The sequence below is a fragment of the Chenopodium quinoa genome, unplaced genomic scaffold (genome assembly GCF_001683475.1).
Source record: "Chenopodium quinoa cultivar QQ74 unplaced genomic scaffold, ASM168347v1, whole genome shotgun sequence".
Taxonomy (NCBI): domain Eukaryota; kingdom Viridiplantae; phylum Streptophyta; class Magnoliopsida; order Caryophyllales; family Amaranthaceae; genus Chenopodium; species Chenopodium quinoa.
In genome coordinates, this window is record NW_018744626.1 from 4,112,517 (window position 1) to 4,256,695 (window position 144,179).

The window sequence follows — 144,179 nt, forward strand, 5'->3', positions numbered from 1 at the left end:
AACCAATCAAATCCATCTAATTACCAATCTTCCCTAACAATTGTCAAACAGAGCAAACCACAAGAGCATATAGAATTCAAGACTAGTGCTCACGCACTCAACTCTCATTTACGTGGCGAGTAAAAGATGTACTCAATCGCTCTCCATTCAACCCCTTTATGTGAACAATGCCCTCCCAACTCACACTCCCGCGTGTATAAAACAATGAACGCTCAATCCTACTAGTCGACTCTAAATATGTCAAATCATAACTTGCATTGATAAGGAACACTTTCACATTCATACAATTCTATGCACAAAGGTCGAAAGGTCTTTAAAGCTTGTAATGTAAGCCTAGGGTAAAGGGTAGGATAAATTTGGAAAAAATGTGAGAGAAAAGCTATGCTTAAAGGAGCCATATCCTAATAAAACCCGTGATCAAAATAAATAATGATCATACATCTCCTACATAACCAACTCTAACATCAACCAAATATACTCCAATCATAATTTATTTTATGTACGGCCCTGTTTTTGAAAACTTTATTTTAATAAAACAGCCAATATAGTTTGTTTGGTCCATGATATGGGTCCAATAATGGTGTATTTGGATGGGGCTTTCAAAGACCTTTCCAACGATATATTATAAGCCCAATTCCGATGAATATTGAGGAAGTTATGGCCAATTTACTAAACTGGGCCCGGTTTGAGCTTTATGTACGGCCCAATGATCTAGGGGAGAGTCTAATATAATTTATCATTCCTAATGCAATTAGGAATGGTTTTAGTCTTCTAGAACATTCTAGAAGGGCTTATCATTCCTAATTCAATTAGGACTCTTCAGAGTTTTAATCAAGATCAAATAGCATTTTCGATTGGAATTATATTATTTTATCTTCCAGTACGGGAAATTTATCAGATTTTCGAAAACGCGTTAAAAGTCAGTTTGGCGTCCAACCCCAGGCCTTGGCGCCTGGAACCAGGATTGGCGCCAGGCGCTAGCCACTGGTGCTGGCGCCAATTAGCCAGGGCTAGCGCCAATTAGCCAGGGCTGACGCCAAGGTTAGTTCTCGATCTTCAGACTCTGTTTTGTTAAATTATCTTTTTTGGATGATTTTTCTCTATAAATATTGTATCAAAAACTCCGTTTTCATTCATCAACAATCAGTTTTCTTTCGCAATCATTAATTATCTAATTCTCTCTTAATCAATCATCAACTCTCATCATCAACTCTCTTTATTCACAAATCATTTATCAATTCTTTTAATTCATTCTCTTCATCTACAATCAAATCATTCACTCATTCATTCATCAACTTTCAATAATATTCATTCTTTAGAATAAATATTCTTTCTTGCTTTTTAATACAAAATTCCGCATTCACAAGATCAAGAAACACCTAGCCATATTCGAAGTTGCCTTCGCCCTAGACGTGAAAGGTTTTAATTTCTGAGGGTTTGGTCCCAAATCTCTATATTATTTAACTTAATTGCTTTGATTATTATTTTCCTTGAAGTTACTAACGTGTGTATTTTGTTATTAGAAAGCGAGGCATCCAAGTAAGTACTTTAATGGTTTAATTGATATTATGATGTAGAAATCATGCTTAGATTGTTATTTTAATTCCTAGTATCATGTCTAGGGTAACTTTAATATCAAGTATGATTAAAAGTACGATGCTTCCTATATTCTTCCTAATATTTATTCATGTTAGTATCATGTTAGGGCTAAAGATTTGATTTTTATTGCTTAGTGACATGCTAGGGTTTGTTATTAATCTTGTTAGTATCATGCCTAGGATCTTGCTATGCTTTAACATGATTATGATTATGATTATGATTATGATTATGATTATGATTGATATTATTATTAATGATGTTGATTATTTATTTATGTTGCTTGATATGTATCATATTGTATTTTATATTGTTATTGCTTGATCACCTTTTATTGCATGTTAAAGGGAATTTGGTACTTGCAATCACGCTTAATAAGATAATTAATAATCTTGTTAGGTTAATTGTGATTATAAATTCAAGTGATCGCCAATGATAGTTTATTTGTGCATTAAATTCAACCAACATAGATTAAACAGGTTTAGGGTTAATCCTATTGATTGTATGTTAGTCAGAAAGCGCACATGAATACGAGCAGAATAAAGTAGAGGCCTATTATTAGGGCAGGTTCAATCTCTTTTAGGTTGGATTTGTACCATCATCCCCGAACCCTTATTTGGTTCATGACCTTATGGAGTTGACGATCTCTTGGATCTCTTGGAATGTTGCCCCGACGAGCATAATCATCGTACATAGGGTAGAGAGCTCTACCCTGGTTCCTCTCTAGATACCCTAACCTCTGGTCTAAGGATCCTACCATCCTCCTAAGGTCAGTATGTGAATGCTCGATACGGCCTAGGGCTTGACCTATACTCTGAAGATCCCAAACTGGGTCAGAGTCAACACGAGGGACGGAATGGGACATACGAGGTGGAGAGAAAGCCACCTCGGGCTGAGGCTGGGGTGGTGGAACTGGTGGCGGCTGCCCCCTAGCGTTGGAAACTAAAGCATTGTAAGTGTAAGAAAGTTGCCCTGGGGGAAAGGCGGTCAAGTCTGGACTGGGTAGGGGAAAAATGGGCAAAGGTTGCTCGTTCCCAGTCCGAATACACCAAAAGGGTGTCTGCTCCCTATCCGGTCTAACCCACCCCACATCCTCAAAATACCTAGCAGTCATGTAGGTATCTGGTCCGCAGTTGGTCAGCTGGTGGGGTCTGTTTACTACAAAACCGGCCTTTTTCACCGTTATTCGAGTGATAAGGCCACCTAAACGGATAGGAGACTTGGAAGTGGTGCTGGCTGTGGCATGCCTACTAAAATGGTGAACTATAAACCTGCCTATGTTCAATTTCCCGAACCCGTATACATAGTGTCCTATGACAGCTAGTTCGTTAGTTTGAGCGTTATGAGGCTCGACCCTACCTAAAAAACACAAACCCGCAAATCTTTGCCAGATTTTTGGGACAGGGTGGTGAATAGGTTTCGTGCTAGCATGTTGGGGGTCGGGGGTAGGTAAACCAGTCAAAGCATAATATAAGTCACCCATTTTATAGTCTGCATGCCACTGGTGAGATAATTCAGAATTTAATTCAAAAATTTTACAAAATTCAACAAAAGTTAAACTAATATTTCTATTATTTAACCTGAAAAATAAATTAGGCCCATTCCTACTACTAACAACATGAAAAGGGGACAAGAATTCACAGGTAAATTCTCGGTATGTAGGATAGTGCATGTCAACAAATTTTCTCATGCCAATATCATTCAAAAATCGTTTAACAAAATCATACAAACCAAATGATTCTAAGGTAGGGCGGTGTAACCACCGAGAAGGAATTACCTCACGACCGACCAAATGCTCCAATCGTTCCTTTTGTTCCCGGCTCACGATCCGGATCGTCGGCTAATACGGGAGCTGCAAGTCTGGGTCGTACTCCTCCCTCGAACTAGAGCTCCTACCAAAAATGGACCTAGCCCTCTTTGATGCCATGTTCAAGAAATGGGTTTAAAATTTTTTGAATTAAAACTGAAAAATTTTTGTATGAAAGTGAAGAGGGCGAAGAGAGGATCACAAATATGTAAAGAGTTTTGAATTTGGGTAAGAAATGGAGGAGAAATCTTAGAGATAAGGTAGAGAGAATTTGAGTTTTTAGAGAGAGAAAGTAATGGAAGAAAGAAGAAATGGAGAAAGAAAGAAGAAAAGAAGGGAGAAGAAGAGGGCGGATGGGCTCGCGCCCGGTCGGGCGATCTGGATAATTTTTGTGCTGATTCTCGCGCCCGGTCGGGCGATCAGACGACTTTAATTTCTTCTTGCTCTCGCGCCCGGTCGGGCGCCATTCGCTCGATCGGGCGATTTTTAATAAAAAATTTCCGCCCTCCCGGGCGCGAGGCTTGCCTGATCGGGCGAACAAATTAGTCCGTAAACGTCAAGTTTCGCGCCCGATCGGGCGCCACTCGCCCGGTCGGGCGAAATTCCTTATTTTCAAACCCTTGCTCTCGCGCCCGATCGGGCGGGCTTCGCCCGGTCGGGCCCGAGACTAAATTAGCGAAATTTATTTTTTTCTTCTTAGCTCCGAAATTTGGCTAACTCTTTTCCTTCAAACCTGTACAAACACTCATAAAACTCATTAAATTCCCTCATCTCTCCTCTCATAAGAAAAAGAAAAGAAAAACTAGACTAAAAAAAACATTAAAAATACGGGTTGCCTCCCGCAAAGCGCTGGTTTATCTAGGTCCCGCACGACCTTCTTACTAAGTGCAATTTCTAGGACCCTTGGCCTAACGCTTGATCGGGTGGTTTCTCACCCGGTCTAGCGATGTTTAGGCTGCAATGCGGCTTCCTGACATAACTTGTGGGACGCCAAGTCGCCTTATCTGGTGGATCCTCTTTGACTTGGATTGGGGGATCTTCGATGCTACGCACTAAATACCCTTCTTTGATCGAATGTTGCTTCAAATTGTCATTACGTTCAACACTTGCAACTCGATCTGGTGGAACACTTACCGTAGGTTCGATTCGCACAACTTGCTCGATCGGTTCCACTTGTTCATCCTCGAAACCAAGACCAACATTGTAGAGTTCTCTTTCTATTGCATCGACTTCCTTTTGCCATTTGTCTATCTCATCTGAAAAGGATGCAACACAAGATACCGCCTCCAAGGGATCTTTTTCAAGAGCTTGGGGCTTGTTAGAATAATTTACAACCACATTAACACTGAAACATTTCTCCTCAGTCATGGAGCTTTTGGGGGCATTACTCAGATTAAAAACAACTTTATCGTCCCCTACTGATAGTGTTAGCTTACCACTTCTTACATCTATGACTGCTCCTGCAGTGTTAAGGAATGGTCTACCCAAAATGATTGGGGTTTGCATATCCTCAGCCATATCAAGAACAAAAAAATCTACAGGTATATAAAATTTACCTACTCTAACGGGGACATCCTCTAAAACACCTAAGGGGTATTTAAAAGTACGGTCGGCCATTTGTAGAGTTATATTGGTAGCTTTTAACTTACCCATATTCAACTTGGAGCACACAGATAATGGCATGACGCTAACACTAGCACCCAAATCACATAATGCATTATCAATCAAGAGATTGCCAACATGACAAGGGATAGAAAAACTACCCGGATCTTTTAATTTAGGTGGAGACTTATTTTGAAGTATGGCGCTACACTTTGCAGTGAAAGCTACTGTCTCTACCTCACTAATAGACCTTTTTCTCGTCAGTATCTCTTTCATAAATTTTGCATATGAGGGGATTTGTGTGATCAATTCAGTAAAGGGAACTGTTACCTTCAAATCTTTAACCACCTCTAGGAACTTACCAAACTGCTTATCCAAGTTTGTCTTCAATTGACGATTGGAGAAAGGAAGTTTGATGATTGGCTTTGGAGCATTCTTATTCTTGTCTGGAGTGGCCACCTTCTCTGGAGTTGTACCTTGCAATGTAGAATTAGATATGCTAGTATTATCCTTTAGCCCTGCAGGGCTATCAACTACATTGTTTGGTTTAATGGAATCAAGATTAGCATTATTTGATAAAACAGGTTAATCAACTCTGGGCATAAAGGGCCCTTCATAGTTCGAACCACTCCTTAGAGTAATTGCAAATGCTTGATCCGTAGGCCTAGTGGGCTGTGCCGGCAAGGCTCCCTGTTGGCGGGCTTGTAGAGTAGCAGAGAGTTGCGCAATTTGATTATCTACAATTTTATTATGCACTAGAATTTGATCAATTGTCGCATCTCTGCTCTCCATGTGCTTTTGCATATTGACCAACATTGCTCTAATTTCCGCTAGAGAAGGGTCGGAAGATGAGGAGGGTTGTTGTGGTTGGTTCTTCTGGCTAGCATTGGGATGATAATATTTTTGCTGTTGTTGCTGTGACGCCTGTGGTTCTTGTGGTGGTGGATTTTGAACATTAGTGCTCCGGTAGGAAAGGTATGGATGATTCCGATACCCAGGATTGTAAGTGTTGGAGTATGGGTTATTCTGCCTATAAGCTTGGAAGGCATTAACTTGCTCCACGGAACTCCTGCAATCCTGCTCCCAATGACCTACAATACCACAATTTTCATAGAAAGCCTCATTAGAATTATTATTAACCGCAGAAATATTGGCTACACTAGCAGTACTCAGATTATCTAATTTTTGGCAAATAGAGGTCAGTTGAGCTTGCAAAAAGGATACAGAGTCAACACTATGCTTCCCCTTGTTAGCAAATCCTCTGGGATTCCCATATTGTGAATTGTGTATCGCCATATCTTCAATAACCTGACCTGCATCATCAAACATTAAGATTCATAAATCTCCCACTAGCTGCAGAGTCTAAAATTATTCTAGAGGAATTTCTAATGTCGTTATAAAAGGCTTGGATTAACTGTCATTGTGCTAAATTATGGTGAGGGCATTCTCTTTGTAAGTCCTTGAACCTCTCCCAAGCCTCATATAAAGACTCATCGGATTCTTGGGCAAAGTTCTGAATCGCACTCCGTAGTACTGCCGTTCTCTCTGCAGGATAATACTTGTTATAGAAATTCAAAACGAGAGTTTCCCAGTCAGTTATACCAAGCGTATTTCTATTTAAGCCATTAAACCACAATTTAGCTTTTCCAGTTAAAGAGAAAGGAAAGAGAATCTCCCTAATTTGGTCTTGAGTGACCCCGGCTTGCCTGATGGTGTTGCAATATTGACAATAGTCGGCAATGTGAAGATCTGGGTCTTCACCCTTGGCTCCACTGAATTGCTTCCTCTCTATCATCGTTATAAATTGAGGTTTAATTTCAAAAAACCCCATCAAGAGCCGGAGTAGGGGTGAGATGTGGAAAATCCGTAAGCTTTGGTTGTGAATAATCACTAAGCTTCTTTGGAGCCGTCATCTCTGATTCTGCATCTGATGATGCCTCTAAATCGCTGGAATCAGTTGGAGGGTCGCGGTGATTATTGTTATTATCACCAGAATCCGCCAGGATTTGCTTATAGAAATTTTTCTGTCTATGGAAGGAACGTTCGATCTCGGGATCGAATGGGATATAACCTGATCTGGAACACCTGGGCATAAACAAAAAAAACTAGAAGCAAATGTGAGATTTGTCTCAGAGAACTAACGCCCTCTGAGACAAAAGGGGAAGTAATCTAGACTACAAAAACAATCAGAAATAAAAATAAAACCGTTTCCCCGGCAACGGCGCCAAAATTTGACAGGGTAAAGTCGTATCCCCTAATCAAAAATAATTACCTAAATCTCTAACTAAAGTAGATAGGGAAGTAGGGTCGAACTCCACAGGGAAACAAGTCTTTTTAATTCTAATTAATTATTATAATCTAAATTATTTAAGTAACCAATATTTATAATTAAGTAAGAAACTAAACTACTAAGGTTGAGAATAGGAAGATAACAATATATGAAAGGATCTAGGGCATAGGTTCACCAATAAATAATACTCCAGAGTAAAACATAGTAATCAATCATTGACATTGCATAAATAACACGATTAACAGGCTCTCGCAATTTATTAACCAACATAGATCTAACAGGCTCTCGCAATTTACTAGATCTAAGTTCTTATTGAAAATAGCCTTTAATATCAAATTAACATCTGCTCGATTCATCAATTTAATATTGCTATACTTTTACAAGCCGCAATTGTAAAACATTAAAACAATCCAATAAGAAATTATCATGCAATACTAATAATCAATAATAGTCAATCATCAATGCATCAAATAACCAGATTGTAAAGGGCTCTCGCTACGTATTACAATCACACAATTAATTTACCGGTATTAAATCTCATCTCTCGAATCTTGACTTAACCATTTATAAATTAACTTGTCTATTGAAACTAGACCTAAACATTAATTCTCATCTCTCGATTCTTGAATCAATATTGTCAAACTCATGCATAAAAGATAGGCCTAATCTAGTCACAGAGCATTAAATCAATCAATAGAAATTAATCTAGCATTGATAATTAACAACAATAAATTACCCCTTCATATTATTTATGGATCCCCATAAACCCTAGAAATTAAACTACTCACAAATCATCATGACTAAACTAATCAAATAAATAAATAAAAGCATAATCAAGGGAGTAAATAAAATAACTGAAATTAAAGGGGAAGAAATTGTTACCAAAAAGTAATCTGGAATTAATGGAAGAATTAAGGACAAAAGTTTAGAGAAATAATTCTAAGAGAATAATTAAGAGAGTAAAGAAAGAGTAAAAAGGAGAGGAAGAGAAGAAGAAGTCCCCTAAAAACGTATTACGGAGGAGTATTTATACTCCGTACAAAAATCCTAAGCTAAAACAAATTAAAACTATGTTAAACATCAACTAATAAAACACGCGCCCGATCGGGCGTGCCTTTTTTGTCTCTAATAGCAATCTTGCGCCCGGCCGGACGCGTCACCGGGCGCCAGACTAAGCTTCTCCCGCCCGGCCGGGCGCGCCTCCGGGCGCCAGCCTTTTTGGCCGGGCGGCTCATTTGGGCCACTATTTGGACTTCGATTGGGCTCCAATTCTTCGAGCAATCTGGGTTTCCTCTTTTGGTCTTAAATACTCGGTCCAAATGCCCCGGTATCACCTATACCGAGCCCTTAATCACCGGTTCGATGGCTATAACCGGCCCTGGGCTATAAATTCTGGTTGTGCTTCTCCAATGTTCGTGATTGCTCCAAAATATCTCGGGAAAATACTCCAAAAGTATAAATCCCTGCAAAAGTCAACCAAATCTATGAAAACACTAGAAAACACCAATTAGTAATAAAAGTTGCTCTAAAGAGCCAAAAACACTACTAATTACGACCAAGGGACGGGGGTAAAATACTATATAAAATAGACACATCAGAAATCCGCCTCTATCATTGGTGGCAATTGCATACACTACCGCCTCCCACTACTGGCAGTTACCATATCTGCCAACCTACTCCATGTGTCGCACTCTATTTCCACCTCCTCATGACCAACAATTATTCTTACATTGCCCCATTGATTTTTCTACACGTAATCACATAGATTTTGTTTTGGTGGTGGTATACCAGAATAAGGTCAACTTTTGCACATCTCTTTTTCTATCAAGTTGGCTCTTCTTATTGTTGCAGCACATGGAATCTTTGTGGAGTATTGATTCTTGCTACCTAGGTTTCTCGATATTTTGAGAATTGATTAATTTCAAACGGTGGAATTTAATCTACTTTTTCTTGCGCAATTTTATTTGTTTTTCTTCAACTGTGATTTCACGTAGTAGTGTTGTGTCTTCTTCCCGATGATGGTTTGATCCCTTAGCTTCTTCTTCTCTGGATCTGCAACTTAGCCTAAGTCTGTGTGCGGCTCTTCTCCTTCTCCTCCGGCCTAGCAGTGCTTATCTCTACTCTATGTGGGTCGTGGATGTTGCTTCTTATCGTCATCACCGGCACATGTCTACTACTTCTCTTTTGATCATGGGTTACCATACAATCCTTACCTCTCGATGCGTGATTCAGATTCAGATGCAGTCTGAGCATCCAATTTTCTCCCGCTCCAACTGCGGGGGTATGATATAGAATATCCATAGAATATTCTCATCTTAGGTTTAGGATATATTTTGTATAAAATTATCTTTGATATCTGTACATATCTTATGTTACCTAATACGATTAGGTTTCTCATTGAAACCCTATAAATAATGATCAATGGAAATCACTCTAATCGAGGAGTTCATATTATCTTACAAATACATCTCCACTGTTGGTGTTGTCGTCTCTGACGACAGACATTTGTAACGTAAAATAAAATAAAATAAAAGACTTACTATACTGGCATGCGGCCTAAAAAACAAAAATACTGGCACGCTACGGTGGTGATCTATGGTGACGACCGATGATGATCCTCATCCGGAATAGGGTTATATTATATTATTGTTAAAATAAGAGGAAATATTTGACTGTCTGTATTTTTCTATATCACACTTAAGTTTATTACATGCCTTATATAGGCTACACAACTGCGGAGCCCTAATATACAATGAAAATATAATAAGTCAGACCCAATACACAATATAGGCCTTGTCTATGTTTTCAATACTCCCCCTCAAGTGGGAGTGTGAGGATCCCGAACACCCAACTTGGACAATAACGTCATAAATTGGGCTTCTCCAAGAGCTTTAGTAAACAAATCCGCTAGTTGTGCATGAGTACGAATGTGAGCTGTGGTAATGACACCGGCCACAAGAAGCTCACGAAAAAAATGACAGTCAATCTCGATGTGTTTAGCGCTTTCATGAAATACCGGGTTTGCAGCTATATGTAAAGCTGCTTGATTATCGCAAAATAATCGAACAGGTTGTGTATGAAACACACCAAGAACATCAAGAAAACTCCTTAACCATTTTACCTCCGCACAAGCAAAAGCCATAGACCTATACTCAGCTTCCGCCGAAGATTGTGAAACAGTTGTTTGTTTCTTTGTTTTCCATGAAATGGGGGAATTCCCTAACATAATAAAATAACCTGAAACTGATCGGTGTGAAATTGGGCAGCTTGCCCAATCTGAATCACAATAGGCATAAAGCTGGAGATCACTATCTGCACGGAGGAATAAACCTTGACCTGGACGAGCTTTTAGGTAACGCAAGACCCTAATGGCAGCATCATAGTGATCTTGGCGTGGTTCTTGCATAAACTGTGAAAGAATGTGAATCGGGTATGAGATGTCCGGACGAGTCAAGGTAAGATAGATGAGACGTCCGATAAGACGCCGATATAAAACAGGGTCAGAGAAGAAAGGGCTAGTTGAAGCTGCAAGCTTGTGATTTTGAGGAAGTGGAGTACTTACATGTTGTGCTCCAAGAAGACCTGTCTCAGAGAGAATATCCATAGTGTACTTCCTTTGACATAAGAACAATCCTTCGGCAGACCGAGTAAACTCAATACCCAAAAAATATCTCAACGGACCCAAATCCTTCAACTGAAAACACTTATCCAAGTATTTTTTAAAAGAAGCACAAATTGTGGGATTGTTACCTGCTACTAGGATATCATCAACATAAACTAACACTGAGATACAATCATCCCCTTTTCGAAGGGTGAAAAGAGTATTGTCAGCATATGATTGTTGAAAACCATACTGACGAAGAGCAGTTTGGAGTTTGGCAAACCAATTTCGAGGAGTTATTCGCAGCCCATACAAAGACTTTTTGAGACGGCATACTCTGTTGGGAGAAGAGGATGAGAACCCGGGAGGCAACTTCATGTAAACCTCCTCATGTAAGTCCCCGTGTAAGAATGCATTATTCACGTCGAGCTGGTGTATCTCCCAATTCTTAGCAACAACAACAGCAAGAAAAGTACGAACGCTCACCATTTTAGCAACAGGTGCAAAGGTCTCTGTGAAATCCTCTCCTTCCCGTTGCAGATTTCCAAGAAAAACGAGACGAGCTTTATCTCGCTCTATTGTTCCATCTGAGTGATATTTGGTCTTGTAGACCCATTTACAGCCAATTGGAATTTTTCCTGGAGGTAAGTCACAAATTTCCCAAGTGCCATTCCTCTCCAATGCATCTATTTCCTGTCTCATAGCACCACGCCAACGTGCTTCCCGTGCAGCCTCTTTATATGACCTAGGCTCAACATTAGAAGAAACAGCAGCAACAAAATTTCTATGGTCAGTAGATAAATTCTTATATGTGACATAGTTTGCAATAGGATACCGCATACCTGCGGAAGACATTGGCAGGGTTTTGGAGGAGATGGGGTGTGAAAGACAAGCCGTTTGACATATATAATCAGCCATCCAGAATGGTGGACGACGTTCACGCTGTGGGTGACCAGTAGGTTCAGGAGACAATGGAGAGGCGGTACTCGATGAAGAGGTACTTTGTTGAGTAGCATTATCAGAATCTTCTCGCACCACTGAAATCGGGGTAAGAACTGATTAGGATGAGGTAAGTTGTGGTGCAGGAGCACTTGTACTAGAGTTGGGTATCAAAGGTTGCTGGGCAGCAGCCTGGTCATTGCTCCCCCTTACAACAGGCTGTGAGTGTGGAATGTGGGAATTAGGAGCAACATATTCTATCTGAAACTCCCAGTCACACATCCCAGTAGTTGGAAGTGATGAAGGAGCAGCAAGTGAAGCATCAAGGACTGGGGCAAACGGAAACACATCCTCCTGAAAACGGACATCTCTTATAACAAACACCTCACTAGTCTCTAAGTCCATTACTTTCCACCCTTTCTTGCCAAAAGGGTATCCAAGGAATACACACTTTCGACTTCTAGAGGAAAATTTATCCTTTTGACGAGGTTTGTTATGAGCATAACAAAGGCATCCAAAAACACGGAGCACATTATAAGGAGGAGGAGAACTAAAAAGAATATCATATGGAGTTTTACCTTCTAAGATTTTTGTCGGAGTACGATTAATCAAGCTGACTGCGGCATGAACTGATTCACCCCAAAAACGTATGGGAAGTGATGCTTGAAATCGCAAGGCACGAGCAACCTCTAAAATGTGACGGTGTTTCCGCTCCACTCTTCCATTTTGTTGTGGTGTTCCAACACACGACGATTGAAACAATATTCCCTGTTCACCAAAAAATGGTAGCATACATGTAAACTCAGTACCGTTGTCAGAACGGACTATCTTAACAACCCTGCCAAATTGGGTTTTTACCATAGCAAAAAAATTCCTGAAGCATGAGGATACCTCAGTTTTCTCCTTTATCAAATATACCCACACTGCTCGTGAGCAATCATCAACCAAAGTAAGAAAATAATGTGCTCCAGATATAGTAGACTTTGTGTAAGGACCCCATAAATCGCAATGAACAATATCAAATAAATTCTCAGCTTTATTATCACTTAAAGGAAATACAGAACGAGTTTGTTTGGCCTTAAAACATACATCACAATTATCCAAGGCCTTTTTAACCTTGCTACTACGACTAGAACTAGAAATAAATGATAAAGCTTGGCTAGAAGGATGAGCAAGACGCTGATGCAGGAGCAAAGTATCATCCAATGTGCTGAGATGCGAGCTAACCTTCTGAATAACAGGCCGAAACACATACACCCCATTCCTAAGCTCCCCCAGACCAATAGCCATCCTCGTAGTGCGGTCCTGGATGATACACAAACGTTCAGTAAATGTCACAAAACAAGATATATCAAGAATTAATTGACCAATAGAAATCAAATTGCATTTGAGATTGGGAACATATAAAACATTGTGTATGATCAGTTTTGGCATCAATTGCACACTTCCTGTTTTTAAGAGCAGAGGTTTGAATTCCATCCGGCAAACTAACCGGCAATGGTGGTAAGTCAACACAATCAAACATTAAATCCAAATTGCTTGTCATATGGTGGGAAGCTCCACTATCAAGTAACCAATCACCTATAACATCAACCTTACCATTTAATTTATCATTGGTGGAAGATGTGTCAAGAAGGGTCAAGAGGCGTTGTATTTGCTCAGCATTGAGCCCTGGAAGGGATGTAACTGATGCTGCGGTTGAGGAGCTACTATTGTTGTTGTCGCCTCGGCGAGGGGTTGATGACATAGCATTATGAGCCACCGCATTAGATGAAGAACCTAGCCCACGAACAGCTTGTCCTCCTCCCCTACCACGGCCCGAGCCACGGCCTCTACCACGACCACGAGAATTAGATGGATAGCCATGAAGTTGATAGCAAAACTGAACTTCATGTCCTTGCCTACCACAATGAGTGCACACCATAGGTGTGATTGCAGGGGGAATAGATTGTTTTGATGGAGTATGGGTAGCTGCCTGCACGGCGAAGCTCATAGCATCGGTTTTGTCATCCCGACCTCGAATGATGTCTTTTTTTTCAAAATTTGATACGACTGTCGCGTGTCTACCAAATATAAACCTAACTAAAACCTCCTAAAATGTAGTAGGGTAAGCTAGGGTCGATCCCATAGAGAATTGGATTATCAAATTATTACTTGTGTAAGTTAGAAACCCCTGTTTTGAAGAAACAAAGATATGATCTAATAAATAAACTACTAACTAGATAACAAATAAAACACGGAGAAGTAAACTAATAAAAATTAAAATACAATAAAATCAAAAATAATGAAATAGGGAATCGGGAGATGTATTATAGCATTGGAGTATCAATTATTGCTCATCGAATTATACGAATTACATTTATATCTTAATGTTAACCAAGGAACACAAACAAGCATTCAAAACTTCCCTTAATTGCATATATACCAAACGAGCTCTCGGAATATTGTCTAACTAACTAATAATCTAGAACAAGCTCTCTAGACTCGATTAATTAGCCGCATTAATAACAAGGAAGTAGTTAACTTAAGCCACGAGTCTCCCAAGCTCGGACTTGTGCAACTCAAAGGGTTGATAATCTTAGGTGTGAGACAAGTTTTAGTCACCAATCACACACCTAATCACTACTAATGGTATTAGCTAGAACAATTACGGATCACAAGCTAAAATTCTAGTCGTCAAACTAACAAATTATACTAAAGATGGCCGGTCTCAAACATAATCAACTAGTTCGTAATTCAAGCGGATTATCAAACCAATTAAGAATATAAACATAATACCCAAGGACTACAACATATCAATTCTCACAATCCAATAATCCAATGCATAATTGATCTCCCTACCCCTCTAATAATTTAGCCTAACATAACAAATATTGAGGTTATCATACTAGAACATGTAGAATTCATAGTCAAACTAGTTAACAAAGCAAAATAGAAATAGATACTAGAAATTATATTAAGCAATCAAAGTATAATTCCTAGGAGTAACTGACGCATTCAAGAACAAATTAAGGAAGCACTAACTTTATTATTTCCATTTTCTAAACAAAACTTCTACTGCTAATCCAAAGTAAAAACAAGTAGCTGACAATTGAATGTAAACAAAATATATAAAATATCAAAAGCTTCCAGTAGATGATCAGAGTAACCATGCACAGAACCAAGCCACCTCTGTTCACTCGTCTACCACCTCTGTTCACTGTTGGATGTCGCAACTCTCCGCCGAAATTCAGATTATATTCCCTCAATTTTGCTCCCCAAAATTACGGATCTGATAACACTCAAAAACTTCCCTAACCGAAAGATAAGGAACTAGCCTTTGATTCATCTCCGTTGCTCCGAGTATTTCGCTCCAATAATTATCCACTTTCATCTTTATCATCTTGTTTGACGGTTTGTTCTCCGTGAAAGTCGGTGAAAAACTCTATGCTTTAGAGCAAGGAGAAATGTTCTTGAGCTGCCTCTTTTCTTCACTCAGCTAAGTAGGAAGATATTTTCATTCAAGGCCCAAATGTAAAAGCCTACACAATAAAACAATATTGGGCTTGAAATATTTGAGAGTCAACTGGCTTGTAAATTTTGCTTCTCTTAATCAAAGTGGCGTAGAATGCAATTTGATGCTGATATTTTCTTTCCTGCAAACAAATAAATAAAATAGTAGTAACTCATGTATAAGATAGAAAATTACTTATTATACTCTTAAATTATCAAATGCCAATATAAAATCAAGAGTTTAATATATAAAAATAATATACTTTTACGGTCCTATCAGTCTCTCTTCCTGAGTAGCCAAAGAGAAAGCTTTATTGAGAGTTGGAAAAGGATCCATGCTCAGAATTTGAGTACGAAGAGGACCATACTGCTCATCGTCAAAACCCATCACAAAATCATGAATCTTCTCTGTTTCAGCCCGAGCACGAAGCTTTGGAGCAGCATCACAAGTACACCCACAAGTGACATCCTCAGAACCATAAATCAAATCCCACAATTCCTTAAATTTATTGTAATAAGACACAATATTCATGCCTTTTTAGCGAAGAAGATGATATTGGGATTTCAGTTGGTTAATTCTAGGTCCATTTACAGTAGAGTATCGTTCTTTCAAATCAACCCACATTTCAATTGCAATTTTATGAGACACGACACTAGGTTGTATGGACTCAGCAACAGAATTAAATAACCAAGAGCAAATTGTAGAATTATTAGCTTTCCAAGCTGCAAATTCAGGAGATTTGTCATCCTCAGGTTTACCAAAATCACCATTAATAAATCCTGCTTTGTTTCTACCTTCTAAAGCATTGATAATTGCCTTTGACCATACATCGTAATTTTCGCCAGTTAACAAGTATTTTGTGAGGGACATACCTGAATTTTCCGATGGATGCAAATAGTAGAATGATGATGCGTCATGAATCAATTGTGGTTTCTTGGTGTTGCTTTCACTTCCAACCATGGCGAAAAAGAGAGGTTGAATAATGGAATCCAATTGAAAAAATAAATAAAAAAAAGTAGGTGTTTTAGTGGAGGAGTATGAGAAAGCCACGTACACCTACAAAACAAATTAGGAAATTGGTGGATGTAGTGCAGCAACCAAGCAAACCCAAAAATAAAATAAAAATTGATTAGATGATGACGGCTATTGTAGGAAAAAAAATTATATAATTGATCTTGCGGAAGAAAGAAAAAGGGATCCTAAAACCACCATATTAAAATAAGAGAAAATATTTGACTGTCTGTATTTTTCTATATCACACTTATGTTTATTACATGCCTTATATAGGCTACACAACTACGGAGCCCTAATATACAATGAAAATATAATAAGTCAGACCCAATACACAATATGGGCCTTGTCTATGTTTTCAATAATTATACATGCTTTTGATTCTAATAAAATTGAGTAATGATGGTCCAATATGGAATGAACTAATAATCATGGAATTGGCGATCAATTTTTTTTTGAATATGTCCTTAAATTCATCCGAGACATGTGCAAAATTCAAATTGGAGAAGAATATCGCCCTTGAATTCCCTTTGCTGGGACTATGTTTCTACTTCATTCGATTTTCTTGTGCTAGAACTTTGTCTCGTAAAAACAAAAGTATTGTACGTGCTTTATTGAAAAGATTAAGTTCATAATTTTTTGAAGAATTCTTTATAGAGGACAAAAAAGTCCTTTCTTTGATTTCTTTCTTCGAGAGTGAAGACGTGCCCTCGGGAAGACAAAATCATATCAATACAGATTATTTCGTATAACAATAAATATTCAAATTACACAATTCAAACTAATTAAAAAGAGTTTAACCACACCTAGACCAAAATCTAAGAACTTGCTCTTTCTTCCCTTGAAAAAAAGAACTATATCTGTCTCAAAATTATGTTCCTGTTTTGACTTTTCTTTATAATTAAACTTTAAAATTTTTGACAAAAATTCGTATAAGTATATAGTCTCAATTTATTGTTTTGTGATATCAATTTTTTTTATAAAATTTTATTAATACTAGTAATACATAACTAATAGTTAAATATACATCTTTAAAATCATGCAACTTTGGAACATATTATTTTGAAGGAAGATATAAGTAAAGACATGTATCAAGTTGAAAATTCTATAATGGTTGATTGAAAATGACTCTTTTAATGATTATGTAGTCTGTGATCAATGTATTTTTCTCAAATTATAGAGTATATATATCTTAATTTTCGGTATAAATGATGTCATCAATATTTTTTTTATTTATTCAAATTTTAGTTTCATTTATTTAATTTTTAATTTTATTTTTAAATTCCTAACCCAATTATGGCACATGATCGAGCATAAATTATTTTCTTTCTTTAGAAAACTTGGACGGCTATTATTTTCACAAAGATCTCGTACTAACCATCTTATATATATAAATATCTAATAGTATGTCCCAAGTTTAGCAATTTAATCATTTTTCTTTTTTCAAAACTAATCATTTCATTTTTTTAACCTTAAAAAATATATTTCTTGGCTGAAAAAAAAAACTATTCAATGCATGTCTAAGTTCAATTTGAGATCCCTTCAAAAAAAAAAAAAAGTTCAATTTGAGATCATTTCAAACATAAAAAAAAAAAAGTTTGATTTGAGATTGGAAAAGGAATTTGGCGTTACAAAATTGCAAAAGTTAATGTAATTCACAATAATGGCTGAGAGTACAGAACAATGGTGGAGTCAAGGTATATGGAATGACACAACAATTTTATGCGAACAAGTTGAACCACATAAAGTTTACAAAGGATTTTGGGAAAATGAATTATATCTTAGAGATACGTACACATCGACTATATTGTGTAATCTTTCAATAATCTTGGGTGTTACTACCTTCACTTGGTACTTGCTTAAGCCTCTTCAAACGCCATTAACGTCTCAAATGATTGTATGTTTTCATTTTCAAATTCGACCTTTATTCTTCTATTATAGCTTTCTTATTTTATTTTTTAATGTATATGTTTATGATATATCAATATATTGATGATAATTTTGTTGTTGTCTCCTTCTATGTTGTTTGAATTTGCCTCCTAACCCTCTTTAAATGGTATGTATACTATGTATATAATGGTAGCTTGGCTTGCATGATTAGGCCGTAGGTAAGACATGGGTGACTTTTGTTTTGAAATAGCGACTTTAAGCAGTCTCAAAACATAAAACCGTCTCATATAAGAATTTTGTGGTGTATAATCAACAAATGAATTGAATGATTTATATTTAAAAGGTTCTAAATGTTGTTTGTAGATTATTGGGCATTTTGTCACCTTAAATATTAATTTAAATTTTGTAGGAAAATGGACGGAAAAAAAACCTAATGCAAGTTATTTTAGATTGGAATGCGCAAAATTTTAATCTGATCAATTTTGAATTTCACAAAGTACACTCTTCATATTGAATTTTGAAAATTATGACGTCTTAGCTTATTTGGTATGCGGTTATTAACGTAGCTAAAAAATAATGGTTTACATACGTTTGTTAGAAAAATATAATGTTGATGTTGATGATGACATGGATACGTTATTAATATAAGGCACCCATTGTGTGCTTTAAAAAAAAATATTGATGATGACACAACAACGTTCAGTAGTTAAATATTTACCCCTCCCAATTTGATTGGAATTTCTTGGACACATTTTTTAATATTAAATTTTGATTTGAATTGATAAATTATTCAAGTATAATCGGATATTAATTCCAAATTATGTTTATGGCAGGGTGGTGTGCTTGTAATGGGACTATTATTTTCGAATCGATTATTCGAGTACAACAAATTGCTACCACCAACAGTTTTATACGTACTAGAAACAATGTCATCAGTAGGCTTCGTATTACAGTTATTCATGGTGGGATTAGAAACAAACATGAGTGTGATTATAAGAAGATTACAATTGAAATCTATAATCATAAGTTTATCTGGCTTAGCCCTTGCTTATGTATTCAGCGCTCTTGCAATCCTTGCAACAAACGAGTTCAAGTCCATTCGACTACTCGAAAAACCATCCATAAGCCTCCTCATTTTGGTGGCTCTTAATGCACAAACCTTCTTCATGGTCACATGTCACAACCTAAACGACCTTGGCATAAGCAACTCCGATATCGGTCGTATGGCTTCATCGATAGCCTTGATCCCGGACCTTGTACTAATGGTGACAAACTTGGTCATGACTTTTATTGTACCGCCTTTTTTTAATGGATCTAAACTTGAAAGGAGGAAGGCGTTCATCACTCTAGGGTACTATATTCTAGTATTCTTGGTTTTTAGGCCAATTGTTTTGTACATTATAAGTCAAACACCCGAAGGAAGAAATATGAGGAATTCCCACTTCATGTACATTTTTTTGGTTGTTCTTATTGTAGCTTGGATTGGTGAAGTGCTCAATGAGTTGCTACCGGTTTTTTTGTTTTCATTAACCCTACCGGAACACCCTTTGTCGTCGGTTTTCTCCGCGAAATTGGAAGCTATTACTTCTTGTGTTTTCTTCCCTTTGTATTGTGCAATGCAAGGGCTTAAAACAGATTTTTTCTCTTTGACCAAAAGAGCTTATGAGTTAGAATTTTTGTTGATTGTTGGTTATATTGGCAAGTTTTTGGGAACTAGCTTTACTTCAAGGCTATATGGGGTACCTTTTTGGAACTCTTTAGCCCTTTCTTTCATCATATCATCTAAAGGGTTGTTGGATGTTGCTGCAATTGGGATTATAAGAGACAAAGGCGTACGTTATCAATCTCTAATTTATCTTTTATTTGTCGGGATGTTATCATGTTCTTTACATCTTACCTTTACTAAATTGCATTAATTAGAACATGAATACAGAATATACACATTGTTAACCTATTAAAATAGATTTTTGAAACGAAGTAGTTTAATATACTACCTCTGTTAATGGTTATCTGTAACTTTGAAATTTTTATACCTCACAACTAATACTCCAAAATTGCAGATAACTATTAACAGAGGTAGTAGTTAATTTATCATATAAGGTACAAATATTACTTTTAGTATGTTCAATTGTTTGATGATTGATTTGCTAACTTGTTTCATTTGATTTTTGCAGTGGTTGAACGTAGAAGAGTACACATTAGCAATGTTTCATTTTTTGATCTTAACAGGAGCATTATTGCCTCTAGTTAGACTATTCTATGAACCATTAAGTCAATACACTTCAATTTTTAGACCAAGTGTGACAGATTCAACCAACAGCAATACATTCCAAACATTAACATGTCTTTACAAGGAAGATAATCTGCCTGGAATTATACGTCTCATCGAGGCGTTTCATCCCACACGAACAAGGCCAATCCCCGTGATTTTGCTACAACTCATGCCACTAACCGGCCGTTGCACCATGCCTATCATGGCACCCTTGGATTATGTCAAGTCATTGCCTATGTTCCGTTCAAAGATTGCATTTTCAAATCGGATAGTTGAATCTTTCTTAAACCTCGAACGTGAGTCTAAAGGCTACACACGCCTTAAGCACTACATATCCATTTCAACCTATGAAACGATGCACAATGATATATGTAGCCTTGCCTATGAAAAAGATGCAAGCCTACTAATTTTACCATTTCATTTGCAAGTACAATGGACTAAGGTAGGGAAAATAATCGAAGACTCATCGTTATCTATAAGGGAAGTTAATAAGATGGTGCTCGAAAAGGCACCATGCTCGGTTGCCTTGTTGCTAGATAGGGCCGATCCTCACTTAGGTATAATAGATACAAATATATATCAAGTAGCTATTATCTTCATAGGAGGGGTAGATGACTTGGAAGCACTCGCGTTTACTAGACTATTTGGTAATCATCCACATGTTAAGGCGGTTGTCCTTTGGTTAAAATCTCCGAACCAAGATAGGTATAATGCCTTAAATAATGAGGTGATTAAGAATTTTCAAGCTTCCGGTAGAATGGAGAATGAGAGACTAATGACATTGAAGGAGGTGATTGTTAATGATGGCGCCGACACCACTAATGTTTTGCTCTCAATGAATGGTGTTATTGATTTAGTTGTGGTAGGAAGACACCATGACTTTGAATGTGCACCATTGTATGGACTTTCTTTTGATGGGTTTTGTGAATATCCGGAGTTAGGGATTCTTGGTGACTTATTAGCTACTCCGGATTTTGGGTTTTCAGTTTTAGTAGTTCAACAAGAACCGAAGGATGATTTACAAGTAGTGTATGATAAACCAAAATGAGTTTCTAATGTCGATTTCTTGGAGAAATTTGATTGTGTTAGTTGTTATAAACGGAATACACGAATCATCATAGAGGTTATATTTACTTGATTGGCCTATTGATTCCAAAAAAAAGGGAGCATTTTCGGGTTTTGAATTGTTAGAAGGTGATTCGATACAAATGGTTTTGGTACATTTGGCTAGAAAAATCGAGGAGTCGAGTGGATTTCAAACTTCAAGTGAGGAGTTTATCAATCATATACAAATTGTTGGCATACATTGCACGATACTTCGTGTACATTCAAAGAAGTCACACCCTAGTAGAAAAACTTATTATGGAGAGGTCGGATAAATGTAGCAAGGTAAACCAATTTTGTGGTGAAAGAAAAGCTAAAATGTGATTGTGATTTATCTCGTAATTATATTTCATATGCAGTGACCATCCTGGAGTTTGAGTTTCCTCCAAACTTTAAGAGAAATCAAATTTCATTCCAAATGTTGTATAGTTCAATTGAATATATTTACTTATTTAGATATATTTTACACCTTTTACAATGATTCAATGAACAAATATAGAAGGGAGATTCTACATTATACCCCTGAGGTATTGACTATTCCACGTTGTACCCCTCCCTTTGAAAAGTTCCACGCTGTAACCTTAAGGTCCCAAAAGTGATTAAGTTGTACCCCTACTGTTATCCCTCCGTTACATGTTGCCCTTAGTGGGGCCCACTTTACACCTATTTATTTTTTTCTCAATTTTCGTGCTAAAAATGTCCCATTAAAGGTTTTAGGGGTCACTTTAGTCTTAAAAGGTCCAAATTGAGCTCAAATTTTGCAAAAAAAAGTAACGTAAAAGCCCCGTTTTATGAATTTTAAATTTAATTATGAGAATTCAAATTCACAAAATGGGGCTTTTACGTTACTTTTTTTTTGCAAAATTTGAGCTCAATTTGGACCTTTTAAGGCTAATATGACCCTAAAACCTTTAATGGGACATTTTTTAGCACAAAAATCGAGAAAAAAAAATAGGTGTAAAGTGGGCCCCACTAACGGGAACATGTAACGGCAGGGGTACAGTTTAATAACTTTTGGAACCTTGAGGTTACAGCGTGAAATTTTTCAAAGGGAGGGGCACAAGTGCACAACGTGGAATAGTCAATACCTCAGGGATATTACGTAGAATTTCCCAATATAGAATAAATGCCGTAACTATGTAATGTATTGGTGTTCAAATTGTAAAATGCCCAAACCCCCTTTTTTTTCTTTCTTTTGAGAAAATTGAATGAGTAACTTAGGAAAATAATTTAAACAATTACTTTGTTAAAAAAAAAAAAAAAAAAAAAAAAAGAGAAAAAAAAAAAGGTAAAATCATTATATTGTCAGGAATGGGATTCGAACCCATGCCCTTTCGGACCAGTACCTGAAACTGGCGCCTTAGACCAACTCGGCCATCCTGACTTTTATGCCTAAATGATCAAAATTAATTTAGTTAATAATAAATAAAACTACAAAAATCAAGTTTATTTTATGATTATTATGAACACAACGAAGAGTTGAAATTATGAACTGCCTACTATGCAGGTTGCTTTAACCATGAATTCCCTTCATCAAATTTCCAAAAGACCCAAAATACGAATTTTTTCTGCCAAATTTATCACCTCTATTGCTGCATTTGAAAACCCATTAAATTTTTCTGCAAATTTTGATGTTTTTCCCAGAAATTATATCGACCCTTATCAGATTTTTGCTTCATGGAGCAAATCAAAGGTGAATACAATCTGGGATGTAAGCATTTTACATAGCCATTTACTAAAATCAGCTTTTTTTCATTCTGATATGTTTCTTTCAAATTCTTTGCTTAATTGGTATATGAAACTCTCTGCTATTGATGATGCAGTCCAACTGTTTGATGAAATGCCTAGCCCAAGTTTTATTTCTTGGAATATTATGATTTCGGGATGTAATAATAATTTATTATATGATTTTTCTTGGAGATATTTCTGTCGTATGAGGTCGATGGGTAATGGAAGCAATGAGTATACTTATGGGAGTGTTATTTCTGCTTGTAGTGGTTTAGGGTCTTTGTTGTATGGTAAAATGGTTTATGCATTAACTCTGAAAGATGGGTATTTTTCTAATGGGTATGTTCGTTCTGGAATGATTGAACTCTTTTCGAAGAATAGTCGTTTTGATGATGCACTTCGGTTGTTTGATGATTGGCCTTATGAACAGAATGTGGTTTGTTGGAATAACATGATATATGGGGCTGTGAAAAGTGGGGATCATGGCCATAGAGCTCTTTCATCGAATGCGACGGTTTGCTGTAATTCCTAATAGGATAACATTCTCTGGTGCTTTAGGTGCTTGTATTGCACTTGAAAATGATGATATGGGGAAAAAGATTCATGCTTTGGTGATTAAACATGGTGCAGAGCAAGACGTGTTTGTAGGAACTGGCATTAGTGATTTATATTCCAAGTGTGGACTTATGGATGAGGCAATAAAAAACTTCTTCAGAATGCCCGTTCAAATTGTAGTCTCGTGGACAGCTATGATTTCTGGTTATGTGCAAAAAGGTGATGTTGTTTCTGCTATTAAGTTATTTGGGGAAATGAGAAAAGTTGGTGTTGAGTTGAACAAGTATACTATCACTAGCATACTCAGTGCATGTGTCAAGTCATACATGGTAGATGTAGCTATGCAAATGCACTCATGGATAATTAAATCTGGTTTGGCTGCTGATTCAGCTGTGATCGCTTCTATGATTAGTACATATTCCAAAGCTGGAGAAATACATTTATCTGAACTGCTGTATCTAGAGCAGGACAGCTATGATGATGAATGTTTGTGGAATGTTATGATATCTTCTTTTGTTCAAAATAAGAAAATCGAGGAAGCAATAAACTTATTTTGCAGGATGTTGCTGAATGGTTCTAAACCAGACAGCTTTGCCATTGGTAGTATTTTGAGCATCATAGACTGTCTATACACAGGGAGGCAGATTCATTCCTACATGCTTAAAACCGGATTGGTATTTGATCTTTGCGTAGGGAGCTCACTCTTTACCATGTACTCAAAATGTGGTCGTTTGCTTGAATCTTATGAAGTTTTCCTACAGCTTCCTGATAGAGACATCGTTTCATGGGCTTCAATGATTTCTGGTTTTGCTGAGCATGGATATCCTCATAAAGCCATCAAGTTGTTCAGAGAGATGCTGTTAGCAGGGAGCAAGCCAGATCAAGTGACTTTCATGGGAGTTCTGACCGCTTGCTCCTCACTTGTTACTCCTTTAATTGGTAAGGAAGTTCATGGCTATATTTTCCGTGCAGGGCTTAGCGAAGAGAGTTTCATTGGAGGTGCACTTGTAAATATGTATTCAAAATGTGGCGCTCAAGATTTAGCAAGGAGGGTGTTTGACATGATTTCTCAAAAAGATAAAGTTATGTGCTCTGCTATAGTTTCAGGGTATGCCCAAACCGGAGACATTCAAGAAGCATTGTCTGTTCTCCATGGAATGCTTGTGGCTAATATCCAAGTTGACTCATATACAGTTTCATCTATTCTTGGGTCTGATGCTCTTTTAAAAATGACCAACATTGGGATTCAGTTGCATTCCCTCATTTTAAAAATAGGCTTGGAGTCTGACGTTTCTGTTGGTAGTTCACTAATTACAATGTACTCAAAATGTGGAGTTGTCAATGATTGTCGTAAAGCTTTTGACCAGATAATTAAACCCGACTTGATTAGCTGGACAACTATGATAGTAAGCTATGCACAACAAGGAAGATCTACGGAGGCCTTAAAACTTTATGAAGCTATGACACGTGAGGGCATGGAACCTGATGCTGTGACATTTGTTGGAGTTTTATCTGCTTGTAGTCATGCTGGTTTGGTGGAAGAGGGTTATTCTCATCTGTGCTCTATGTCCAAAGACTACGGGATTGAACCTCACCTTCGTCATTATGCATGCATGATTGATCTTCTTGGTCGCTCTGGAAGACTAAAGGAAGCTGAATGTTTTATTCATAACATGCCAATAAAACCTGATGCCCTGATTTGGGGAACATTGTTGGCTGCCTGCAAACTACATGGCGATGTTGATATTGGAAGGCTAGCAGCCAAAAAGGTTATTAAATTGCAGCCATCTAATGCTGGGGCTTATGTATCATTATCAAACATGTGTGCTGATATTGGGCAATGGGATCAAGTGGAAGATATTAGACATATAATGAAAGGAACTAGGTTAACCAAGGAACCTGGGTGGAGCCTCGTGTGACTCGCTGTTCTGGTTTCTGTAATGCTTCAGTTGAACCTAGCTGGTGATCCTTTTCTTGGTTTCTTATTCTCGTCTCCATTTTTTCCAATACCACATACAAAGTCTTGACTTTGCTACAATTCCAAATCAATGAGGTATATAATTTTAAACATCTACATTTTTACGAAGTTTTGTCCCGGTTGAATGACCTGTCAGTTAAACTATGTGGAAAAAACTACTGATTTGTCTATTTGTCACCTTTCCAAATTAAGTCACTTATATAACGCCTTGAAGAAATGATGGCTTAAAGGAATTTTAAAATAAATGATTTCTATTTGAAAGGGTAGTATATTAGTATACATTATTATGATATTGCCCAAGCTTAGAATAATGGTATTTACATGGGACAATAGGTATCTAACTAATTTCATATTGTTAAAATTGTTTTTTTCCGTAGCTCCTGGCTTCCCACAGTGTTAGATTCAATTTCTTCATTGCTTTATTTATTTATTTATTTTATTTGACTTTTTTTTGTTTGGGGGGGGGGGGTGGGGGGTTAAAAGCAGAACTTGACATAGATAGCAGCCAAAGTAGGTGGCTGGTCCGAGTTAATTCCCCAGTAGGAGAATAGCTTACATGATCAGCAGTGCCTGAGTTACTAGCTAGTTTTTCAGAAAGTAGCAAATTTATACAGACCAGGGGAGGGGCTGATAAATAGAAAGTTTGATACATATGAGAGCAGTTTAAATGCACTTCCTTAGCCAAGAAATCAGCAAGTTTGTTGGTACTCCTCCATTCAAAAGTAATACTGGCTCCTAGTAGATTGCTAAGCAATTCCCTGCAGTAAATTACCGTAGACATTGGCTTTGAATGTTGGTGTTGCTATATAATCTCTGTGATTGCCTGTTTAGAATCAGTTATGAAATCATTGTTCCCACTGTCGTGCAAGTATCCAATCTGGTGTTAGTTTGATTGCAGTGATCTCAGCATGGATTGAGCATGTTGTGAACCCTTTCCATTGAACGCCTTTGATCCAGTCATCGTTATGATCCCTGCAGACAGCTGCACAACCAGTTTCTTTTGTGGTCAGAATGAATGATGCATTACATCAATCTTGAGAGAGAGAGAGAGAGGAGGGGGCTTTGAACAAGATCTTGGGTTGGGCTTTATGGGCCATTGCTTGATTATTGAGATGATGTTCTTTTGTGTGCATTGACTGTCATGGATTTTTTGTGAGCATATATCAGTTACTATTGCATTACTTGATTTTTTTTTTTCCTTCAATCTGTAGGAAGGGTTCTCCGGGAATTGGGATGCTTGTGTAGCTAATGGTGTCAAATTGGAATGGGAACATATGTGAAGAGGTATCTTCAATTGGAAAAGATGAGAAGTGTAAAGAGGGAAGACTTTAATTTAAAAGAGATAAAAATGGTCATGCAAAATTACTTGGCCCAAATGAAGAGTTGCTTGACTGTCAGTGTCCCATATCTGCAAGATACCTGGCAGGCTGGCATGAAATATGGTAAAATTATTTTCTTTCAATATATTGGCTAATTAAAATGGTTTAGAAAACTAATTGCAATATTTCTGTTCATCAGAAACAAGGGTAAGGTGTAGTATCGTGAGCCTTGTGACTCCTAAGCCTATCCTCGCAGTGGCCTTGCAGCGAGATCATCCGATTGAGAATGGCATATTTGTTGATGCCAAGTCTCATAGACTCTGGTAAGGCTTATTATTATTGTTATATTATTACTACTATTAGTTTTTGTATTCTATATGCAGCAAATTCTCATAGTTCAACCTCGATGGCTCAATGCACTGCAACTTGTAGAAAGTCATGTACACATACTTATCTGTTTTAAGGACTATGAACTGCAATTACATCCATTCATTCTACCATTTTTTTTATATTGGTAGATATTTTTTCTTATTCTATTGTTAGAATGTTGGGTCTGTAATAACATTATTCTAAACAATGACCATGTACAGGCTTGTCAAACAACATTGTAGGTCACTTGGCTAGAAGAATAAAAGATATGTACAAAAGTAATTGAGATCAATTGAAAATAGGTTACAGTACACAGATAGGTCAATTTAGCGGAACCATATACCAAGCTAAGCAAAGAAGAAGAATATAGTATACATCGATGAGGTTTATCTTTTTTTTTTTTTTTTTTTTGGGGGGGGGGGGGGAGACAGGCTATCTTTTGTAATGCATTCTTTGTAACCTTTCTCTACACGATGTCTCTGATTTTGCTTTTGACAGTATTCATTATTCCTGTACAACTGTATCAATCATAGTAACCTTTAAATCCCACAAAGCCTTGTTTTCTAACCTTTCATATAATCATACTTGATACACCACAGCTGTAATGACAGCCAGACAACTTTCTTCTTATAAGGTGACAATATTCTCTGTTTGATCCATGTAAACAGTCTAGAGTAGTCAACTGCAGGAGTAGCACACCAGATTTACAAAGTCCCTTAGCCCAGCTGGATTTATATCTCCTCATTCATATAAGACCTCTTCTGAAGTACAAAGTAGCTGTATCAGACCAGAACGCACATTTGTATCCCTTTACACATAAGCCTTGAATTACCTTTCTTCTCTCAAACTAACTATTGTACTGTATTGCTAATATCTGATTTCCTGGCGCTAAAAGAAGTGGAGACAACACAATGCTATAATTTCCAAATTTCCAATTATGCACCCTACATGAGAGTATGAGACGATTTAACTCAAAAACTGCTCATTCTGAGTTTAGTTATATCTTAAGATAACAGTCAAAGAAATTCTTTTATTACTAATTGTGTAGGTATCTGCCAGTTAGATGTTGCTGTGAAGTGGAGACTGTATGCTGTTATAATGTAGGGTGCCTTTTTTTTTTTTGGGTAGGAACTCTTTCATTACTACGTACATATGGCTTGATTTTTTATGTTGTGTGAGCTGTGATTGGAAGTTATTGCGTAAATTTATTGAATAAATGTCTATTTATCTGTTCATCTACTTGTATAAACTCAGGAGTACATCTTTAATGCACTTTGGTTGTCTGTCTAAACATGATGACCTGAACCCAGTAGTCATGTTCAATCAAGTTTAACTGGGATCGTTTTGTGTTTTATTGGTAATCTTAATCCCAATGATTGAATCTAACAAGATGATAAGTTTATGTAATAAAGGGATGCTATCATTTTCTGTTCTTAGTTTATGCCATTTGGATTAGAAATTTTAGGTGTGGGAGCTACTGGTGAACTTTTCTGGTGTCGGGTCTTATGGTCTTAATGGGAGCTTGTAAATAATATAATTTGCTGCTGTCCTACTGAAGGTTGTCATGTACTCAACATAAAATTTAGTACACTAGATCAAATGATCAATATCTGTTCAATAGCTATTTGATTTCGTTTCAAATAAACTTTTGTAACTTTGAGCTGGTGCAACTGACTTCCTTTTGAATAAGGCTCTTTACCTTCAGGTGCTAAAAAACCAGTTTTTTTTTTTTTTTTTAATTTTCTTTTAAAGGAAATTTAAGTGTTCAAAAGTTCATTTGGTCTTCTATACATTTCTGTGCAGGTACATGAGCTGTGAGACTGACATTCTTCATTTATTTGTAGGTCTGCATGAAGAATGAAAAACACGCAGCTGAATATAAGATTTCCAACCCAGCCCCAAATAAGATGTTCGTTGAAGAAAAATCTGATTTTGGAACTTTTGCTGTTGTTGAATTAATTGAACAACTATACAGGAGCTGACTCAAAGACTATCTCAGGCATCAATCTGTTTCTGAGTTGAGTATTAATTTATAGCGAAAACATGCTACAGCCCACAGGTACAGGCTATTAAAAACCTCATTTAGGAACACATTTCATCTCACATCTAATTATATTTAAGCAATCAAGCATGACCCTCTGATATTCAGAAATGCTCACTCTACCCCAGGTGTGCACATATAAATTGATGAATAATGAATTCCCAGAATCCTTAATTGCTTGTGTTGTCAGAGCTAACTGCAGGTTATGATTGTAGAATTGCCAAGAAACCGAGAAACATGTAGGTGGAGAATGAGAAGTGGGGAATCCGGGGAATGATCACAAGGAATGCAGGAAGCCAGGAACATAAACCATTACTCTCACACCACACTTCCCACCACCCCCCCTCCCCTCCCCTCCCCCAATCTTGCCACCCACCCAGCGCACACACCCACATATACCCCTTGCAGCGAAAGTAACTGAACTAATGTTTTTCTCCCAAAGATACTTAGTATCGTGTATAGTTTTACACATGATTATCATTGATCAATGGTGTGTTTTGGGCCTTTATCATATTGTAGGTGGAAAAACAAACAATGTTTACCATATTTTCACCAATCAAATACTTAGAGGGAAAACATAATTGGTGGAAATGAAGATTTAGTTTTGAAAGTTGATCTGATGTAACCTCTGTATTTAAGACATTAACTGAACTATTCGACGTAAACTTGTAATTATGTATTTGTTATAACATAAGTCGAAGAAGAAAGTGAGAGCATTAAAATGAAAATTGCATCTTGATCATGGAAAGAAAGGAAAATTAGGACTAGATAATTCGGGTTGAGTTACCCATTTAAGGTTTTAACCCAATAAGGCGATAATACGATGCTTCTTGCTTTTAAATTAAAATAATAAATAAATGTAGGTTGTGACTTTACCTTGATGGAAAAAAAAAATTGGATAGTCAAGCTCATGAGGTCATTGGTTACATGGTGCGATGAACATGACTTATGGTTAAATTAAATGGTTAGTTAAAGGATATTCTATAATATATACCGAATCAAATACAAGGTGTGATTATAGTCGTTGACAAAAAAAAAAAAAAAAGAAAAAAAAAACCATAAATTCCCATTCTTAAGCTCAGAAAAAACACATTTTACTTAGAAAAAAGGACAAGAATGGAGGGAGAAAACCATGTAAAGGTATATGGAATGTGGGCTAGTACATTCTCAAAAAGGGTAGAATTAGCCCTTAAAATTAAAGGCATCTCTTATGAATATGTTGAAGAGGATCTCCAAAATAAGAGTCAGGCCTTGCTTGAGTACAACCCGGTACATAAAAAGGTACCCGTTCTTGTTCACAATGGTAAGCCTCTTGCTGAATCGCTCATCATACTAGAGTACATCGATGAGGCATGGCCGGATCATGCCCCGAGACTTCTGCCTGATGACCCGTATGAACGAGCTATGGTTCGATTTTGGGCTAATTACCTGCATAACCAGGTATGTGTACATTTAAATAAAATAGCACGTCATTTTAATAAATGTTACAGTTAACGCGAAAATTCTAATTTGATCTTACAAATCACATATCAACATTTGATATTTTGTAGATGCTGGAAAGTATAAGAAATCTGTTCATATGCAATGAAGAAGCACGTGAAAAGGCCCTTAGTGAATTGCATGAATACATGACAATAATGGAGAAAGAAATGATCAATTTCTTCCCAAAAGATGCATCTTCAATCAAGCAAGAATGCCTAGGACTTCTAGACATCCAACTGATAGCAATATTCGGCGCGTACAAAGCTCAAGAAGAAGTGCTCGGCAAGACGGTATTAGACCAAGAAAAACATCCGCTCATTTATTTATGGGTGAATGCACTCATGAACTTGCCTGTGGTACAAGGAAACACCCCTCCTCATGACAAATTGGTGGCTTTGCTTCAGTTGTTTGTTAAGACTAATCAATCAAGCAAGCACTTGAGTTAAAATAGAGCGAAATCTAGTTTCTAATATACTACCTCCGGTCCAAATTACTCGCAACTTTGAGGTATTATTTGTGAGATTTAAAATATTCCAAAGTTGCGAGTAATTTGGACCGAATGTAGTACTACGTATAATTGTTTGTGTAATTTGTTGTTGTAAAAAAAAAAAAAAAAATAAAAAAAAAAAAAAAAAAAAAAAAAAAAAAAGTGTGTTTTGTTTTGACTAGTTTTGTGTAATGTTTGTCTATTTGTGTAACGATGAATGATCGATCAGTTTATTGTACTTTGGCTATGAATAGTAAGCTTAATTACATTTAGGATTGTTAATTATTTATGTGTGGTTGTTAGCAGAGGTTTGGTGATTAAGATATCTAAGACTTATGCTTTAATACTTAGCTTTTTTTTTTTTGAGGCAATTTAATACTTAGCTTCTATCTGTTACTTAAATTGTAATAGATCATATTGTATATTGTAAGGAATTATAGGTACTATGCAGCGGAAATAATCATGAATTATATTCATATAGCACCTAATCAAGGATCTCATGCATAACACATAAACAGTAAGAATTATATCTTTGAAGCGTGATTCCACTAGCAATCGAGCAAGAACAAGGGTGACAAAGAACCTCAAACGTGATTCCTCTACTTGGTCCACAGGCACAGGTTAAGACCTCCACTAATGCTAGTTAATCGCGATCGAACTCTTCAATCGACCTTCTACGGAGAGGTATGAGCAACAAACTAGTCACGAACCACCACGAACCACCGCGAACACCACTAGGTTTGGTCGCCCGCAAGTCCAAGGGGGGGAGAGGGGTGCCGTGAGAGAGAGAGAGAGAGAGAGAGAGAGAGAGATGAGGGGATTGGGATTGGTTGCCTTGATTCACAATTCACTGTAAGTTGATTGTGTCTCTTGTGTGTGCAATCCTAGGCACAGATCTTATTTATAGATCATATCCATAAATAAGAGTCCATGACCAAAACCAATTCCTAATCCCAATCAAACTACACTAGCCCAATCCTATTCATGATTAGTTAAATACTCATAAGGCTCAATAATGGGCCTCTTACTTGCTTAACCCAATACCTTTGTGTGTGACCTCATAGGATCCATTCTAGCGGGCTTTGGGCTATTTTACTAGCCCAAAGATCATCTCTCATAGTCTAGCAACAGATGATGACGCCCCAAGAGAACGAACTTATTATCTCCATAATAGTGATCCTTGATATATCTAGTAATTGCACTTATCGAAGACATAACTCCTTCACATATTTCTGTATCTTTTCTCCTGATCGGGTGGGAGGCCTACGCCCCATTGGCCCGTAGGTCCTGACCATTGATGCATTTGAATTCTTTACCACGTATAGGAAAATGTTCAGTACCGGTTCTTACCTATACTACTGTTCTAGGCCATAGCGAAGGATTTTAAATGGGCGTTAGAGCCTCTGTCAACTTACCCCTAAAATTTTCATTTTCATCATTAGTACGGAATAATTTACTTATACATTGACATACAAAAAGTATACAATTGAAATGAATCCAATAACAGACATCTTGCATATAATACTAATCATCAGTTTTATCAACCATCATATATAAAAAAAAAAAAAAAAAAAAAAAAAAAAAAAAAAACCACCTATTTGTTGGTTCATTGGTTGAATTCGTTTTTCCTTTAATAAAGAACACTGGCTCTCCAACTTCTTCACTTATCTCTTCTCCTATCATGATACACAACAGATATGATTATGAATTTCGTTAGCATTCTTTATTGGAGCATTTGGCTCACAAGAAACAATGCTATTTTTGAGAACTAAGTAACAACACCGAACTCAATTTTATCACTGGGTTTGTCTATGAAAGAAAAGATAGGATCAAGAGAGACACATTAGACTCGAAAATAAATTTATGAAGATGGAGAGTGTGAGAGGAGCAAGAGGCTAGAGTTGAATGGGGCATTGATTGCTATAAGGTTTGATGGAACTAGCATTATCCCCTCCCCTCCAAAAAAAATAAGTATTTTCTTTATATAAATATATTTTTTAAAAAAAGATTTAATAAAAAAAATACTATATATTGTACATACAATTTATATTTATCAAACAATCGAAAATAAGTTTGGTTCGGTGGTTGGGCTTGTATTGTGAGAATCATTTGGATATTTTGTTCCTAGGTTCAAAGCCTCACGAATATATTTCATTAATCGGGAGATACAAATTTTAGAGATTGGATATAACTAATTAATAAATAGGTGCAAGTAGTAGTGTTTGTCCCACATAAAAAAAATTACAAAACATTTTCAATTTATTATCCAAGCGGGCTACTTCTATTATCAATTGGTTTTATGATGGATCTCACTTTGCGCTTTATGTTGCGGTGGTTCTTAAATGTGGGTAATATGTTATTTAGCTCATGTTTAGTGTCTCTTTGTCTTAGAGGTGGGTATATGTTGTTTGGCTCAGGTTTAATAGTTTTATGATATATTTACTAGAGTATGATATTGAGAAAAACTATTCACGTTATTTGAATGGTCAATCATATATTTTACCTATCATTCCAAGAGATTGATAAACCCTATCAATTAAATTTAATTGTTAAATTGGACCACATCATCTCCCTTACGATACCTAAATTGTACCACATCATCTCCAATATAGTATCTTACAAGTTATGAATTTTTATTTATTTTGTTATTATATATTTCGAAAACATTTCCTTTTGATACACCAGAAATTCATAGTTATAATGATATTATAACGCAAACTAAGCTTGGGTGAATGTGACATACATGTGTATAGATGATTGTACAAATGATGGGAGGCTTCTATTTATAGGCCTCCATGAAGTGAGCCCCAACATTATAACTTCTAGAATACTTTACCAACTTCCATGCAAAGAATGATCTATACATATATGCCCTAGAAACTTCTATACAAACGGATACAAGATCATATGAACAAGTTTTCGGATATCTCATACAATTCTAGTATCTTACTTATGTACAAAGATGCATTAGACATCCCTAGAGTCATCCTGAGATTTTCAAGAACTATATTGTGCGCTGAGTTTGTATTAGTGAGTCCCATGTTGAAAGTCTTATTGCACTATTTGTGTTCTTTAGCCCAACAACAATAGACCCCAAGGTTTACTTCATTCAAAGAGTATTTGGTTTTTCAATGGCGCATTATTATGTTATTGTCATATGGGTGGCAGCCCATGAGCCTGGCAACCCTTAGGCTACAATGTTGCCCTATAGCTAGGCCTATAGCTAGTGAGTAGTGACCCATGTGACGCTAACAAGCAAGGAGGGGTATGAGTCATGAAAATAACCAAGAAGTCGCCGGCCATTTTAGAGAGGCCAATTGCTATTTAAAAACAATTATATATACATACTTGCGTAAACTACATATAAAATTATTTGTTCAAAGGCCAAACAGAGGAGGACATGTAGATGATCAATTAGCTTAATCGAATAAGTTTTAAGAGAAGGTATTTATAATTAGGGATCAAACCATGTACCTCTCTTTACACCAAAATTAGACGGGGACAAATATTCTACCTATGATTAATAATATATCAACTCATTTTATTATCTGTTTCACCCCTAATTTGTCAACAACCTTGTGTAAGCAAATGATTTCATAAGCTTGGTTTTAATTTTATCTTACGGGTCAGAAAAAACAAAGTACTCTCCGTGTATTTTATTTTGTTTTGTTTGAAAAGAAGTATGGTCAATATGATGGAGATGACTCCAATATAATTTAATGATTTATCAACAAAGTGCACAACTCATATTTGGTAGAGGGACATAAAAGAGAAACAATAATTCTATTGCGCTGTTAGTAGTATTTAGTTAGAAACAAACTACGTAGTACAAGTATATAATAAGCATAGGGTAATTTATGAATTTTTATGGAATGTTCTGCAGGCTTTTGGATTCCCTCCTTATTGGATCCAAATTATCAAGCAGTGTGTCTCTACAGTCAACTACCAAATCCTTGTTAATGGTAGGCCGACTCAGGTTCTTCGGCCGGCTTGTGGTTTGAGACAAGGAGATCCTTTGTCTCCTTATCTCTTTGTTCTCTGCATGGAAATTTTCTCAGTTATGCTTCGTAAGGCTGAGGCTTCTGGCCTTTCCAAGGTTTGCGTATTACTCGGCGTGCTCCTTCAATCTCCCATCTGTTCTTTGCAGATGATGCTTTATTATTTTTTCGGGTTAATCCAGACGCTTGTTCTCATCTATTGGAAGTTGTTAACCGATTTTGCACCATGTCAGGCCAGATGGTTAATGTCCAGAAGTCATTTGTTAAATTCAGTTCTAATACTCCGGATGATTATCGAGAATTTTTAAGCTCTGCTTTACATATGAGGGCTCAAGATTCTATAGGAACATATTTGGGCCTCCCAGTGGATTTAGGACGTGCTAAATGTCATCAGTTCCAGCCTCTGGTTGATAAAGTATCGCAAAAGCTGTCAGCCTTCAGTTCTCGACATCTTTCTGCGGCAGCCAAGTTAGTTTTAATTAATATTGTGGTTATTGCTTCCTTAAATCATTCATGTGCTTTCACTGTTCAAATTGCCTGTGACAATTGCTGACCGTATCAACCGTCTTCTGGCGCGATTTTGGTGGAAAAATGGTAATTCTAATAGAGGTATAGCGTTAGCCCCTCCTCCGACCCTTCATTTTCGGAGAGGTTTAGGGGGGTTGGGCATTCGACATGTTCCTACATTTAATTCGGCTCTTCTAGCCAAGCAAATGTGGCGTTTAATTCATCATCCACAGCTTTTAGTTTCGAGGATATATCGAGCTCGATATCCTCACTTGTTAAACTATAAAGCTTCTTCTCTTCCTCCCCATCCTTCCTGGGGTTGTCGAAGTTTGTTAGATGGAGCATGTGTTATTTCCCATGGAGTTATGTGGAAAGTGGGTTCTGGTTCCCAGATTAGTTTGCTTAATGACAACTGGGTTCCAGGTGTTTTCTGTTTGTTTTAAGGACTCTACCTCTACTTATGAGTTTCCCACTATGGTGTCACATATTATTGATCCTGTTTCTCAGGCTTGGGATAGTACTCGTTTCAGGCAACTTTTTCCCCCTATTACGGTAGATTCTATCCTTGGGATGGAAAGACCTCAGGAAAAAATGGATGACTTTGTCTATTGGAAGTTCACTCGGGATGGATCGTTTACTACAAAATCAGCTTATTGTCACGGGTCATCTCCCACACCAAGGATGGGCGTCAAGAGGGTCACTAGGCAGCAAGGCAACAATCGGGGCTAGGGGGCTTGCCTTGGTGCTCAGGTAAGCACTTCCCCCTAAAGAGCTCTATATTGCACCTTGCTTAGAATCCTAGTGAACACGCACTTGACAGTAACACAATAATGGGTCGTTGGGAGACCCAAATGAAGTCCAAATGGGCCCAAATTTGGGGGTCCACCGTATTTTGGGCCAAGGAAGACGATGGTGGTGTCAGTTTTCTGAGACAAGGTCCCAAAATACAAGTTTGTGCAGCAGGTAGCCCGGGAAACGTGGGAAGCTTCTAGAAGGTTCCGGAGCTATCTACGGAGTTCTTTTGGAGGAGTATTCTAGAGAGGATGTCTCTAGAATATTCAAGGTTCATCCAGTGCATCTTAGAAGTCTCTAGGGCCTTCTATGTATGTACATTTTGAATGTAAAGTTCTAGAATGTTCTAGGTTAGTCCTTAGCATTCTAGGTAGGAAGCTTGTAGAAACCTCCATGTATGTAGTTCCTAAGGAGGTGGGAACACTCTAGATTGTTGTAGTCTAGAACCCTCCATTTGAGGAGGTTAGGAACGTTCTAGAGAAAGAGAGTAAGTAGGGTGGAGCACTATAAATAGGCTCCAAGGCATCATTTGTACATGGAAGTGGAGAGATCAACAAGTTAAGAGCTATAAGTTGAGAGCAATACAAAAAGCCTTTCTTAAGCACTTGTGTTCTCTTGCAACTCAATCCTTTCCTTCCAACACTTAGAGAGTGTGAGGAAAACTAAGGCACGAGGGTGCCAAGTGAGTGATCGGGCATACCAGCAAGGGTGATAGATTGGGTGCTCAATTGTCTACGACACTTAGTCGTAAATTCGGACTAAGGCACTAAGGGTGAGTGCTTAGTTCAACCAAAGGGGACTTGTTAGCACAAAGGGATCGTGCTAGCAAACTTATACTAGCAGCACAAGGAGTTGTGCTACGTGGGCACAAGGAGTAAGTGCCAAGGAGAAAGTCTGACTCGTCTTACGACGGACTGTAAGCGGGTGGCGCACGGTGCGTGACTAGGGCAAAGTAGTCGGCACGTGACATTATGCTCACTTATTGAGCCAAACCTGGTCTGATAGAACTTCATCCTCTAATATTCTTCCTATTTGGTGGAGGAAATTTTGGGGACTTCCAATTCTTCCAAAATGGAAGCTTTTTATTTGGAAAATTTTACATGATGCTCTTCCTACAGCGGCTATTTTGTTCCTAAAAGGGATTCCAATTGATTCTACTTGTGGTTTTTGTCATCATCACCAGGAAACAATTTCTCACATTTTTCAGCAATGTGAGATTTCCTGTTTAAGCCGTAGTTCTCACCCTTTGGTTAAGCTTCGAACTATGCCTTTGGAACAAGATTTTTATTCCTGGTTGACGGATTCTATTATGGGTATGGCGGTTTCTAAGGATTGGGCCACTTTGGATAGTCTTTTAGCCTTTTTCTGGGCTATCTGGATAACTAGGAATAATCATCGGTTCCGTTCAGAGGTTTTTTCTCCAGCTGGAGTTCTTGCTGTGGCTGATTCTTGGGTTACTCGTAGTAGTAATGCTAGAAATTTAAGTGATCTTTTTCATCCCTCTAGTCCTCCAGGATTTGCGATTTCTACTCCAAAGTATTTGGGGTCTGCTGGTTCTTCTGATGGGTATGATATCTGTCTTACTTTTTATGGAGCTTGGAATGCAAAGGATCAACGTGCTGGTATGGGTTGGTATTTATCTTTTACCTCTACTTCACCAGCTGTCTGGGGACGGGCTCAGGCAGGTTTTGCTTCTTCCGCCCTCCATTCTGAATTGTTAGTTTGTCTCCTCGGTTTAAAGCAAGCTCGTGAAAAAGGTTTTTCTAAGATTCAGGTTTTTACGGATTGTGGCTTGGTTTGTTCTTTGATCCGGGGTCATCTTTCGGATTCGATAGCGGTTTGTTGGACTTTGCGACAAATTAGGCAGATCATTGCAGATTTCAGTAAGTTCGACATTCAGAAGGTTTCAAGACAACTTATTGTTCGTGCTCATCATTTGGCTGGTTCAGCTCGTCGTCGTCATTTACTTTATTTTCGTTTTTAATTTCTTAGTTCTCTTTGTCAAAAAAAAAAGTATGTAATAAGCAAACTCTTCTAATTTTGACTTTTTGATGACAACATCACAACAAATCTGTAGTGTTAGTTAGTTGATTAATTAATAGCAGTCGATCAATTGAACATAGCTAAGAGGATTATGTACTTGTATTATTATATTTCATGGTGACTCCTGTTCTTTTCTGTTGAAATTCAGTTCAGTTCAGTTCAGTTCAGTTCAGTTCAACTCAGTTCAGTTCAGTTCAATTCAGTTCAGCTCTTAATTTATGTCTAATGATATAAAGCCAAATTTCATTCTTTTAAGCTCTTATTACAACGACAATACACAACAACAACAACAACAACAACAACAACAACAACAACAACAACAACAACAACAACAACAACAACAACAACAACAACAACAACAACAACAACAACTACTACTACTACTACTACTACAATAATAATAATAATAATAATAATAATACTAATCAATAAGTAATAAATAATAATAATAATAATAAATAATAATAATAATAATAATAATAATCAATAAATAATAATAATAACAATAATAATTGAAATAATAATACTAATAATAATAATCAATAAATAATAATAATCATCAATAATTAATAATAATAATAATAATAATAATAATAATAATAATAATAATATGTACATTTGTATATACACATATGTATAGTAATAAATAATCAATAAATAATCAAAGATCACAAATCCGTAGTTAAAAATCACTAATTAATAAGTTCAGTTCAGTTCAGTCAATTGGAACAGGCCCTATGTTCTATTTTATACTACGTAACAATAAGAATTTTTTTTACTATGTATCAATAGGACTTTTTTTTTTTTGACAAAGGATAATTAGGACTTTTTTTTCAATACTAGGTATATCAATAGAAATTTACACTCAAAATTAATTAACCGTGACTTTACAAAAAAAAAAAATGTAGCAAGTTGTGTGTAGAAAAGATAATGAAATTGATCCAAAGTTTAGTAATAATAATCTTATATTATTGTTAACTATGCAAGGCTTTTTAGACCATATTACTCCACATGTAGGGATGCCACTAATTAAGATCAACATGTAAAGAACAACCTCATTATTTTTAAAATTGTTAAAATTGATAATGATGTATTGATTTCATGAGATCTAAGGTTATCAACGACCAGTTATTGCAAATCAAGCTAACCAATCTTTAAGAAAATAGCTTATATGATTAAAAATCTTGCAAATAAACTATAAATTTAGAAAAATATTGGATATTCTGATTCATGGGGGATATCCAACATGCAAAGTTTGAACTTCTCAGTTCTGTTCTTTCATGCTATTTTTTTAATTAAATTAAAAGGGTTGCTTCGTATATTGAAACAGCAATACACTTCATCCCCGTAAAACAAACAATTTGTTTGAATGGATCAACTTTAGGTCATTTTCAGTTGTTTTGAATTGTTTGTTAAAACATTTTCCATCCTTTTGAAGATGTTCTTTTTTTTTTTAATCATTTTAATTAGATACACATAGTTTCAGTAGAAATGTATGTTATATTTATGATCGTGAGTATGTAGTTTAATTTTATGCCTTTTTATACCGTTAAGACCATAAGAGTGTGCCTGAGTAACAATTGAATTCAAATGGTAGTAATGAATGAATACCATATTGAGATTTGAGTGAAGGTGAATATTATACCCCCTTCGTTTTACAATTTCTTTTAACCGTTTCATTAGGAGTCATACATGGGTTAATTCAAATTTTAATTGCCAATTTTATGATCTAAATAAGAAAACGGAAAATATAATTTTAAAGTGACACAAATGAAGAACGGCTCAACATGTTACTACGTATTTGATTCCAATTAAAAATGAGGTTTGCATTTAATCACAAAATTTTAGATATTTGATTAAGTCGTGAGCTTATGTCACAGATCACCAACTTTATTACATTAATTAAATCAATAATAAATAGCTCTAACAGCAATGTTATTTTAATTAAAGTCTTAAGCCTCATTAATTAAATGCTAATAAAGCCAAGATTGAACATTATATATATAACGATGTAGTCGTTATTAGATGTTATACCTAGTGAAAGAGAGGAAGAAGAGGCAAAGGTGACGCGAAATCGATGGCAGAAAAGAGCTCAGTGAAGCTACATGGAATGTGGGCGAGTCCTTTTGCTATGAGGGCAAACCTCGCCCTTAAACTTAAAGGCATAGAGTATGAGTACATTGAGGAAGATCTAAAAAACAAGAGTGAATTGTTGTTGCAATATAACCCTGTGCATAAGAAAGTCCCTGTTCTTGTGCACAATGGTCTACCCGTTGTAGAGTCATCGATCATCCTCGAGTATATTGATGAGACTTGGACTGATCCACCACATCTCCTCCCTAAGGATCCCTACGAAAGGGCCAAAGTCTGCTTTTGGGCAGCCTATTTAGTATTTCCCGCCAGTAAGTACCCTTTATTTATCTGATTTGTTTTAATACTACCTCCGTTAAATGTTATGTGCAACTTTAGGGTATTATTTATGAGATATAAAATATTTCAAAGTTGCACATAATATTTAACGGATGTAGTAGTTTTAACTCTGATCAAATAATATTTATAATGGAGTCAATTGACCTCACAAAATCCGTCTCAATATGCCATTATCCATGCCTATTTGTGATTTGTATTGATAAAATTTATAAACAAGATTACTAAAACACGATTAAAAATAATTTAACTACAAAATCTATAAAAATGATTGTTATCATTATCATCACCAAATTGATGATTAGTATAGTACCGATCAATACATAACTAGATGTGTATATATGATACGAGCAGGTGTTCGACCTAATGCGCAAGTCCCTAATAACAGAAGGCGAAACACAGCAAAGCATGCTAAATGAGTTGCTACAAAAATTGGATGTGGCCGAAGAAGGAATGAAGGATATATTCCCAAATGGTGCTCCATCATACTCACAAGATGTTAAGCCTGGATACTTAGATATAGTGTTCTACTCGCTTTTCGGAACCCATGAAGTTGCTAGTGAATTCTTCGGTGTTGAGTTTTTAACACCGGAGAAGTATCCGCTATTGGTGTCATGGATTGAGGCATTGAAACAAGTTCCTGAAGTCCAAGAAGTCACACCACCAAAGGAAAAGATTATGGGGTTTTATCAGTACTATCGACAGAAGTTTGTACCGCCTAAGGCGTAATAAATGAAACTTTAGTTTGTATAAATCTTGATTTTCTGGAGTGTAATGTATTTTTCTTGAATCTTTTGATTGTAAAATTGTTATTGTTATCCATGAAGTAATGAAGTATGTTCTTTTCTGATTTGAAATTTAAATCTAATTTTGGTTATATCTTTTTAATGATTGTTAGAACTTTTTAACGTTCGATTTACAAGCGAAAGGATAACTTAGTAAAGTGTTTAAGATCTAATAATTACGGAGTACTTTTTAATTTGTAAGCATGCCACTATGCCCAATAATTGAGATCAACAACCTCATAAAATAATGTTGTAGGAATGCCATTATGCCCACTAATTGAGATCAACAACTTTATAATGTAATTAATTTGGTTTAAAATTGATTATACTAACAGAAATCAACAATCGATATACCGAGGTGCATTTATATGTTTGACCACTGATATAGTTAATCAGGTAAAAGTAAAAATTATAAAAATGTGATAGTTATAAATCCTAGTCATTATGACAAATTTAATAGGAAGTAATATTAAACCAGCATTACATCTCATTATTTGTTAAAGCATCAACTTTTTAAACAAACACATGTAAATGTCCCACATTGAGAAAAGAAAATAGAGTTAAACACAAAAAAAAAAAAAAAAAAAAAAATAAATAAATAAATAAAAAAAAATAATTGTATAACTAAACTTTATTTGATACATGATTATGTCGTATGTGCTTAAGTCACTAATTGCCCAATGAATTATTTTATGTTATGACAGATAAAATGGGATATTAGTCATCATATAAAGATTGATACGAAAGCCATGGCAGAAAAAAAACACAGTGAAGCTACATGGAATGTGGGCAAGTCCTTATGTTATGAGAGTCAAACTTGCCCTTAAATTTAAGGGAGTGAAGTACGAGTACATAGAGGAAGATCTACAAAATAAAAGTGAGTTGCTCTTACAATATAACCCTGCGCATAAGAAAATGTCTGTTCTTGTGCACAATGGTCTACCCATTGCAGAATCAACGATCTTCCTCGAATATATTGATGAGACTTGGTGTCACGGTCCGAGTGATTCAACACCAGATCGTGCGGCGCGCTCTCGTCTTTTGGCGACAAGGGCGCAAGCCTAAAGCAAGGAGGTTCGTGAGCACACAGCAACACGGACCTACGGTGTCTCAAGAGGGCGCACGAGAACAACGAGTGCAGAGTCGGGGCTTGTGACGGCCGATACTTCGAAGCGGGCACAAGCGGAACCGACGAAAATGAGGACGTCTCTAGGGTCTCTTGGTTTGGTGGGGGATGCTTTAAAACAAGGCAAGCACAATATCTATAAAGGCTTAAACAACACACAAGTCTTAAAGCAATAACAACGGGGTAGAGAGCTTTGATTGAATAACCATTCGCTCCCTAAAGAGCTTTATATTGCATTAGTAGAGAATTACAAGTGAACGTTTAAATGACAGTAACACAATAATTCTCCCTAAGGTCTAGAAAAATAAAAAGAAAGACTAAAGAGACATTACATAAGGAAAATATAAGGAAAATAAAGAAGAATACATAACAAAGAGGTTGGATTCTAACATCCTCCCCCACTTAAGTCGTCGACGTCCTCGTCGACTTACAAAATCTACACTAAGATCTTAGCAGCTTCAGTCTTCTGTTGTAGGGGTGGCTCTTGTCCTGGTTCTGATGTTGGCGCGGTAGCTGACGTTGCGGTTGCTGTCGTCGGGATCTGGATGGTAGGGTTTTAGACGACTAACGTGGAAGACGGGGTGAATCCTCATCCACGCAGGCGGTTCTACCTTGTATGCGTTCTTCCCAATCCGTTTAGTGATGCGGATGGGGCCTTCATATTTCCGAATGAGGCGACGATCTCTCCCTCTGAGAAACTTCAGCTGTTCTGGTAAGACCTTCACCATCACCATGTCCCCAATAGCAAAATCAACTGGCCTTCTGTTTTGATCAGCCCATTTCTTCATCCGGCGCGATGCTCGCTCTAGGTAGGCTTTTGCAATGTCGGTGTTTTGCTTCCACTCTCTTGTAAAATCTCGAGCCTGAGCACTCCTACCGCCCTCCCAGTCAGCCACTGTGTGCGGGAGGAGAGGTTGTTGACCCATGACCAACTCAAAGGGGCTTTTGTTGGAAGAAGAACTCCTTTGAGCGTTGAAGCAAAGTTGTGCGACGTCCAAGAGTCTCACCCAATCTTTCTGGTTGGCGCTCACAAAGTGACGTAAGTATTCCTCGAGAAGCCCATTGAATCTCTCTGTCTGCCCATCAGATTGAGGGTGGTGGCTTGACGACATGTTGAGGTCAGACCCTATCATTTGGAATAGCTCAGACCAGAATATGCTTGTGAATCTGGTATCCCTGTCGCTTACTATGCTCTTTGGCAATCCCCAGTACTTCACAATATGCTTAAAGAAGAGAGATGCCGTTTCTTCTGCTCCGCAAGCCTTCTGCAAGGGTACAAACGTTGCGTATTTTGAGAACCTGTCTATCACCACCATGATAGAAGAGAACTGGCCAACCTTCGGGAGGCCACTAATGAAGTCCATCGACACACTCTCCCACGGTTGAGTTGGTACAGGAAGAGGTTCAAGGAGGCCCCCGGGCTTCTGTCTGTCAACCTTGTCTTGCTGGCACACAAGGCAGGTTTTGGTGTAGCTCATCACATCTTCCTTCATTCCTGGCCAGTAGTACCCCATCGCGAGTAGACTGAGGGTTCTCTGCCAACCTGGATGTCCCGCCCACAGCGTATCATGGCATTCCTTCAACAACATTTTCCTCAATCCCCCTGCTTTGGGGATGAACAGCTTTGTACCTTTGGTGAAGATGAGGCCATCTTCCAACCAAAAGCGTCTAGTCTTCCCTTCTTCAATCATCCTTGTTATGGTTTTTGTCATCGGATCATCTGGGAGATAAGCACGAACTTGATCTCTAACGGATGTGGCAATGCTGCTTGCCGTCATTGGCGCTAACTTGTACATCGCAGCAAGATCGGCCCGCCTACTCAGGGCATCGGCAACTCTATTGCTGGATCCCGTTCTATAGGTGAACTCCACGTCGAACTCAGCTAAGTCCTCCTGCCACCGAGCTTGTTTTCCTGTCAGCTTGGGTTGGGTGAGAAAGTGACTCGCCGCGGTGTTGTCTGTGCGGACGGTAAACTTTGACCCCAACAAGTAGTGCCTCCATCCTCTTAGGCAGTGCACAATGGCTAGTAGCTCCTTTTCTTGTGCCGCATACCTTCTCTCCGCATTATTTAGCTTCCTACTTTCGAATGCAATAGGATGTCCTTCTTGGAGGAGCACTCCTCCTAAAGCAAAATCCGAAGCATCCGTCTCGACCACGAATGGTTTGGTGATGTCTGGAAGGGCAAGGACCGGCTCCTTCACCATTGCTTCTTTCAACTTCTGGAAAGCTTCCTTCTGGGGCCCTGACCATTCCCAACGACAATCTTTCCTCAATAGGTCGGTGAGGGGACTTGCGATCTCTGAGTATCCCTTAATGAATCTTCTATAATAGTTCGCCAGTCCTAGAAAGGATCGCAGCTCAGAGGGGTTCTTGGGATCCCGCCAATCGCGAACAGCACATATCTTCTTTGGGTCCATCCTCAATCGACCCTTCCCCACAAAGTGTCCAAGAAATCCGACTTCTTCCTGCGCAAAGGCACACTTTTCTCGTTTCACAAAAAGGTGATGTTCTCTCAGCTTCTCGAAGACCAATCTTAGGTGCTCGAGGTGCTCCTCCAAAGTCTTGCTGTAGACAACGATGTCATCGAGGTACACGACCACAAACTTGTCTAAGTACTCTCGAAATACTTGGTTCATCAGAGTACAGAACGTAGCAGGTGCATTCGTCAAGCCGAAGGGCATGACTAGCCATTCGTATGCCCCGTATCTCGTCAAACAAGCAGTTTTTGGTTCATCTCCTTCGGCGATACGAACTTGGTGATAGCCAGACTTCAAGTCTAGCTTTGTAAAGTACACCGCATCCCCTAACTGATCGAACAAATCCGCCACCAAAGGGATAGGGTAGTGATTGCGCACCGTAACCTTATTTAATGCTCGGTAGTCGATACACAATCGAAGACTTCCATCTTGTTTTTTCTGAAAAAGCACAGGAGCCCCATAAGGAGCCTTTGATGGGCGGATGAAGCCTGCCTCAAGCAAGTCCTCCAATTGTTTCCGGAGTTCAGCCAATTCTGGGGGGGCCATGCGATAAGGGCTTCGTGCTGGGGGTTTCGCCCCTGGAACCAGCTCAATCTCATGGTCCACTGTCCTTCTAGGTGGGAGAACTTTTGGTAGGTCTTTCGGGAGGAGATCCTGGAACTCTAATAGTAGCTCGGCAACTGCAGGCGGAAAGTCTCCACTTGCTTCATTTTCCTTCGTGGAAAGTGTTGCTAGGAACGTGGGCTCGTTCCTCTTCAACCCCTTCTCCAATTGCATTGCTGAAAGGAGGGGCCCTTTCGGCCCTTTTCCCGAATCGCAGGTTCGGAGGAGACATGGTTGCTGCCCGGGCACCAGAATAGATCTAAGATGCGGCATCGGGACTGCCTTACTAAAGTGTAAGAAGTCCATGCCGAGCACCAAGCTGAAGTCGTCCATTGGCGCAACGGTAAAGTCCACCTGTCCGCTCCAATCTCCCAGCTTCATTGTTACTTTCTTGGCAACGTCGTGGATCGGTTTGGCAACTGAATTCACCGCTTTCATACTGCCTCCTTCTGGTAGGAGCTTCAACCCAAGTCTTTTTGCCTCCTTTTCTGAAATGAAGTTGTGGGTAGCACCGGTATCCACCATGGCACGAGTTTCCTTTCCGTTTACCAACGCATTCACATACATCAATCCAGAGTTTTTGGGTTGGCCCTCAGAGCCTTCTCTTCCCATAGCGCACATCATGCGAATGGCCCCCAGTCTGGAATGTTCTCCTTCACTAGGTACTACCTCATCGGCTTCTTCACCCTCGGGGTTTTCTAAGGACATGGAGGACAGTTTCTTTTGGAGATTGTCAATTTCTCCCTTGTGTCGACATTCGAACCACTTGTGCGGTCCTCTGCAAAGGATACACGTCAATGGCCTGGCTGTCGAAGATGAACTAGGGGTGCTTCCTCTACTAGAGAAGGAAGAAGCTCCACTTTTCCGAGAGTCTTCTCCCCCACTCCTATTGTATCTATTGTTCGAGTTGTTGGAGCTCACTTGCGATCCATGTCCGGAGTTCCTAGGAGGGTTCGGTGTCGGCCCGCTATTCCCTTTCTTCAAACCTTGTCCTTTCTCTGAGGAGTAGTCCATCAACCTTTCGGCTACAGCGATGGCTCCCGATAAAGTATCAATCTTTTGGCACCAAATTTCTCTTTGGGCCCATTCCTTAAGACCACGCACAAAGTTGAATAGGCGATCTTCCTCGGACATATTGTGGATCTCCAACATGCACGCTGAAAACTCTTTGACATACTCCCGGATGGAACCCTTATGCTGCAAAGCAGCGAGCTTGGTGCGAGCAACAAACTCGGTATTCTCGGGATAAAATTGGGCCATCAGCTCTTTCTTCAGATCCTCCCAAGTATCCACTGACGTCCTCTTAGCTTGGATGTCGGTGTACTTGGTGCGCCACCAAAGCTTTGCATCATCCACCAAATACATAGTGGCGGTATCAACTTTTAACTCATTCTCCAACTGACAGACCCGAAAGTATTGCTCCATGTCGAAAATGAAATTATCGACTTCTTTTGAATCTCTCGTGCCATTGAAGGTCCGGGGCTTGGGAGGTTTTATCTTGGCACCTCCACTTCCCCCGAGCCCTCTCTAGGCACGCATTAAGGTTGCACATTTATCATGTCCTTCATCAGCGACGCCTTGCACGAAGTTAAGTTGCTCCGTTAACCCATCCACAGTAGCGGCAAGCCTCTCTATTTGGTCGGCTTGTTTTATTACAATATCCTCGAGTTTGGGCAGCCTTTCTTCAAGCATAGCCCACTGTTCGGACTTGCCTTCAAGCCAAGCAAGCCTTTCCTCGAATGTGTATTCATGCATCTCTCCTTCTTCTGCCATCTCTACGGCAAACTTGGCTCTGATACCAAACTGTCACGGTCCGAGTGATTCAACACCAGATCGTGCGGCGCGCTCTCGTCTTTTGGCGACAAGGGCGCAAGCCTAAAGCAAGGAGGTTCATGAGCACACAGCAACACGGACCTACGGTGTCTCAAGAGGGCGCACGAGAACAACGAGTGCGGAGTCGGGGCTTGTGACGGCCGATACTTCGAAGCGGGCACAAGCGGAACCGACGAAGGGTCTCTTGGTTTGGTGGGGGATGCTTTAAAACAAGGCAAGCACAATATCTATAAAGGCTTAAACAACACACAAGTCTTAAAGCAATAACAATGGGGTAGAGAGCTTTGATTGAATAACCATTCGCTCCCTAAAGAGCTTTATATTGCATTAGTAGAGAATTACAAGTGAACGTTGAAATGACAGTAACACAATAATTCTCCCTAGAGTCTAGAAAAATAAAAAGAAAGACTAAAGAGACATTACATAAGGAAAATATAAGGAAAATAAAGAAGAATACATAACAAAGAGGTTGGATTCTAACACTTGGCCTGATCCCCCGCATCTCCTCCCTAAGGATCCTTACGAAAGGGCCAAACTCCGTTTTTGGGCTGCCTACTTTCTTTCAGCCGGTAAGCACTTATCCTTTATTTTTTTTTAAGGTCAGGAGGGGTAAGGGTAAGAAATCCCCACCCTTAAAGTGTCTCTAGTGGGGATTGAACCTCCAACCTCAAGGTTCAATTCCTACCACTATATCAAGCTTAGCTTTGTAAGCACTTATTCAATTTTTGTTTGTTTGATTTGGTTTGATGCTTTTTAAATTGAATGGGGTCAATTGACCTCATAAAGCCAGTTTAATTTGAATATCCATTAATCATATGTAGATATACAGCTTAAATATGGTTATACCACCCAAGTGTTAGAATATGATTAGAAATTAAATTATTATTAGGATTGTAATTGTTCTTTTTACATACATAAGTATTGAAATTGTTCTTTCTACATACAAAACTAATTAGCTAGTTTACAATAGCTATCTATATTAACGCATTGATAATTAGTACTTACAGACAACTTATAGTAACTATGTGATACGAGTAGGTGTTTACTTTATGTACATTAATTTGATTACAAATTTGTTTACTTTATGTACATTAATTTGATTTTAATTCTCGTCGCATATTATACTCAAATAGTCAAATTGCATGGTTAAAATAGTGAAAAAGTTGTCACAATCGGCATTTGGTAAGTCTTACAAGCAATTCTTAAGTCAGAAACTCACCTTAAAGAAGTGTACGTAACATTGTCTTATCCAACCCCTTGTTGATAAATAATTAACTTTTGTACAAAATTTAAAGAAAAATAAGTGTAAACTAGTTTTTTTAAAATTAATTATCTTGAAAAAGAAGCACATTTGATGTCAGTTTCTTGATCATAACGAAATACTTTCTCTACCACATTATATTATTAGCTTCACTAGTCATTTCTAGAGAAGGTTTCTTGTGTATGTAATAAAATAACTAAACTAATTCCAAATTGTAATTAATCTAGGTGTTAAGAGATTGACTTTATTTTTATACATGTAGTTCAAAGTCTTGCGATGTAAGGACATTGACAAGGCTAAAGCCTCAAGCATTATATAAGTCTAGTCATTCCCATAAGTTTTACCCAATCTCACATTTGCCAACCCAAGGCCCTTCATCCGGCTGCTGCCTTCGTCTCCGGTCCTGACACTTAGACCATGGAGGAAGAGAGCTCGGTTCAGCTACACGGAATGTGGGCTAGCCCTTATGCACATTGGGTGAAATATGCCCTTGAAATTAAGGGGATAGAATTTGAGTACAAAGAAGAGAATTTAGGAGATAAAAGTGAGCTACTATTGCAATATAATCCTGTCTATAAAAAAGTGCCTGTACTTGTGCATAATGGGCTACCAATTGCGGAGTCCATGATCATCCTTGAATACATTGATGAGACTTGGGCTGATCCTCCACATCTTTTGCCTAAGAATCCTCTTTTACGGGCCAAATATCGCTTTTGGGCCGCCTACTTTCAATTGGTAAGAAAACTTCTCCCTATTTTGCTATTTTTTCTTGTGCAGATGTGCAGTTATATAGTTATATATAGTAATATAACTTTATTTTGTTAATAACACTTTCGATCTCTTTCCTCATAATGTCATGAAAAGCCTTGGGGCTTTTAGGCTTTTAGCCTATCATTAATATATTGTCTTTATTAGGTATTAGGAATATTGAAAAATATATTATTGGTAGTGTGTTATCTCTATTTGTTTCTCCAATTCTCCTCCTTAAAATTTTGTGCATCACTCTTGCATATTTATCAAACACAATAATGTGAAAATTAGAATTTGCAAACTAAATTTGTGGCAAAATTAAGGGAAATTCCCTGTTTCTCATGGTGAGAAACGAAATTTGTTTCTCATGGGGACATTTTCGTGAATAAATCAACAATTTTTTTAATTATTGTAGACTCTATAGTTGAATAAAGTTAAATAAAGTTGTTGGTTTATTTACGAAAATGTCATACCATGAGAAATTGGGGTATCCTCCAAATTTAATAAGATCTAGTTTATTTAATAGATTTTCTTCTACAATAATGTGTAATATTATAGTCATTTTTTAGATAAACTATAATATCCAACCAAATAAGGTTTAAAAAGATCAAATCACTTATTTAAATTCAAGTGTACCTGTGATAAAAAGTTGGCGTGCCACAGATCTTTCAGACGATGCAGAAAACATTGTTGACAGAAGGAGAAGCACACCAAGATGTCAAAAAGGAGCTGCTAAAGAAGCTAGATGTGGTTGAACAAGAAATCATTCAAGTGTTCCAAAATGGTTTACCATCTTTCAAAGATGTGAAACCTGACTACTTAGATATAATGATGTATTCCATACTTGGAACATCAAAAGAATTGGAGGAATTCTTCAACACTGAGCTTATGACTGCACAAAGGTACCCCCTATTGTTCTCTTGGGTCGAGGCGATTGATGAGAATTTTGAAGTGAAAGAAGTAAGACCATCTAAGGTTAAGCTTCTTGAATTTCTCAAAGCTATGCAACAGAAACAACATATTCCGGCATAGTAGTATGAAAAGCTTAATTAGGTTATCACATGTCACTGGTTGTTAGGTATTACAGTAATATCCATCTATTTCTTTTAATAAGATGTATTGTTAGGAATATTGGAAAATATACGTGTGATATATTTATACAAAACCTAAGAACATAAGATAGGAAACAATCTCCTAAAAGATACTTTAATAATATCTTATAACCTAATTATATTATTCTCCTAATACCAATTGGTTGTTGGTGTAGTGGTGATTGGGACTACACTTGGTAGGGAGGACTCGTGTTCGATCCCCCGCAACAACAATCGGGAGGAGACTGGAACCTAACCACCCAGAACTGATCCCCGAATCCGGATAAGCCCAAAGGGTCAACCGGGTAGAACACCAAAAAAAAAATATTATTCTCCTAATAAGATCAATACAGAAAATATATCACACATATATTTTCCGATATTATCTCTAACATATATCCTTGTATTCAATAAATGATCATATATTCATATGTTATTCAAGTCGATCATTTTCCAATTTATTTGCGACAAGCTTTGAAAATAAATCGAGTTGTGTTTCTAGAAACAGACTCCTCCTAAACTTGTTAGGGTATAACAAGGTACATCAAGATAGAGGATGCCCCACTTTCTCATGGTGAGTTTGTTTCTCACATGTCATTTTTGTAAATAAACCAACAACTTTATTCAATTGTGGAGCCCACAATAATGAAATTATGAAAAAGTTGTTGATTTATTCACGAAAATGCCCCCATGAGAAACAAATTTCGTTTCTCACTATGAGAAACAGGGAATTTCCCTATCAAGAATTCAAGATATCATAAAGCTAATGTTCGAGTGTCCCAGTATCTCTTAGCTCCGCCTAGCAAAGGTATGTCCGAGGGCTTCGCCTTGACGCCTGAGTGGAAAGATTAGGAAAAAGTTCCCATCATGAGTGGACAAATTAAGGGTAAATCCATACTATTGTGATCGGCCCTAATATAGACGAAGTACATATATTTCTCCAAAATAACGCCTTTTAAAAATATGAAGTTCTGTTGCCGGGAATCGAACCCGGGTCTCCTGGGTGAAAGCCAGGTATCCTAACCGCTGGACGACAACGGATTATTGAATTGGATAATAGGTGTAGAGTACTAGTTGATTTGATTATGGGCTAACTTTATTGAACTTTTGGAAAATTAACACTCCCAATTCCAAAGTACATAGGCCCATTACAAATTTGATGTACCATGGTGACAAATTGACTCCAAATATATTAACGAAGACTCCATTTCAAAAGAGGTTCCATAATTTTAATGTATGTAGGTTCAATAATTGAAATGTACTCCGTAATAGATACGGATCTAGATCGTACCCGCAATTCAAAAAAAAAAAGTCCATTTCAAAGGAGATTCTATTTCAAAATTATAATACGTATGATAATAGGAGAAGAAGCATCTTAGCCTTATAAAATGATCAACTCTCTCTTCTTCTACTAATGTGGGACACTTACATATAGTGATACTTGAAAAGTCTATTTTTCAACAATATGATAACATACTGATTACAGACTAGTACATTACTAATATGAGGGGATACATTTAATCAATCTGAAAATGAGCCCATAAAGAAAACATGGGAATACTAATAACTTGCTTTTGACAGCCACATTAAACCGTCGGAAAATACAGTATGATCATCTCTATGCCTTCAGTGGGAGGTTCTTCTGCTGCATAACATGAAGAAGCTCAATGAGCTCAGGCTTTGATGGTGTCGCGTCATTAACTTCAGGAACTTCACTCAATGCCTTGGTCCAACTCACCAAGAGCAGGTACCTTTCAGCAGTGAACTGCTTATAGCCAAGGAACTCTTCGACAACGTCGAGAGTTCCTAAGTGAGAATACAACACTATATCCAAGTATCCAGGTTTCACTTCTTGGAAAGATGGACAGCCATTTGGGAATAACTCGGCCTTGATAAATTCTTCAATCGTATCCAACTTCTTCCAATACTCGTTCATTGTGTCCTCTGTTGGTTTACCCTGTACTTTTGTTATTAACCCTTTGCCTAATATCTCTGTTGCCTGCCCAAACCAATGAAACCGTGCTTAGTTCGTCGACTGCAATCGTCAGTTATCTAGCTAACAGCCTAGCACTTTCTTTGTCCGAAATTAATTGATTTAATCTCTCAATATAAGTGTTATGCTATTTCAATCATATCCCATTTTTAAAAATTAGAAAATGTGAGTTTATTTTTTTTTTCTACATTCTAAATTGTTTAAGATATACTGATAATTAAATATATATACGATGTGTTAAAATTTGATAAAAATGTTCGTCAATATATTGTTGGATATTTTACATTTAATAAGAGTACTTAACGATGATTTTAAGTATATATGAGTAGCTAAAGTTGTATATTGGCAAAATGCATTCAATTATTTCAAGTATATACCATAAAATAGAGTCAACACAAGCAAAAATAACACAATATCGTAGCAAAGGGGGCTAAGCCGGCTAACCTGTTGTATAAATGCGGCCCAAAAGCGATGTTTAGCCCTAAGGTAGGGATCCTTAGGGAGGAGATGCGGAAGATCAGGCCAAGTCTCGTCAATATACTCGAGGATGATTGTTGATTCCGCAATGGATAGGCCATTGTGCACAAGAACAGGCACTCTCTTGTGCACAGGATTATATTGTAAGAGCAACTCACTTTTGTTTTGTAAATCCTCTTCTATGTAGTCAAAATCTATGCCCTTAATAATAAGGGCAAGTTTGACTCTCAAAACATAAGGACTTGCCCACATTCCATGTAGTTTTACTGAGCTCTCTTCCTCCATTAATTACTGAGCTATCTGCCTATCTCGCCGAATTCAATTGTATACAGATCTCAATCACTTTAAAGTGTGTGTATTAATGTGCCTTCAAAAAAAAAAATTGTGTGTGTATTTAATGTATATATAGTTACTCCGTATATACTCAGTAGTAAACTTCATTAATAAGCAACGTAGTCAACTTTGTGTAGCAGCATTATAATACACCGATAATATTTAATGTGATCCATATCAACCATTATTAACCTCGTCTTATCTAGCTGTGTAAGATTGTAAGGGCTTGTTTGATTCACCTTATTTTTGCTTATTTGAATTCATTTGGTTTTGTCTGTTCTGGTCTGGAGGTTTGATTTGGTCACATCTGATTGTCTAATTAAACCAAACTTTAACCTTAACTGTACGATAATCTATAAGGAAAAAATGTACAAAGTGGGGTCTTCTTAGATTCGTAATACGGAGTAATGTGTATTTTATTAATATGTAATTTTCATAATTTTTTTCATTACGGAATTAAAGGTATTTAGCGATAAAAAAAGTGCACATAAAACGATTATTTGATCTAAATTTAATTTTTAGATCTGATCTGATTTGAACTTATTTTTTCTAATCTGTATTTATTTTTTCTGAAATGTGTAAAAATAAGATGAGCTAAACAAGTTCTGCCGATGTTTCTTTATCAAAAACTTTATCTCTATTTTTAATAATACCAGATGTATGTATGATCTCATTTTTAGTTTTTCTTAATTTGCATAGCTACAATTACTGAGTAACAGTAATTAAAACAAAGGTACTCGTAGTTTTTTTTTATATTTTTATGTAACATGATTATTTTTCCTTAATTATTCATTTATATTTTCACTTTTTCTTATAAAGTACCACCTCTACATTTCTACAAATTTTGTGTCAATTCACTAAAGCATATACTACGTGTATCTTGCTAACCGACAACTTTGTTTTGAATTTTCAATCAGATTAAGGATGCATGACTGCATGAGCTCATTGATGACATATTGATATCTTTCATCCTATGAGTCTATGACAGCATTACCCTTATACTATCATTGACGTATTATTTTGTCTAATTTTATTTTGTTGTCAAAAATAATTAAATTGGGCAGAATTGAACCTTAACATACGTTCAACTCTATCTTTTTAATTTTATTTTCATACATAGTATTTTGACAATTTGACAACTTACTTAGGTGATGTTCTTCTGACCTAAAAAAATAAATTAAGATATGGTAAATATAATTTATGCTAAATGTAAATAAGTTAAGTTCAATAATAATCTGTCTTGTATGGACCCGGTCCACACTAACTTAATGTGGACCAAAGCCCATCAATCCATTAGTGACATATACCCAGCCAAAAATCCATGGTCGTTCTTTTTTACTTCCTTATTGACTGCTTCTCTCTTGTTCTGCTCTCAATCAATTTAGGATAATTTTCTCTCTCTTCTCAAACAATTTTGGGGATTTTTTCTCTCTCCTCTCAGTATTTTTTCAAATTCTGTATTCCAAGAGATTTAAATCAACATATATATATATATATATATATATATATATATATATATATATATATATATATATATATGAAGACAATGTACAATTACAATCATTATTCAACTTCGATTTGATGCAATTTAAAGCAATTACGAAGGTAAACATCAACATATTTGTTAAAATTCGTTCTAATTATACAAAATTTATTGATTATTGTTATTAATTGTAATGTTAGAAAACTTAAATAATCTTTCAATTGAATTTGAAATTCAACAAGAAGATTTCTTGGAATAATGGAGTACTTAATTGTAGATTGAGACTTTTTTTTTTAGGAAAAGCTCGTGTAGAGATTTGTTATAATCAATTTTCATTTGTTATAATCAGTTTTTATTTTTTTTAATCGATTATGTATCAGTATAATTAGTTTTACAACTCAATTAGTTTGATATAATATCATCATTTTTATTTCTTATAATCACTTTTCATTTTTTATAATCAAATTTAGTTTGATATAATCACTTTTTTTTTTTTATAATCACATTTAGTTTGATATAATCACTTTTTATTTTTTTTATAATCACATTTAACTTAATATAATAACTTTTTATTTCTAATAATCACATTTAGCTTGATATAATCACTTTTTATTTCTTATAATCACATTTGGTTTGATATATTCGCTTTTCATTTAGTTTACTCCAACTGATGATCGTTATCCTCTTCGTTTACTCCAATTTGATGAAATTCCATTTCTAATTATGACCGCCATTGTTGATTTTGATGAATTTCCTCCTCTCGTCTTCACCATTGTTGAAATATAAATTAAATACAGAGAACATCAAGGGAGGAGAGAGAAAAAATTACTGAGAAAATCAAACAGAAAAGACAAAAGAAAGAAAGAGCTTGTGATTAAAGCTTCCAATAAAAAAGTGTGATATTTACTCGGTCCACATTAATATTAATGTGGACCGGGTTTATTTTAGTCTACAAACTCCTAATTCCTTACGCATTTATCACAATAATTTTAAATCAATTATGAAAACTGATAACGATCAATTATGCCTTTGTGTGGAGATAACTCTGTCGCATGGCATGAAGAAGCTCAATGACCTTATCCTTTGGAGGCGTTACATCTTGAACTTCAGGAACCTCTTTCAGTGCATTTATCCAAGATGACAAGAACGGGTACCTTTCGGCATTGAAAGGCCTAAACCCAAAGAACTCTTCCGCAACATCAGAGCTTCCTAACAAGGAATACAACACTATGTCCAAGTATCCGGGTTTCGCATCCTCGAAAGATGGACAGCCATTATGGAATAGCTCAGCCTTGATTAATTCTTCAGCCACGTCCATCTTCTTCATCATGTCTTCTGATGGTTTACTTTCTGTTATCAGCGCTTTACCCAATATCTCCGCTATCTGCACATATACCATCATGTATAGTTGTACTGTTTGTTAATTCGGGAAAAAACTCTCCTTTATATAAGATTCATTGATACTAGAGCTCAAGTAACAGAAGATCAATGAAGAGGTGAGGAGCTAACCTGTTGTAAATACGCGGCCCAAAATCGATGTTTGGCCTTTAAATAAGGATCCTTAGGCAGGAGATGAGGGGGTTCAGTCCAAGCCTCATCAATATATTCGACGATGATAAGTGACTCTGTAATGGGTAGACCATTGTGCACAAGAACAGGGACTTTCTTATGCACAGGGTTATATTGTAAGAGTAATTCACTTTTGTTTTGTAAGTCTTCCTCTATATACTCATACTCTATTCCCTTAATTTTAAGGGCAAGTTTGGCTCGCAAGGCAAATGGACTTGCCCACATTCCATGTAGCGTCACTGAGCTCTTTTCCGCCATTGATTTCGTGTTACTTTTGCCTGGTATTGCTCTCTTTCTCAAGGTATAAAATCTAATAATGATTATATCTTTATATAATGTTTGTTCTTGGATTCAGCCTTTAATTAACAAGACTTAGTCTTACGAAAAAAAAAAGGTTAACATCTTAGGTCAATTCAATATATTAGCTAAAGGTTGACTATAAGTTAACTTTGTACAGCAATAAAACTCCAATCACAACACTCCACTTAAAGATGTGCAAGAACAAGTCTTATTGTGGGAGATTGGCATTTTAAAGTGGTATTATTTGTGAAACATAAAATATTTATTTATTCTAATTAATATTTAACAGAAGAAGTATAAGTAATTTTACGTACATATGAGCAAATGTTTATTCTCAATTTAGACTAGTATCATTAAGTGATCAAGTAGTACCATTAATTATTTAGTGTACTATATACACATTAAGTAGTAGCAAGTAAATAGTACTATTAGTTCACCTATGTGCATATTTCAATTTTATGGAAAGGAATTCTAAACTTTCACTTTCTAATTTACTTTTTTAATTTTTTTTTTCTCCCACAATTTATCAAATCTCATTCTATTTTTTTAAATTTCTCTATCTTCCAAACATAATAACTATCTCAAAAGTAGTAATAAAAAAAACAAAAAAAAAACAAAAAAAATTGTTATGGTTTTCTTTTTTTTGTTTTCAAATTTATATGATATAAGTCATATAATAAAACAAAAAAAAGTCAAACTTATTAAAATCAAGATACTTTTGAAACTGACAACAAAAAAGTGGAAATACCTTTTTCTTGTTTCCTGTTTTTGGTTTTTTGTTTTCAAAAAAACAGAAAACTGAAACCAGAAAACGATGCCAAACAATAATAACTTTTTTTATTCAAAATTTCTATTATAATCAATTAATAATCTTCAAAATCCTTCATTTTTCAAATTTAACTTATTTTAGCGATTAAAATCTTTAATTTTAAGATGGAATTGATGATTAAACGGTCACATTTGTAAAGTTACACAGCGCCCCATAAGAATTACGTCGTCATAAGCCCATCACTAAATTAGGCAATTATTGGATCACCGTATCGTTCATGAGCTTTAGCCATCAAATTAATCTTTGATTGAGTTGGTCCTTTAACATCGTATCAAGAATCAGTATAACACAAAGGTGTATATATAGGTTCAAATCTATAACATGGCTCATGCCGCATCCACACTTCAAGCGTTAAAGGATGTCATATTATGAGGGGTGTAATAGAGTATGAACAACCAATTCAACAATGATTTGAAACTTAACTACCTAACTAAATTGTAAATTGTTTTTTATCAATCACAAAAATAGATAAGGATCATTTAAATCTTTAATTGAGATGGTTCTTCCTCGAAGCATGAAGAAGCTCAATGACCTTAACATTTGATGGTATTGAGTCTTTAATTTCATCCATTTTTATTTAGAAGATGCTTCTTCTTTCACATTTACTAATACATATCTGTAGCCATATATGAAAAGTATAGGTCGAGATGAATTTAGTAAGACGTCAAATGAATAAAAAAAAATCTAAGAAATAAAAAGATTTTAGATAAGTGTTGAAAGTAAAAACTAAAAAGTGTTTCATCTAAAAAGCAAAAGGCTCAGTTTTGCATGAATTGCATCTGCCCTCCTAAATGTAAACATGACAACATACGTGAATAATGGTCCTTCTCTTAAAAATCTTTATCTATATATTGCTACGGATATTACATAAAAATTCTCTACATCCATCCTTAGAAAATGACCTTACAACTTTTTACCAATAACATTTAGTGTAAGTGGAGTCGACATATAATTAATAATGGGACATCAAGAGAGTGATAGATGGCTTAAGTAATTAGAGCTTCGTTCTTGATTTTACGAGATCTTGGGATCGATTCTCACCCTCACTCTGAGAAATTCTCCAACAAAATATGTTTCAAACTAACTAATTTAGTAGCACTCAACACTTTAATTTCATTAATTAATCAATAGTCTAAAAACCTTTATTACAAACATTCAGTTGTCTAGCTATTACAATACTCAAATTAAAAACACATAATTTATTCTCCAAGCTCACTGCTCATGTACTTAATCCCTCAAACATTATAAATCACAATAGTTTTCAATCAATTAATCGATAATGATCAATTACGCCTTTGTTTGGAGGTTACTCGCTCTGATCTGTCGCCTGGCGCGAAGAAGCTCAATGACCTTAGCCTTTGGAGGCGTTACTTCTATAACTTGAGGAACCACTTTCAATGCCTTAATCCAAGATGCCAAAAATGGGTACCTTTCTTCAGTGAAAGGACTAAACCCAAAGAGCTCTTCCGCAATATAATCAAAGCTTCCTAATAAAGAGTACAACACTATGTCCAAGTATCCTGGTTTCGCATCCTCGAAAGATGGACAGCCATTAGGGAATAGCTCAGCCTTGATCAATTCTTCTGCCATGTCCATCTTGTTCCGATACTCGTTCGTCATGTCTTCTGATGGGTTGCCTTCCTTTTGCAGCACTTTACCCAATTCCTCTGCCACCTGCACATACCATATCATAATACTCCCTTCATCCAAATCATATCAGTTTTCTCGTAATTAAGGATATGACATGAATTTATTAATGGATTATGCGTTGACTCAACATATTGAAGAATAAGAATTACTCCTATCAACAATTAGTTTTAATTTAGGATTGAAAGAAATTAAACCCAAACCGTAACTATTAATGAAATTGAACATATAATTGTATAAGTTTGATATTTTTCAATAAACTAGAGTTACAAATTGTATTCATTGATACAAGCTAAGAAAACAAGTTAAGGTAAAGATGAAAGAGTAGTGATCAATGAGCTAACCTGTTGTAAATAGGCGGCCCAAAATCGATGTTTGGACCTTAGATAAGGATCCTTAGGCAGGAGATACGGGGGATCGGTCCAAGTCTCATCAATATACTCGAGGATGATCATTGACTCTGCAATGGGTCGACCATTGTGCACAAGAAAAGGCACTTTCTTATGCACAGGGTTATATTGTAAGAGTAATTCACTTTTATTTTGTAGATCTTCTTCTATGTACTCGTACTTTACACCCTTCAATTTAAGGGCAAGTTGGACTCTCGTAACGTAAGGGCTTGCCCACATTCCATGTAGCTTCACTGAGCTCTGTTCTGCCATCGATTTTGTGTCTCTTTTGCCTGGTCTTGCTCTCTTTCTCAAAGTAGAACATGTAATAAGGATTACATCTTTTTTTAATGTATGTTCAATCTTGGATTTAGCTTAATCAACAAGCGAAGACTTAGAAAATAAAATATAGTCAACTTAGTACAACAATAATTGTATAAAAATCCAATTAAAACACTTCATTTAAAAAGATTTGGTAGAGCAGTAGTTGGGAGTGTAATTTGAATAGGAAAAATTAGAAATAATAATCCCAACTTTCATCAATTTTGCTAGAATAATCCCAACTTTCATCAATTTGGATTATTCTGGAATAATCCGAACTTTATGGGTCATTCTTTTTCTTCAATCCCTAACCAGTCAACCAAAGTCAATGACCTATTATATCAGGTCACTTGACACGTGTCAAGTCCTGATTGGTCCAACAAAATAAAAATAAAAAAAAAAACAAAAAAAAAATTAAAAAAAGAAAAACCCCAGCCAGCAGCCTCCCCTCCCCCACCGTTCCACCATAACCGACCTCCACCACCATAGAAATCCGCCGCCTCGCCATCGCCGGGAGCCGCCGTTCTTTCCTTGAAGCTCAGCGGACCGCGTCCTTCCCTCATCATTTTCCCCCTTTCCCGAAATCTCCTTCAACCCCCCCCCCCACGCAACCACCAAAGAAACGGACCTTTCCCACTCCCGAAAAACCCCAATTACTCCTCCCCCACCCCGAAACCCTAGCGGCTAGGGTTTTCAATGGTGGGGGAAGTGGTTTTTGGTGGTTTTCGAGAGTGGGCAAGGTGGTTTAGAGGAGTTTTCGAGTGGGGCTGCTGGTTCAGACGGATTTTTCGAGAGTGGGGGAATGGGTTTTCGGGAGTGGGGCTAGTGGTGGATGGTGGTTTGGTCGGAGTGGCGACCCTAATGGTTGGCTGGTGGTGGGGGAGAGACGACCGGCGACGAGGGAGGTGGCTGGATTGGCGGGTTGCCGGATTTTAAGGATGGTTGGGGTTTGGCTCGGTGGTTTTTCTTTTTTAATTTTGTTTTTTTTTTAACCAATTAATTTTTGACACGTGTCACTTAAAAAAAAAAAAAAACCATTCTACCGGTAGCCGGTATTAGGGATTGAAGAAAAAGAATACCCCCAAAAGTTCGGATTATTCCAGAATAAATGAAAGTTGGGATTATTCTACAAAAATTGAGGAAAGTTGGGATTATTTTTTCTAATTTTTCCATTTGAATATTACAAACTTTAAAAAAAATCGGGTGTACAATAATTATTGTACATCTACTATAATGATAGACTAGATTGATCAAAAGTTACCCCTGAAATAAATAAAAGTTACCTTAATATGCATAAAAGTAATCCAATACAAATAAAAATTATTAGTAAAGAATCACATTTTAAATGACTAAAAATCAATTATTTGTGATTAAATGTAATTAAATTACCATTATAAAACTTTTCTTATTGTCTATTTATATAAAAATTGTACTCCATATTATGTTAAAAGTTACCCAAAAAGTTACCCTAAAATTAGGTAAAAGTTACCCTTATACAGTTATATTGCTCGATGTACAGTAAAATTAGTGTAAACCGGGTGTATACAAAAGTTTTTGTTTGAATATTCATAGAAAGTGATCAATCTATTACGGAGTACTGTAGCTATTTAACACTATTAATACTACTCGTTGACTATTATTCTTTTTAAACCGAGGAAGTGGTAATGTGGTATATTTCCTAAAAGTAGGGTTCCTAACACGCGCAATATGGTTAGCCGTTTGAAAAGAATAATTACAGTTGTATGCGTGCTTATTAATGTTTTATGACTGTTTATATGTTATTTTATTATAATTATTTGCAAAGATTACTTTTTGTTTATGATTAAGGTTTACACATTACTCAAATATATAACAAATTTGAAAAAATCTCTAATTGGGAAAATTACTCTAACTAAGCTACTACAAAACTACATGTATTTTGTAACTTTTAACTAATTCAATGATGTAAATATTATTTATTAGTAAAAATTAAAATTCAAAAAACAAACTATTACCATTCCACGGTAGGATATACACTCTAATTATGCTACCACAAAATTTTGGAAGCCGTTGTCGAAAAAAAAAAAAAAAAAAAAAAAAAAAAAAGACTATAACCATTCTACGGTAGGAAATATACTCTAACTAAGCTACTACAAAACTACAAGTATTTGTAACATCTAAATAATTCAATAATGTAAATAGTACGGAGCATTTATTAGTACAAATTAATGTAAGAAGAAAAAAAAAACTATTAATCATTCCACATATACTAATCTAGTTAGGTACTAATATCTTCTTACTTTTTTTAATTAGGTTTTTTTTTTAATTGAGGGTAAATTGGTAAATGAACATTATGAGGGATATAGTTGTTTTTACACTATTCTTAAGAGCATTCTCATACTTTTTATAAGGTAGTTGAAATCAAATTGGGAAACAAATATTTTGAGGGATATAATTGTCTTCACACTATTTATAAGAGTATTCTTATACTTTTTATATGGTAAAAGGTAGTTGAGGGCGAATTGGTAAACAAACATTCTGAGAAATATAGTTGTTTTCACACTATTCATAAGAGCATTCTCATACTTTTTATAAGGTATATATGGAAGGGAAAAAAGAAGGCAACTATTGGTACGGTAAACCTCAATGCATGTTTGTTAAATCCAAGAGCAAACTCACATGTGAATGAAAGTGTTATTCCACATTAATCAAATGAAAGTAAAGTAAATAGTAATATGGATATCTCACATTGAAAAAAAAAAAAAAGAAAAAAAAAAGAAAAAAGAAAATTTTGTCATAAAATGGACATTTGTTACGGCTGACAAGCGCGGCCTAAATCCGTTTAACAACATAAAAGTCAAATACCATGTTGCGTGTATATATTGAGAAATAGAATAATTGTAGTTCAAATCCCAAAGAAAAAAAATGTTAAATTGTGACTCGAAATTTAGTAGGGCTGACTTTGAACGCTTATATCTCTAAAACTACAAATGATTTTGAGGTGATTCAAGTTGGAGGTGATAGCTTGGTTCAACGATAGGTCATATGCCCAATTCCGATAAGAAACGAGAAAGTTATGACCGTTTTACAAAAACCTGACGAAGCTGGAAATTTGCAACGAGACTGCGAGCTATAGCTCTATGCGAGTGAGCTATAGCTCGGCCCTATGAGGACTTGCGGCAAGCATGAGCTAGCTTCCGAGCTATAGCTCGGTAGTTAGGTTATTCTAGGATAATTTATGGAATATTTCCTAAAATTATATCTTTTCTATGACGGCTATTTGAGTATACTTGGGGAACAATTTTAGGGTTTTATTAGGGTTTCCTTGTGTTATAAAAGGACCCTTTAGTTGATCAATTAGATGATACCTTTTGAGCCATTAGATTTAGGACTCCTTGTATTATTCTCTTGTTTCTTTCTCCATTATAGTGAAGAAACTCTCGAACCCCCCACCCGTGGATGTAGGTCTATTTTGACCGAACCACGTAAATCCTTGTGTTCTTTGTTTATCTTTTTTATTGTTTTTCTCGTTCTTAATTTCAATTGACTTGTTCCGCATTAATCAAACACGATTACACCCTAATTTCCTAACAAGTGGTATCAGAGCCAAGGTTTTAAGGTCTTAAGGTTTAGGTGTTTATAGATTAGTTTGATTAAATTATGCCAATGAAATTTGATATTGAGAAATTCGATAGGCAAGTGAACTTTGGCCTTTGGCAATTGAAGATGAAAGCCATCTTGGTTCAAAGTGGCTGTCACAAGGCTCTTGAAGGTGTATCCAACAAGCCTTCGGGCATGACAGTGGATACATGGGAGGAAATCGATTTGAAGGCTCTTTCGGCAATTCAATTACGTCTCTCTGATGATGTTTTGAGAGAGGTTGCCAAGGAGACGACTTCTGCAGGTTTGTGGTTGAAGTTGGAGTCACTTTATATGACAAAGAGTGTGACCAACCGTCTACTACTCAAATCTAGACTTCATGATCTTCGTCTAGAAGAAGTTAAACCGCTTAAGTCTTATTTAGATGAATTCTTCTCTAATATTATTGATTTGCAAAACATCGATGTTGAGATCGATGATGAGGACATGGCTATTAGGTTTTTGTGTTCTTTACCGCCTACGTATAAGCATTTTCGAGATACTTTATTGTATGGTAGAGATGATTTGAGTTTGGAGGATGTTAAGGATGCCTTAACCCAGAGAGATTTAATTGACAATAAGTTGGTTAATAAATCTAATAATCCTACTCAAAATAATGCTTTAGTTGCTCATGGTGGTAATAAGAATTTTGGTAAAGGAAAAGTTTGTAACTATTGTCATGTGAAGGGTCACATCAAAGCCGAGTGTTGGAAATTAAAGAAGAAGAATGAGGAGAAGTCCAATGAGGACAAATCCGCAAATATTGCCAATACCGACGATGATGATGATTATGCACTTTAGGGTTACGAGCTTTAGGGTTGCGGTTTCTACGATCTCTTCATGATAAGTTCCCCTTTGAGATCTCTTGGTAAAACGAGAAACGGTGTGGATTTTTGGTATGGAGTCTATGATAGATTGCTTTTGATTTTTGTTTGTAATAAAGTAGAAATCTTGGTTATGCATTAGATTTTGTTCTAGTTATGCTATTTCTTATCTCAATTTTGGTACTTTTGTGATTTACTAATTACAATTGCAATTTAGAAATTCTTGATGTAATTTTTATTTTTCTAGAATTGCTTAAGTTTTTTTTTGGTTTGATTTTTGAGATGAAGAAGTGTTTGAAGAGAGTTTGGTCAATTTTTATAAGCATGCTTGGCGTCGGGACATTATACTCTCAATCTAGGCCATGTGATGATTTTTGTGTACGGAATTTTGTGTTCGGAGATGCACCGGTTCACAAGTTATGGAAGATGTCCGTTTGGTGATAGCCTAATGTGAGTAGGCTTATGGAGTTTTGTTTAAGGTGGAGGTTTTATGTTTTATTATGAGCATTACTTCTTGGTTTTGGTTCAAGGTGGAGTTACCTTGTTTTTTGGTTGATTTCAAGTCAAGGTGGAGATTGTTAAATTGTGACTCGAAATCTAGTAGGGCTGACTTTGAACGCTTATATATCTCAAACTACAAACGATTTTGAGGTGATTCAAGTTGGAGGTGATAGTTGGGTTCAAGAGCTTTCCAACGATAGGTCATATGCCCAATTTTGATAAGAAACGAGAAAGTTATGACCGTTTTACAAAAACCTGACGAAGCTGAAAATTTGCAACGAGACTGCGAGCTATAGCTCTATGCGAGTGAGCTATAGCTCGGCCCTATAAGGACTTGCGGCAAGCATGAGCTAGCTGCCGAGCTATAGCTCGGTAGTTAGGTTATTCTACGATAAGTTATGGAATATTTCCTAAAATTATATATTTTCTATGACGGCTATTTGAGTATACTTGGGGAACAATTTTAGGGTTTTATTAGGGTTTCCTTGTGTTATAAAAGGACCCTTTAGTTGATCAATTAGATGATACCTTTTGAGCCATTAGATTTAGGACTCCTTGTATTATTCTCTTGTTTCTTTCTCCATTATAGTGAAGAAGCTCTCGAATCCCCCACCCGTGGATGTAGGTCTATTTTGACCGAACCACGTAAATCCTTGTGTTCTTTGTTATCTTTTTTATTGTTTTTCTCGTTCTTAATTTCAATTGACTTGTTCCGCATTAATCATACACAATTGCACCCTAATTTCCTAACAAAAAAAACACATATTCATTTATTTAGTAAAAAAAAAAGGATTATTGTGAAAAGAACATCATCTTCCACCTTATAAAAGAAAATACAAATTTAGAAAAATAATACAATACAAAAACCCAATTGAATTATAAATTCACTAATTAATCCTTATTTAGGGTCTGTTCTATTAGCTTATTTTTAGTTCAGCTTCAATCAATTCAGTTTCTAATTTCTTTTTTCCATACGTACTCCATTCGTGTTTTTTAAATGTTACACTTTAACCGGTATATAGTTTTAGACAATTTAATTGACTTAAATAAAATAAGAAGTAAGTGGGGTTAGTAGTTTATTGAAAAGTAATGAATGTGAGAGGAAAGATATAATAAAAATAAAAAAAATAAAAAAGTAGTAGCGGGTTTGATGGAGACCATGAGAGAAGAGAGATATGATATTTTATTGTAGTTTTTTGCCAAAAAAAAAGAAAGTGTAACACTTATTAAAATACGGCCGGATTTAATAAGTGTGACACTTATTAAAACACGAAGGGAGTAAGCAACTCAATTCACCTCTATTCAGTTCAGCTCAGATTCTATCATTTCAGATTCAATTAGACCCTTAATGAATAATAGTTTTATATCAATCACTTAACTTGATAATGCTCGTGAAGAATCTCAATGAGCTTAACCCTTGATGGAGTCGCGTCTTTAACTTGAGGAACTTCACTGAGTGCCTTGGTCCAAGACGCCAAGAACGGATACCTTTCTGCAGTGAGATGCTTAAAGCCATAGAACTCCTCAACAACGTCGAAGGTTCCTAAGAAGGAATACAAAACAATGTCCAAGTATCCGGGTTTCGCATCTTGGAAAGATGGGCAGCCATTTGGGAATAAATCAGCCTTGATGAATTCTTCGGCCATATCCATCTTCTTCCAGTACTCGTTCTTCTCATCCTCTGTAGGTTTACTTCTTGTTATCACTGGTTTGCTTAATATATCCATTACCTGCTCATACCATACAATGTTTATTATCAATTTTCCATCATTCAACGAATATTATGACACAAACTAACCCATTTAATCTATATCTATATCTATACTTAGTATTTAAAAACACAAACCATCATCCCCATCATGCCACATGTAATTAAAATTTATTTTTCACCAATGCCACATGTCACCTCCCTTCATTAATTAATCCCCTTTCTTATTATTTTAAAAAAGAACTAGCTTTAATTCAATACATGTATGAATGTTCCCTTCAAAAAAAAAAATACATATATGAATGTTATTTGATTCATTTTTCCCCAACTTAATATCTCTACAATTACATTCAATTATCACCCATTCTTCTCCTTTATAAACTATTCATTTTCCAATTAAAACATATTATAAAACAAAAATTACTATTGTACCCCTTATAAACATCCCGTGCATTGTACGGGTCAGAAGGCTAGTTATTAATGAAATGTAATTGTCAACTACGAGTCTGGACCGCACGCACAAACCAAAAAAGAGAGTCCACTTTACAAGTTCAAAGGAGGTTATATCCCAAAAACATCTAACAATATGAGAAGTAGCTCATTAACCTTATAAATTGATAAACTCTCTCTTTTTCAATCAATATGGGATACTTACAATGTGGTAACACTTGGAAGGTCTATTCTTCAACACTCCCCCTTACATGTAAGGTCCCTTTTATCTTTTGTCTGTAACATATACCTTTATATTTATAACAGTAAACCAACTACATAACTCATCCACAACAAGTGGTCTAAAAGTGCCAATGAGAATATCATGCTATAGTCTTTCTAGTTTCTACGCCCTCCATCTCATAACAAAGTAAATTCAAATACATAAATGAGGGCACCACAATATTTCGTCAATCAATTGCTTATGTGGGCCCCCCTTACCAGATAAATTAATTTTATATTGTTGATGGATTTTAAGACGTTACAGTGTTATTACTAAGAACTAACATATGCTTTTTTTTTTCACCATCTTTTCCAATCTTTCACTGGCAGCACCACCATAGCCACCATCATCTCCACCACAATGCAAAACCCTTAACAGCCATCACCATTTATCCGCCTTCCGCCGATCAAACCCACAGAAGCTTCCTCTTCGTCCTCTTCTTCCCTGCGTCCTCTTCTTCTTCCCATAGTCCTCTTCTTCTTCCTCAACAATCGCGAAACAAAAAGACACCCTACTAGAAAAGAGTGTAAATTAGTGCCATATCAACCCTTTAGGAAAAGCCTTTCATCCACGGAGGCATTATGAACTGTCATAGGTGGTGGTGGTACTGTGGAGGAAAAAGTGGTTTCTGGTGTTAAATAAGGGTTTTGAATTAGGGAAAACTTGGAAAGCTATGTCTGAGTTCTGATTTTGGTGTTAGATTAGCATTAGCCCATCGTTTTCCGAGTTATGTCTACGCTAACAATAGTACCCCTAATATTATGACTGTAAAGACGAAATTGCCCCTAATTTACACAAGCTGTAAATTAGCTTGATGAACATGAATTTTCTCATACATAAATTCAATGAAAAGTCGGAAACATATACCATTTATGAACACAATTTTAGGTAACAAAAGATCAAAAGGGGCTTACCTGTTGTAAGTACGCAGCCCAAAATCGATGTTTGGCCCTAAGGTAAGGATCCTTAGGGAGGAGATGCGGGGGATCAGGCCAAGTCTCATCAATATACTCGAGGATGATTGTTGATTCCACAACGGGTAGACCATTGTGCACAAGAATAGGCACTTTCTTATGCACAGGGTTGTGTTGCAACACCAACTCACTTTTGTTTGCTAAATCCTCTTCTATGTATTCAAAATCTATGCCCTTAATATTAAGGGCAAGTTTAGCTCTCAAAACATAAGGACTTGCCCACATTCCATGTAGCTTTACCGAACTCTCTTCCTCCATTATGAGTTTTGTGAATGGGTGTCTTTTTTTTCCTCTTTCTCTCCTAATTCCAAATTAAATTCTAGAAAATGTGTTATACGTAAAGGTTTTTGTAACCTTCATATTTTTTTGTAACCTTCATATTTGACCGTTCTTCAGGAAAGAAATGCCAATTGGTTTAAATCTTCTTTCAATTCAAAATACTAGCCATTCTAGTGGATGTGTGGTAAAGGGTTTATGTAACCTTCATTTTTGACAATTCTTAAGAAAAAGACATTTTAATTGGTTGAAATCTTATCCCAATTCAATTCAAAGTATTATTGATTTATGGTTAACAAATTAAGATCACATGCATTGTATTAATTACGCTAATTTCACCTAATATTCTAACAACAAATATATTTTAAGATTTTTTAAAAAAAAATCACCCACTACTCTTCTCGTTTTAGTAATACAAGCGGAGAGGTATGTGTGTATCATATAATAAATTAGAAGGAAAATAAAAATATTAACCAATGCTCGTGTGAAACTAATAATACAGATAAAATATTTATTAAAAGCATGATAAAGATATAAAAAACAAAACAAAAAAAAGAAGCATATATGAGCAAATTTGGGAAGAGTTTTTTATTTCAAAAAAAAAGGAGTAAACAAGCAAACAAAGAAACTACCTGCGGAGGGATAAGCCGTGGTAAGGCCACACCTCTACAGTCCTCCTCTAAAATACGACTTAAATCTAGTGGAACATTATTAATTAATTCTAAGGGAGAGTCTTGAACAACTCCACGGTTGGCCAACTAATCCGTCGCTCGATTGCCTTCACGATATACATGAGCAACTTTCACATTCCATCTTTCACCATTTAATAGCTTTTGACAGTAAGCAAGTTCATGGATATTTTCACCTCGGGGAATTTTCTGCATATTTAGAGCTTGAACGCAAGCAAGATTGTCGAGCTAAACCTCCAAATTCTCGATTTGCAGATTTTGAGCCATTTCCAGGCCTCGAGTAAGAGCCATAATCTCTGCCCTATAAGCTGTGCAGTAGCTAAAATTTGCGTGGAAGGCTGAGATGAGAGTGCCATTATAATCCCTTATTAAAGCTCCTCCTCCTGCAGTTATGATAGCTAATTTTTTATTAACAAAAAAAAACAATTCTTAATTTTTAACTGTAGGTAAGAGGGGTAATTTTGCAAAATGAGAAAAACATTTTGGAAAAAAGTAAATTTATCACCTAAAAAGCCCTTTTTTCTTTAGGAAAAATTGCTCCCATTAATCTGAACTTTGCCTCGTCCGCCGAAAATAATCCCAACTTTCGTTTATTATCTATTGCACCGAACTTTGGGGGGTATTAATTTTCGTTGCACCCAACTTACCTGCAACCGGTTAATCCGGTCAACATTTGTGTGTTACATTTTTTTTGACACGTGTCACTACATGAATGGTCAAATAAAAAAAAATTCAAAAAAACAAAATTTAAATAAAACAAAATTAAAAAAAAAACAAAATTTAAAAAAAAAAAAAAAACAAAACATAAACCCACCCCTTCCCCCTTAACCACCAGCCCCCCACCCAAACCACCCCATCCACCAGCCCTCCCCCACCCCTTCCACCATACCCCACCTGAAAACACCCCCCACGCAGCCGGAAAATCACCCCCACCCCCGACCACCACTCCCCACCTGCCGAAAACGAAGGGGAAAGGGGCGGAAACGACGAAAACGAAGGGGAAGGGGAAGGGGATTCGGGTCGGAAAACGGCGGGGGAGAAGGGAGGAAATAGGGGAGGGGTTTTCGGGGTGGGGAAAGGGAAAGGGGGAGTTTTGAGGGAAGGGGGAGGGTTGTGCGGCGGTTTCCGGGAGTGAGGGAGGGGTTTTCGGGGGTGGGGGAATGGTTTTCGAGGGTGGGGGAAGGGAAAGGATGGGTTTCGAGGTAGGGGGAAGGCTGGGCGGCGGTTTCCGGCAGCAGGGGAGGGCTTTTTCGAGGGTGGGGGTGATTTTCCGGCGTGGTGGGGGTGGGGGTGTGGTGGCAGCCGCTGGGCGTGGGTGGTTTGGGGTTTTTTTTATTTTTTTGTTTTTGTTTTTTTTTTTTAAAAAAAAAAAAATTAAGCCGCTCATACGCTGACACGTGTCTAGGTAACTTGCTACAACAGGTTAGATGACCTGTTGGGTGCAACGAAAATTAATACCCCCCAAAGTTCGGTGCAATAGATAATAAACGAAAGTTGGGATTATTTTTGGCGGATGAGGCAAAGTTCAGATTAATGGGAGCAATTTTTCCTTTTCTTTATATAGTATTATAGATAAGGACTAATAAATTAATAATCCACCAACAATTATTATTTTTGAATTTTATTACCATCAATCAATCATCAATACTACATACTAAAAGAGTAAAAGACACACCAGCAATGACACGTGTCATCTTCTGGTGTGTCCTTAATTATTATTATTTTTTATATAATAAACTCTATTATTTAATTTCAAAAATAATATTATTTGTTGTACATATTCCATATTAATGTAGTACACAAAGTTTCATACGGCCAGCCACAATATAATTTTTTTTTTTTGAACTTTTAATTCTTCTTATCTCTCTTCTCTATCTCCTCTTTTAATTTCTTCTTCTTTAGTTAGCCACCCATATCACCTCCTTCACCAAGCTATATATCTCCTCTTTCTATCTCCTCTTTTAAAAGATTTGCTAGAGCAGTAGTTGGGGTGTAATTTGAATATTCATAGAAAGTGATCAATCTAAGCTATTACGGAGTACTGTAGTTATTTAACACTATTAATATTACTCGTTGACTATTATTCTTTTTAAACCGAGGAAGTGGTAATGTGGTATATTTCCTAAAAGTAGGGGTCCTAACACGCACTATATGGTTAGCTGTTTGAGAAGAATAATTACAGTTGTATGCTTATTAATGTTTTATGACTATTTACATGTTATTTTGTTGTAATTATTTGCAGACTCTTTGTTTATGATTAAGGTTTACACATTACTTAAATTATATACTCTAACTAAGCTACTACAAAACTACAAGTACAAGTATTTTGTAACTTTTAAATAATTCAATAATGTAAATATTATTTATTAGTAAAAATTAATATTGAAAAAAAAAAAAACTATTACCATTCCACGGTAGGATATATACTCTAACTATGTTACGACAAAACTTTGTAAGATGTAAAAAAAAAATATTAAACTAAAAAAACTTTGGAAGGAAAAAAACCATTACCATTCTACGGCAGGAAATATACTCTAACTAAGCTACTACTGTACAAAACTACAAGTATTCTAAACATCTAAATAATTTAATAATGTAAATAGTACGAATTATGGAGTATTTATTAGCACAAATTATATAAGAAGGAAAAAAAAATTAAAAAAAAAAATTTAAAAAAAAAACTATTATCATTCCTCATAAACTAATCTAGTTAGGTACTAATATCTTCTTACCTTTTTTTTTTTTAATTGGAGACAAATTGGTAATCAAACATTTTGATGGATATAGTTGTCTTCACACTATTCTAATTTACTATTCTAATTCGTAATATTCATTTTAGAACAATAGAGTGGTACAAAGCTAAAGAAAACGAACGATCTACAATTCTAATTTACTAGTATGCTCTATTGAGTCTTGATGAAAAGTACTTAGTTGCTAGTACTATTAGCTAGATTGCTTTGAAACAAAAAATACATACAAGTGAAGGTTAAAAAAGAGGGAAGTTTGTCAGAACATCGTATGATCTCCAATCGGCCCACGGGGGCTGAAGGAATGATCTTCAATTGCCAGTCATTGATGAGATTCAATGATGGCTAATAGTCACGCTCATATCATAGCGGCCTTAAATCATCACCCAGACTTAGGTCACGAAATAGTGACACTTGGCATTCTAACTCTTCACCAAGTATCGCGGCACCTTGGATAGATTTAAATAGATTCATAAGATAAAAAAGTTAGTTAAAATTTATTTTTTCAATCAAATTAGGATAGAATTTTAGAATAAGATGGTTAGTTTAGAGTTTTATTTTCGATAAAATACCAAATAATAAACTTATAATTAGGCCACAAGACAACATCGTATAGTATTTTAACTTTTCGCCAAGTGTCGTACCACGTTGGATAAATATAGATTGACTTTGTAGAAAAAAAAATGTTAATTTAGAATTCTATTTTCAATCAATTAAATTGAATTATAATATAATTTTATCTTAAAATTTCATAAACAACCCGTGCATTGCACGGGGCACAAAACTAATATTATAATATGATTATTCTTATAGAAGTAGTATTTTATTAGTTGTAACATTGCGTGTGTTGTCCTTGCGCGTGATACCCTTATACTATAAAATTTCTTTCTTGAAATCAATAGTGAAATTAATTGAATTAGTATTAAAAAGTGCAATTTTGTTTGATATTTTTAAAATTTAATCACATTTTATCATACTCAATCTCTGAAGTTAACAGGCAATTTCGATTCTTTTACTAATGATGGGTCATGCTCGCGGCGGCGACACTGTCGAGATTGTAGATGTCCATGACAGAAATGAGGGTGTAGTTTGAAGAATCGTGGAAAGTGATCGAGCAATTAGTTAACAAATTTTATTAGTTCAAACAACACTATCAATACTAGAACTCGTATTCGTGTTACATTTTGAGAGTGAAAGAGTTGTAAATTTCTGAAGAAAGAATGTATGTAAAATTTAGTTATAGACCTCTTCATTAAGTTAAGAATGCAAGGGGTCTACTGCATGTATATGTGGGTATGATTTCTTGAACTAAAATTTTCATATCCAATTTTATAACGTACAAAAAATTAATGTAAGTGGTTTTCATGGATAACATAATCAATCAAGATGGTAGATAATTTTGAAAGTCAAAGTTACACGCCATGAAAACAATGGAGGGAGTTTTCATTACAATCTTGATTAATATGTGTTGTTCTACATTAATCGAGTGAAACTAAAGTAAGTATTGAAATATGTATCCCACATTCAAAAAAGATAAAATTGTATTCATTTAAGGCTAAAAGACTACTCGGCGGCTACTCCCCTCAATCCCTTTTAGAGTCATAGCCTGATTATTCATTAATAAAAATATTTCCACCTTATCAAAAATATGCAAATTCAGATAAATAATACACTAGAAAAACCCAAATAAATTGTGAAATCAACAATGAATTGAAACCTTATTAACCCTGGTTAAATCATAAATAGTTTTGTATCAATCACTAAACTTAATAATGATCATTTATCCCTTTAATTGGAGATAGTTCTTCCTCATAGCATGAAGAATCTCAATGACCTTAACACTTGATGGAGTGGCATCTTTAACTTGAGGAACTTCACTGAGTGCCTTGGTCCAAGACGCCAAGAACGGGTACCTTTCTGCAGTGATATGCTTAAAGCCATAGAACTCTTCGACGACATCATAGGTTCCTAAGAAAGAATACAGGACTATGTCTAAGTATCCTGGTTTCGCTTCTTGGAAAGATGGACAGCCATTTGAGAATAACTCGGCTTTGATCAATTCTTCGGCCATATCCATCTTCTTCCAGTACTCCTTCATCTCATCTTCTGTAGGTTTACCTCCGTTTGTCATTGTTTTGCTTAATATCATCATTGTCTGATCATACCATACAATCATTTTTATTGTCAAATATTTAAGAATTTAATACATGTTTGGGTCCAATTTAGTCCAATTGGGCCTAGTCATTAAATGATCCAATTAAAAGCCCAAGGTCAAGGTTCAACTCTCCATTTGTGCTAAAGTCAAGATCAGTCCACAAGACAAGTCAATTGGGCCAAGGCCCACTTCCTCCTTATATGCAAAGGTATAAAAGTCATCAATATCACATTTGTACAGTCATATTCACACAAGCCTCAAACAATTAAATCTCTTGCATAGCTTTCTCTCTCTACACATTGTACTGACTTTAGCATCGGAGGGGCCTTCCTCGGCTACACCCCCGAGGCTAGTTTACGTGTGTTTGCTGTGCAGGAAACCCTCGGCCCAACATCACTTGGACCGAGCCCAGTCTTCACCACCTCACTGGACCTTCGGCAAGGTCCCATTGTTTTCATCCGAAACAATACATACTCCCTCTGTTCAAAATTACTCGTTTCTTATTTCTCAAAAATTAATAATATTAATAAATTATGAGTTACTTTGCATTTAGGAATAAGTAAGTGATCCAACTCTTGATCATGAATGAATTAAATAGGTTGACACATACCAGCATATATTTAACCAATCAAAATAAGTGGAACACAAATGACAAATGAAAAGTGACACATTTAACTACGTAGTACTATAAATGAAATGTCGTGACCATACGTACCATCAAGTACTACGGTGAGCACAACACTTAAGTTACAGAAGATCATCAAAGAGTAAGGGGCTTACCTCTTGTAAGTACGCAGCCCAAAATCGATGTTTGGCTCTAAGGTAGGGATCCTTAGGGAGGAGATGCGGGGGATCAGACCAAGTCTCATCAATATATTCGAGGATGATCATTGATTCCGCGATGGGTAGACCATTGTGCACAAGAACAGGCACTTTCTTATGCACAGGGTTGTGTTGCAACACCAACTCACTTTTGTTTGCTAAATCCTCTTCTATGTATTCAAAATCTATGCCCTTAATATTAAGGGCAAGTTTAGCTCTCAAAACATAAGGACTTGCCCACATTCCATGTAGCTTTACCGAACTCTCTTCCTCCATTATGAGTTTTGTGAATGTGTGCCTTTTTTTTTCTTCTTTCTCTCCTAATTCCAAATTAAATTCTAGAGGATGTGTTATATATAAAGGTTTTTGTAACCTTCATAGTTTTTTGTAACCTTCATATTTGACCATTCTTAAGGAAAGAAATGCCAATTGGTTTAAATCTTCTTTCAATACAAAGTACTAGCCATTCTAGTGGATGTGTGGTAAAGGTTTATGTAACCTTCATTTTTGACAATTCTTAAGAAAAATAAATTCTAATTGGTTGAATTCTTATCCCAATTCAATTCAAAGTATTATTGATTTATGGTTATAAAATTAAGATCACATACATTGTATTATACATATATATATACTTATGCTAATTAAGATCACACTAATAAATGATAACCTACATTGAACTATGAATTAAACAACATTAAACAGATACTATATCATAATTTTGATTAAAATAAAAATATTTAAAATTACAAAATATACATAATTCTTATTTATTCATGTATAATAGCAATTTATTTTAAAATTGTACAAATGAAAAATAGACTTTATATACACCGTGCATCGCACGGGTTCTAACCTAGTATTCTAACAAAAAATATATTTTAGGATTTTTTTTGGGAAATCACCAACTATTCTTCTCGTTTTAGTAATAAGGACTAATAATCCACCAACAATTATTATTTTTGAATTTACCATAATCTATGTAGGAAAACGCAAGGACTTGCCCATAATCCATGTAGCTTTACTGAACGCTCTTCCTCCATTACAACTATGGCTCGGATGTGCGTCTTTCTTCCTCTTTCTCACCCAACTCCTCTTAAAGATTTGCAAGAGCAGGCTGGGGTGTAGTTATCAAATGGCACTAGTTCAAACAACGCTATCAATATCATAACTCGCATTCGTGTTAAATATAAAGAATGAAGGTTATGGGCGTGTTGCACCATAAGGTTTGAATCACACAATAGATTTCGAATTTTGGGGGGTGGGGGGATACTGTAATTAGTTCAAAATGTCTATCACGTTATGGATCGGATGAATTGCTGAGATATGGATGAAGCTGAAGACAGAATGAATCCTAAGTAGTGATTCTGACTTTTCAAAATACAAAACCCTAATCTATGGACATAGGATTGTCACATGCCAACACAGCTCAATCTTGTATAATGAGTCCGGCTAATTGCAGCACCTCTTCATCAAGGTAGTACTTGAGCTGTAGGCCTGTAGCCGTAAGTCCATTATCGTAAACAAACCAAGAAAAACAATGATACCATTGTCATGGGTATGAATGATGCAAAATGCAAACCAAGAAAAACAATGATACCATGGCGGAGTATATGCTTTAATAATTAATAATTTGATAAACCATCATTCAAAAAGCAAACAATCACCTCAATGTAGTAATAGGCACAAGTACGGACCGTAAACAGGGTTCTTCCTAAGTCATCATCATCTTCTCTTAAAAACAAAATTTCTTCTGAGGAAACTAAGACAAAAAAAATTCACAGCCACTCTAGTTCTTGGAAGCCTTTTCTTTAGTCTTCTGAATCTTCAATACCTTCTTCACGATCTTCTGCTCTTCAATTAAGAAAGCTCGGATGATTCTGAAGACACAATGAGCAAAAGAAGGAATTTGCATTAAAACTGGATGGTATGAAACAATGGGGTGAGCTAGATTGCAGAAGTGATAAGCATAATAGAGTATGAGAACATAGTCAACAAACCTTTCACGGACAGCACTGCCAGATAGAACACCTCCATAAGGACGGTTGACAGTACGCCTGTTCCTGGGCAATCGGCTCCTCTTGTACTCAGTAGGCCTCAAATGAGGAATCTGCAAAACAATAACCAAGGAATCAGTAAAAACATGTCCTGAGAATGAATATAATACAAGGACAAACAACAAGTACTTTAGCAGATGAAATCAGTGAAACAGACATTGTCAAATGAAATCCTGAGCATATAAGATACATCAAAAATTACACACTACATGGGAAATTTTTCTTGTTCACTCTGAAGAAGCAATGAAAGCAGCTAAATTAGGGTCCTTTTACCTTGAAAACTAGTTTAAAGTGGAACATAAATGAAGGAACAATGACTAATTACATTTGTATATAATTAGGATCCTTTTACCTTGAAAACCAGTTTAAAGTGGAACATAAATGAAGGAACAATGACTAATTACATTTGTATATACACATCCCAGTGACAAGATTTTAAATATTCACCAGGACACAAGTCAGACAACCAAGCCTAAAATATGAGTAGCAAGTAGCAACATATAGTCTTAAGATCCTCATACATGTAACATAATTCCTAAAAGAATCGCACAGTGAAGCATTCAATACTGACTTGACCAAAATAAAGTATCTCTAAAGGTGAACAAGTTTGGAAATCCCACATTTTAGTCCAAACAAACCCATAAACACATAGCAATGGCATAATCAAACTGTATCCGAAGACCGTGTCAATTAGGCTAGAGCCAATATCTACCCATAATCCCAAGTTAAACATTTTAACCAAAATCACAATGCTAGGATAACAAATTCAATACTGACTTTACTAAAATAAAGTATCTCTAAAGGTGAGCAAGTTTGGAAATCCCACATTTTAGTCCAAACAAACCCATAAACACAGAGCAATGGCATAATCAAACTGTATCCGAAGACCGTGTCAATTAGGCTAGAGCTAATATCTACCCATAATCCCAAGTTAAAACAATTTAACCAAAATCACAATGCTAGGATAACAAGTCAAAATCATCAAGCGGTAGCAATCCCAGCAATCAAGCAACACAGTTCTTTTAATATACCTCAGTCCTCAATACATAAATGAATATGATGCCTTCAATTTAGGCTTACTTCAGTGAAATGCACAATATGAACTATACCACTTCACCTAAATGTTGTGAGCACTATAGTATATGCCACTTTCTAAAACAGCCACAGAAATCCTTCGCTATACAAACATTCACAGCTTCACCCCATATAAATTAACAATTGGAATTTGGAACTTCTATTAGAGGTTCATATAAGTAGTAGGGTATAGTTCAAATGTTATCTAACAAACTAAGACTAAAATGTTCTCAATTCTACCGTAACAGAAGTAGTAAGAAATTGAAGATGGAGATATAACTCATATAAGATACAATTTCAATCCCAGATTAACACCGGCAACAAAAACAATTCACGGAATAAGTATTGACACAGCTTCCTACAACAACTTCTATCAGCAACACAACTATGAGCAATAATCACATAAATGCCTTCCCTCAGCTTACAAATCCATCACAGAATCATCAAATGATCAATTCATTGCTTAACATAATAAACTATTTAGTTGATAACAGTTGCAATGTTAGTCTTTCAATCATAACCAGAATTCAAACAAACACAATACCACATTCCACTAGTATCAACCAATAACAAGATCATACAACATACTCCATCATGTTTCGCCATCATACTACTAATTCAAATTACACTATCAATGCGACTAATGGTGCCAAATTCAGAAAGTGCATAAACAGATAATCAACAATCTGCATTTGCAAGATGAATCAGAAAAACAAAGAAAAAGAGACATACTCCTTGAATTCTCTTTCCAGTAACAGGGCACTTTGGACCACTAGCTCTCTTCTTTGTAGTCTGGTAAACCAACTTTCCACCTATTAATCAAAATCCCAATAATCATAATCCCAATAATCAAAAAATCAAACCAAACAAAAACTAACAAATCAAAATCAATTCAGCATAACCCCACAATTATAATCAAAACCCAGTAATCAAAAAATCAATCAAATCAAAAAGATTATAACTTTACTTCAACATCATGCAGCATTACAATCAAAACCCAGAAATGAACACAAGAACCCCATGAAATGGGGAAAATTGAAAAGAGAGGAGAGAGAAAGAGCGAAAACCAGGGGTTTTGACGATGCGATGTTGGTTGGATTTGGTGGCATAGCTATGGCGTTTACGGTAAGTGAGACGCTGCGCCATTGATGAGTTGTTTAGTTTCTCTCTCCTCCTCTTCTGCGTCTCACACTCTCTCTCTCTCTCTCTCTCTCTCTCTCTCTCTTACTCCAACGGCAGCAGAGGTTATGATGGGTTTGAGGAGGCGAAGAAATTAAAGCCCTAATCTGTTTGTGGAAAACCTAGATCTAACGGTTTGTGTTGTCAAACCCTTTTTGACGAAATAGATGTTGCCACGTTATCTCCTTTTTATTTGGTTTTTGTTTTTTTTTTGGTAATTATAGAGGGATCTTTTACAACTTACAATTCTTAAATTGAAATTCACAAATATGTTTTCCTCAATAAAAAAAAAATTAAAAAAAAAAATAATCACAAATATGTGCTCAATCACATTATTAGAGCACTACCAATGGTGAGCTAAAAATTTGCTCATGGGCATTTTGGGTGGGCATAAAATTTGCTCATGCATTACAATGGTGAGCAAATGAGAAAAAGCTAAAAAATGCTCATGAGCATTTCTGAAAATGCCCAAGACTTGAGCATTTTTGAAGATGAATAGTGCTCTGGTGGGCCCCACAATTTGCAATAGTTATATTTTTTGTAACGCAAATTCTGAAATAAATATTTATTAAAAAAAAAAATTAAAATTACCAACGGTCATAAAATTTAATTCTCTATAAATAGACATGCATTTTGGTATATTTTGGTATAATTTCATAAATACCATAAATCCTCCATATTCTTTATTTTAACGATAAAAACGACACAAATAAAAAAAAAGTTACACAAATTTAGACTAGTTTTTATTTATTTGGAGTAATATTGTTAAAATATAAATGAAATTAATAAATAAAGAAGTGTTGTGTAGGAGAGAGAAAGTAATAGTGGGGTATTGAAAAAGTAAGAGAGAGAGAGTAGTGGGCAAGCATTTTTTTTTTTTGCTCACCATTAGGAGAGAAATTGTGAAAAAAATTTACCCATGGGAAAAACAGATTTGTTGAGAGAGAAAGTGGGTAGAGAGATAGTGGGTAGGCATTTTTTTTGCTCACCATTGAGAGTGGTCTTAGTCACTTCACAAAAACTCTTTAACTAATTAATAATAATTAAATAGGGTCACCTTAACGAAAGAGGCTTATCGTAATATTTAAATGGGATTACTCTAACAAGTGGGATTACCTCTTTACAAATAATGGTTAAAACAAAAGCAAAGAGGTTGCATCACTTTCTTACATTAGTTAGTACATGGCTAAATTGAGGTTGCTCTTATATAGGGATGTCAGTGAGGCGGGTCAAGTAGGAGACTCGCCCCAGTGGGGCGGGGATGAGTCTTGGTTTGGTGGGTGGTGGGGCAGAGATGGGGATAAAAATCATACCCGCCATGGGTGATGGGGCAGGGGTGGATTTTACATTGTACCCGCCACAACCCCGCCCCGCTCCACCCGCCCCACTTCGTACCCGTCTTATCCTCATTTCACACCCACATCTATATATTTTATAAAACAAAATTATATACTTTTATACTATTATATATATATATATATATATATAATATGTAAAATAAAATAGTAGATATAATAATTTGTAATACACTAATTTTATAACTAAAAAAATGTGTAATCATATAACTAATATATAAAGCTAAACTTTTAGGCAGGTCACGAAATAGTGACACTTGGCATTCTAACTTTTCATCAAGTGTCGCGCCACCTTGGATAGATTTAAGTAGATTCATAAGATAAAAAATTAGTTAGAAATTCTTTTTTCAATCAAATTAGGATAGAATTTTAGAATAAGATGGTTAGTTTAGAGTTTTATTTTCGATAAAATACCAAATACTCCGTAATAAACTTATAATTAGGCCACAAGACAACATCGTATAGCATTTTAACTTTTCGCTAAGTGTCCTACCACGTTGGATAAATATGGATAGACTTTGTAGAAAAAAAAAAGTTAATTTAGAATTCTATCTTCAATCAATTAAATTGAATTATAATATAATTTTATCTTAAAATTCCATAAACAACCCGGGCATCGCACGGAGCACCAAACTAGTATTAATAATAATTTTATTTGTTGTAATTTATACGTAGTATTAAATATGTTGGATTATGTATTGGGAGGTGGGTCTTAGGTGAGGATTAGGCGGGTCTTAGGTGGGGATTAAGTGGGGGATGGATATCCAAGTACTGGGGGGTGGGGCGGGGATGGTTTTGGAATTGTACCCGCTGGGGCGGGGATGGGGATGAATTTTGGACCCGCCGTGGGGATGGGGACGGGGATGAGATGAAAATTTTAGGTGGGGATGGGGATGGGAAGGCTAACATCCGGCCCGATCCGCCCCATTGACATCCCTACTCTTATAGGCATAAGAAGGTTAATATGATAAAGGGTCTTTTCAATAGTTCTCTGTAGTGTCTTGGGTATCGATTAGATTTTGATTTGCCTAAATCAAATTCTTCAAAACTTGCCTTTCATAAATATAATGTCACAATCATATGTTACGACTTACGATAAGCCTTTTAAAAAAGTATTGACTAAATCTTGTCAAAATATAAATTTATACTAATATATTAAAAGACGTTACTAAGAACGTCTCTGTACCACATAAACCACGCCACGTCACCTATTTCATTTCTCGAATATTGCTTCATATAAAAAAATGATGATAAGGGAATTTGAACACTCAACCTTTTATAAGAAAAATAGTTAGTTAACCATCTAAACCAATCATAAGCTATGTTACAAAAATGAAAATAAATGTATATACTTGATAATCACAAGGTCTAATTAAAGTAGCAACCGGTGCAACGCCCGAGCTACACAGTAGTTTATAATTATTATTCGAAAACGTATAGACATGACTTTTATTGTAGGAAAATTTGCCAAAAAAAAAACCTTTAATTTTAAATGCCTCATTTTGCAAGAAAAAACCTTTAAAAACATTCTTTGTTAAAAAAAACCACCACGATGACTGTTTTTGTATAATGAAACCTAGACTCTCTTTTCCAGCATTGACTCCCACTTTCAAGGCGTCGACCCATTACTTTCCATTGTTACCGGTCACTTGGGTTCATTAAAAGTGAATGACTCTTAAAGTTCGGATTACTAAAAAATAATTCATTGTTGGGATTATTTTGAGCGAACGGGCAAAAGTTGAGATTATTTTTCAATTTTTCCTAATAATAATAACAACAACAACAACAACAATAATAATAATAGTGTTTTGGTTATTTTTTCATATTAATCAAAAGAAAATTTTAGATTATAACACCCGAAAAAAAAAACTCGAAAATGGTTTTTAACACCAAAAAAAAAATTATTTTAACACCAAATATTTATTAAGAAATTTGATTTTACCACCACTTAACAGATTGCGTCCAAGAATCCGTTAGATAGGATCCATGCTGTCACGTGTTCTTATAATATTGGTTTTCCAAAAAAAAAAAAGTAAAAAAAAAAAAAAAATCTATAGCCACCCAAACACCACCACCACCAACACCGCATCCCCACTCCACACGCACGGCTTCAACCTGTCGGCAGTGTAACGCACCCCTTCCCCAGCCCAGACCACCGGAACCCACCCTCCTCCACAGTCGCGACCATCAGAACTCATCCCCTTCCCTTCTCGCACCCGTAAAACGAGACTCTAAATTTTAAAACGAACATGAAATTTGTCGGTTTTGGCCGAAATATGCCAGTTTTGGGGCTAAGTAGCCTAAAGTGGCCGATTTTGGCCCCTATGGCCAAAACCGTGGTCAATATTTGGCGAAGGGGGACTGCGATATGGCGCTGGTGCGGCAGATTTGGCTGCGGGAAAATGAGTGGTTAGGTTTCGATGGGGCCGGGTTAGGTCAGGAGAGGTTACGATGCTAGCGATGGAGCGAGGGCCAGCAGTTAAGCTTGGTTATGGCGGAGAACATGCCGGTGGTGGTGGCAGCAGGGGTGGCTGGGTAGCTTAAGGTTTTTTTTATTTAATTTTTCTTTTTTTGTTGTTTTTAATGTTGTTGACCACACACAAAGCGACACGTGGCATTGTAGACCCCACTTTATGGATTCTCGGATTGAATTTGTTAAGTGGTGGTAATTTTTTTTTCTTGGTGTTAAAATCTAAAATTTCATACTAACAAGGAGAATTTTTAAATTACCACCCTAAAATTTATTCATTTTAAAAATAACCATCTGTTTATTTTTGTTAAAAAAAAAAATTATCACCCCTTAAATTAAATAATTACTTAGATTACCACCTTTTTCAAAATTTTGGTGGGTTTTCCGTCTATAGGTCCCATCTAATGGCTACTAATCGCTATTTTGACCCTTTTGACTGATTTTCCCCCGATTTTTCTCTTTAAAATAGCTCTCCCATCTTCAATTCGCATTTCTTTCACAAAATTCCACTATAATTTGGGTAAATAGGTAGATTTGGGGGTTATATGAAATTAGGGTTCATGCTTCAATTGAATTGGGGGTTTTCTCAAATTAGGATTCCTATTTTAATTGAATTGGGGGTTTTCTTAAATTAGGGTTCCTATTTTAATTGAATTGGGGGTTTTCTTAAATTAGGGTTCCTATTTTAATTGAATTGGGGGTTTTCTTAAATTAGGGTTCCTATTTTAATTGAATTGGGGGTCTTTTGAAGTTAGGGTTCTTACTCAATTAAATTGGTGTTGTTAGGAAATTAGGATTCCTTCCTCTTTCCCCTTTGCTTGAAAGTGTTTTCGTTGAGTGCGGCTCTTTCCTCTACCTCCCATGGTGTTTCAGGTAAGAAGGAGGAGAGAGAAAGTGACTCCTTTGTAATCAACTACCCAACAGTTACTCCTTTGCAGAGCAAATAAAAAATTAGGGTTTTAGTTTACTAATTTTAAGAGTTGTTGAGAATTTATGAAGAAAGAAGGAGAAGAAAGCGGATTGTTCAGAAAATTAATGAAGAAATTGAATGAGGAAGGGGTTTGGTTGAGTTCAATAACATAGAGTGAGAGCCTGTTCTCATACGTTTATTTTCAGTTCAATTCAGTTCAGCTCCTAATTTCTTTTTCTTATAAAATATTCATTTCAGTTCAGTTCAGTTCTAATAAGTTCAGTTCAGCTAAGTTCAGTCAATGAGAACAAGCCCCGAGCGAGAATGAAGTCGGGATAAATGAAAAAAAGAGGAGGAAATTAAGGTAGGTGCGTCCTACAGTAGAGAAATCTACCGAAATTTTGAAATAGGTGGCAATTTAAGTAATACTTTAATTTAAGAAGTGGTAATTTAAAATAAATAAATAAATAGCCGTATTACTTTAATCTGAATAATATATTTTGGATGGTAATTAATTTTTTTTTCTAATTATAGTAATATTTTATTTATTAATTTTTAATGGGAGATTTTTTTTTTTTTTTTTTGGTGAAGTTTAATGGGAGATCTTTAAGCTTGTTGGCAATCTTGGCATCACAAAAGTTCTAAGAATGAAAATGCAATACTATTATTCAAAGTAATCGTGGGCACAAAAAATTGAACTCAAATAAGGTCAAATACTCTCGTACCCAGTACTGTAGTATTCAGAATCATTCGATTATACTCTCATAATTTACGCGATATATTATTCTTTTTATTAGCAAAAAAATTCTTAATTTTCTACTAAATCGTAAACCCTAAACCCCTAATATTTTTGATTCGAATCAGTAGATCATTCAATTATGGCATTTCCAGCAACAATTCGATTTACCCCATTAAAATTCCCAGTTCAATTTCAACTAATTTCACCTAAATCATCTCAATCAACTCTTTTCTCAAAAACCCTTAATTTCAAGCATTTCAGAGTTAATGCTTCTACCTCGGTCAGTTCTTCTAATGTATCCGTTGCTAATAAGCCCTCTACTCTAAAAAAGGTAAGTTTTTAAATGGAAATTTGTCTATTTTTCTATTAAATTTTGTAAAATTATGTCATTTATAAGGAGTTCTGGGTTTATTTATTATGATAACATTGTATTTATAAGTTGTTGAATTATGGAAGTGGGTATAGAATTACTTTCTGATTTTCATTAGTTTTTTTGTTGAATTTGTTTTCAGAATGATTATTGGCAATGGAAGTTCAGTGATAAATCAATCAATATATATTATGAGGAACATGAAAAGGAGGGTTCTCAGCCTAGTAAGAATATGCTTATGATACCCACAATTTCTGATGTTAGTACAATGGAAGAATGGAATTTGGTGGTATCAGAAATTTTGGAGCAGGATGTTGACAAAAATTTTGAGGTTACTCTTGTTGATTGGCCTGGTCTCGGGAACTCGGACCGGCCGAAATTAGATTATACTGCGGATGTCATGGAGAAGTTCCTGGCTGATCTGATTAATTCTCCTGTCAGTCCTGTGTTTAAACCAGGTGTGCTCAAATGGCTATCTCATACAGTTATGAACAGTTCATATTCATAGGTTACGAGTTGATTATGTGTGTTATAAATTTTGGCTGTAGAATGTATGTGTGTGTTTGTGTGTTTTTGAAGTATGACGACTTGATGAGATTGGCTGCATAATATTGGTTTTGTCATATATTATACTTCGTAAGTTATAACCATCTATTATGTGATTTGCATTGTGCTAAATGCTGTGATAGATGGACAAGTACTGAAGACATCCATATCTATGGGCTGTACTCAGTTATCTCTCTAAACATTTTGTGCTTATGGTCTGTTTCGAACCTTCAAAGTATCATACTATCATACCCTTGTCGTAGTGTTTGTTTAGAAAACAAGTTCTTTGGTAATGAAGGGTGAAGACTGATGAGCTCTTGTAACTTGTATAATTTTGTTGCTAAAGCTCCTGATTTCGCATTGTAAAATACTCTGACTTTACAATGATGAGGTTTCTATCCATGTTGTGTACTATCCTTTTTCAGTCAGTGGTCACATCATAAATTTGTTCTGCTTTAAATATTGCAACGACTGTAAAATTATTTTAGTAATCTATATTAATATTCTTTCTAGTAGCTAGTTTGCCTGCTTTGGGAGTATCAATACTGTTTGCTGAAACATAAGTATATTAAAGTGAGGTGAGGTGAAGATAAAAAAAAATTCTTGTAGCTATTATATACTTAGTGGTTGATAGTTTACATGGAGGAATAGAAGGGAATTTAGGTAAATTGAGGGGAAAGGAATCACAAAGGGGATTTCTTTGTGTTTGGTTGAATCCTATTAAATTCCCTTGTAAAGTTGTAAGATCTTAAGATGCTTTACAAGGGAATTAAGTAGGATTCAAACCCTTTTTTCCACCTCTTTCCCTCATGTTCCTCACACCATCCATATCACCTTCATTTCAACTTCCATCTCTCCTCCCTCTCTCCATCCATTACTTCATGTATTGTCCATGGCCTTGTCTCCATGATGGTCTCCTATTTGCATTAACATTGGTAGTGCGGCACCTCACATAGGAAGGATTTCTTCATCCTTCGAAGTAGACTTAAGATTCCACTCTCTGCCTATTTGGATTAATTGTTTGTTTGTTGCCACTATTTGGCACATTTGGGATAATGACAAAGGGTAGTAAGTTAATAATTAAAAATGTGCTATTAGCTAAGTAGTATAAAAAGGAAGAGAGGGGTAGAAGGAAGATAGGCAGAATTTGGTGCGAACCTTTTGGAGAGTTATGGTCTAAAGCCATTATTGGAGAGTTGTGAGCTAAACTCACTATTGAAGATTAATAGCCTTAAGCTATTAGCCTATCTTTTGTAACCCTTTCACCATTATCAATCAAGCTTAAAGCTTTCATCTTTATTAATTTGTTAGTTAAATCAGAAATTCTTGTTGTTACATTGGTTTTGCTGTGTGACCGAACTCAGTCCATTACAGATACTTAATAACTATCAATTACATAGTAAAAATGATACTTGAATGTCTATGACTTCGTAGTTTATACTAGCCTCATGATGGAATTTTATTATGTTTAACTTTTCATTTCATCCCGTTTCTGCCGTAGGCTCTATTAAAATATTAGTCTCTAATAGAATAACATACTTTATATTAGTCTCTAATACTCTATATTTAGTCTTTAATACTCTATATTTCACTTGGACATTCAATTCCCATGAACCACATTTTCTAGAGAAATGAATATGGAGAGCTACAAAGGAGAGAGTTGTGTGAGAAGTCAAACTGAAATGTGTATGTATGTTTTCACATCAATGCATCATGAAAAGCACTTCTAAACGTCTTCAACAGTCAATAATCGTTTCATAAACCCCTGGTCCCTGCACTCATGTCCACTTTTATGATAAGGTTCCCATGAAAATATTTTGAGTCTGCATGTTTGTCACTTGAATGTGCAACTGTATCCAACTCTTTACTTTTGTCAAGATAATATACTCTAGAGGATGTAATTCATTATCATGGTATGATGTGATTGATATCAGTATACTGCCCTACTTGTTGGTGTTACGGAAACTTTAGGATGGCTCATCTGCATCAATGATTCTAAGCCTAATTCTGAACAATCTCTATTGTTCATGTTGTTGTTTTTGCGCTTCTCACTTTGATTGCTAGTAAGTGGTAATACAGTAATACGTACTTCTTTGTCTTCTTAAAATGTTCTTGCTGTTGTTTTTGCTCATGTCCTAGACGTGTACACTTTTTCCTTAAGTACAAGAGATTTATATATCATGCATATTGTTTATGTCGTTCTCTTTGCTTGAACTGCTGATAGCTGCTAAATGTTTGCCTGTACTCTATTGCTTCCATCTGTTCATTTTCTTTTTTTCTTTCCTGAAATTGATAGTATTATATCCTAGATACGGAGTATATGCTATATATTTGAGCATTCCTTCATGGAAGTTTGAGCGTGCCTTGGCTTGCTTTCCATTTATCCCTCGAGAAAGTAGTGTGTTTGCATCCATTAGGAAATTAGTCTCTGATAACAAGGTTTCTTACTCCTGAATTAAATCTCATTGACAAACTATACTAATATTGACGTTCCCTCTACTTATCAAAATAGATAGAACTGATATAATTTTTTTTATTTTTTATTTTTTTTTATTTTTAACACCAGATATATATTACAGTGGAAGATAGGCAGCCCATTCCTCTGGGATATAATAGCCATTTCATGGGCTCGATTAAGGGTAGATTACTAATCTTAGAGATGCAGCAAACTGAAGATATACTACATAAAAACCTAATGTCCTTTATAATATTTGCTAAATCCAATAGGTGAAGTCGTGCTTCTGAAGGCTCTGGATGAGCTGCAAACTATCTGTTAGGCCGTTGCCCCTGGAATACCTTATTATGAGGAACTGAGCAGACCTTGCTGAATTGCAAATCCTTCAGCTTGCAGTGCCAAGGAAGGACAAACTCTTGACCCACCAAGCCACCAGCATCAAGCTTATGTCACACTAGTGGCACTGCCATAAAACTCAATCACACCATGAATCAGTTTAAAATTGTTGCCTCTGTCCATAGGCTTTGAAGAAAATTGCCGTTTGGGGGGGGGGGGGGGGAGTGGGGGGTGGCTTTGGGTTGTTGAATGTATGGAGTCTAAGGGTGATAATTGTCGTTCTCTTGCTTGAATACATCCCTTGTGAAGCCATATAGACCCCAAATAGCAACAAATTGAAAAGCACGCATGTTATGAGATTGTCTTCTTTCTATATATACGTGGAAATTTTATCTTCTTAGAACAGAGGTAAATGGGAGCATTTCCTTTAGACTTTGTTGGCAATTTAACAGCATCACCAAATAAAAAGCATCAATACCTTGGCATAAATTAGAATTTGATATTTGAAGACGGCTGTGGATAGTTGCCTTTTGCCCTTCTCTGTGAAAGAACTGTATATTCTCGTTTTCTTCTATTATGTGGGGCTGTTGGCCTTGTTAATCCTTGTGCTATGTGGGCTACATTTAGTATGGCCTACTCTGGCCGACCATTTTTTCTTTTATAAAAATTGGTTTCATCATTTTGATTGTTTCTTCCTCCATTCCCCAAATATTGTAACTTGGGGATGGGGCATGGATTTTAAGAAGAGGAGATAGAAAAGCATAAAGATAGGAACCCATGTGATGATGAGAACATGTGCAAATAGGGAATGTTGCAATTTTTGTGAAACTTACTAAAATGGTAATTAATTGTTGCAATATTTGTGGAACGGAGGAAGTATTTGTTATCTCAGCATTACATTTATATTGTTTGATATAAGCTGCTAGTATTTTTAGTCTCTGATAGTGTGTTTTGTGTGGAATTATTGCTGTTGTGGCTTTTCCCTACATTTTTGAAGCTGATTGCTGCTAATGTCTTAGGCTACAAGCCTTCCTCTGAACTTCTTCTATTTATGCATTGAGGTTCTATTTGTTAAAGAGTACTAATTTTATCGTCATCAAAACTTTATGTGCCTACTTATATTTCTTATGCTTTTCTGGTACAAAGACAGGCAATGATTTGGTGGTTGTTGGGGGTGGACATGCTGCCACTATGACAGTCCTAGCTGCTAAGAAGGGTTTAGTGAAGCCAGCAGCCATCATAGCTGTAGCTCCAACCTGGGCTGGTCCTCTTCCAATCGTCTTCGGACGTGATACCAATATGGAATCCAGGTACTAAATGCTGAATAATTCTCCGAAACATCTCACAGATTCTAAAAATGTTGTCAAATGGTCACTACAAGGATTGTAATATGGCTAATATCATATATGCAGTTGACATCTACATATTTGCTGAAAGTTACATTAGTTTTTTTCCCCTCAAAAAAATGTGTCAATTTTTAGTCTTACCTTCTCTTAAGGTGTTCATCCCCTCTGTTTCTTTTGATCTTTACCTTTCTGTAGTTCTTCCTTTGTGCAAAATATTTTGTAGACACAATAATTTATGAATAGGGTTAGGAGGGTTATTCATTTTTCATATTTCTTAGACATTTGCATATTAGATATTTAGATGTAAGGTATGGTCTCTCTGACATTAAATGATCAATTTGATGCTTAAATAATTGAAGCACAAGTGGCTATCGTTATCTTTTACAATGATCATCCTAAGTTTATATGTATTTATCCTGTCGTCCCTGAATGAAGGCCCCACATGGTCGGGACTCATTAGTATTAATGGCAATTTTTCATATTATCTCACTCGTCTAAGTTTCACATCATCGCCCACCCACCCCCCCCCCCCTTTTTTTTTTTTTTGTTGTTTGGGGGGTGGGGGTTCCTTTTGTAAAAATTGTCTCGCTTAGACGCTTATTATGCGTTAGGGAATTTTCCTTTCTTTAGATCTTTACTTTTCACGTGTAAAATAATAGAGACAACTTTTTTTCCATGAGATAAGGGGTACTAGAGGTTGGCAGTGTGAGGGTATACATTTACAATGTTCCTTAAGACATTTTGAGTACTAGATGTTAGGTATGGTCTCTCTTAATGTTAAATGATCAACTTGATGTTTGAAAAATCAGAGTATAAGTATCTATCAGCATTTGTTATCATTTATAATCTTAAGTATTCATGCAGTACTCTTGTAGACCCTTAGTATATGCTATATTTGACCGGGATTCATTGACAGAAATAGAGTTAATGACATAATTAATCTATCACGTGAAATGATCAACTTGATGTTTGAAAAATTAGAGCATAAGTATCTATCAGCATTTTTTATCATTTATAATTATATTCTTAAGTTTTCATGCAGTGCTCTTGTAGACCCTTGGTATATCACTCATTTGACGGGGACAATGACATATAAATATATAATTGCCTATCACCATTCAAGTTTTCACATCATCATCGTATAGATATATTATTTAATTTTTGGGTGAATATATATGTATATGATTAAGGATAATATAGGAAGGTTAAGATTTTACCTTGCTTAATCTAAAAATGGTATATTGTTTGGTACAGACGTACAGTATGTAACAGAAACGTGACCTTTCAATTAAAGTCATGGGTATTGTATATTGTGTTACATTAAACCATAGTGCAGCTCCTGATCTTTCATGCATTGTACAATCTATTCTCTCTTCAACTCTGGACTTAGGTCTGGTTTTCTTTTAAAATTGTAGGTATGGGCTTCTCAGGGGAACCTTAAGGGCCCCAGCTTTGGGTTGGATGATGTATAATGTTCTTGTCAGTAACGAAAATGCAATTCAATCCCAGTACAAGTCTCATGTTTATGCCGATCCTGCAAATGTTACCCCAGAAATTGTGCAGAGCAGATATGCGTTGACAAAGAAGGAAGGAGCTCGATATGTACCTGCTGCTTTCTTGACAGGCCTCCTAGATCCTGTCAAATCTCGAGAAGAATTTCTTGATATTTTTGCATCCATGGAGGGTAACATTCCTGTTCTAGTAGTCTCAACTTCCGGTGCTCCTAAGAGGTCAAAGGCTGAGATGGAAGCTCTCCGAGGAGCTAAAGGGGTCACTAAGTTTGTTGAAGTACCCGGTGCTCTTTTGCCTCAAGAAGAGTACCCCAAGGCTGTTGCGGAGGAAATTCAGAAATTCTTGCTAGAGATTTAAAAACCGAAGATGATCTGAAACTTTATTTTAGAGTACGGTCAAGATTCAAGAAGGGGTATATGTAAAATTATGTTTATTTTATTTTATTTTATCCAGTATTATAATCAATTAATTATACACCATTGTATGTACTTCGTATAAGTGTATACCAGTGTAAGAATATACAAGTACAAAGTAAAAGTAGATCGAAATGAAATTAAATTGTTTTTAATAAACTAGTATACTCCGTATGGGTATATGTATTTTCGGTTCATCCATCATTGGACTAATTATAAAAGACTGGCCATTATTAGAAATGTGGCTTTTGGGTTCACCCATCAATCCATCATATATATATATATATATATATATATATATATATATATATATATATATATATATATATATATATATAGGTGTTTAGAGAGCTATAAGAGCGGGTGATGAGAATTGATCCCAACATCTCTTGGAATCGAGAGGGGAGCTCTAACTACTTGAGCTATCCCTCACTCTCTCAATCCAACATGTATTACAAATGTTATGTTTGGATTCTTCTCAAATGTTATTAATTATTGTTTAAATTTTTTTTGTTAATATATGATTACGGATGTTAATGGTCAAAATTGTGTATCGACATATGTTTTAAACATGTTTTAAACAAATTGTTGTATTTTAAGTAATTAGACGAAGTATTATATTGCCTAGTAAGCTTTGTTAAAGCAGTTATGCCATGATGGTTGTGGTGAGATGATATACCATGCACAAATAGTAAACATTACTAGTGGCTGTTTGGTTGCAATAAAAATTCATGGGAAGTAAGAATTGCTAAGAAGCGTGATAAGATGAAAATGTTTGGTTAACAAATAAACACTTTATATATGAAAATACGAAGTATATGAAATTATCGGTGTATAGCATCATACAATAGTGGTTGAAAAAGGTTATGAAAACTTGAAATCATAGATAATGGCCATATACAATAGGTAAGGTTCAAAGGTATTAGTTATTGCTCGTATAAGCTTAAAAAAAATAATAAATAGAAGGTACATAATAGATTATTCTAGATTACTAGTACATCGCACTTTTTTTTTTTTTTTTTTTTTTGAAACACTAGTATATCTTAACTTACTCGGATCACTTTAAATCAAACACTACTTGTCCAAATTTCTTTTCTTTTGCCCTTATGTTTTTTGCTAATTTCAATTAGCTTGTTGTTGCAAAATAATTTAAATTTTAATACATCGTTTTTTGTAAGTCATTGAATAAATACATAGAAGAGTTTGCTATGTTTCTTTATATATATGATCAACCTAAACATATAAAACATCTACAAAACAAGCAAAATTAAATTAACAAAGGTTTTCACAATAAATAAAAGAAGTGGAACTCACCTATTCAACACGTATTAATAATTAATAGTGCAATATGATCCATTATGATCCCAAAAGTAATAACTTGACGCATAGTTCGAGTCACCCATTTTTTAATGTCAATTAATATTATTAGGAGTGTTATTAAGAAAAGGTGACCCATTCAAAAACATTTTTAGGTAACGTTTCCTTCAAATCTTATCATATTCTTAAATAAATGAAATTGCTTGTCATGTTATGTCAAATCTAATTAGTCTAAATGCATCTTCTTTCGATTAATTAATAACAAACAGAAAAATTCACTAATGCACCTCCTTTTTTGAAGTTGATTGTATGTAAAAGCAACTATATGGCATCAAGACTTGCACTTGTTCGCAATATTTTCTTCCAACATTTCCCGTACTAGTTTGAAAACTATTTCTTGTACATTAATTGTGAAAATGATAAAGCAATAGTAATTAAATGCATGATGCACTATGTGTATGAAAATACTTTAATAGTTTAATTAAATTGTAAAAATCTTAATTAAAAGGGTGTCTAAATAAAGAACCTTGAAAGAGTTTATTTTCACCTAATAACTTTATATTGCTTAATGACGAAAAATACATGCCTTTACCTTATATGATGAAACTCTAGTAACCCAAATTGAATAAATGGTATAGCCCTAAATTGATTAAACGTATTGAAACAATGCATATAGTAATGAAGTTTTGTGTAATTTTGTCACTTTTAGATTTCATAATACTCATTAATTAAGTCTACTTCGTTCATTAGTTAACTAGTCACTCTACATGATATGATGTCCCTAATCCCTATAAAACTTCAACTTACATTTTAAGCTTAAAATCGATTAGTAGGAGATGAATACTTAAATTTAATTTATTGCTATGCCAAGAACAACATTTTTACACTACATACATACCTCTAATAATAAATGTCTTTTTTTTATTAGAAGGTAAGAAAAATTATCATACCTGTTTGAAACTTCCGATTTCTCATAAGATGGATTATTCACTTAAGAGTGGGAGAAAAGATAAGGGATCCCTACCATCAAGACCACAATAATTATTTAATTAACATTATGCTAAACAAATATTAAGAAATTCCAACAACTACACATCAAGTTATTGCATGGTTAAAACTTTGGTGGTATAGTCATTGAGCATAGATCATTAATTAGATTTAATTGAAATGGTTTTCTAATGTAAGATCGTTTTATATAATTATTATTAAAGTATCATGAATTCATAAGCTTATAAATTACGCAACCTTGATATCATAGATTTTTTTTCTTCTCCAATTAAATGCATTTTGTTGATTTAATGGTTACCGCCAATCTTTGGCCAATTGCTCAATAGATTGATCCCAATATATAATTGACCTAACTTAAATCACAAATATAGAATATACCTCGGCCATATAAAACAATAGTGTCCTTTTTCCTTCTTATTTTGATTGTTTAAAGAGCAAAATTCACTTTACATATATATAAATGAAGAAAAAATGTATATACAGAAGTCGTGATTAGGGTTGTGTAGAGAGCGAAAACAAAAGATTGTAAATAAGAAAATTAACCAAAGAATACAAAACAATCTCAAATACACACCTCATCATAAATAGTCTTACAGATTAAACAAAAAGAGACGAAGAGAGTATATTTTTGTGTCTCTGTTGCTGTCTTGCTGTATATAGTTTAGGGTAACACTTAATAAGTCAACGCCTTCAATGTTGTGTTTGGTACCCCGTACCCCCACATAGTGGCACAGGTGTGTGCTAGTCACGTGGCCCACATGTGATCTTCAAGAAATTTGCTTCCACTCTCTTTCCTTTTTAATCAGTGTACCTTAATTGTTGACATCTGTCTTTGATTTAGAGATAAATCTGATTGCCTAATACAAACAAAAAGATTTAATTATTTATCTCTTTAATACAAGTATAATTTAAAATGAAAAGAGCAACTGATAGAAGTGTTAATTCTCTTAATTTCGAAGGCCCGGGACCTTGTTGTCCCTTGCCCTTAATTCAAGGCTTGATTCCCTTAATTTTTGGTTTGTGAAACCGATTCTATGGTTTGGGCTAAAGCTGGCGTAGTGGCCCACAGTCTTACCTACCAAAAGCTCAAGGCTTCGATGGTTCATGTTAGTTACTCAACTCTCGCAGTTATTTTGGTCTAATAATGTTTGCTGTACAAACACCTTGAAAGTGAGGGGAAAGAGTAACGGTCTATTCACATTTACTGAATTGAATTGAAGTGAACTGAACTTATTGAAGCTGAACTAAACTTATTGAAGCTGAACTGAACTTATTGGAGCTGAACTGAGCTGAGTTGCATAAATATTTTATGAGAGAAGCAAATTAAGAGCTGAATTGAACTGGATTGAACTGAACAGATTAGAGCTGAATTGAACTGAACTGAAATTAAGCTGAAGTAATAGGCCCTAAAGTATCCTCAATTTCTCATCCTTCAATGTATTTTTAGTGTAAACCCTTATTTCAAGGTTGAAAGGTGCAATCTTTCCCATTACACCACACTTAACTTGAAGCTCATATTTTATACTATTAGTTCGAACACTTTTTTAATTTCATTTTTTAATTTACCAGCTTCAGATTAATTTGGACACTTTCTAATCAAAATAAATATTACTTTGTATTAAAATTTTAATATCTCTCTTCTTTCATTACTAAAAAGTTACAATAACATTTTTTCTTTACTTCACATGCGCTCGGGTGCGCACACACATACACATATATACAGAACACCGGTATCTTCTATGACATCTAATTGTTTAATAAAATAACGACTTATTATCTCCTATATCCTATCACATCTATTTTTGTTTTTGTTTTTTTTTTTATCAAATGACAGTTATTAACATTTTACGATTTTCAACAGCTTATTACTCATTTTGTCCCTTAATTAGTGGCTTATTTGTTTTATTGTTTTCACGGGAATTAAAAAAGTTGTAGAATCCTTAAAATAAATAATTGAGAGTAAAAATATGCATGTGAGTTTAGATAGAGACAGAGAGGAAAAAAAAGGTAGTTGGTAATTGTTGAATAGAGGGACAGAGAAAGTGTTGAAAAATAATGTCAAAAGTACATAAAAAAAATGATGACAACTGATCAAAAAGAGTGTAACTTTGTTAAAAAAGTACACTCTTTAAATAGAAACAGGCCACTAATTTTGGTTACCTAAAGATAGAATACAGGCTACTAAATAAGGGGAGAAGGAAGTACCTAAAACTCTATGTCTAAAGAAGTGTATTGTTCAATTATTTATTTATTTGTTCATTTTTTTTTGAAAGGAAGAGCAACTTAATCATTCTTAGACCACTCTCATTCATGGACAAATAAAAAAAATGACATTATCTCTCTGCCCACTTTCTCACTCCTCTTTTCCACTTTTTTTCATGGGCATTTTTTTTTAAAACTTCTCACACATTCATGGGCTAATAAAAAAACCCACACCATCTCTCCTAAAATATTACTATCATTACATTATTTTTAATATGTGTAGCTTTTTTTTTTGCTGATTTGGTACCATGGCCCCACTACTGTAGCAATGAATTTTTGCCATTGTTATGGGCATTTGAGGATTTCCTCATGGGCATTTTTTCTAATGCTCATGAGTGGGAAGCCAAAATTTCATTTTTTTTCATTAAATTCTCCTCATGGGCAAAAAAATGCCCATGAGTGAGAGTGCTCTTAAAGAGGGTCCATGGATACATAAGGGGCAATTTAAGAAGGGATAAAATTTTCCCAAATTTGCTCAAGAAGAATTTTACTAAGTTGTGTGAGCTAGTACATTCCCATCTCTGATCAGATATCGCATCATGAAGAATAGTGTTCAAGTTATTTGTACAAATTGTATTTTTAAAGGCTATAAATGATGAATCTTGCTTAACAATTGAGATGATGTGCAAAACCAAGTGTTTTGTGTTTTAGCCATACACTTATAAATCAAGGCCAATTTCATTTGCGGGTTCATGGTTTTAAATCTGAGGTGTCAAATTAAAAGTATCAGTCAATCAATATATTTATTAAAAGGGATTTTTTTTTTTTTTTTTTTTTTTTTTTTTTTTTTTTTTTAGTGAGGGCACAACATTTCCAAACCCTCAATTTACAATAAATCTCCCATAAAGGGCAAGCAAAACAAATCTGAATTCATTGACTGAAAGAATATATGGAATATTTTCCTTGACTGATTTCATTAATCAAGCCCGGTTATATACAATTTACAAACCTAACAATAGGCATAACTATAGGCATATATTTAGGAACTAAATATATCCTTTGACTATAGAGAATAATATACAAAATATATAAATATTTAACACACCCCCGCAGTCGAAACGGTAGGCTTACGAACGCAGAGACTGTCCCTAAAATCCTCAAATAATACAAGGGGAAGCCCTTTAGTGAAGATGTCCGCAATTTGATGACGGGAAGGAACATGATGCACACGAACTTCACCACGTGCAACCTTCTCCCGAACAAAATGGATATCCATCTCTATATGTTTTGTACGCTGATGTTGCACTGGATTACCCGATAAATAAACCGCACTGACATTGTCACAATAAACAAGAGTAGCCTTTTAAATCGGACAATGTAACTCTAGTAACAAATTCCGGAGCCAGCAAGACTCGGAGACAACATTAGCAACCCCACGGTACTCCGCCTCGGCACTCGACTTAGACAATGTGGGTTGCCGTTTGGATGACCAAGATATCAAATTATCACCTAAGAATACACAATAACCCGAGGTCGATCGACGAGTATCCGGACATCCACCCCAATCTGCATCAGTATAGGAGACTAGAGAGGAAAAAGAGGACGGATACAAATAAAGGTCGTACTCCAAAGTACCCCGAATGTATCAAATAATACGCTTCAGAGCCGAAAAATGATCCACCCTGGGATCATGCATATGTAGACAAACCTGTTGTACAACATAACAAATATCCGGTCGAGTAAAAGTGAGGTATTGGAGTGCCCCTGCAAGACTCCAATAGCGAGTAGGATCATCAAATTTAGTGCCAGAAGTAGCACTAACCTTTGATTTTGTATCAACCGGAGTAGAAGAAGGTTTACAAGTAGACATCCCTGCTCGTTCAATAATCTCCTCGGCATATTTTCTCTGAGAAAGAAACATACCTGTCTCCGTACGAGTCACATCAATACCCAAAAAATAATTTAAAGGACCAAGATCCTTCATAGCAAACTCTGAGCTAAGCATAGCCATAATAGAACACCAGAGAGCATCAGAAGAAGCAGTAAGTATGATGTCATCAACTTAAAGTAAAATGTATGCCATGTCAGACCCCTTACGATAAATAAACAATGAATTATCCATTGTGCTGTTAGTAAATCCAATAGATAAAACATAATCAGCAAAACGCTTATACCAAGCCTTGGGAGCCTGCTTAAGCCCATATAAAGACTTACGTAAGAGACACACATAATCTGGATGATCACGATCCCTGTAACCCAAGGGTTGATGCATATACACAGTTTCCGGCAGCTCACCATGAAGAAAGACATTTTTGACGTCCAATTGATGAATTGGCTGATGAATTGGCCATGCCTTTGATAAAGACAAGCTAAGAACAGTGCGAATTGTAGCCGGCTTCACCACTGGGCTAAAAGTCTCACCACAATCAATGCAACCTGCTGAGTTTTCCCATCACCTACAAGGCGGGTTTATGCCGCTCAAAATCACCATTAGACTTAACCTTGTGAGTAAAAATCCACATAGACCGTATCACGGAGGACGAGGCACCAACTCCCATGTCTTATTTTTAATAAGAGCACTATATTCATCATCCATGGCCATTTTCCAATTTGGGTCACCCAAAGCCGCAATTGGAGTACGAGGAAGAGGAGACTTGCGGACCTTTGGGCTTAAATATGCCATGCTGGCTACGGGTCACCATAGTTGGCTGCTGGGAATGTGTTTGGGCCGTGGGTGGATTTGGGTCAGTGGGAGGAGTAGGTGATGAGGAAGTGGGTTGAGATTGAGGAGAGGGAGGATTAGTAGGCTGTGGGCCAGGAGAACACGGATCAACCAGTTGGACTAGTGACCGTGCTGGGCTCGGGGAGAGAGGAACATGAGAGTTGGGCTCGGTCTGCGGACTGGGTCGTGGGGAGAGAGGCGCATTTGTGGGCTGATCAACATCAAGATGTGGTTGTTTGGGTTCATCAGAGTGATGCAAATGATGAATTAATAATGGGAATAATCCATCATCAAGGAAATCATAGGTATGAGTCTGTGGTGTTTGAAATTTTGCAAAAGGAAACACACTCTCATCGAATACTACATGACGACAAATGATAATTTTACGCGTGGACAAGTCATAACATTTATAGCCACGATGATTGGTTGGGTATCCCAAAAACACACAAGGAGTAGATCTCAGTTCCAACTTATGAATAGTAGTGGAAGGAAATAAGGGATAACACAAACACCCAAACACCCTAAGATGAGAATAAGAAGGTTTCCGTTGATATAAAACTTCTAGAGGAGACTTTTTACCAAATAATTTACTCGGAAGAATATTAAGGAGATATGTTGCCATTTGGAGAGCATGATGCCAAAAAGAAAGGGGAAGTGAGGCATGAGCTAGAAGAGTCCTAGTCATATTATTAATAGACCGAATTTTCCTTTCGGCCTTCCCATTTTGAGAAGAAGTATGAGGGCAAGAGAGATGGAAAGACAAACCATGAGTTTTACAAAAATCCTAAAACGGACCATTATCAAATTCCTTAACATTGTCACATTGGATAGTTTTGATGTTTCGTTTGAATTGGGTTAAAATATGAGCCTTAAAAATCAAGAATTTGTCATATACGTCCGATTTGCGGGTTAAGGGAAAAGTCCATAAATAATTCGAGAAATCATCCAAAATTAACATATAATATTTATGGCCATTAGAACTCAAAACAGAAGATGTCCAAAGATCACTATGCAAAATATCAAATGGCATCATAGTATGAGAAATAGAGGAAACAAATGGCAATTTAATATGTTTTTCGAGGACACAAGAACCACAAAGGCTAGAACTAGAAAGTTTAGTACAATCAATGCATTTATTATGCCTAAGCACATCTAAAACAAGAGTTTCCGGATGACCCAGTCGATCATGCCAAAGCTTAGGAGAAATAACAGCAAAGGTAGAAGGAGATGCTTGATTGTTGAAGGAGGAGGTAATAGGATATAGGTCGCCCCGACTCTCACACCTCATGATTGGCTTCCCCGTTCGAAAATCCTTCACAGAAAACCCAAAAGGACAAACTCAACTGACACAGAATTATCGGAAGTAAACTTTCTAACAGAGATGAGATTCTTAATGAGTTTAGGAGCATGTAGGACATTTTTAAGGGAGAGGGGTGGATTTGGAGATGGTAGATTAGTGTGACCATAGCCATGAATCGAGATAGTTTGACCACTACCAACAACAATGCTATTCCTAGGATGGTTGCTCAAATTAAAATAAGAAGAGAAATTACCGGATGAAGAAGTCATATGAGATGTCGCACCGGTGTCCATGTACCAAGCCGGGTCGGGTTGTTTGAGAGTCATGGTGTGCATGGCAGCTTCAATGTCTGTTGGAGTGTACGGGGGCTGCCCGTGAGTAGTGCCTGCGGAATAGGCTTGCTGAGAATGTTGTTGCGGCCTTGGACCCAAAATAAAGTTGGTCCGATTCTGTTGAGATGATGGTCTGGCCCATCCTTGTGTTGGGTAAGGACAAGGAGGGATGGGCCAGCCATTCCACCCCCATGGATACGGCCCAGCAGGCTGCTGCCAATATGAAGGAAGAGTGCCTGACTGTTGTTGTTGCTGTCCGGGATTACGGCCACCACTGGTCTGCTGACGGCCACCCTTGCCGCTGGAACCACCGGTGTTGCGCCGGCCACCGCTGTTGCCGGAGTTCTGCCGGCGGCCGGAGCTCTTCCCCTTATTTTTCCCACCCGAATTATTGTTAGAAAAATTCGGGCTATCATCAGTAGAGGAAGCCAACAACACAGAATCAGGGGTCGTCTCCTTAGCTAACCCAGCCTCTTCGAGAGTGAGCATAGACCGGGCCTTGTAAAACGGAGGAAGGGGATCGCTTTGACGGATAAGCATACCCACACTACTGTATTTTTTCGAAAGACCACTCACCAGACGCAAAACCATTCGGCTATCCGAAACCGGAGCCCCAACATTTTTAAGTTGATCCGCAAGGGATTTGATACGCTGACAATATTCAGAGACACTAGGATAATCCTCCATGGTCGTAGTTGAGAATTCTTGTTCAAGGGCAACGGCACGAGAATTTTGATTGTCTTGAAATATATCACGCAATCGATTCCAAGCATCCATAGCCGTAGAGTCGGGCTCAATAATGGTCTGCAGCAAGTCATTCAAAATTGTGGAATAGATCCACGAGAGGACTATGGCATCCAAAGTAGACCATAATTCCTTCTCTTCGTCGGTTGAAGGAACCTTTTCCTTACCCTTGGCAGGGGGGATGATATGGTCAAGGACCCTATGAGATCGTGCGTGAATTTTGAACAATTCCGCCCACGTAGAATATTGGACATTGGCCATTTCAAGGGTAATGGGTATGTTAGCCTTGATATTAGGCACAACAAGAGCAGGATGAACAGAAGATTTTGTTTCCACTATGGTAGAAAACAGAGAAAGAAAGCAGAGGAGAAGAAAGAAAGAAGAAGATAGAGTGGGCGAAAGAGATGACGAAGCTAGGGCAGCGGAAGAAAACCCTAATCAATCTGATACCATGAAAGAATATATGGAATATTTTCCTTGACTGATTTCATTAATCAAGCCCGGTTATATACAATTTACAAACCTAACAATAGACATAACTATAGGCATATATTTAGGAACTAAATATATCCTTTGACTATAGAGAATAATATACAAATTATATACATATTTAAAATTGACAAATATAACACAAAAGTTAAGCTAAAATATACCTTGAAAAATAAGAAAAATCACTACAATTAACCTAATGCGATTGGCAAATTTTCAAAATAATTTAGAATTAAATCTTATTGGAACCTATTATCTCTTTTTAAAATCAACCTCTTATTATGAGACATCACCAATCAATCAACCTTAATCATTATGCATGTCAGGTTACCCAAGCCACTAACATTACTCCATATAAAAACACCAGGATAAGGAGATCAAATTTGAACACCCAACCTCTTATACAAGTAAGCTAAGAAGGATGGTGTTTATTTAACCATTTAAGCTAATTATCAATAAAGTTATAAACATGAAAATAAATGTATATAATTGCAAATAAAAAAATCTAATTAAAAAAGAAAAAAATAGACATCATAAATATCAGATACATATATATAAACTCAAGGAATAATTAAATTAGCAACTCGGTACAATGTCCGGGCTACACACTAGTCAGAATATAAAAAAGGTTGTGAGAGTGGCGGGGGATAACTCAAGTGGTTAAAGTTTATCTCCCGCTACTCCATAATAAACTAGAATCAAATTGAATTTTAACTATAAAAAATGGAGGAAGTATTATATTTTCTTAAACTTGGGCCTGTTCTGATACGATTATTTTCAGTTCAATTGTGTTCAATTCAGTTCTAACAAGTTCAGTTCGATCACTTCAGTTCAGTTCAGCTCAGTTCAGTTCAGTTCAGCTCTAATAAGTTCAGTTCAGTTCAGTTCAGCTCCTAATTTCCTTCTCTTATAAAATATTTTGTTAAGTTCAGTTCAGTTCAATTCAGCTCTAATAAGTTCAGTTCAGTTCAATTCAGTCAATGAGAACATGCCCTTAGTTTTCCCCTTCCCTTTCCATGATTGCCTTCATTGTGCTAAAAAATTAACCGTAACCATTATTTTTTCATGAAAAGAGCATTTAGATAAATACTCCCAAGAGTATTTAGATAAATACTCCCTTCATGTATGTATTTTCTTGAGTTCAAACGGTATTAAAATATTACGTTATATTTCGTATTATACAAAGGAAGAAGGTTGTACTTCGTAGTTAATACGTACCAATATTTTCTACAAGACCTAACCAAAGGCTTATTAAACGTTTTACAAGTGGATGTTGCTTTGAGGCTAACAAATGGGGCCAAAAAGTTGATTAGTTGTCTTGGCCTCTCAAATATATTTCGTGACACAATAATGTGTCCTATCTCCTATGCAATTCATTTAACAACTTTGACAATAATAATAATCACTGAAATATTCAGTTGATAAGTCAAAATTTCCAAGGTATTCTTTACCTCGCATTTCTATTTTCTTTTTTATTTTATTTTTTTCCAAAAAAGAACAATTTTTTTTAGTGCATTACAACTTAGTGATTCTATATACCTAGTGCATATTACTTCTTGAACCAATAATTGACCGTATTCTTGACCTGTGAATTCATTCGATCAAGAGAATTTTTTATGTAATAACTTTATATAACTACAAGTTCACCCACTAAAAACTTATGTGTTTTAAAAAGACTAAGGATACATGAAACATCAATAATGTTTAAGTGTCCTTAGCTTGTAATTAAAGTTGTAATAAGTGCCAATCTCATCTACAATGATCATAATTTATATTGCATAGTACGTAGAAGTTGTATGACTTACAGTTTATGAATTTAATCTACTTATAAAAATGCTCCGTACTTCTATTAGCTAATTTTTTCCTTACGAAAAGATTTTCATGTTCATACTTAGGGTATGTTCATATATATTTATTTAATTTCAGTTCATTTCAGCTCCAATCAGTTCAGTTCAGTTCAGTTCAATTTAGTTCCAATCAGTTTAGCTCAATTCAGTTCCTAATTTCCCTCTCTCATAAAATATTCATTTCATCTCAGTTCAGTTCAGTTAAACTCCAATCAGTTCAGTTCAATTCAGTTCAGTAAATGTAAACAAACCCTTAGCCTCACATTAAAAGAAAATACAAAGCTTATTAAAATCATTAATTGATGAAAAGTTGGATAGGTATGTAATAATTGTTGCGATGTATAAGTCAATAGTTTGATAAGCTAGCTAATGGGGAAACACTAGTTATACATATTTTGGTGACCATTATTAAGTAATGATAAAGACAATGTAATGACCACACGTATTAAATTTGATATACATTTAATTATATGATGTAGATCATTTTTTTTTGTTTTAATATAATAACGTATATATGTGGTATCAAAACTTTCTCTCGTTTTAAATCATTCATAATCAATATCACTTAATGCTTGACATCAATGAGCTAGGGTCTAGGATCTTTTAGCTGAATACTAGAACATTCCGATCCTTTGCTTAATCTGAAATGATTAAACTAATTCGTATATTTTTAGAAAGGTTTAATCATAATTAGCATGGTTATTAGTTGCTTAATCTGGAGAGTGAAGATGATGCATTAAGCCCTAATCAAAGGTCAAGGTGAGTCAACCTCAACGATAATCAAAGTAGAGAGACTCATCTTGTGCAATAAGCCAATAATAGAGTTAAATGAATCAATCAAGATCAATAAAAGAGGAAAGAAATCAAAGAAAATATCAAAATATCCTATCCAAGATCTCAAATAATCAAGATATCATACAACTTGGATAATATCATAATAATCTAGTTTAAAATTTTCTTTTTTAAACCATGACATGTATCGCTATTTTCATTCGTTTGCATGCTTTTTTTGAGCGAAATTTGTCTAAACAAAGAGAAAAAATTAATAATGATGTATTAGATTTAATTTAATGTAATCTCAAATCTTAGGTATCACTATCCGGGCCAAACAATTCAAGATATTTAGATTTACATTCACTCATAGTCGGTATTTCCTAATCTAATGCAGTACAAGAGTTTCAAAATGTAATACTAGGCCACGTAATAGACTAGTATCTTCTATTTTGAGGATGTCTCATGCATCTCATGACATGGAAAACGTAACCCTATTACACAATAAATGTTACTCTACTATCCACAAATTTATCCATCATGAAGTTTCTTTCTAATTTTTCATACACCCATCTCACATAAGAATTACCCTTAATCAGAATGTGATGTTCATTTATGTTTCACGTAGGACAACGTGCACCATATATTAAATCCAACTTCCATGTCATACACAGATATGGACCACCGGACGAAATCTGTCAAAAGATCGATACACCAAAATTCTTGTATATGATGTGAATATGAATGTACTTTGAGGAAGATGTTGGCTACTGGAATAAGGCATATATATGAACAGGCAAACTGTGTTACACAACAAAAACACAAATCATATAAGGACACCTAAGAAAAAAACTATAAATACACTCATTTTGATTGATCAAAAAAATCAAACTCATATAATTTTTTTTTTTTTTTTTTTTATATTATCTTGTTAAGATGATTGATTTTTTTTTTTTTAGAAATAGTATAACATACAGCCAAAAACACCCTTTAATGTTTCCTGCCCCTTTAGAATTAATTATTACTACTATATTAAATATAAAGTGTGAACGTGGAAGATATTACATGGACTCTTGCTCAAAGAATGACAAGAGAACATGTATCTTAACAAAAATTAATTGTATATAAAAATATAGGCATGTCTATTTCATCGACCACCCAATAAATATAGATTTATACACCAAATTATAATAATTTTAAAAATTATAATTCAAATAATTGGTTGCATACATTTGATGTTATCTAAATTGGGAAGATTAGGAATAATTGAAAAAGACTACAAAAATTACTTTAACTGTGAAAGATAAATTGTGTTAAGAAGTATCTTAAGCTTTGGTATGCTATTTTCATTTTGTTGTCTTTAATTTCGGTGGGGATTTTTGAAGAGCAGGTAGTTAATGAAAAACAACCCTTTTAAAGCATGTTCGATGGCTAATACTTGGTTATTCAAATAAATTTGCTGTTTTTTTTTTTAATTGTAAGGACGATGTTATGTAGTTTTATTTGTAATATTTGTACCATACAAGCTAGTAAGACTTTTTTGAGTAGTTTACTAAGTGTATTTCATAGTAATTTTTAAATTATGTCTATCAATTAAACTTGAGGTACATACTAACAAACCTATTTGAAAACATGAACTCGTAACTCTTGGTCACTTCAGCAATGCATCTAGATGTTCATTTACATTTGTATGCATCTTTGAAATTCCACATGTCCCTTATTCTCTCTCATTTTATTTTAATTTTATTTATATTTTTGCTTCTTGATATACTATTTTCACCAATCAAGGAGCTGAGATTGATGGGCCATCTCTTGATTGGCTTAGGCAAGCAACTTAGAAGTCTAGACCAATTCAATTTAATTATAAAAGTGAATGCAACAAAGGATCATAATTCATTCACAAGGCAAGGAAATAATTATTATTGCATCTTTCTTAACTTACACTACCACCGGCAATATAAGACTTATACGGTTATAGCATATTCCCTTCATTTAATTTTTGATGAATTAAAATTATTTTTAATGAACTAAAGTTATTTTTCTCAAATTTTAATTATTTATCTAAATTAAAATTAAATTTATCGATTTTAACTGAACTAAAATTATATTTACTAAACTGAAATTAATTTTACTGAACTGAAATTATTTTTACTAAATATTACTTCTTCCATTTCATATTATATGACACATTTCATTTAGGCACATTTTCCAATGCATACTTTCTAATGCAAATATCTTTGATTATATCAGCAAAAATTATGAAAAATAATATTTGAAAAATTGATGTTGAGACAAATTTAACAAAACCCCAAATGCCTATGTTTTTACTCAGCACGAAATCACAAAACGAAGTCAAAACAAGATGTGTAAATAGTGCAAAAAGTCAAACCGTGTCATCTAACTTGAAACGAAGGAAATATGTTTTAAGAGTTAAGTGAACAAGGCCTTAGTTTAACAAATACCCAGGGACAAGAAGCTAAGTAAGAGTGTAAGACTAGAAAACTATACACAAATGCATTTTGTAAAATACATATGCAATAAGATAATACACCCAAGTTCCTAATTACAATACAATACTACTGTAAATAAGGGTGTGCAGAAATGGACCTGGACCGGAAAATCGACCGGGACTGGACCGGACCGGACCGGTTGATTCTGGTCGGTCTTCGGTCCTCACAAATTGGGAATTCCGGGTTTCCAGTCCGGGTAAAAACCGGAATGGACCGAAAAGTGTATTTTTGTAATTTTTTGGGTGAAAATTCAAAATTTTATGTTTAAATTTCTAAAAAACTTAGGTGCAAAATAAGAAAGCACGCAAACAAAAACAAGACGTTAAAAATGTATGTATATATTAAGATACTAAAATGAAAAGAAAAAAAATTAATGTAGCCGGTCCAAAACCGGACCGGATCGAAATAAACAGTTCTGGACCGGAATTCGGACCGGTTGATTATGGTCCGGTTCCGGTCCTAAAAAAAATTCAATTCCGGGTTCCGGTCCCGGTCTGGTCCGGTTTTGGACCGGTGCACAACCCTAATTGGAAATGCTCTTCTCATGGTCCTTAAGTTGGACCTTGAATATCTCATAGTCCCATCTAAGCTAATTATGCTATCATCTTATTCATTTCCCATCCAATTAAAGGAATTAGCTATAGTGTCTTGTTGTAGCTCATCTCGATCAAAGTAACAATTCATTTTAAAATGTTTTGTTTGATTGTGAAATTAAACACCAGGTTAATTGCAATATGCTACAAAACTTGATCATAACAATAAGACCTAATTTAATATGAAGATCATTATGAACACCTAAGACATGGTAATATGTACTTCAACCAAAATAAGATGTTCCGAAAGATTGACTAATTTAGGTGTCATCAATAACACAACTAATTCTATTAAAAAAAAAAACACAACTAATTATTAACACATAGAGTCCTAATATCTTTTGGGTGTTTTTCCTTTGATTGTCCCTTTTTAAAATTGTTTCAGTTTAGTATTTAACTAGCATAGTGCCCGTGCGATGCACGGTTTATAAATCAAATTATTAAACCCGTAGGAAAAATAAAAATAAAAACAAAGGTAATTCATTTACTATTAAAGGACTTGGTTACTAATGGTCGTCAATAAAAAAAATTAAAGGAATGTTATTTGAATAGTATTCTATGTTATTTGAATTTCTTTTAATTTTTTATAATGTTATTTTATTAATTGAAAAATAATTAAATAATACTCCACATAGCTACATAAGAAGTGAACTAATTTATTTATATCTCTTGTTGAAAAAAAACTAAAATTTTCTTATCATACCATCCGCATCAGTAGCTACAATCAATCTTATATATACATGTTTTATTTACCCGTCGCACTCATTAAATCTATAGACACAATAATAACTTTATATTTGACCTACCAGAACATATGTTTTCCTAAGTTAAGCATTGTGCCAAAAACTATATATTATATAATAGTCATATATATAACCAACAGGTGATTAAATTAAATTTAATATACAACACAAATACTTCATATATAGGTATGGATACTGATATATAAATAAAATATACGGAGTATATATTACTAAGATTTATCCCTACCTTAATTATAAAATGGTTAATAAAACTCTTATAATAGTGCATGGACATTTATATATCTAAAAATGTTCTTTTTACATATATTTTCCCCCATTTAATTTTAAAAGCCTTAAAATTGTCTCTTGAATTCGCTAAATTGATTTAAAAGATTATGTTTATTTCAATATTTAAAGCCTTTTACTATTTTCATTTCCTTTTGTTTTAATTTTTCTATTTAGAATTTATTAGACTATTAGGTTTCAAGATCTAAGTCAATTATCTTTTTGCCGTACAATCACTAAATCAAAGTCGCTCAACTAAAGTTTTGGACATTGCATAGCTACACAATATCCAACACATTTAATGATTATATGCAAATAATTTTAATAAAACTACGCATTCTATATAAGTTATTAAACAATTTAACTATATATACATTTTGATAGGTTTCATATTAACAAAAATTTACAAATGTTATTATTATATTTTGAAAAAAAATTTAGACTTTGGAGTTTTGTATAAGATAGATAAAGGATAAGTTAATTCCCGTCATATATGCATTGAGTTTTGGGTATCTATCCGGTTCACCCTTTGGGCTAATCCAGATTTGAGGATCTGTTCTAGGCTATTAGGTTCCACTCCCCTTCCGATTGTTGTTGCAGGGGAGTAAACACATGTCCTTCTTACCAAGTGTAGTCTCAATCACCACTACACCAACAACCAAACACTTGGTATGAAGGACACGTGTTATAAAATATTATATTATATACATATACTTTTTTATATTATAAAAAATATTATATTATATACACATATTATTATAGTTAAAAGTATTATTATGTATAAAACAACATAAATTATTGCACATGATTGTTGTATATCTAGTATAGTACATGAGCAATGCACGATTTTTAAATCAAAATGTTAGTTTTTATAAAAAAAATTCATAAGTAATAGCATTGTTAATACGAATATTACAATTTAAAACACGAGTAATAGTTATAATACATTTTATATCTATCCTTTTTCCGTCAAATGTCTAATTCAATTTAACATTTATTCTTCTTGTTTAGATTGGTTATTGGTTCAGTTTTTTTCTTTTCTTTTCTTTTTTTTTTAATTGCAAGAAAAACAAAAGGTCATTGTAAAAGACATTGTATAGAAAATGAAAGGCCGATTAAAATTAAATTTTTGTTCAAGAATATGTATTTTTTTCCAAGACAACATTTCGGCTCAGCATTAAGTATTTGTCAAGGAGTACAACAAACGATAAAAGTAATTTTTACACTATTTTGTATCTTTATCAAAAACTTTTGTATTCAACCGATTACTTGAATTGAATTTAGGATAATTTGTAGACTATTTTGGGTAACTTTTATCAATAAAGCATAAATAACTTTCATTCATCACAGGGTAGCTTTTATAATAGGTGCACAATATTTTATTGTACATCTGATTTTTTTTAAAATGTTTGTATTAATTTCATAATTGACGTCAAACTAAATTCTATCGATTTTATTTAATTTTCATAAAATAAAAATATTAGCCTTTCAAAATACGAAATATTTGTTTCCTTAATTATACCACTATAATCATATTGTTTCAAATTAGTTATTATTCTTAAATTGACTATAAATAAAGATTGGAAAGACTTTATGGATTATTTGTAGTATTGGAAAATATATATTTATTATAAAAAAATTAAATCAATATTTATGTTAGGAAATCATGAAAATCTTATACGTGGATAGAAACTTGCTTTTATTGTTTGAAGTTTAACAAAAATAACTATGCTTGAATATGTAAACAGTAATTATATAGATATATTTTATACTTAAGATAAGCCAATGAGAGAGTGGCATTTGTCATCCTCACATTGAGACGCTTGTCTTTTAGTATAATATATAGATAGATAGATACTATTAGTTATTTTTTAGTATAGATTTCATAGTTTCCTCTCCCTTAATTTGTATTGCTTATATGAAGGAACTATATATTTGTGACTTGATATCTTCATCAGGAGCAATCGATTGTTACTTGCCCTAGGTAAGTAGACGAGGTTTAATTTTGTGTGCACTTTGACAACACACCATATAATTTAACCAGTTAACCACCATATAAATTTTGCATCTAGTCATATTTTTATCAATACCAAATAGTAAAGATTTCATGTTTTCGATCTCCTCAAAATGAAATTTCTCTCTTATAATGGCCACGATTTGTTATCTTTTATAATAGAATATAATTTGTACGTCTCTATTTGATTAATGTCGTTAAAAATTCCATGTGTGTTTGAAAAAATATTGTCACACATCGATATATAATTGGTAAGTAACTAGGAAGATAACTAGTATATATATAAGGCTGTAGGCTATTCCTCCCAATATTTTACGGTTTTATCTTAAAACTCACTTAACTTGTATGTAAATTACTTATTATTCTATAATGGCCCTGGAATTATAGTGGCAAAACAACTGGTATCAGAGCTGAGTAAGAATTAATTGCCTTAGTATTCCCTGTATTGTCATCACGTGCATGTAGCATGTGATCGATCATAAATTTGATGAAGGACATGCCAATTAGACAATGAAATGAGAGCAAACACATGTAAACGTGGGACTCTATCGGTCTACCCTTGTGTTAGCTTGGATTGAGTTTGTATGGGTTTTTATTATTTGATTGAGTTTGTATGGTTTTTAAGGATCGATGGATCAACCCTAGTTATTGTAAAAACTAGTGGTAGAGGAGTGAAACATACTAGTTGCAACCTGTAAGCATGAAGCAGAACCATGCATGTTGGTTGCTTGCTTGGCGTGTAACTTACGGAAATGGTGCATTAGCTAGATGAGATGTATTAGAAAGAAGCGAAGTCTCTTATTGTGGCTTTGTATTAGTGAGCTGAGCTCTCATGATGGTCATAAGAAGTGTTGTAAGCTCTCAATACTATAAATTGAGAGAAAGCTCTCAATACTATAAATTGAGAGCCATGGTGTAACAATTAAGGGGTGAGTTGTGATGGAACACTTCTTTAAAGGGAAGGTTGTTGAGAATTTCTCACGTCGTAAATGTGTGAAGAACTATAGTCCCACATCAAAATCGTGATACGATCAAGATGATTAGAATATAAATATACGGTTTGTAGGTTACTTAACTTGTATGTGGGTTGTCTCTCCTCTTGCACCGAGTCTTACCTTAGGGCGCAACAAATGGTTACCAACGTATGAGAAGAAGTTGCTAATGGTATGTACGATGTTTTATATATAAGTGTTGAAAAACCTTCTTTTTTTTTTTTTTTTTTTTTTTTTGTTGTTGTTTGAAAGGCGGGGAACAAAAAATTGGCCTAGTCTGGTGAAACGCAACAGTAAAGTCACTATTTGATAGGGAAATAAATTAATTTTAATACAAGTGATATTTTACTTATTTTTTAGATAATTATATAATTAAGTTGATTTCTCATTCACAATATAGATATATGTAACAATTGGATTAGTCATGATCAAAGAAGTTAATGTCATAAACTATGTCAAAGTGTGTGTGACAATTGACAAAAGCCTACATCTTTTGACCTATGTTTGCAGTCACACTCCTTTTTCCACTATCATCTAATACAGTATTCAGAATTGTTCTCCTTATTGACTATTGTCATTTAGTGTACGTTTCAGCTACTTTGGTTTTAAGACAGTGCGTTTTCATTTGTATTTTCGTGCGATAGTGAGGAGGACTAACGATTTTTTCAATCCTTTGTTTCAATGTACTGTGCGTCCTTTTATACAATCCAAAGTACAATTTTGATGGTTCATACTTTATAATACTCCTAACAGTATCTTGAGTATGTATCTACTTGTATGAATACTTCCAAGATGGTGGTGATGGATATGATAATGACATGTGGATTAAATCGTACAATTGTACAAACTTCTTAAATAAAAGTAAGATCGTGGTATAATGTTTATAACGATCAATGAATGAATAACATATATATACTCTGTGTCTTCATATACAGTACACAAAAGTAGTCAGAATTAGCGACTTATAAAATATTCACTCATTAAGAAGTGTTTCGCCACACTATTAATTAATTAACGGATATTTATAATTCTCAGTGTTATTGAAATAAGAAAAAACCTACAAATGTTTACTCGTAATTATTAAACTAGGTGAGTGGAGTAACGAAATTTAGATTACGCGTAATCTCCATATAAGTTACATGTTCCAATAATGTCCCATATATGTACGGGTGTACGACATGTACCAAACATTGACACGTTTGAAATATATGTTGATACATACATCCTTAACATATCACACTACATGCCATCTCCTTTTCTAATTCTTAGACACATCTAGGTCAGCATATACGGACATGTCTCATATACTTAATCTACTTGACAATATAATACTTCACTATACCTACCAATAAAAGAAGCAAAAGAAATACATCAAGCTACAAATTTATAACCATTCAAATAAAAAGAAAAAAAAAAGAAAATAGCATGATCATCACCATCATTGCTTGATTTTTGCAATGATTTTTCCTAAAAAAATCCCTCAATGCCAATTCTAAACTTAAAAAAAAAAAAAAAAACAAAAAAACAAACAACGGAGTGTGATTAATATTCTATACCTACAATTAAATTTAATTTTTAATCTCTACAATTTCAATTTCTTACATTGTGTTAAAATCGACTACTGCATAATTGTATTCATATACTCCTTGTATGTGTTTGTGCTCCTAAGCCCCATTTCCAAACTTCTTTCGAAACTAAAATGGTGAGTCGGACTTGGGTGAGTCCAATATATCTGACATTAATAATCTCATATATGACATTAATAATCTAATTTAGATATTAAATTATTAATGTCAGATATTAAATTTCTCCTGTTAGATATTAGTTATTAATGTCAGATATGAACTCACGGTAAGTTCAGCCTCACACAAAATATTTTCAACTACTTTATGGTCTTTTCCTTCCCTACAAAAAACTTTACCCAATTGAATTGCTAGATTTTATAATTGCTTATTGAATCTATCTAATCTACGTCTTTGTAGTCGAGGTAATCTTATACATCCATCTTAGGCTAGCTTGGCAAGGGTATCAATATGATTATGTTAGGAGTTCCACACATATATAGAAGGGCTATTTTCTATAAATGTATCTTATTTTTAGTTACATGGGGAAGGAAAACTCATACTCCGTATATTATACCAAAATTGTTGTGTTTTTGGTACGTAGAGTATGTTACATTGTGAGTTGTGACATCAAGATTTAAGATAGAATAACCATTAATATCTCAAAATAATAAAATATTTAAAGAACCAAACTATGGTTGCTTTATGTAGGATTGTAGGTGGTGGATTCACACTTGTGACTTAGCATTAAGGTTCGTGTTTTTTTTCTTAAAAAAAAGACTTAGCTTTAAGGTTCACCAGTTTCATACATTATCAAGGGTTGTAAACTGGGAATTTAATGGAGATCCTCTTATCGTTTTTGACCACTCTCCCAACTAGAGGTGGTCAGCATGCCGTATTGGGTCACCGTTGGCCGTGTCTCGCCGTGCCTGATGGTGGCTCGTGTCGTGTCATATAGGGCCACCATTTGGCATACCCCAGCCCACGGCACGGCACGACCCACGTGTCTAGCATGCCGTGCCGTGCCGAACATGGGCTGCCCAAAATATTTTTAGTCTTTTTTGAACAACTTTTAAAATGGATATACTATTTAAATAATTTTATTAATTTATGTTTATGTTTATTTTTTTATTATTATATTATTTTTTTCATTATTCTTATTTTTATTATTATGGTTCTTTATTATTATTTATGTTATTTTTATGGTCGTGTCGTGCTGTGTGTGGGGGCCAAACTACCGTGCCGCCCCGCGGTTCGTGCGTTCTCATGTCGGATTTTCAAAATCGTGTTCACGGCATGGCCCAGGGCCCACTCCACGGTCACCGTGCCGTTGACGGGCTCGTGTCGAGCCCGTGTCGCTTGCGGGCCGGCACGGCTCATGCCCAACTCTACTCCCAACTTTCAATTGCGTCATATGAGGGATTGGATTAAGGGAACTCATGAAGGGTTAATTAGCTCATTTGGATTAGGGATCATGAAAACAAAAGCTTATGCAAAGAGCATTTGAAGACTTCAATGTGCCTATAATTTTAAGTATCATACATACTAACATCCTTATCTATTAAAGGACCTACATACTCAATCACAAGGTTAAGCTAATTGTTGAAGCCTAGCTAGAAGTATGTTTTTAATTCTATTATCATGGGCCCTCACACGAGGGCTGATTGGGTTTATAGTGTGTATGTAGCATGGGCTACATTATACCCAGCGCTTAATATTCCACGTACTTGATATTAAAGGGGGTGATGAGATTCAAACCTCTGATATTTGTGTCACGTTGACTCTGATACCAAGTAATCATGTTAGAGGTTTGTAGACCAAATTTTCTACCTCCTTATTTGGGTTGTCTAGGCGCGTTTCATATTATCTCAAAGTTTTAACATGGTACCAGAGCTTGGTTTGTAAGTTTCTTCTAAACTAGGTCTTTAATCGATATTGGATAAAGATTTGGCTCAATAGGATGTCCAACCTCTAAGAAAATTGTTGTTCTAATACCATTTTAAAGTACCATCAACTAAAAGTTTAAACTAATAGTTAAACCTCATGAATATGTTTTATACTCCATCATTATTATTTGTGGTTCCACGTATATATGCTAGACTTATATTGCTCTTAATATATACTTCATCCGTTTTTTTTACTTGACCCGCTTTGACTTTTACACTATTCACCACCCTTCCTTTGACCGTGTTTTGTGAATAATATGTAAGGAAAAACATATTTATGTTAGATCATTTTGAATTCGTCTCAATAAGTACTATCATAATATATAACTTTTATATTTTATAATTATGGAGAATTAAAGTTATTGATCGTTAAAGTTTTGCATTGGCAAGCGTGATAAAAGAAACAGGTCAAATAAAAAAAAACAGAGGAAGTATATATAATTGCATACTTTAACTTTAAGTTTGCCGCCAATTCATAAACTTCATTTTAAGTATCATCAATCTTTTCATAAAATCATAAAAGTTGACATTAAATTATAAAATATATATTAAGAATAATTCAATAGTTTTTCACTTAACTTATTTACACTTTTTAATTAGACTCCTTAATCAATAAAATTAGTATATAAATAAGTCATCCAAGGGGTGCAAATATTTCAAAATAGATTCTTATTAGTTTGATAGTGATCTTATCGGCCTTGGAAAAGATCGATGGAAGTGAGGAAAGTGTGAATGAGTAGTGCAAGCATGCAATTCACAAGTTTCATGATATAGTCACATGAATGTGACATAAGATTCAAACATTAAAACACTTTACATCTCTTGTAATTTGTCCTCTATCACTTGTGAAAGAATATAGTCTTAATATAGCCGCGAGTTCTGTTTCAAGTCTCCATAGAATCCGCCACTAAAATGTGTGCTATAAAACAAGAGAAGATCAACTTTATAAAGTATTGCATGCATAATTGGAGTAATAGGTTATAGTAAACTTTTACTCAATTTATTATTTTGTATCCAAACTTAGTATTACATATAATATATGTATGAAAGTATAATAAGGGTGAAAACTTGGTTCATCTTACCTCGAGCATTTGAGCCAAAATGTACGTTGTAATGCATTTATTTTAAGATTGAACATGCACAAACTCCTTACGGAATTGAAGCTACATACTTTGTATTTAATTGTGTTCCAATGATGTAGTAATAATTTAAGTAGAAATGATGACAAAGTTAAAGATCAAGTCCAAACTCGAGTTGTTCAAATTTGAATGTATGACGACTTAATCCAACCTAACTCGATCAAATGAAATGCACAACAATGTTGAATGTGGGTTGAGGAGCCGTACGCATCAAAAGGAGTGAAAGAGAAAGAGTCCATCAATTATAAACCCTTCAAAGATGTTCAATTTTGTGTGCACCCCTCTATTTCACATAGTTCTGATTTACAGCTTTCTTATGCAAGTCGAGGGGTCTATCGAAATGGTATAGCCTTAAAGAAAATTCTCGTCTGACATTTATTTATTTGTTTGATTGAAATATTAATCTCATTTTGTATTCCGTATAAATCTTTATCCGTAAAATTACTTGTACTACTAAGGGGGGGAAAAAAGTCAAAAATAGCTATATTTCCGAAGAAATTTGACTACATATAGCTATTAGCTAGAGGGATAAAAGGAAGATGATAGGAAAAGGAGCGGCTAGGGTTTATCTTCTCCTCATCTTATTACTGGTATTGCTAATTGTATACGTATCTAAGTAAAGAAAACATGTTTCTTTTTTCACAAAAGAAAAAGAATGAAAATATTGTTCTTTATTTTTATCAAAAAAAATAAATAAAAAAAAATATTTATCTTGCTAAATGAGTTTTCATAAATTAAAATCAGAAATATAATAATAATTATACCTTATTACTCATGCATACAATACTTTCTTTTAAAAGTTTTTTTAATTCGAAAATTAGGATGTTGGACATGTTGCAAACAAATAAATAAAAAAAAACCCTTATTCTTATAGTTTTTAACTTTAGATTCCCTATATGTTGTAAAAAATAAAATTAAAATTAAATAAAACGTAAATAACACAAGCAATACAATTGCCCAAGCATGTAGTAAAGATTATATATGATATGATTGAATGAAATAGGGCTGGTAATAATTCCTTATGGAATGACGACTTACCTTAATATGGGTAGGTGCCGGTCTATCATGTATATGTAGATGACACACATTATAGTACAATAATAAAATATTAAAAAATACGCGCTTTATATATATTACATGCATAAATTTACAATCCCATTTCACTCTAATATACCTCCTCAAATTACCAAGTTAAGTTTGGTGATAAAAAGAATTGCAACTTGGACACTTTGAGAGTGGATCCTCCGACCTCCACTATTCGTGTGGGATTTTCAAACTAGCTGGAGCACTGTTCTTACCTTTTAAATAACTACGGAGTAGTAAATAGTTAGAAGAAATTTCTGATTTAGTGTCTGAAATCCGTTTTACAAAATAACAAAGGAATCAATTGCATTTCACTTCAGGTGTCCCATAATTTGGGCTTTACTCATCATAAAGTGTTGTTCATGCATCATGCATTATATTCATGCATGCCCTAACCGTATCTTGTTACAGTATTAACTTTATCTTGTCGGTATTTACCTAAGTACATACGAGAATAGCGCAAAATTGAACAACATATACGCGTAATTAATGTTGCTTGTTGTTTCTATTCAATTTCTTTTCCTTTTTTCTTTTAAAAGAATTTATTGTTTCTGTTCTTCATCATCACTTCTAATTGATTTCATAATCTTGCCAAAAATAAAACGACAAATTAATTGGATTTGGTGAACATATCATGTACTCCATACTCCGTAGGAATCTATTTATACATGTTTTTTTATTTTTTATTTTTTTATTTTTTTTTATTTTATTTTTTTTAAATTTCTCTTTTAATTAAGAAGATAATTTAAATGATTGATTATTTAGAATAAAATAGAAATAATCAAAGTGACCTAACATTGCCCTATTGATTATTGTAATGGATCAACACTATATATATATTGATTTTATTATCATGTTAAGTTTGGCCTATAAAGATTGGAGGTTCAAATGCTACCCGAGTATAAGATTTAGACTACGTAGGGTAGGCCTTGTTCCTCTTACTTTACAAATAAAAAAAAAGGATTAATTTAATTAGGAAACCTATCTAGTCATAATCACTAAGTTTAATTTTTTTTTTAATATTTTTTTTATTATCTTCCTAGCTACACTAATGTACTTCAAGTGTGATTTAATTATACATCAAAAAAATTCTCTTATTCTCATCACCCTAATACATGAATTCATTCTTATTTTTTACAAGCTAAGTACATATTTTTTAAAGTGAAAATAGTATTTCATAATATCCTTCGTTTTTAATACTTGCAACGCGTCTCTAAAATGAAAATGTCAAAATGCTTGCAACACATCATAATTGAAAAGTTATTTTGAGGAAAAGTTGTAGACTATTTTCCTTATTTAAAGTATATTATGGGACACTAAATTAAATCATGTACCCCTCTTTCTCCTTTATTTAATCTATTTTCCTAGAGTATTTTACCAATTTTCGTCTCATACATTGCACAAGCCAAACACCTAACTAGCTAGTTCAAATTGAAAATTGTAGGACTTCCTTTGGTTTTTTTTTTTTTAGTACTTTCAATTTTAGATTTTTTTTCTTTAATTTTTTAATTAATCATAAACAGAAAGAACAAAAAAGAACGGGAGTAGCTCACTAATTTCCTTGTTACTCATTAATATTAAAGATAATATTGCATTAATAGGTGCTAAGCTAGGCTGCCGCAGATTAGTATAATGCATGCATGTAGGAAATCCTGTTTATGAATTAGTCAAAATCAAGTAGAGATTGAATTGGTCCATTACATTATCACTTTGATTTACGCTGCTTAGAAACGAAAGTTACATTTGTATGTGACATGTCATTATATTGTATACTGTACTACTGATTGTGCATTTGTGCACATAGACATTTGATAAAAAAAAGTCACACTGCTAGTGTACTAGTAATGACAAAAGGAAAATTAAAACTCCCAAGAAAATCCTTGATTTAATTATGCCTTATCAAAACCTTAATAATTTCAATGTCATTGTCTTTAAAGAGTACAAAAAGACCATTGGCCTATGTATTAATTTGCCTTAGGGGTGTGATGTAAATTATTGTATGCTAATAATTTTGGCAATACATATATATTCTTAAATAAGCATTCTTGTAATTTACTGTTAAGGAAATTAGATTTACTATTGTGGCAAAATAATTCATTTATATATATATAAATATTTTGTGAAAAATCCGAGTATAATTGTCTCCAAACATAAATTCAATTACTTAGCTTAGTTTATTTGGTTTTCCTGTCGCTTAGTTTTTTGTTTAGTTGGTATTTAGGTTGTAAGAATAATGTTAGTTTTTCGTTATATGGATCTTTTGTCAAAAAAATAAAAAAAATAAAAAAAATACTTAGCTTAAATTTAACAGATTTATTTCATTGGTCACTACTTTGCACATACATACATACATTTGTACACTTGTGTGTGCTCAATTTTTTTTTGCAATTGGCATAGAGAATCAATAAAGTCTTCATGTATGCATGAGCATGTCAAGAATGGAGAAGAAGCATCCCGTCAAAAAAAAAAAAAGGAATGGAGAAGAAGCAAGGGTGAATAATCAACAAAAGCACAAAGAAATAATAAAGTCCTAAAAATAATTGCAAATAAAATGTAAAGCACTAGAGTTATAATAAGTTTAAGACTGTCAATTTCAACTTTAATTTTACGGATATTTCATCAAATGCCACTGAGTAATTTAAAAATTCACCAAATGTCATCGGACTTTTCAGAATTCACCAAATGCCACTGAGTTTTTAAAAAATTCACCGAATGCCATTAATGACTAACGACAGTTAACTCCGTTAGTCATTAAGGCTAATTATGCCACGTGGTGTATTCTAATTGGTTCACTTTATTATTATTATTTTATTTATCAAAAAAAATTAAAATCAGAAGTTTTAAAAAAAAAAGAAAAACAAAAAAAAAAAATTAAATCAGAAACAAAAAAAAATAAACCCTAGCCACTCTTCCCACCGCACCACGGCACCACCGCCCCTACGCCAGCCCAACCCCTTGCCCCCGCCCCCACCGACGACCAACATCCTCTTTGGTGTCGGCGGCCACCCTTCCCCCTACCCCTACCATCTCCATCCACTTCCCACCCTTAAACCACCATCCTCGACACCCTAAAACCCCAAAATTGAAATCTCCAAAATCGAAACCCTAAATTTCGATTTTAAGGTTTTCGATTTTGGGTTTAAGTGAGGTGGTTCGGGGGGTGGAGATGGGAGGGGAAGGGCTGGTTTGGGTTCGCCGGAGCGGGGAAGGGGCTTCGAATTATGGGAAATTGATATTGGGGGTTTAAGGTGTCGAAACCCTATATTTCGATTTTGGGGTTTTTAATTAAGGGATCCGGCAGTGGGGGGGGGGAGTTTGGTCATCGGCGGTGGGGAGGGGAGGGATTGTCGAGGGAGAAAGAGAGTTTGTGAATCGCGGCTGGGTTGCGTCGTCGGCGTGGGTTGGCTAGGCTGGGTTGCGTCGTCGCCGGTGCGGTCGTCGGCGTGGGTTAGCTAGGTTGGCGCGGGTTAGCTAGGCTGGGTTGCGCCGCGGTGGGGACTGGCTGGAGGCGGAGATATGGTGGTGGCAGTGACAGACGGTGGTTGGGGCTGGGTCATGGTGGCTGTTTTTTTTTTAAAAAAGTTTTTTATTAAGTAATTAATTTACTAATTTAATAAGCAACCACTCATAAGCCACCACGTGGCATAATTAGCCTTAATGACTAACGGAGTTAACTGCCGTTAGTCATTAATGGCACTCGGTGAATTTTTTAAAAACTCAGTGGCATTTGGTGAATTCTGAAAAGTCCGATGGCATTTGGTGAATTTTTAAATTACTCAGTGGCATTTGATGAAATATCCGTAAGCCTTATTATTAGACTGTTTTATATGATCAACAAATTTTGTGTCACAAAAGAAGCCTAAAACTCTTTTACATTTTGATTACTATGGGGTAGTTATACTAATCCAATAGGCCAAAAAAAATTTGGGCCAAAATCAAGTTAAATTTTAAAGAGCAGACAAATTATTATCATCATACATCCGTCTATTACAAGAATTACTAGAAATGAAATTAGCTTCTAGATTGAATATGTGAAATGGTACGTGATACATAATCAACTAACCTAAAAAGCAGTAATTTTATTTTCCTTGTTTGAATTTATTGGGAAAGTGGAAATCTAGGAAGGGATCGGAGTCTCTGAAATGGTCAACATAAATTAATACCATGACTACTCAATCCTAGTAGAGTATTTTGACTTTTACTATTACCACTCCTATTAATAAACCTAGCTAGTCTTTTTTCTTTTTCTTTTCTTTTTTATTTTTTTGTTACACTCACTAGTCACTACTCACTACTCACTTACTTCACTTACTCACTCACTAGCCTTAATTAAAAATTAAAAAAAGAAAAGAAAAGAAAAATAGTAGTAATAGGTGTAAGAAGGTCCCTTAAAAAAGGAGAAAAAAGAAAAACAATGAATTGAATGCCACGCGGTTCGGTGAGGCTCAAAGCAAAGCTGACTTTTGCAAACCCCTCTTTTGTAGTTAATGCTCTTGCTGTCTCCTTTTGACTCTTCGAACCTCCTGTCCTTCTCTCTCTCTCTGGTCAGCGTATTATCATTATTTTTTCATTATTATTATTAATATTAATATTATTACATAATTATTACTATTAACAATAATAATATTTTAAGTATTATTTAAGTTATATATATAGACTATACTATAAGGGTATCCCTACTCACCTTGGACCCTTGTCTTTAACCCTCTTTCCTTCATTCTTCCTTCTCTAAATAATCCAACTTCAATTCTCTCTCTAACATCCAATAATAAACCTAGTTTTCTTCTAGAATTTTTTTTGCTACCTTACCAGTTACCACCACCATATATAGATCACTCCATCGTTATACTTATATTCTTATATATATACAGATACACCCGTCTCATATAAGAATTATTACTCGATAGAATCGAGAATGGGGAGGCCTCCTTGTTGTGATAAAATAGGTGTGAAAAAAGGTCCTTGGACTCCTGAAGAAGATATCATTTTAGTCTCTTATATTCAAGAACATGGTCCTGGTAATTGGAGGGCTGTTCCTACTAATACTGGTATTATTCTTTCTTTTATTCTCATTCATCATATCATTCTATTAGCTTAACCCTAGCTTAAATTAAATAACCTAATCATTTAAAAAATAATATTTTCTTATTACATAATCACCTAAGTTAATTTTATTTTAAAGATATTTTTCTTTTGTTTAAAGTATAGATTCATGTTATGTGGTTTTGGTTGTTCGTCTTTTGGGTTGGTTTGATCATTAAATTGTGTATTAAATAGACTCCCTGCTACTTCTGCCAGCTTTCACTTTTTTATTTACTTTTCTACATGATCTTCATTAAAACTATTGTTATCATTACTAGGGTTATATTAGTATACGTTTATTAATCGATAATAATTCTTGTGTGAGACGGTTGTATAATTTATCATATTTCGGGTTATTTTTCAGGATTACGTAGATGCAGTAAGAGTTGTAGACTGAGATGGACTAATTATCTTCGTCCTGGAATTAAAAGAGGCAATTTCACTGAACAAGAAGAAAAGATGATTATTCATCTTCAAGCCCTTTTGGGAAATAGGTAATTTTATTTTATTAATTAATTTTTATTACTAGTAATTTAGTATTCTACCAAGTAACAACATCATAGTAGTAGATCATTTTGTTCAACATTAATTAAAAAAAAAAAATCTAGAAATTAATTAAATTTACTCTATTTAATTTGTTTACAAATTCCCGATACAATTTATTACACATTTTGTCCATGTTATAAGATCTGTTACACAAAAAACAAAATCAAATTTAATTTTTGCATGTAGTTGTAATTATTATTCTTATTAATAATTTTAATTAATTTATTTATTCCTAATAGATGGGCAGCAATAGCATCATACCTTCCACAAAGGACAGACAATGATATAAAAAATTACTGGAATACCCATCTAAAGAAGAAGCTAAAGAAGCAAGAAGAAGGGCAAGATGGTCAAAACACATCATCACAAGAAGGGCTTTCATCAAACTCAACATCATCCACTTCTTCCTCAAACAACTCTAACAAAGGGCAATGGGAAAGGAGGCTTCAAACCGATATTCACTTGGCTAAACAAGCCCTTTGTGAAGCCCTTTCTATTGACAAACCCGAGTTCCTCCCTCGATCCGACTCGATCCCGAACCCGAGTTTTAACCAATCATCATCCATCTACGCCTCGAGCACCGAGAACATAGCTCGGTTGCTCGAGAATTGGATGGTTAGAAAACCAACCCCTAAGTCACCCCAAGACTCCACCCAAACTACCTCATGTAATAATCAAGATCATGATGAGTTTAAGTCACTCTTAAGCTCCAACTCAAACTCGAACTCGAACTCGACTACTACCGACAACAACTCGCAGGTGTCTGCGTCGGTTGAAGTGTTTCAGGACGAGAGTAAGCCAATGTTAGGGTTGTCGGCGTCGGCATCGGAGGAGCAAGTGCCACTTTCTTTACTAGAGAAGTGGTTGTTTGAAGAAGGGGTTATTAGTCATGACCATTGTTGATAAGTATTAGGTGACTCGTACTTCGTAGCTTTGTCCGCCCGATCGGGCGGACATTGCCCGGTCTGACCGGGCGGTGGGGGTTGGATACGTTGAAGCATTCGTATGGAGTTTTCTTCTCGCGCCCGATCGGGCAGACCTTGCCCGGTCTGACCGGGCGGAGAAGGAAAAATGCGGAGACGCGGATTTTACGATTTAAAGTTATCTTTTATGTTATCTTTTTGCCCAAGTATCTTTTATTTTAGGGATTAATATAAAACCTCCCTAATATTAGTATAAGGGTTAAGAGAGAGAGAGTGAGAGCCGTTCTTGAGAAATACAAGAATCATCTTTGTAATCTTTGCAGTTTATAGTGAAATCATTCGATCTCGGTGCCCGTGGACGTAGCTATCACATCGATAGTGAACCACGTAAATTCTTGGTGTTGTTCTTATTGTTTGCATTGAATTTCTTTATTGTTTTCTTGTTTGTTTTCGACCTTTGCTTCCGCTGTCGCACAACAATTGGTATCAGAGCTCAGGTTCAATCCTTGGAGAGTTTCTTGAAGATAACAATGGCAGGAGATTCAACAATAAGAATTGAGAAGTTTACCGGGAAAAATAGTTTCGGGCTATGGCAAATTAAGATGAAGGCTCTGTTAAAACAACAGCAGATATGGCGTCCGTTGGCTCCAAAGAGTACTACTTCGGAGTCAGAAGATGGACCGACTGACCCGCAGTTAGAAGTTATGGAAGAGAAGGCACACTCTACCATATTACTTAGTCTTGATGATCAAATCATCACGGAGGTGGCTGATCAGGAAACGGCGGCTGGATTGTGGCTGAAGCTGGAGTCATTGTATATGACTAAGTCGTTGACCAACAAATTATTACTGAAACAGCGGTTGTTTAGCCTCCGGATGCAGTCAGGTACTTCCTTACGGGAACATCTAGAAAAACTTAACTCTATTTTGCTTGATTTACGTAATTTAGATGTTAAAATTGATGATGAGGATGCTGCGTTGATTTTACTTGTATCTCTACCGTCTAGCTTTGAGAATTTTGTAGAGTCTTTTGTTGTTGGTAAGGATTCTATAACCTTAGAAGAAGTGAAGGCAGCACTTCATACTAGGGAACTCAGAATGAAAGCTACGAGTGATAATGGGGATAATGGTAGTGGGTTGTTTGTTAAGTCCGGAAAGTCTAAAAAGAATAAGGGGTTTAACAAGGGGAACAATGCTGGGTCGGGTGCTGGAAACGGCAAGGATGGATCTAGTAAAACTACTACTAAAACATGTTATTACTGTAAAGAACCGGGTCACTTTAGGAATAATTGTCCGGTGAGGAAAAACAAGTCCCAGGCTGCTGTAGTTGAAGAGAAACCGAATGAGAGCTATAATTCAGAGGAAGATTTAGCATTAGTCAGTTCTGCTAGGTCTGATGATTTATCTGATAACTGGGTTCTAGATTCGGGGTGTTCGTTCCATATGTGTCCACGTCGAGATTGGTTTGATACATATGAACCTCGCAATGGGGGTATGGTTATAGTCGGTAACAATGCTCCATGTAAGGTCACAGGTATTGGTTCCATGAGGTTGAGGACTGTTGATGGGCGGAGGTTAACTTTGACTAATGTACGGCATGTTCCTGCTTTAGGAAAGAATCTGATTTCATTGGGTACCCTGGATGACTTGGGGTACAATGGTGTGTTTTCAGATGGGGAGTTGTGTATTTTCAGAGGTTCTGAGTTGGTACTTAAGGGTATCAAAAGGAACACCCTCTATGTTTTTGAAGGTGTTACACTGCCTAGTTCTGCGGTTTGCGCATCTGTATCTCACCAGGAGATGACTAAGATTTGGCACATGAGGCTTGGTCATATGGGGGAGAAGGGGATGCAGCTATTGTCCAAGAGGGGTCTTCTATCCGGGGTCAAGGTTGCCAACCTTGAATTTTGTGAGCATTGTGTGTTTGGTAAGAAACACAGGTCAAAGTTCAGCAAGGGTGCTCACATTACTGATGCAGTGCTCGATTACATCCATTCAGATTGCTGGGGTCCATCTAGAGTTGAAGGTATGGGAGGTTACCACTATTTTGTGTCATTTGTTGATGACAAGTCCCGATACACATGGCTTAGGTTGCTTAAGTCAAAGGATGAGGCCTTCAAAGTTTTCAAGCAATGGAAAGCTTTGGTGGAAAATCGACAAGGAAGGAAGATCAAGAAGCTACGAACGGACAATGGGCTAGAGTTTTGCAAAGACGAGTTTAATCAGTTCTGTGCAGATGAGGGTATAGGTCGGCATCATACTGTCAGGAAGACACCACAGCAGAACGGTGTAGCAGAACGGGTTAATCAGACACTGCTAGAGAGAGTTCGATGCATGCTCTCTAATGCAGGGCTTGGGAGGAGGTACTGGAGTGAAGCTGTGTTAACAGCTTGTTATGTCATTAATAGGGGTCCTCATTCTGGAATTGATTCCAAAATTCCGTTTGAGATCTGGAGTGGTAAGTTGCCTAATTTTTCGAATTTGAAGATTTTTGGTTGTGTTGCTTATTATCATGTTATTGAGGGTAAGCTGGATCCACGAGCCAAGAAGGGGTGTTTTGTTGGGTACGGGGATGGTGTGAAGGGGTTTAGAATTTTTTCACCTTCGGAGGGTCGGGTCATTCTTAGTAGGGATGTTACTTTCGATGAAAACACCATGTATTCAATTAAAAATGCAGAGATTTCAGATTTGAGAAGGGAAGGAGACAATTTATTACAGACAGATGGGGTACTTGAGGTACATCAGTCTACCATTGCTGATTTACCTCGGGTACAATATATTGATGATGATGCTGATGTTCCAGTGCCGGGTACTCCTGAACCTGAGATTACTCCTACTCATTCTAACTCTGGGGATGAGGTGGAGCAATCTAATCAGGGGTCATCTAGTCAACCTGACACCATTCTTGAGATGCCTAAACGAGTTATCAAGAAGCCTGTTAGATTGATTGAAGAGATGGAGGGAAGAAATTGCTGTGTTGATGCGATGACAGGTTATGCATTGAGTGTAGCTGATGATGTAGAGTCATTTGAACCTGCCACATATAAACAAGCAATTAGTTGTAGTGAGTCTGCGCAATGGCTTGCCGCAATGGGTGAAGAGATGCAGTCTCTTTACAAGAACAGAGTGTGGGAACTGGTAAAGGTACCGGAAGGGAGGAAGCTTGTGGGTTGTAAATGGATTTACAAGAAGAAAGAAGGGTTGTCGGAAACTGAGCAAATACGTTTTAAGGCTAGGCTAGTTGCTAAGGGGTTCAGTCAGGTAGAAGGGGTTGATTTTGTTGAGATATTCTCACCTGTGGTTCGACATACTTCTACCCGTGTGTTATTGTCAATTGTAGCACATTTTGATCTTGAGCTGGAGCAGTTGGATGTTAAAACGGCTTTCCTTCATGGCGATTTGGAGGAGGAGATTCTGATGAAGCAGCCCGAAGGATTCGAAGTTCCTGGAAAGGAACACTATGCCTGCAGATTGCTAAAGTCATTGTATGGACTTAAGCAATCCCCCCGACAGTGGTACAAAAGGTTTGATTCTTTTATGGTTTCACAAGGTTTTGACAGGAATTCATATGATTGCTGTGTGTATCATAGTAAGCTGGATAATGGTTCCATGATTTATCTTTTGTTATATGTTGATGACATGTTGGTTGCCACAAAGAATAAATCTGATATTGCTAGATTAAAGGAGATGCTTAACTCGGAGTTTGACATGAAAGACTTGGGTGCAGCTAGGAAGATTTTGGGTATGGAGATCTACAGGGATCGGGCTAGAGGTAAGCTTTTCTTGACTCAGAAAAGCTACATTGAAAAGATTTTGTCTCGTTTTGGGATGGAAAAATCGAAGCCTATAAGTACGCCAACTACTGTTAGTTGTAAGTTGTCTTTGTCTATGTCACCTCAATCAGAGGAGGAGTTGTCTTATATGTCTAGAGTTCCATATGCAAACGCGGTTGGTTGTTTGATGTATGCTATGGTCTGTACTAGGCCGGATATTGCGCATGCTGTTAGTGTTGTAAGCAGGTTTATGGCTCGACCTGGGAGGGAACACTGGCAAGGGGTGAAAAGGATTTTTCGCTACCTGAGAGGGACAACTGATATTGGTCTTGTGTACGGGAATGGTAGGGAATGCTTGGTCACTGGGTACAGTGATTCTGATTATGCAGCTGATGTGGATACCAGGAGGTCTGTGACTGGTTATGTGTTCACTTTGGGTGGTTCTGTGGTTAGTTGGAAGTCTACATTGCAGTCATCAGTTACGTTGTCAACTACTGAAGCTGAGTATATGGCTTTAACTTCTGCAGCTAAGGAGTCTATTTGGCTCAAAGGCCTAGTAGGTGAACTGGGTATTGCACAGGATTTTGCTACAGTGTATTGTGATAGTCTAAGTGCGATTTGCTTAGCTAAAGATCAAGTACACCATGATCGGACGAAGCACATTGATGTCAGGTATCATTTCTTGCGTACTGACAAGAGGATTAAGGTGAAGAAGATTGGGACTGCTGACAACCCGGCTGATTTCTTCACTAAGCCTGTTCCGTTTAGCAAGTTTAAACATTGCTTAGACTTGCTAAATATTGATTACTACGTGATGTAGTAGGCCCTGAGGGGCGAAGTTGGGGAGCTCCTGGTGTAGGTGTGTTGGCCTTAAGGTGGAGCTTGCCCGGGGCTTGTGATGCAGGTGGAGCATTATGAGTTGTTATACTTGGAGACGAGTATGTGATGGGTCTTGGTTGAAGACTTATCGGGATGTATGGCTTATGCATGAGTCTTGCATCGGGTTTGGCTTGAGATGTTTTTCCACTATGTCTTGATGGGGTCGTTTGCTGACTACGAGTTCTCGTCAAGGTGGAGATTGTTGATAAGTATTAGGTGACTCGTACTTCGTAGCTTTGTCCGCCCGATCGGGCGGACATTGCCCGGTCTGACCGGGCGGTGGGGGTTGGATACGTTGAAGCATTCGTATGGAGTTTTCTTCTCGCGCCCGATCGGGCAGACCTTGCCCGGTCTGACCGGGCGGAGAAGGAAAAATGCGGAGACGCGGATTTTACGATTTAAAGTTATCTTTTATGTTATCTTTTTGCCCAAGTATCTTTTATTTTAGGGATTAATATAAAACCTCCCTAATATTAGTATAAGGGTTAAGAGAGAGAGAGTGAGAGCCGTTCTTGAGAAATACAAGAATCATCTTTGTAATCTTTGCAGTTTATAGTGAAATCATTCGATCTCGGTGCCCGTGGACGTAGCTATCACATCGATAGTGAACCACGTAAATTCTTGGTGTTGTTCTTATTGTTTGCATTGAATTTCTTTATTGTTTTCTTGTTTGTTTTCGACCTTTGCTTCCGCTGTCGCACAACAACCATGTTAACTTGATGGACATGAATTTAGATGATGAAACTGGAGCTCATCTTTTCTAGAAGCAAGATTAAAAAGAAATTATATCAACAAGGTTTTTTTTTTTTTTTAATCTTAGTGTTTAAATTAAATGAAGAGGAGATTAAAAATCACTTAAAGTGGTGAGATGTGACAAACATCCAAAAAGTAAGTGTAAATTACTAAGGAGTATTATTAGTAGTTTGTGACTATGTTAATCATCATCATCATCCAAATGTATACATATATAAATCATGCTTAATTATGTCGTTTTTTACATATTGGATAAAAATAAAGATCCAATTTATGCTAATTGTGTTTAGCATTTTTCATCATATTCTGACTTGCATGGTATTTTTTTTTTTTTTTTTTTTAGTAACAATTTAATTAGGGTCGTTTTAATCTCTGCTAGAATTTGTTATCTCTTGGTTTATTTATTTATTTATTTAACGACAAATGGCTTAAAAACAGTAAAATTTGATTATTTTAATTTTTACGGAGTCAAAAAATAAAAAAAGGTTACTGCTTAATACTGTCGCAAATTATGCAACAATTTGGAATGGTAAATTGTAAGGAAACTTCACTTGTGTTGGAACTGTAATGTCCATTAATATTATATGGATGATATAAAATGACTTATAAGTTTGTATTTGTGAATATAAATGACATTTAATGTTGCATTGTTAGTATACAACAATTATTAATTTCGATGAAAATGAATGAGCTAAAACGACGACATAGCTTCAAAGGAGTATTAGTCCTAGTAATTTCAGTTTTTGTTTGGAATGAATAAATTAGTTAAGGAAACCCGTTAGTTAAACATATTTACATATCTTAAAAGGCCCCGTTCATTTTAACTTATATTTACTTAATTGAAATTATTTATACTCAAACAAAATTATATTTGCTGAACTTAAATTAATTTTACTGAACTTAAATTATTTTTGCTGAACTGAAATTATTTTTACTGATTTTCTATTATAATTCTTCTTTAAGATAACTGAATTTTACTTAACTGAAATTATTTTTACTGAGCTGAACTTATTTTACTGTATATTATTTTTCTAAGGTGAAGTAAACAGAGCCTTAGTAATAAAATGTTATACAAAGTAATACAGAAATGCTTTTAACTAGTTGATCAGTTGAGGTGACTAGTCATGTTATTTTACCTTTGTTATAAAATGGTTAAATTAAATTTATTTTTTTACTCTTGTACATTTCTATTTTCATTAAAAAATACATACAAATACTCCCTAATTAAGATGCAAATACCAGAGAATCAATCTAGCCCATAAAATAAAAATCAATCTTTTAATCAGTAAAAATAAGCAACATTATATTGCAAATAACACTAGCAATGAATTAGTGAATATCATTTTTTTTTTTTCATTTAGTAGATATCCCTTTTAATTTAACCAATCAATAAAAATTATAAAATTTGCCAAAAAAAAATCCCAATTAGTAAAAAATAAATTCAATTTTTAGTAGAGTGGACCTTAATAGGGAATAGCTAGGTAGACCTGAATGAATGAATAACACGAGACATAAGATTCATCTAGAATCAAGCATTAAAACATAGATATCTTGGAACTTAGGCCTAGATTGTTGCGGGAGTATTTTGTTAGAAACGAGAATTTTAGTTTTGACTTTACATAATTTTTCTAATTTTATAATCATCATTTTCTTAAATTTCAGATGATGATGCTGCACTTCTTTATGTTACGACTGTACTGTTCAGTCTTCATCATATGCTCATCTAAGCTACCTTAGTACTGAATTTCATAATCCTTTCTGTTCAATTTTTGGAAGATACTGAGTAGCTTCGTCGTAGAAGCTTCATTATTACTCCCTCCGTTTCTTATGTTTACAGTCTTCACCATTTGTTTTGATTATATGTGGAACTGTGGAAGACCATTTCAAACATGTTAAATACCCTGTGCTAATGTATTTAGGGCCCTAAAAATGCGATAGTTGAATATTTAGTGGCATTAAAAAGCTACTCGTATAACTTTAGGTCTTTAGTGTGAAAATAAGTATGTTAATTCAATTCATATGTTTAAGCTAAACTACATTGTCTAAGGAGGACCGCCTCAAACATTATAAAGCCTTCATGCTAATAAATTTTGGGCCCTTTAAAAATAAATTAAATTGACCTTTTGGCGGAAAAATTGTACTCTTACAATTTTATTGTGAAAATAAATAACCACTTCAATTCATTTGCTTGAATTGAATTTTCAATTGATTAAAGTTTTTTTTTTTTTTTTTTTTTTTTAAAAAAAAAAGTAACTAAAGTTTCTAGTTAATGCAAGTACACAAGTCATTAAAGTAGCACAATCACAGTATATAAGCTACTCATATCAGCCAAATAAATCAACACGTTTGTTGCATAGATTAATTCTATATCTACTACGGCGTAATTAATTTCTGGAAGAAACAATCTAGAAAGAATAAAGAAAATATGGATTACCTGAAATGGTAAATAAAAAAATCATAAAAAGAAAAAATAAATTATAAACCACTTCATTTCAGTCTTTTATTGCTATGACTCTATGAGCCTAACTTCGCGCGACTACCACTATGCAATTATGCATGTCAGATCACACATCAATTTATATGTAATGTAGTTCCAATAAATTGTTTTACTACCATGGAGTGATCTAACTGAACCAGTTCAATCCGATCCGAAATTATTCTAATTCAAATTTCCATTCTTATGACTTAATAATAGCATGACTTAAATTTGATATATTAATCCGTCTCAACCGACCTCACGAACCCGACTCAAGTACACAAAATGGCACCGTACCTCTAGCTAGTTGCACTTGCTTAATAATGACCGACCTTGTTTATGTACAAGTTTAAGTTTAATAATATGACGTTTTGTATTAATATTAATTGACAAGTCAGTGTATTGTATCACAGTCTTGTAGTGTATTGACAAGTCAGTGTATTAATATTAATATAATACTCCATATGAATGATAAGAAGTCTAATGATATTCAATTGATATTGATATTTGGTTGTGTACTGAGTTCTATTTAGAAAATCTTGAATAATAACACATTAGTATAAATATAAATTGACAAATTAGTACATTGTATTGCGATTATGTTGGATAATACTTCGTATGATTAATAATAGGAAAAATTGTCTAGAACTACCCGCAAGATAGGGTGATTTGTGAACAACTACCCATTTTTTTTTATTTGTTTAGAACTACCCGCAAGTTTGGAAAATTTTTGGTACCACTATCCACTAACGTTTTTCGTCCCATTAAAACATTATTTTGGCCCAATTTTTATTTATTTTTTTCAATTACAATGGTCAATTAATGCTAAAATAAGCAAAAACCCCAATTCAATTAAACCCCCAAACCTTATAAATTAAAATCCCCAAATAATACTACACTCATGAACCCTAAAATAAATTATGATTAAAACCTTAATTAGGTTAATTAAGGTAAATTAAAACCTTTATACAAATTGGGAGAGTTAATTGGGTGGCAAAAGTAAAAAAAGTGAGCTCCGATAACGTCTTAATTGGACGAAAAATGTTAATGGGTAGTACTACCCAAATGTTTTCAAACTTGTGGGTAGTTCTAAACAAATAAAAAAAAATGGGTAGTTGTTCACAAATGACCCTATCTTTAGGGTAGTTCTACACAAAATTTCCTTAATAATATGTCCAATGATATGCAATTGATATTGATATATACTCACTTATAAAGGCAATTAGCTAGGCTTGTATTTCCTTGTAGAATAAATCATATTAATTGCATATTTAGGGCATTATTTTGTTTCTTCTCCATACAAGCTTTTGGTTGCCTCGTGTTTTGGAGGAAGTTTTTCTTTTTTATTACGTCTCGAAGCCAAACAGGAAGAGACCTACTAATCTAAAAGGGTTAAATTCAAAGCCTAATCCAAGACAAGTGGTTGTAAGACTTGTAACAATCTTGTAATTTTCATGAGTAAGGCCCCGTTCATTTCACCTTATTTTTGCTGAAATGAAATTATTTTTATTGAACTGAAATTATTTTTACTGAAGTGATGAAATTAATTTTACTGAATTGAAATTATTTTTGCTGAATTAAAATTATTTTTACTAATTTTCTATTATATTCCTTCTTAAAGTTTACAGATTTTTACTGATTTATTTGAAATTATTTTTACTGAACTGAAATTATATTTTACTGAATATTATTTTGTTTAAGGTGAAGTGAACAGGCCCTAATTCGGGTTTAATCTTTATTATAAGGCCCCGTTCAGTTCGCCTATTTTTGCTGAACTGAAATTATTTTTACTGAAGTGGAATTATTTTTATTGATTTTTAAGTTGTATTTCTTCTTTGAGGTTACTGAGTTTCACTGAAGTGAAATTATTTTTATTGAACTGAACTTTTTTTTAACTAAACTAAATTATTTTTACTGAATTGAAATTATTTTTACTGATTTTTTTTTTTAGATGAAGTGAACAGGGCCTAACTATTTGATTTGTGTTTTTTTTAGGAAGTACTCTCTTCTTTTCTCAAAGAGGATTACATTTGCTTCTTTTTTTTTTTTTTTTTTTTGCACATTTTCCTCATACATACATATTTTTCATGCAACTAATTCATTTATCAAAATATTTACATACACCTAATGGGAGCAACTATTCCTATTTACAAAAATATTCACACACTCCAAATGCAAATATTCCTATTTTTAAAGTTAATTTAGTGACTTTATCTGATATACTCTTTATATGATATCTAATCATTATTTTCCACAATATTATTTTCCTTTTTAACCGTGTAAAACCACCAAACGAAACCTTTTTTTCGAAAATGAAGGGATCAATTATATTCTTACTAGAAAGTATTGCGTGAGTCCAGATTCACAAAGTGACAAAATTACGTTATTTGACATTTCATATAAATATTTACTTTAAAAATTCATACAATATATTGAACATTTTTCTTTTTAAGAAATATACATATAATGAGCTAAATTTATCGAGACTAATATGAACATATTAGACTTTGTTATATATAAACTTATTAAACCTTAAATTAGTAAAAATAAGGTAAATTGAAGATGCCCAAGTGTATTTCTTTCCTATCGATGGTGTCAGGTTAAATATCAAATTTGAGTCCACTGCACCAACAAAAATTGGGTTAGGAAAGGAAAATAAATTTGGTACATGATGACCTATAAATCTATAATTGTGAACTATTTCACTAACTCCTAAACCTCCTAATACTCTCTCCGTTTTGCATTAGTTGCAATAGTAGGCTTGACTCATAATTTAAGTAATATAATAAAATTGTGTGGGTGAGGTTAGAACTGTCACTTTGGGTAAACGGGTCGGGTTTGGGTCGGGTCAACTCGGATTGGGTCAATTCATATTAATTCCATAACCTATGCGGGTCGAGTTTGGGTTGGGTCATGCTTGAGTCGGGTCACGTCGGGTCATACTTCTTATCGGGTTTGGGTCAGGTTTAGGTCGGGTTAATAACAGGTCGGGTTACAATCAAGTCGAGTGAACAATAGGTCGGGTTTAATCCGGGTTTTCACGGGTTAAGGTAATTCTAGGGTTCGGTTCAAGTCAATAATTTGCGGGTTAGAATCAGGTCGGGTCATTCACGGTTTTGAGTCGAGTTCGATTCAAGTCAATAATTTGCCGATTATAATCAGGTTAGGTCATTTTCAAGTCGGGTTATTCTCGGGTTCAATTCGGATTCTGTTCAAGTCAATAATTTGCCGGGTTATAATCAGGTTGGGTCATTTCCAAGTCGGATCATTCTCGAATTCAAGTCGGGTTATGTTCAAGTCAATAATTTCCAGGTTACAATCAGGTCGGGTCATTTCCAAGTCAGGTCATATTCGGGTTCAACTAACTATGATTATAATTATCATTTTTATCAAGCTAATTATTTCCTTTGACTACAATATATATGACAATACACTAGGGAACTATAGTCTATAATTTAGGAAGATAATTATCTCCTATGACCATACAACAAATATATACTATATTTAACTCTTAAATTTGAGGATGATACCCCTTTCTTTTGCTGGCCTGGACCGACTTAGTCTCCCTAGAAAAAATGCTTTGATCAACAATAATAAGGCGATCTAAATTGCATTTAAGGTGATTTGAAATCGGGTCAGGAAAATTTTTGGGTTGAATTTAGGTCGGATCAATAATAAGTCGTGTTAATTTCGAGTCGGGTTAGTAAAATATAGGGTTGAATTTTTGGGTCGGGTAAGTAATAGGTCTGGTAAAATTCGGGTCGGATCAATAACAAGTCGGGTGAATTTGTGTCAGGTCAATAACAAGTCGGGTTGATTTCGGGTCGAGTTTGTAAAAGGTTAGGTTAAATTCGGGTCAGGTTAAGAACGGGTCGGGTTGAATTCCGGTCATGTTAGTAACAAGTCGGGTTTTGACAGGTTAAAATGGGTTAGGGTCAATTTTGGTTCAAGTCGGGTTCGGTAGTGCAAGTTAATTAAATTGGCAGTTGTAAACCGGTAAATCAGTGCAAGTTGTAAACTGGTAAATTGGTCATTTAACAGCAAATTGGATGGTTCCACACACCCAATTGGACTCCCGTAAGGTATTAAGGACCACGGTAAAAATTTCAGCAATTTTTATTTCTAGGCAAAAAAAATTCCAAAATTGAAGGCTAATATCCACGTTTTTTGAGAATTTTTAGAGGTTTCAGGGCCCGATGTCGAAAAGACTTGAAATTCTATGGGATACATCTCGGGGTCATATAATGCCGTTTGAAACCATATATCACTAGTAGAAAAAAGCAAAAAGGCACCGCTCAATGGCCACCGGTTTTCAAAAATCGATGGCAAAAATAGGGGAAAAAATGGGCGGGATTTTGAGGAATTAGTATTGCCACCGGTTTGGTTCGAACCGGTGGGAAAAATACTAATACCACCGGTTCAAACCGGTGGCTTTGTTAAAAAAAAAACCCGGCCTTTTCTAAAACCCACCCCTTTTGTTCCTTCCTATATATTAACCCCTTTTACCAAACCCTAGCCCCCTCATCTTCTCTCTCCTCCCTTTTTCTTTCTAAACTTATCTCTCTTCACTCCTCACAGCTCCTCCATACCCATTTTCTCATCTTCGTTCTCAGCTCAGTCCACCTTCATTCTCTTTTCTCTCGTCCCCTCATCCCCTCTGCTCTTCTTCTCTTATCTCCCTCGCCTCCTCCCTCCTCTTCACCTCTTTTGAAAACCGCCGCCGCCGCCACTAATATTCGTTGCCTAAGGTTTTCTGGTCAAATTTGACCATGAAAACTCTAGATCTAGAATTTTCATGGTCGAATTTGACCTTTATAACCCAAATTCTAGATAATTTCGGGGGATTTTTGGTGAAATTCGAGGTAATTTTTCTTTTTTCTTACTTTTATTTTGTTTTTTGTTTTTTTTGATGGAATTCGTGGGTTGTGGTGGTGGTTGTGGTTACGGTGGTTTAAGGTGGGTGGGTTTTGTTATTTATGGTGGAGTTCGAAATTGATTTTCTGGGTTTTAAAATTTAATTTATTTCGAAATTTTTTTGTAGTTAATTGATTTTCGAAATTTTTCTTAGTTTAAGTGATTTCGAAATTTTTCTGGATTTAATTGATTTTCTAAATTTTTGGGGTTAATTGATTTCCAAAATATTTGGATCGTTTTTTGTCTAGGTACATGCATGAGTTCGTGAACTATTCTGGGTTTGTGAAATATTTGGGTTCGCGAATTTTTTTTTTTTTATAATTTAGAGTTCGTGAATTTTTTGGGTACTGTTTTTTTTTTTTTGCATTTTTGGTAAGTTTTATTAATTCTGGGTTTAATTTATGCAGGTCTTAATTGATGCATCAAGATTCAAGACATGAGATTCAAGACATGCAACAAGATTCAAGACTTTGATTTTGAAAAATTGTTTTAGACGTATTTTTTTTATTTATTATTTTTTATTGTACAATAATTTAAAGCTGAATTTCATTGTTTGATTATAATTCGATGTAATTTTTTAATTTTTTTTAGTATTGTACAATAAGAATTCTTTTGCGCTCATGTGATGTTGTTTGCATTACATTGATTGTTTTTATATTATAGTATTAGTATTATAATTGCAGCAGAAAAGAAAAAGGAAAAAAAAAAATTATGTAGCTGTTATTGCCACCGGTTAACCGGTGGCAAAAATGTTTAATACCCAAAAAAAAAAAATCCGCCAAATGTAATTGCCACCGGTTAACCGGTGGCAATACTTGTTTTTTCCACCGGATTTGAACCGGTGGCTTTTGCATCAGATTATTGCCACCCCCCAAATGACCACCGGTTCAAAACCGGTGGCATAGGGGGGTTTTGAATTAATGGCTAATTGCTTTTTTCTACTAGTGTATGATCATTATTTGTTGTCATAAATGTTCGTGGTAGGCATGAATTAATAAAATCGATTCAAGTTGTAAACCGGTAAATTGGTCGTTTAAAGGCAAATTGGATGGTTCCACCAACCCAATTGGACTCCCGGAGGATATTAGGGACCATGGTAAACATTTCGGTAATTTTTATTTTTGGGCGAAAAAAGTCAAAAAATTCAAAAATCAAAGGCTAATATCCATGTTTTTTGAAAAGTTTTGGAGGTTTTGGGACCCAGTGTAGTCTTGATATCTCAGGGGTTATATCTCAGGGGTCATAAAATGTCGTTTGGAACCATATATGATCATTATATGTTGTCATAAATGTTCGTAGTATGCTTGAGTTAATGAAATCCGTGCAAGTTGTAAATCGGTAAATTGGTCGTTTAAAGGCAAATTGAATGGTTCCACCAACCCAATTGGAATCCCGGAGGATATTAGGGACCATGGTAAACATTTCGACAAATTTTATTTCCAGGCGTAAAAAAGTCAAAAAATTCCAAAATCGAAGACTAATATCCACGCTTTTTGAATTTTTTTTGAGGTTTCGTGACCCGGTGTCGAAAAAGTTTTGAAATTTTAGGGGATACATCTCAAGGTCATATAATGCTGTTTTGGAACCATATATGATCATTATTTGTTGTTATAAATGTTCGTGGTAGGCTTGAGTTAATAAAATCGGTGCAAGTTGTAAACGAGTAAATTAGTCGTTTAAAGGCAAATTAGATGGTTCCACCCACCCAATGAGAATCCCGGACGGTATTGAGGATCATGGTAAACATTTCGGAAATTTTTATTTGCAGGCGAAAAAAGTAAAAAATTACAAAATTGAAGGCTAATATCCACTCTTTTTGAGAAATTTTGGAGGATTCGGGACCCGGTGTCGAAAAGTTATGAAATTTTAGGGGATACATCTCGGGATCATATAATTCCGTATGGAACCATTTATGATCATTATATGTTGTTATAAATGTTTGTGGTAGGCTTTATTTATTGAAATCGGTGCAAGTTGTAAATAGGTAAATTGGCCGTTTAAAGGCAAATTGGATAGCTTTACCCACCCAATTGGACTCCCGAAGGTATTAGGGTCCATAGTAAAAATTTTGGCAATTTTTATTTTTGGGCGAAAAAAGGTAAAAAAAATTCCAAATTTAAAGGCTTATATCCACGCTTTTTTAGAAACTTTGGAGGTTTGGAGGCACGGTGTCGAAAACCCTTGAGATTTTAGGAAATACATCTCGGGGTCATATAATGACGTTCGGAACCATAATGGATCATTATATGTTGTCATAAATGTTCGTGGTAGGCTTGATTTAATGAAATTGGTGCAAGTTGTAAACAGGTAAATTGGTCGTTTAAAGACAAATTGGATGGTTCCACCCACCCAACTGGACTTCCGAAGGATATTAGGCACCATGGTAAACATTTCGGAAATTATTATTTTCGGGCGAAAAGTGTCAAAAAATTCCAAAAATAAAGGCTAATATCCACGTTTTTTGAGAAATTTTAGAGGTTTTAGGGACCGGTATCAAAAAGCATTGAGATTCTAGGGTATACATCTCATAATCATATAATGTCATTTGGAACCATATATGATCATTATTTGTTGTCATAAATGTTCGTGGTAGGCTTGAGTTAATGAAATTGATGCAAGTTGTAAACTGATAAATTGTCCGTTTAAAGACAAATTGGATGGTTCCACCCACCCAATTGGACTACCGGAGGGTATGAAGGACCAAGGTAAACATTTCGGTAATTTTTATTTTCGGGCGAAAAGTCAAAAAATTCCAAAATTGAAGTCTAGTATCCACGCTTTTTGAGAAATTTTGGAGGTTTTGGGGCCCGGTGTTGAAAAGTCTTGAAATTTTAGGAAATACATCTTGGGGTCATATAATGTAGTTTTGAACCATATATGATCATTATTTGTTGTTATTAATATTCGTGGTAAGCTTGAGTTAATGAAATTTGATGGTTTCACCCACCCAATTAGACTCCCGGAGGGTATCAATGACTGAGGTAAATATTTTGGCAATTATTATTTCCGGGCGAAAAAAATCAAAAAATTCTAAATCAAAATCCACGCTTTTTGAGAAATTTTGGATGTTTCGAGGTCCGGTGTCGAAAAGTTTTGAGATTTTATGGGATACATCTCAGGGTCATATATTGTCGTTTGGAACCATATATGATCATTATATGTTGTCATAAATGTCCGTAATAGGTTTGAGCTGGTTAAATCAGTGTAAGTTGTAAACCGATAAATTGGACGTTTAAAGGCAAATAGGATGGTTCCACCCACCCAATTGGACTCCCAGAGGGTATTAGGGACCATGGTAAACATTTCGGTAATTTTTTTTTCCGGGCAATAAAAGTAAAAAAATTCCAAAATTGAAGGCTAATATCCACGCTTTTTGAGAAATTTTTGAGGTTTCAGGGCCCGATGTCGAAAAGCCTTTAGACTATAGGGGGTATATCTCGGGGCCATATAATGCCGTTTGGAACCATATATGATCGTTAAATGTTGTCATAAATGTTTGTGGTATACTTGAGTTAATGAAATCGTCGCAAGTTGTAAACCGGTAAATTGGATGGTTCCACCCACCCAATTGGACTCCCGGAGGGTATTAGAGACCATCGTAAACATTTCGGCAAATTTTATTTCCGGGCGTAAATAAGTAAAAAAATTCAAAAATTGAACGCTAATATCCACCATTTTGAGAAGTTTTGGAGTTTTTGGGGCCCGGTGTCTAAACGTCTCGAAATTCTAGGGGATACATCTCGGGGTCATATAATGCCATTTGGAACCATTTATGATCATTATATGTTGTCATAAATGTTCGTGGTAGGCTTTATTTAATGAAATTGATGCAAGTTGTAAACTAGTAAATTGGTCGTTTAAAGACAAATTGGATAGTTCAATTCACCCAATTGGACTCCTGGAGGGTATTAGGGACCATGGTGAAAATTTCGACAATTTTTATTTACGGGCGAAAAATGTCAAAAATTCCAAAATTAAAGGCTAATATCCACGCTTTTTGAGAAATTTCGAATGTTTCGGAGCCCGTTGTCGAAAAGCATTGAGATTTTAGGGGATACATCTCGGGGTCATATAATGCCGTTTGGAACCATATATTATCATTATATGTTGTCATAAATTTTTGTGGTAGGCTTGAGTTAATGAAATCGGTGCAAGTTATAAACCGGTAATTTGGTCGTTTAAAGGCAAATGGGATGGTTTCACCCAGCCAATTGGACTCCCGGAGGGTATTAGGGACCATGGTAAACAGTTCGGCAATTTTTATTTCTGGGTGAAAAAAAGTAAAAAAATTCCAAAATTGAAGGCTAATATCCACGCTTTTTGTGAAATTTTGGAGGTTTCGGGTAAAGCTGTCAATTCGGGTAAATGGGTCGGGTTTGGGTCGGTAAGAGTGGGTCGAGTCAAATCGAGTCGGGTCGGGTCAATTTGGATTAGTTCCATAACCTATGCAAGTCTAGTCAAGCTTTATTCAGGTCATGTCGGGTCATACTTCGTATCGGGTTTAGGTCGGGTTACATTCGGTCAGGTGAACAATAGGTCGGGTTTATTTCGAGTTCTCACGGGTTAAAACGGGTTAGGGTAATTTTCGGGCTCGAGTCGGGTTCGGTTCAAGTCAATAATTTGTGGGTTATAATCAGATCGGGTCATTCTCAAGTTTGAGTTGGGTTCGGTTCAAGTCAATAATTTGCGGGTTATAATCAGATCGGGTCGTTTTCAAGTTGGGTCATTCTCGGGTTCAAGTCAGGTTTGGTTCAATTTAATAATTTGAGGGTTATAATAAGATTGGGTCATTTCCATGTCAGGTCATTCTCGGATTTTAGTCGGGTTATGTTTAAGTCAATAATTTGCAGGTTACAATCAGGTCGGGTCATTTCCAAGTCAGGTCATATTCAGGTTCAACTAACTATAATTAGATAATTATCATTTTTATCAAGTTAATATTATCTTTTGACTATAATATATATGGAAATATAGTAGGAAACTATAGTCTATAATTTAGAAAGATGATTATTTCCTCTGACCATACAACAAATATATACTATATTTAACTCTTAAATTTGAGGATGATGCTCCTTTCTTTTGCTGGCCTAGACCGACTTGGTCTCCCTAGACAAAATGCTTTGATCAACAATAATAAGGTGGTCTAAATTGCATTTAAGGTGATTTGAAATCGAGTTAGGAAAAATTTGGGTTGAATTTAGGTCGGGTCAATAACAAGTCGTGTTGATTTCGAGTCGAGTTAATAACAGATCGGGTTGAATTTTTGGGTCAGGATAGTAATATGTCTGGTAAAATTCGAGTCGGGTCAATAACAAGTCGGGTTGAATTTGGGTCAGGTCAATAACAAGTCGGGTTTATTTCGGGTCAGGTTTGTAACAGGTTGGGTTAAATTCGAGTCGGGTTAAAGGGTCGGGTTGAATTCAGTTCAGGTTGGTAACATTTTGGATTAAATTCGGGTTTTGTCGAGTTAAAACGGGTTTCGGTCAATTTCGGTTCAAGTCGGGTTCAGTTCAGGTAAATAATTTACAGGTTAAATTCGGGTCAAGTCATCTCCAGTTCAGTTCATGTTCGGGTTCGGGTCTCACATATTCGGGTCAACTCGGGTCTAGGGTTGGTTTCAGGTCGGGTTTGGGTCACCGTTTTTTCGGGTTTAGATGGGTCGGTTAATAATCGGGTTTGAGTCGGTATTTCGGGTCGGATCGACTCTTGACAGCTCTCGGTAGGGTTGGTAGGAAAGAGAAATAATAAAATATTTGTGAAAGTGGAGTTAGTAGGAGAGATAAATTATAAAATAATGATGAGTTCAATATAAATATAGTAATGTTGTAACTAATATAAAATGGTCAAAAATAAAAAGGGTTGCAACTAATGCAAAATGAGAGCACAACACTTCTCTGTATAAGACATGTGCCAGGTCAACAATGTGAACTAAAGGATTACAACCAATCAAAATTATTACTTCATATTATTCATATACCATGCAAATTTGTAATAATTGAGCTAATGGTCTACCCGCATTTTATATTATTTGTAATTTTGAAGTACTCCCTCCTTCCTTTTATTAGACCTATTTCTAACATTTATTACTAACATAATAACATTTATTATTCACATAATAAATGAGACTCTAATAAAAGGACAGAGGGAATATTATTTATGAGATATAAAGTATTATAATTTTCAAATAATATGAAACAGGGGTAGTAATTAGAAATTTGATAAACTCAAATCAATCCATTAAATATTAGTGATGATTGATTAGCAAGCTAAGTACCTAGCTACTCTCTCTATTTTAAATCAAGGGTCTGTTCTCATACGTTTATTTTCAGTTCAGCTCAATTCAGTTCAGTTCAGTTCAGTTCAGCTTAGTTCAGTTCAGCTCCTAATTTTCTTCTCTTCTAAAATATTCATTTTAGTTCATTCAACTAAGTTCATTCTATGAGAACAGACCCTAAATGTCACATACATGATACATTTTGATTTTTTCACTATTAACATACACGGATACACCACTTTGACCTTCAGTTCATTGGTGTTTTATACAAAAACTAAATACAACTACTCCTTTTATTTCTAAATGAAGTACATCAGTTTGACTTTTACACAATTTATATACTTACTTTGACATGTTTATTTACTAATATATAGAAACCAAATTATATTATGTAAACTTTTTGTTGGATTGGTTACAATGCATAATTTCATAATATCATGTTATTTATTTCATAATTTATACTTATTGATAATTGAATATATCACTTAATTAGTTGTCAACTTAATTTAAATGTCAACTTTGTAATGTTATATACTCCGCATATAGAATCATTTGAAGACATGGTTTTTCTTGATCGG

General features: G+C 35.2%; 13 protein-coding genes, 1 long non-coding RNA gene and 2 other non-coding genes across 16 annotated transcripts; 6 read left to right on the forward strand and 10 right to left on the reverse strand.

The window, feature by feature from the left end:
- Positions 1-14,753: 14,753 nt before the first annotated feature.
- LOC110700586 lies at positions 14,754-16,629 on the reverse strand. The gene is made up of 2 exons (XR_002507248.1): positions 16,201-16,629; positions 14,754-15,470 (listed from the first exon to the last, which is right to left on the reverse strand). It is a non-coding gene; the product is annotated as an uncharacterized LOC110700586 (long non-coding RNA).
- A 1,373-nt stretch (positions 16,630-18,002) lies between these two features.
- On the forward strand, positions 18,003-21,549 carry LOC110700903 (cation/H(+) symporter 13-like). The gene is made up of 3 exons (XM_021878483.1): positions 18,003-18,236; positions 19,063-20,061; positions 20,404-21,549. Exons 1-3 carry the CDS (start codon positions 18,003-18,005, stop codon positions 21,547-21,549), a joined length of 2,379 nt encoding a protein of 792 aa, XP_021734175.1.
- Positions 21,550-22,567: 1,018 nt separating this feature from the next.
- Positions 22,568-30,708, forward strand: LOC110700580 (pentatricopeptide repeat-containing protein At1g74600, chloroplastic-like). The gene is given in 5 exon segments (XM_021878138.1): positions 22,568-23,819; positions 23,821-25,941; positions 27,078-27,308; positions 27,385-27,508; positions 29,399-30,708. Coding segments are annotated over 2 exon segments (2,700 nt in total). The 5' UTR covers positions 22,568-23,106; the 3' UTR covers positions 25,808-25,941; positions 27,078-27,308; positions 27,385-27,508; positions 29,399-30,708.
- TRNAL-CAG lies at positions 22,909-22,989 on the reverse strand. The gene has a single exon. It is a non-coding gene; the product is annotated as a tRNA-Leu (tRNA).
- A 10,209-nt stretch (positions 30,709-40,917) lies between the features above and the next one.
- Positions 40,918-42,179, forward strand: LOC110700585 (glutathione S-transferase U10-like). The gene is made up of 2 exons (XM_021878144.1): positions 40,918-41,293; positions 41,683-42,179. The coding sequence occupies exons 1-2, from the start codon at positions 40,982-40,984 to the stop codon at positions 42,058-42,060; spliced, it is 690 nt and encodes a 229-aa protein (XP_021733836.1). The 5' UTR covers positions 40,918-40,981; the 3' UTR covers positions 42,061-42,179.
- Positions 42,180-49,730: 7,551 nt separating this feature from the next.
- On the forward strand, positions 49,731-51,723 carry LOC110700582 (glutathione S-transferase U9-like). Its single transcript, XM_021878140.1, has 2 exons — positions 49,731-50,151; positions 50,830-51,723. Exons 1-2 carry the CDS (start codon positions 49,834-49,836, stop codon positions 51,196-51,198), a joined length of 687 nt encoding a protein of 228 aa, XP_021733832.1. The 5' UTR covers positions 49,731-49,833; the 3' UTR covers positions 51,199-51,723.
- A 503-nt stretch (positions 51,724-52,226) lies between these two features.
- TRNAE-UUC lies at positions 52,227-52,298 on the reverse strand. The gene has a single exon. It is a non-coding gene; the product is annotated as a tRNA-Glu (tRNA).
- A 55-nt stretch (positions 52,299-52,353) lies between these two features.
- LOC110700581 (glutathione S-transferase U9-like) lies at positions 52,354-54,092 on the reverse strand. Its single transcript, XM_021878139.1, has 2 exons — positions 53,695-54,092; positions 52,354-53,256 (listed from the first exon to the last, which is right to left on the reverse strand). Exons 1-2 carry the CDS (start codon positions 54,010-54,012, stop codon positions 52,876-52,878), a joined length of 699 nt encoding a protein of 232 aa, XP_021733831.1. The 5' UTR covers positions 54,013-54,092; the 3' UTR covers positions 52,354-52,875.
- A 2,003-nt stretch (positions 54,093-56,095) lies between these two features.
- Positions 56,096-57,556, reverse strand: LOC110700588 (glutathione S-transferase U9-like). Its single transcript, XM_021878145.1, has 2 exons — positions 57,053-57,556; positions 56,096-56,927 (listed from the first exon to the last, which is right to left on the reverse strand). The coding sequence occupies exons 1-2, from the start codon at positions 57,368-57,370 to the stop codon at positions 56,565-56,567; spliced, it is 681 nt and encodes a 226-aa protein (XP_021733837.1). The 5' UTR covers positions 57,371-57,556; the 3' UTR covers positions 56,096-56,564.
- Positions 57,557-59,309: 1,753 nt separating this feature from the next.
- LOC110700589 (glutathione S-transferase U9-like) lies at positions 59,310-60,784 on the reverse strand. Its single transcript, XM_021878146.1, has 2 exons — positions 60,233-60,784; positions 59,310-59,915 (listed from the first exon to the last, which is right to left on the reverse strand). The coding sequence occupies exons 1-2, from the start codon at positions 60,548-60,550 to the stop codon at positions 59,529-59,531; spliced, it is 705 nt and encodes a 234-aa protein (XP_021733838.1). The 5' UTR covers positions 60,551-60,784; the 3' UTR covers positions 59,310-59,528.
- Positions 60,785-66,417: 5,633 nt separating this feature from the next.
- LOC110700590 (glutathione S-transferase U9-like) lies at positions 66,418-69,384 on the reverse strand. The gene is made up of 2 exons (XM_021878147.1): positions 68,876-69,384; positions 66,418-67,271 (listed from the first exon to the last, which is right to left on the reverse strand). The coding sequence occupies exons 1-2, from the start codon at positions 69,191-69,193 to the stop codon at positions 66,912-66,914; spliced, it is 678 nt and encodes a 225-aa protein (XP_021733839.1). The 5' UTR covers positions 69,194-69,384; the 3' UTR covers positions 66,418-66,911.
- A 4,954-nt stretch (positions 69,385-74,338) lies between these two features.
- LOC110700799 (glutathione S-transferase U9-like) lies at positions 74,339-76,010 on the reverse strand. Its single transcript, XM_021878393.1, has 2 exons — positions 75,583-76,010; positions 74,339-74,802 (listed from the first exon to the last, which is right to left on the reverse strand). Exons 1-2 carry the CDS (start codon positions 75,898-75,900, stop codon positions 74,428-74,430), a joined length of 693 nt encoding a protein of 230 aa, XP_021734085.1. The 5' UTR covers positions 75,901-76,010; the 3' UTR covers positions 74,339-74,427.
- Positions 76,011-77,215: 1,205 nt separating this feature from the next.
- On the reverse strand, positions 77,216-80,002 carry LOC110700591 (60S ribosomal protein L34-like). The gene is made up of 4 exons (XM_021878149.1): positions 79,820-80,002; positions 79,485-79,564; positions 77,622-77,731; positions 77,216-77,501 (listed from the first exon to the last, which is right to left on the reverse strand). Exons 1-4 carry the CDS (start codon positions 79,896-79,898, stop codon positions 77,411-77,413), a joined length of 360 nt encoding a protein of 119 aa, XP_021733841.1. The 5' UTR covers positions 79,899-80,002; the 3' UTR covers positions 77,216-77,410.
- A 5,230-nt stretch (positions 80,003-85,232) lies between these two features.
- On the forward strand, positions 85,233-92,623 carry LOC110700592. The gene is made up of 4 exons (XM_021878150.1): positions 85,233-85,736; positions 85,918-86,233; positions 90,263-90,422; positions 91,874-92,623. The coding sequence occupies exons 1-4, from the start codon at positions 85,545-85,547 to the stop codon at positions 92,325-92,327; spliced, it is 1,122 nt and encodes a 373-aa protein (XP_021733842.1). The 5' UTR covers positions 85,233-85,544; the 3' UTR covers positions 92,328-92,623.
- Positions 92,624-100,946: 8,323 nt separating this feature from the next.
- LOC110700735 lies at positions 100,947-102,269 on the reverse strand. The gene has a single exon (XM_021878337.1). It carries the CDS (start codon positions 102,267-102,269, stop codon positions 100,947-100,949), a length of 1,323 nt encoding a protein of 440 aa, XP_021734029.1.
- Positions 102,270-122,638: 20,369 nt separating this feature from the next.
- On the forward strand, positions 122,639-130,217 carry LOC110700593 (myb-related protein 306-like). Its single transcript, XM_021878151.1, has 4 exons — positions 122,639-123,030; positions 123,429-123,558; positions 123,850-124,502; positions 129,890-130,217. Exons 1-4 carry the CDS (start codon positions 122,898-122,900, stop codon positions 129,946-129,948), a joined length of 975 nt encoding a protein of 324 aa, XP_021733843.1. The 5' UTR covers positions 122,639-122,897; the 3' UTR covers positions 129,949-130,217.
- The last annotated feature ends 13,962 nt before the right edge of the window (positions 130,218-144,179 follow it).

Bases quoted from the DNA above. Each gene is read 5' to 3' on its own strand.
- LOC110700592 (XM_021878150.1), top strand. From the start codon at position 85,545: ATGGCATTTCCAGCAACAATTCGATTTACCCCATTAAAATTCCCAGTT. The intron at 85,737-85,917 runs GTAAGTTTTTAA...ATTTGTTTTCAG, and splicing joins AGCCCTCTACTCTAAAAAAG to AATGATTATTGGCAATGGAA. The intron at 90,423-91,873 runs GTACTAAATGCT...TTAAAATTGTAG, and splicing joins GATACCAATATGGAATCCAG to GTATGGGCTTCTCAGGGGAA.
- LOC110700582 (XM_021878140.1), top strand. From the start codon at position 49,834: ATGGAGGAAGAGAGCTCGGTTCAGCTACACGGAATGTGGGCTAGCCCT. The intron at 50,152-50,829 runs GTAAGAAAACTT...GGCGTGCCACAG, and splicing joins GGGCCGCCTACTTTCAATTG to ATCTTTCAGACGATGCAGAA.
- LOC110700593 (XM_021878151.1), top strand. From the start codon at position 122,898: ATGGGGAGGCCTCCTTGTTGTGATAAAATAGGTGTGAAAAAAGGTCCT. The intron at 123,031-123,428 runs GTATTATTCTTT...GTTATTTTTCAG, and splicing joins GGCTGTTCCTACTAATACTG to GATTACGTAGATGCAGTAAG. The intron at 124,503-129,889 runs ACCATTGTTGAT...TGTCGCACAACA, and splicing joins AGAAGGGGTTATTAGTCATG to ACCATGTTAACTTGATGGAC.
- LOC110700581 (XM_021878139.1), bottom strand. From the start codon at position 54,012: ATGGAGGAAGAGAGCTCAGTAAAACTACATGGAATGTGGGCAAGTCCT. The intron at 53,257-53,694 runs GTTAGCCGGCTT...TGGTTTGGGCAG, and splicing joins GGGCCGCATTTATACAACAG to GCAACAGAGATATTAGGCAA.
- LOC110700591 (XM_021878149.1), bottom strand. From the start codon at position 79,898: ATGGCGCAGCGTCTCACTTACCGTAAACGCCATAGCTATGCCACCAAA. The intron at 79,565-79,819 runs GTTTTCGCTCTT...TTTGATTAATAG, and splicing joins TCGCATCGTCAAAACCCCTG to GTGGAAAGTTGGTTTACCAG. The intron at 77,732-79,484 runs GTATGTCTCTTT...ATTGTTTTGCAG, and splicing joins CTGGAAAGAGAATTCAAGGA to ATTCCTCATTTGAGGCCTAC.
- LOC110700588 (XM_021878145.1), bottom strand. From the start codon at position 57,370: ATGGCGGAAAAGAGCTCAGTGACGCTACATGGAATGTGGGCAAGTCCA. The intron at 56,928-57,052 runs GTTAGCTCCTCA...GTATATGTGCAG, and splicing joins GGGCCGCGTATTTACAACAG to ATAGCGGAGATATTGGGTAA.
- LOC110700585 (XM_021878144.1), top strand. From the start codon at position 40,982: ATGGCAGAAAAGAGCTCAGTGAAGCTACATGGAATGTGGGCGAGTCCT. The intron at 41,294-41,682 runs GTATTTCCCGCC...ATATGATACGAG, and splicing joins GCTTTTGGGCAGCCTATTTA to CAGGTGTTCGACCTAATGCG.
- LOC110700799 (XM_021878393.1), bottom strand. From the start codon at position 75,900: ATGGAGGAAGAGAGTTCGGTAAAGCTACATGGAATGTGGGCAAGTCCT. The intron at 74,803-75,582 runs GTAAGCCCCTTA...TGGTATGATCAG, and splicing joins GGGCTGCGTACTTACAAGAG to ACAATGATGATATTAAGCAA.
- LOC110700735 (XM_021878337.1), bottom strand. From the start codon at position 102,269: ATGGCCAATGTCCAATATTCTACGTGGGCGGAATTGTTCAAAATTCAC.
- LOC110700903 (XM_021878483.1), top strand. From the start codon at position 18,003: ATGGCTGAGAGTACAGAACAATGGTGGAGTCAAGGTATATGGAATGAC. The intron at 18,237-19,062 runs GTATGTTTTCAT...TGTTTATGGCAG, and splicing joins CATTAACGTCTCAAATGATT to GGTGGTGTGCTTGTAATGGG. The intron at 20,062-20,403 runs GTACGTTATCAA...TGATTTTTGCAG, and splicing joins GGATTATAAGAGACAAAGGC to TGGTTGAACGTAGAAGAGTA.
- LOC110700590 (XM_021878147.1), bottom strand. From the start codon at position 69,193: ATGGAGGAAGAGAGTTCGGTAAAGCTACATGGAATGTGGGCAAGTCCT. The intron at 67,272-68,875 runs GTAAGCCCCTTT...TGGTATGAGCAG, and splicing joins GGGCTGCGTACTTACAACAG to GTAATGGATATATTAAGCAA.
- LOC110700589 (XM_021878146.1), bottom strand. From the start codon at position 60,550: ATGGCAGAACAGAGCTCAGTGAAGCTACATGGAATGTGGGCAAGCCCT. The intron at 59,916-60,232 runs GTTAGCTCATTG...TGGTATGTGCAG, and splicing joins GGGCCGCCTATTTACAACAG to GTGGCAGAGGAATTGGGTAA.